Genomic DNA, 135,569 nt, shown 5'->3' with positions numbered 1-135,569 from the left:
TGTGTGTGTGTGTGAGAGAGAGAGAGAATCTAAAGCAAATATTTAAGCAGTAAAAGCACAATTAATGCTGCTCCATGCACAATGATGAAAGGATAATAGATCCTTCTTTACACACAGCCACATGTAATCCAACCACAGAGTGCAGTTTCTATAGCTTAAAGGAAAATAATTAAAAAGCAAACGTCTGCTGCTGCTGCTTCTTCTTAAAAAAAAAAATCATCCTCCACCAAGTCACCCAAAAGTCATCCTTTCTATAAAACACAAAACTACACTTTCATGAAACTGCTTCGTCTAATCAGCATCTCTGACAGGTTTACATTAACACACTCTTCTTAACTGTTTCCATAGCAACACTGCACTGAAAATATAGACTCCTTCCATCACATGGATGTATGTATGTATAAATAAATAAATAAAAATAAAGAGAAGCCAGTGAGGGGCGGCACGGTGGTGTAGCGGTTAGCGCTGTCGCCTCACAGCAAGAAGGTCCGGGTTTGAGCCCCGTGGCCGGCGAGGGCCTTTCTGTGCGGAGTTTGCATGTTCTCCCCGTGTCCGCGTGGGTTTCCTCCGGGTGTTCCGGTTTCCCCCACAGTCCAAAGACATGCAGGTTAGGTTAACTGGTGACTCTAAATTGAGCGTAGGTGTGAATGTGAGTGTGAATGGTTGTCTGTGTCTATGTGTCAGCCCTGTGATGACCTGGCGACTTGTCCAGGGTGTACCCCGCCTTTCGCCCGTAGTCAGCTGGGATAGGCTCCAGCTCGCCTGCGACCCTGTAGAACAGGATAAAGCGGCTACAGATAATAAGATGAGATGAGAAGTCAGTGAGGGGACAAGTGTTTAACCGCTAGAACATACTTTATTCTGTTCACTAGATATGAGCAATTGTGTGCTCTGATTGGCTACTATAATCATCTCATCTCATCTCATTATCTCTAGCCGCTTTATCCTTCTACAGGGTCGCAGGCAAGCTGGAGCCTATCCCAGCTGACTACGGGCGAAAGGCGGGGTACACCCTGGACAAGTCGCCAGGTCATCACAGGGCTGACACATAGACACAGACAACCATTCACACCTACGCTCAATTTAGAGTCACCAGTTAACCTAACCTGCATGTCTTTGGACTGTGGGGGAACCGGAGCACCCGGAGGAAACCCACGCGGACACGGGGAGAACATGCAAACTCCACACAGAAAGGCCCTCGCTGGCCACGGGGCTCGAACCCAGGACCTTCTTGCTGTGAGGCGACAGCGCTAACCACTACACCACCGTGCCGCCGCTACTATAATCAGATACTAGGATATCAGCTCATATACCGCGAGTAGAGAAAAACAAAATAGCGGCGCGTGTTGCTGAACCAACCGAGGACGAAATAAAAACTCTACTTGAAAACAAAAGCCCCAAAAATACAAAAAGGCAGCAAAATATGGAATGAAAGTATTTGATGGTAAGAACGTATCTTTTTTATTATTATTTTTTTAATTTTTCAAGAATTATTATTATAGCATTTTTCACAAATTGCTCGTCATTTCGCCGGTTTGTTTACATTCTAAGCAGAAATGATTTTGTTAGACATTTTGTATAAAAGTTTTTATTGATCAGACTTGCAAAAACAAAAAATAAAAAAAAAGCTCCGTTTCTCAAAACCCAGTGAATGTGGATAGAATAAAACAGTTATTCCACTCAATCTCATCGCACATGGATTATAGACAACCTCGGTGCTACGCACCTCATCAGCTATCAGCTCATGTACGACTCGATTTCATGGAATAACTTGTTAGAACAAGAGTTTGTTTCATGGACTATGTAACTATAAATGGATAAAATGTACGCTGTATGTGAGTGTCTTCACTAAATATACATAATAATTTGCATAATAATAATTAATAATAAGAGATGTTTTATACATCTCTACATACGGAGTTAATAAGGAACTATATTTTCATACATGTGCACGACATCCAGCTTCTCACTACCTTCAAACTTTACAAGTCAGGCTACAAGGGGGCGGAGTTATCCCAAACTGTTTTGAAGACCTGAGGCAACATGGCCACCCCAAAAACACAGCAGAATTCTGTGCACACATCCCTGAACATTTTAATCGAGACATGCTTTACTTTTTCAGCTAAATGTGCCTTGTACTACACAAACGTCGTGTTTTGATGTACGATTTTCCATTTACATTTTTTTAAAAACCAAATTACTCATTCAGACAACTCTCTCTGCCACGCATGGTGATTTGTGAAATTTGTTTGAAAACGAGAACAGTGCTAGTTCGGTGTAAAACTCCAGGTGTGTGCAGTCATGATTTCTGAACACTTTGCATGGAAATTTGTTATTAAAATAGTATCAATGGTATCAATGCAGTGAGACAAGAACATTAACTCTATTATTTTTTTTCCTCATAAAGACAGTCTTGTTACCAACTAGAAAAAACATTTCCTGGGAGAAGGACATTAAACAAACAGGGCTTGTTTGTCAAAGGCACTCTGAGAACCCAAACCCTTCAACCTCTCTCTGTCAACCGTCCTCTGCTTCACAACAAGGAACCAAATGCTGATTTACGTAGATGCCAGTTTATTAAAAGCAGCCATATTCTGTGGGTTTATGCTTCCTTTGTTTGGTTCCATCATCATGTGTTTGTAATAATCCCACTGGAACAAAAAAGAGCGCTTAAAGTGGCATCAGATGACGGCTCGTGGAAACTATTCTGGTGAAGAATTTGCAAATTTACACACTTCATGTGGCAGAGGACTGTGTGTGTGTTTACTGAAAAACAAGTGTTTAGAAGAAAGAAGTGAAGCAGAACTTTTAACAATGTAAAATAAAAATTTATTTTTATTTTGAGGAATACATGTTACATAAACGTCTCTTTACACTAAACTTGACACTGTCAACAAATCACGCATTTTATTACTCATCTTCTTACAAGCGGCCGAAATGAGTTTCCTTCGCAGGGTGGCTGGGCGCTCCCTTAGAGATAGGGTGAGAAGCACAGTCACTCGGGAGGAGCTCGGAGTAGAGCCGCTGCTCCTCCACATCGAGAGGAATCAGCTGAGGTGGCTCGGGCATCTTTTTCGGATGCCTCCTGGACGCCTCCCTGGGGAGGTGTTCCAGGCATGTCCCCCCGGGAGGAGGCCCCAGGGAAGACCCAGGACATGCTGGAGGGACTATGCCTCTCGGCTGGCCTGTGAACGCCTCGGTGTTCTTCCCGAGGAGCTGGCCGAGGTGTCTGGGGAAAAGGAAGTTTGGGCTTCCATGCTTAGACTGCTGCCTCCGCGACCTGGTCCCGGATAAAGCGGAAGAAGATGAGACGAGACGAGATCTTCCACACATGAACTGCTCGCTTCAGGTCCTTCCACAACATTTCCATTGGATTAAGGTCAGGACTTTGACTTGGCCATTCCAAAACATTAACTTTATTCTTCTTTAACCATTCTTTGGTATAACGACTTGTGTGCTTAGGGTCATTGTCTTGCTGCATGACCAACCTTCTCTTGAGATTCAGTTCATGGACAGATGTCCTGACATTTTCCTTTAGAATTCGCTGGTATAATTCAGAATTCATTGTTTCATCAATGATGGCAAGCCGTCCTGGCCCAGATGCAGCAAAACAGGCCCAAACCATGATACTACCACCACCATGTTTCACAGATGGGATAAGGTTATTATGCTGGAATGCAGTGTTTTCCTTTCTCCAAACATAACAATTCTCATTTAAACCAAAAAGTTCTATTTTGGTCTCATCCGTCCACAAAACATTTTTCCAATAGCCTTCTGGCTTGTCCACATGATCTTTAGCAAACTGCAGACAAGCAGCAATGTTCTTTTTGGAGAGCAGTGGCTTTCTCCTTGCAACCCTGCCATGCACACCATTGTTGTTCAGTGTTCTCCTGATGGTGGACTCATGAACATTAGCCAATGTGAGAGAGGCCTTCAGTTGCTTAGAAGTTACCCTGGGGTCCTTTGTGACCTCGCCGACTATTACACGCCTTGCTCTTGGAGTGATCTTTGTTGGTCGACCACTCCTGGGGAGGGTAACAATGGTCTTGAATTTCCTCCATTTGTACACAATCTGTCTGACTGTGAATTGGTGGAATCCAAACTTTTTAGAGATGGTTTTGTAACCTTTTCCAGCCTGATGAGCATCAACAACGCTTTTTCTGAGGTCCTCAGAAATCTCCTTTGTTCGTGCCATGATACACTTCCACAAACACGTGTTGTGAAGATCAGACTTTGATAGATCCCTGTTCTTTAAATAAAACAGGGTGCCCACTCACACCTGATTGTCATCCCATTGATTGAAAACACCTGACTCTAATTTCACCTTCAAATTAACTGCTAATCCTAGAGGTTCACATACTTTTGCCACTCACAGATATGTAATATTGGATCATTTTCCTCAATAAAAAAAATGACCAAGTATAATATTTTTGTCTCATTTGTTTAACTGGGTTCTCTTTATCTACTTTTAGGACTTGTGTGAAAATCTGATGTTGTTTTAGGTTATATTTATGCAGAAATATAGAAAATTCTAAAGGGTTCACAAACTTTCAAGCACCACTGTAAATATAATTTAAAATATATCATATTTTAAATGCTATTTCAACCAGAGTATATTCATCAAAACATCTAAGTTAAGTCTTATTTCTTAGCAGTGTCTCAGGACTTGATCATGAGTTTCAGTGAACTTGCATGGAGTTTGTACAAAGCTAAACAACAAAACACCAACTATTAGCATCAGCGCTCCAGGGCAAAACTAAAAGAGAAACTACAAAACGTGCTTTAAATAGACAGTAAAGAAGGAAGGTAAACTTTGGCTAAATTAGTCCTTTTACTGATGTCTAGAAAATTTCACAAAGAGAAGGTGGTGTTGTTTTAGCTTGGTGGCTAAATAAAGTGTGCCTGTGCTTGAAAGTCCCATATGAACCTGTCAGATTATTAGCCGTGTAAATTTAGCGTAACGTGTTGATTTGACATGAAGGACTCTCACTCGGTCCACCATGGCATGGTGGGTTTTCACACACAGCTCTCCATGTGCAGATGACAAGCACACAGGAAACATCTGCGTCACAGCCTGCATCAGAACACAACCATGACCTGATTATGGTTTTGAAGAGCTTCACCCATGCATGTTTGTATTTCACCAACTGGTAATTAACACACACACACACACACAGGCAACGAGTCTTGCTGACTGTGCAGCCCAGAACAAAGCAGGGATTAGCTTTCCTCTTGGTGCGCCAACTACCTGCTGAATAACCGAGGGGATGTGTTTAGGCCACGCTGAGACGTGTCATCACACGAGGCTCAGACTTGCGCTCTCCCAAAAACACTGAACAGATTGTGTGCAGTGTTACAGAGAAATTTAACAGAAGGTAAACTCGATTCCCAGGTTCGCATGAAGATCCTGCTTCAGACTTTGGAAGGTAAAACAAAAAGGGAAAAGGATCCACCATGATGAAATATAAAGAGAATACACAAAGGGATGTCAAATTTTATCAACTGCTACAGCGGGACAGGAAGTGCATGCTTCGTTGGCTGTGAAATGAACCAAAAACAGCAGCAGCAGGCCTGTGGAGTGAAGTCAGGACCATGAGGTCATTACTATACAAATGGGGTGCCAAAATTTAGTGAACAAAGGAGTGGCTTCTATCTCTATTACCGTTAGTCCCAGTGAAAGTGGTGTGGCCTCTGTCTATAACCCTGTCAGTCCCAGTCAAAGAGGCGTGGCCTGTTTCTATTCCCATTAGTCTTAGAGGAGGAGGTATGGCCTCTGAATGTAATACTACCAGTCTCAGTGAAGAAGGCGTGGCCTCTGAATCTAAAACTGTCAGTCTCAGCGAACGAGGCATGGCCTTAATCTAATTCTGTGACTCTTAGTGAAGGTGGCATGGTCTCAATCTAACATTGCCAGTCTCAGTGAAGGAGGTGTGGCCTCTGAATCGAATACTGTCAGTCTCAGTGAAAGAGGCGTGGTCTCTGTGCATTCCTGTTAGGGAGGTATGGCTTCCTGTGCCTTTCAGTCCCACTGAAGGAGGTGTGGCCTTGGTCACTCTTCATCCTGGTGAATGAGGTGTGTCCTGTAAAAGAGGCGTGGCATTTGTGTCTCTCACTTCTAGTAACAGAAGTGTCACTTCTGCCTCTGCTCCTGACAATTCAGGGAGGTGTGGCTTCTGTGCCTGTCAGTCAAAGCAAAGGAGGTGTGGCCTGGGTCAAACCGTTCCAGTGACAAAAGTTGGACTGTTGCCTTGGTTCCTGATAGTACCATTTAATAAGGCTGTGCCTGTCAGTACCAGTGAAGGAGGTGTGGCCTCTAGGCCTATCAATCCCAGTGTTAGGGCGTGGCCTTTGTCTCTGTTTCTGACAGTTCCAGTGAAGACTGAAAATTATATCATACACTGAATCACTGTTTACATAAATATCACAAAAAACATAATATTCAGGAGTTTTTTAAAAAAAATTGTAGCAGCAAACAAACATTTGTGTAACGTACATGACGGAGGGACAGAGCTCAATCTTCTGTCTAAAACACCTCACTATTTATAAACAGTTGTCATGACTCTCAGTGCAGCTCAAACCACACATCAGGAAGAGGCCCTGCGGCACCAACTCTATTTACATCAACACCAAAAGCATCACCTTCCATTTATATCAACCACGAAGCAAGAGAGGTGTAGATTCTGTTCAGGGCTGAAAGGCGAGAACGTTGCTGAACCCACCATCAGGTGCTCCAGCCAGGATTCACTGATAAGATTCAAGGCTTGTCGGATTTGAATTGCAAATCTGATCTCCTGCATTAAGCAAAGACAACATTCAAATCTATTTTCAACCTAAACAGCTGAACAATGAGCTACATGCAATGAAACTATGCAAGCAGGCTCTCGAAGCAGGGTTTTGCACCGCCAAACACTGGCGTGTCAACTCGAAAGCCACTTCCTCTCCAAAAGCACCATCAACACAACCACAAATCCATCTGCCACACGACTGTCTGCTACCCACCAACACCACCCAGGGGCTGCGTCCATCAACGAGCTTTATTATAAAACAAACCGCCTGGAGGTGTGACAGAACATTAAAACGCTGTTTCATCATTGATGGTGCTGGTTTGTAGTGTATTTAATGGCAGAATTGTTCCATTCTAAGGAAAAAAAGAAAAAATCAAAAGGTATGAAATTCGTTAACAACATTGCTGCACAAGTTTATCCTTGATTATCAGGCCAGACTTTTCCTCACATCCTCTTGTCACACTTGAATCTTGTTGCGCATGCAAATACCCAAGCCGCAACACAAAAGCAGAAGTCTGCAGCACGTTACGCTCACGAATACATGTGAAAATCAGCCAGAACTCATGATGAGGGGGGAAGAAAAAAAATAATAATAAAATAAAAATAAAAATAATAATAATCACCCTCCATAGTTACCTTTGTTAATTTATTAGCGTTTGTATGTGTGTGCTATTAAGGCGCATTAATTGATCTTGACCTTGACTATAAATCTGTTTCAATTATAAATGTTGGAAACTTATTTTAACGAGTTACACAAATGTTTTAAATTTTTGGGCGCCGATGATGAAAAAGTTCAAGAATTTAAAAAAAAAAAACCCACACGAGTATGAGCACACTTCTGATGAATAAAGCATACATAAAAAAGGAGTTTATAACTTCTGGAATAAGCCGGTGTTGTTAATAAGCTCATGCACGAGCTCCGTTATAGTAAAATGAATTAACTTATTTCAGACATGACCTGGAATAATGTTCTTATACAACCCCGATTCCAAAAAAGTTGGGACAAAGTACAAATTGTAAATAAAAACGGAATGCAATAATTTACAAATCTCAAAAACTGATATTGTATTCACAATAGAACATAGACAACATATCAAATGTCAAAAGTGAGACAATTGGAAATTTCATGCCAAATATTGGCTCATTTGAAATTTCATGACAGCAACACATCTCAAAAAAGTTGGGACAGGGGCAATAAGAGGCTGGAAAAGTTAAAGGTACAAAAAAGGAACAGCTGGAGGACCAAATTGCAACTCATTAGGTCAATTGGCAATAGGTCATTAACATGACTGGGTATAAAAAGAGCATCTTGGAGTGGCAGCGGCTCTCAGAAGTAAAGATGGGAAGAGGATCACCAATCCCCCTAATTCTGCGCCGACAAATAGTGGAGCAATATCAGAAAGGAGTTCGACAGTGTAAAATTGCAAAGAGTTTGAACATATCATCATCTACAGTGCATATCATCATCAAAAGATTCAGAGAATCTGGAAGAATCTCTGTGCGTAAGGGTCAAGGCCGGAAAACCATACTGGGCGCCCGTGATCTTCGGGCCCTTAGACGGCACTGCATCACATACAGGCATGCTTCTGTATTGGAAATCACAAAATGGGCTCAGGAATATTTCCAGAGAACATTATCTGTGAACACAATTCGCCGTGCCATCCGCCGTTGCCGGCTAAAACTCTATAGTTCAAAGAAGAAGCCGTATCTAAACACGATCCAGAAGCGCAGACGTCTTCTCTGGGCCAAGGCTCATTTAAAATGGACTGTGGCAAAGTGGAAAACTGTTCTGTGGTCAGACGAATCAAAATTTGAAGTTCTTTATGGAAATCAGGGACGCCGTGTCATTCGGACTAAAGAGGAGAAGGACGACCCGAGTTGTTATCGGCGCTCAGTTCAGAAGCCTGCATCTCTGATGGTATGGGGTTGCATTAGTGCGTGTGGCATGGGCAGCTTACACATCTGGAAAGATACCATCAATGCTGAAAGGTACATCCAGGTTCTAGAGCAACATATGCTCCCATCCAGACGACGTCTCTTTCAGGGAAGACCTTGCATTTTCCAGCATGACAATACCAAACCACATACTGCATCAATTACAGCATCATGGCTGCGTAGAAGAAGGGTCCGGGTACTGAACTGGTCAGCCTGCAGTCCAGATCTTTCACCCATAGAAAACATTTGGCGCATCATAAAACGGAAGATACGACAAAAAAGACCTAAGACAGTTGAGCAACTAGAATCCTACATTAGACAAGACTGGGTTAACATTCCTATCCCTAAACTTGAGCAACTTGTCTCCTCAGTCCCCAGACGTTTACAGACTGTTGTAAAGAGAAAAGGGGATGTCTCACAGTGGGAAACATGGCCTTGTCCCAACTTTTTTGAGATGTGTTGTTGTCATGAAATTTAAAATCACCTAATTTTTCTCTTTAAATGATACATTTGCTCAGTTTAAACATTTGATATGTCATCTATGTTCTATTCTGAATAAAATATGAAATTTTGAAACTTCCACATCATTGCATTCTGTTTTTATTTACAATTTGTACTTTGTCCCAACTTTTTTGGAATCGGGGTTGTAATATAATGAGTTACATGCTTTTATAAACATTGGAGTATTTACAGAACTGAGTTATACACTCACCGGCCACTTTAACAGGAACTTGTTCTTGGCTGCAGGAGCGGAACCCAATGTGTTCTTCTTTCTGCTGTTGCATGCTGAGATGCTTTTCTGCTCACCACAGTTGCAAAGAGTGATTATATGAGTTACTATATGCTTCCAATCGGTCCATTTCCCTCTGACCCTCTCTTATCAACGAGGCGTTTGTTTCCACCCACAGAACTGTCGCTCACTCACTCGATGATGGTTTTTGTTTTTCGCGCCACTCTATCTGTGTAAACTCTAGAGACTGTTGTGTGTGAAAACCCCAGGAGGAGATCAGCAGCTTCTGAAATACTCAAACCAGTCCATCTGGTTCCAACCAACACCCATGCTACAGTGAAAGAAAGTCACACTTCACCGTGAGATCACAATTTTTCCCATTCTGATGTTTGAACATCGTGAACATTAACTGAAGCTCTTGATTTGCATCTGCACGATGTTTAAAGGATCGGCTGATTAGAGAACCGCAGAAAATAAAACAGCTGCAGGTAGACGTAGGGGTGTTCCTAATAAAGTGGCCAGTGAGTGAGTTATAATAAATGTATGATATTTCAAAGCTTAGATACTATGCCTGATGTTGTTCTAGTGCGTTATAACCCTAGCGAACGGTTCCCACGAGCAGATATTATAACAAAATCTGGAGTTGAGTGCTGTATTTAAGAAAGCAGATATCTTATAAATGTTATAACACATTACAACTAGAGGTTTAGATACTAAAAGTTATTATAGCGTAATATTCTGTGTCTATATTATGATGCATTATGTAACCTGACATTATGACAATGTACTGTACAGAGAATTTAGATGCTACAGCAGCAGTAGAAAGTTCTAGCATTCAATATGTATATGTAAGAATTAACATCGGTGCAAAGATTTAGTGCTTATAACCTGACTTTATGAATGCTTATGAACATTTAAACAAACCAGATGTTATAGTGCATTATGACATCAGCGCAATGTTGTATTGAACAGAAATAAAACGGTACGTGGTTTAGATACAATACTAGAAAATATTAGTGTAATGCTCTTATGAACAGATTACAACACATTATACAACCTGACATTATGATAACGCTTGATAATGTATTCATGCTGACATTATGAAGGCTTTCTGAGCATTTATACAGTCCAGATGACTGTTATAAAGCTTTACAACATAGAAAGTGTTCTTATGAACAGATATTATTAATAAAGACTAGATCTAATTATTTTAGATACTATACTTGATAATGATGTTATAGTGCATTGCAACACTAGTGCACTGTTTCTACGAACAGATATAACACATTATGTAACAAGCAGTTAAACAGGCCAGACACGATGCCAGATGTTATAATGCATTACAAGAAAAGCAATGAACACTGGAGCCAAGTCACTGAGACAAACTGTTATAATATTGCTATAATGCATTATAACTCATGGGTTGGATCCTACACGTGATATCATCATATGAATGTGTCATAATGTATTACATTCTCTGACATTATGTTCCTGAATCTTTAGGATCCTTTATACAGGCCTGGGCATTATAGGGCATTACGTATGCTTTATAATACACTATAAATGAAGTTTAAATGCATGTATTCATAATACGGTCAATACTGGCGTTTTTATACACAGATTATGATGATATTTTAAGCAATTAAAATATCATCATAACTGGATCTCTGCTCTGGACTCTTACAGTAATGCTTTTATGGCTGAGGACTACAGTTGACTTGCTGACTTTAGGACTGCAGTTGTCATGAACAGTTTTGCACTCAAGTTTCCATCAATGAAGAGTTTATAACATCAATGAAACTGACTTCATGTTAAAACTGTTAATGTTATAGTCATGCTGTCTGCTGCTGCCCAAATGAGGATGGGTTCCCTTTTGAGTCTGGTTCCTCTCGAGGTTTCTTCCTCATGTCGTCTGAGGGAGTTTTTCCTTGCCACCGTCGCCACAGGCTTGCTCATTGGGGATAGATTAGGGATAAAATTAGCTCATGTTTTAAGTCGTTCAAATTCTGTAAAGCTGCTTTGCGACAATGTTTATTGTTAAAAGTGCTATACAGATAAACTTGACTTGACTTGACAATTAGTGTGATTTGGTCGTCTTTCAAAAGGGGGAGGAAACCCAAAACACACCAGATATTTCTACTGTCAGACATTACAGTGTATTTAAACAGGACCCAGAGCACATACACTGATTGATTCTCTCTCTCTCTCTCTCACACACACAACCAAACAATTACACAACCAGATTGGAGGAAGTCCAGCGCAAGACATATACCTGCAAGCAAGAACATTACTCCATCACTTAATCCCTCTGATCCTTCTCCAAACATTCACATCTGTATTCAGGTTTCAGCATTAAGTAGGTGTGGCCTAAACCTTAACTTTTTTGGGGGGGGGGGGAATTAAATAGAAGCCCTAATCACTCGACCCTCAAAACATTCAAACTAAAAAAACAACAAACAAACAAACAAACAAACAAACAAACAAACAAACAAACAAACAAAAACCCCACATATGTAGGAACGTCAGCAGTGTCAGCAGGGTGTGTGAATTCTAGCTCAGACAGTTCCTCATCCTCAGCTTTTTATATATATGCTCATGCAGTTATTTTGGTTTTACCTGCCTAAAATATTTTCTCACAAATTTAATTGGTATTATTTCCCAAAATATAAACAAACTAATGTAATTTAAAGCATTGCAATCCGAACCAGGCAGGGACTAAGGATCAGGGGTGATTTGGCTTGATGCATAGAGTTAAAAGGCAATGATTGAATTGAACAAATCATAAATCGAATTTTATCAAAAATAAATAAAATTTATTTATTTACACCCAGACCTGGGCCCTGTACTACGAACGGAGGTTAACCTACCCAGAAGTAACCCAGGGTTCCCCCGCTAAACCGGGGTTGACAAAACCTGGTTATCTTGTTTGGGGTTAAACGGTACTACGACGCCAGTTATGAAGTTGATTTGTTGAACCTGGTTTAACCTAATCAGGGTTAACGTGCGTTCACGTGAAAGGGGAGGTTATCAGCGCAAATCCCCACTGTTCACAATGGCACGGTCGCCGTACTTCACGGAGGAAGAATGCGCTGTCATAATGCAAAGCTACGAGGAGTTCAAAACAACATTAAGAGCAAAATCTAACACAGCGGCTGCCAATAAGGAGCGGCAAGCATGTTGGCAACGAATTGCCGATCGGGTAAATGCGCAAGTACATTCTCCCTTCTACATGTTCCAGAACAGAAGTATAGGATGAGAGAAAGCTTCATGATCAATCACAAGTCACAGAAAATGGTCCTTCGACGTGGCCCCAGTCATATATAGCTTGTTTAATGTCCAAAAAATCCTGAATAAAATTTGGTATGGTAAATTCATGGAGTCGCTACTTAAGCTGATATGTGCACAGAGTCACATGAATTAGGATGACTGACTGTTCAGTCCCTTTGACTAAGTTGGTGTCGGTCCTGTGAACATTTCAGAGGCAACAGCAGTGCCAAACGCACCTGGCAACAGGTGAAAATGAAATATAAAAACATCATTCATAATGGTGTGTGTGTGTGTGCGCGTGCAAGCAAGCATTCATTTGCCTTTTATTTATTCAAGTTTTATCTGTTTGCCTAATAGTTCAAATTGTTTTGTATATAGTTTATAATGTTGTGTGATATTAATGATAATATTGTGGGAAAACTACTTTGCACGGACGTTCATTTAATTTATTCTATCGTCATTTTGTTTGTTCTATTTTTGTGTATTTTATTTATTTATCTGTTTGTCTAGTTGTATCTATTTTTCTAATAATAATATATTTTTTGCATTAATAGTTTGTTTTTTCCTATTAAAATAATCTTGTGTTCTTGTTATAACTTTATCTATTTATCTGACTGTTTAGTTGTATCTATTTTTGTTACAATTTCAATATTTTTAATATAGAAAGTTTGTTTTTTTCTATTAAAATGTTCTTGTGTGATAACTAGTTCTTGTGTTATATTTATTGTAGTTGTATCTATTTTGTATCTCAGACTTAAATATTTTTGTAAAACCAGTGTTTTTCTATAAAATATTCTTGCGTTCGGGCGGCACGGTGGTGTAGTGGTTAGCGCTGTCGCCTCACAGCAAGAAGGTCCTGGGTTCGAGCCCCGGGGCCGGTGAGGGCCTTTCTGTGTGGAGTTTGCATGTTCTCCCCGTGTCCGCGTGGGTTTCCTCCGGGTGCTCCGGTTTCCCCCACAGTCCAAAGACATGCAGGTTAGGTTAACTGGTGACTCTAAATTGACCGTAGGTGTGAATGTGAGTGTGAATGGTTGTCTGTGTCTATGTGTCAGCCCTGTGATGACCTGGCGACTTGTCCAGGGTGTACCCCGCCTTTCGCCCGTAGTCAGCTGGGATAGGCTCCAGCTTGCCTGCGACCCTGTAGAAGGATAAAGCGGCTAGAGATAATGAGATGAGATGAGATTCTTGCGTTCTTGGTAACTATGTTCTTGAGTGGGTTCTTTTTTTTACAGAAAAGTCGTTCTGCATGGACATTCATTGAAGCCCTCATTGTTTTTTAATGGTTATTTATGAGCGTTTAGGGGTTACAATAATGTAAGTCTAGGTTGCTTTATATAAAAGGTATGTCCAGAAATATTGATGTCACTGTCTAAGCAGAGGGATCTGGCTTCTTTAGACGCTGTCTTCTTAAAACTGAATAAATATTTAAAAAGAGCCAAATGAGCCAGTCTTTCGAACGGCTCTTTTCAAAGAACGGATCACAAAGATGCGGATCCCATCAAAGAGCCATAAATCCCATCTCTAATCTGCGCTCCGATATCACACGGGTCATCCAGGTACGCTGGCATTGTCTCTAGAGGAAATGTCGGTGGAGAGGTGGTGTTTAAAAAGGGTGTGGTTAATCGGAAACCTCGGGTTAACCAAGAACATAACCCGAGACGAGCAGGTTTGAGATGCAGCGTAAGTTGCCATGGCAGCATACCTCGGTTTGAACATAGCCAACTTTCGTAGTATGGGTTAATCGGGAAGTTACGCTGCACGTGATCAAGTTACTCTCGAAGTTACCCTGGTAAGCCAGAAAACCCGCTTCGTAGTACAGGGCCCTGGTGTGTAAAATAATTTAACATCCTAGCAAGGTGACAGGACATAGTCCTTCTCCATCACTGCTACTACTGAGGACGGTGTAAATGCACCACACACTCCTGAACATTCACATGAATAAACAAACAAAAAAATTCAATATAAAGGTTTCATATTTTGTGCACCCACATCATCATCCTCATCATATCTGCAATGAACACATGATTTAAAGAGGATTTGTGATTTTTTTTTTTTGTGTAACGAGCCCAGTGCTGTAGGTTCATGCAGCCAATCAGCAACAGTCATGTGACATGATGACATCTACAGCATGACACGTGCCCTAGTTTTGATCTCCAATAGGCTAACATTTTATTCTATCCACATTCATTGGATATGAGCAACCGTGTGCTCTGATTGGCTACTCTAATCAGATACTAGGATATCAGCTCATATACTGTGAGTAGGGAAAAACAAAATGGCAGCACGTGTTGCTGAACCAATCGAGGAAGAAATAAAAAAAAATTCTCAAAAACAAAGAAGCCACAAAAATAAATAAATAAATAAAATAAATAAATAAAGGATTTGATGGCAAGAACATTTCTTTTTTTTTATTTTTTCAAGAATTATCATTATTGGATTTTTCACAACTTGCTCCTATCATTTTGCCGGTTTGTTTACATTCTAAGCAGAAATTATTTTGTTGGACGTTTTCTATAAAGTTTTTATTTATCAAATTTGCAAAAAAAAAACCAATAAAAATGCTCCGTTTCTCAAAATCCAGTGATGTTTTATTCCATCCACAGTTATTCCACTCAAACTCGTCGTACATGGATTATAGACAGCTTGGTGCTACGCGCCTCGTCAGCTATCAGCTCATGTACGACTCGATTTCGTGGAATAACTGCTAATTATTCTATTCCATTTTGGTGATGTTTCCGTAATACGTCTCTAGTAGGCGTGTTACAGACTCAGTCGCAGGTGAACAAAGTGGATTATTGACGCGATCATTATTTTTCTGCGAAAATGTTTCAGGAGAAACTGAAAGAAGAAATAATAATAATAAGAAACCTTTATTCATCACATTGCACACTTCAAGCACAGTGAAATTCATCCTCTGTATTTAATCCATCTGAAGCAGTGAACACACGCACACACACCCAGAGCAGTGGGCAGCAACACCAGAGTGCCCGGGGAGCAGTCAGGGGTTCGGTACCTCGCTCAAGGGCACCTCAGCCCAAGGCCGCCCCACGGCAACCTAACTGCATGTCTTTGGACTGTGGGGGAAACCGGAGCACCCGGAGGAAACCCACGCAGACACGGGGAGAACATGCAAACTCTGCACAGAAAGGCCCTCGCCGGCCGCTGGGTTTGAACCCGGAACCTTCTTGCTGTGAGGCGACCATGCTAACCACTACACCACCGTGCCGCCGCACGGTGATGTAAAGCTGATGGATTTGCACAGTGTGTGCTCAGTCTAAATACAAAACAAACAAACACACCACATGACAAAACCCCAAAGTTTAATATTTGTTTTTTTGTTTTGAACAAAAGGGTTACGACTTTTCTGCACACCGTGTTTGTTATTCTGACAAAAAACACAGCTCAGATTCAAAAACCAGAATTTATAAATAACCTTTTACAATGGTACATTAGTGATGTACGGTATTCCCCCCGACCTAAACCATTTTTCCATCAGCCCCACTGAGGATAACGATGCTGGTTTTTTTATTCCTATTCATGGAAAAACGATAAGCATCAGCAGAGATCGAGGATGATGTGATCTCTACATGCACTGATTAACATCATGAAGGTTATCTGATCTGCAGAGCAAGAACAGATCCATAAACTCCACTCACACAAACATACGATGATGTTTCGATGCTTTAAACAGAATGGCTAACCTCAGTCTTTCGGTGTGAATACTACATGCTGGTTTGTCACAAAGGAGCAGCTGTTTGATTTACAGGTACTTTGCTTGTCTGCCAGCTTTCACCACTGATCCTGGTGCGCCACAGAAACAGACCCAAACGAGCCAACAGCACCTGATGTTTAGAAGCAACATCACATGATTAAAAGCACTGAAATTAAATTAGTCTCGCTGAGGGAATGGATGTGGGCGGAGAAAGACGTCATGCGCTTACCATATATGGGGGCTATAATGGACAAGGAGTTATAGTTAGGGTCAGAGTGTCATTACAAGCTTGACAGGCTAGCATCTATTGGATTATCTGACACACCCCTGGACTGGTTCATTTCCTATTTCTCTAGCCGCACTCAGTTCATCCAGCTAAAGACATTCACATCCCAACCCTCTCCTCTGGTGTTCCCCAAGGCTCTGTCCTCGGTCTCATCCTATTCATCATCTATCTCATTCCTCTTGGTCATAGTTTCTGTAAATACAACATCCCTTTCCATTGTTACGCGGACGACACCCAGCTCTACCTCTCCTCTAAACCCGCCTCCACCTTCCTGCCCCCCTCCCTCTGTGTCTGTTTACAGGAAATCAAATCCTGGCTCTCCTCCAACTTTCTCAAACTCAGTGATAAAACTGAGGTCCTCCTCATTGGTTCTAAATCCATTCTCACTAATACTCCCAGATTCACCATCCCCATTGACAACTCCTCTGTTTCCCCCTCCCCTCAGATTAAGAGCCTGGGTGTCGTCCTTGACAGCTCTTTGTCATTCCAAACCCACATTAATAAATGTTACCCGGTCGGCCTACTTCCATCTTCGCAATATTAACCGCCTCCGTCCGTCCCTTACTTCCAATAGCGCTGCCATCTTGGTCCACACTTTAGTCACATCCCGCCTAGACTACTGTAACTCCCTCCTCTTCGGTCTCCCCCACAAGTCCATCCATAAGCTCCAACTGGTCCAGAACTCAGCTGCTCGTATTGTCTCCAGAACTCCATCCATCAATCATATCACTCCTGTTCTCCAACAACTCTACTGGCTTCCTGTCAAATTTCGCATAGACTTTAAAATCCTGCTCCACACTTTCAAGGCCATCCACAACCTCACCCCCCATACCTCTTCGACCTTCTCCACATCAACACTCCCTCCTGGACACTTAGGTCAGCCTCCTCCATCAGCCTCACTGTGCCCTTTGCCCGTCTGTCCACCACGGGGTCCAGAGCCTTCAGCCGCCCTCCCCCCCCCGGACATCAGGAACATTAACTCATTATCCATCTTCAAAACCCGTTTAAAACCCCACCTTTTCAAACTTACCTACTCACTACAACTTGTCATCCACTACTGCTGATTTCTGATTTTATTTCATTTATATTGTCTTTTTTGCTTTTTTAATTGTCATTTATGTGTATTGGGAGGTGACCGTGAGTGCCCTGAAAAACGCCTTAAATAAAATGTATTATTTATTACTACTACTACTACATGGTTCTAATCCCGCCGGCCGGAGCCTGAGGCATCTTGACACATTAGCAGTGCAGGAGTGAGCAACTAGATAAAGCTCGAGCTAAAGATGCAGCTCGAGTTAATGTTCGCTATCTAGCATAGCTTCTGAGAGGTTCGTTCAACAGAGAAATGTTTCTTGGATGTAATTATTGCAACAAGGATTATACTTTTATTCAGAGCGACTTAATGAAGTACTTCTCCTCATGCTAATGTGTGAAGAACTCGGGGAACCTTGTACCACCAGTGTATCGCCATTACAGAATGTTCATGTTTCATCTGATAAATAATGCTGGGGGGGGGGACTTCACCCACTTCGGGGCATGCAGTTTTAGGAAAATAATCAACAACAGAATCACGTGACACAGCCTGACACTTACTCTTACCACCCTGAAGTGTATTTTTGTTCAAGAATGGCACATCCTGTGGTATAAATTTTAATAAAACGAAAAATTAAAAATCATAAAATATTCATTTTATTGACAAATATAAAAAAAAAAAAAAAACAACTGCTTACAAAAGAGACACATTATTTAAAAAAATAAAAATTCAACCTTCAAGTGAGCAGGATTGTTTTGACTGCATGAACAAGTCATCCGAGAGGAAACCAGAGCATCAGATGGACAGGAAATATAACCAGACTTCCACAGAAACGTATCCTAAAGATCAGCTCCTAAACGTCGCTTCCTGTTATGATACGTCCCTTTTACAGCCGTCTTCACTGAGGTCCTTTTAAAAGGAAAACAAAAAGTACGTCAACTCTTAAACATCTTCGTAAACCACTAAGATCTGTGTAATCCCGAGCTATTGAGAAGCATCTGCATTAGCTGGAAGAGATCCTTTCCTTCCTGTTCGAGTGTGTACTTGCCTGGATATGTGTGTTAGAGTGTTGTTCCTGCAGGGCCAGAGTCTGATTAACAAACCTCAGCATTCCTGACAGGGAGTCCATTCCTGGTTCCTCAGGTTCCTCGGGTTCTTCTCCATCCAGCATGTAGGCGAGTGGGTTGAAGGTCATGTCTGAGCTGGAGGAGAGGTGTGTGTGGCTCAGGCCCTGCCAGCCACTGCATGGGGAACATGGAGGCTTCAGTGCTGCCTTCAGGCTCTCTGAGAGCTCCAGGGAGACATCTGAGGAGGCTTCTTTCCAGGAGCTGAAGCCAGCGAGAGGGTCACTGAGGGAAGGGGGAGAACTCAGTGGTGGGTCTTTGAGAGGAGGAGACAGGGCAGGAAGAGTGCTGGACTCATGATGGTGCGTGGAGCTGCAGAGCTCGGAGGCTCTCTCAAGGCTGGAGATCTTTGCTTGGAGACGTGCGATCTCAGATTCCTGGAATGGAGATGGACAACTGTAAATGACAACGCAAAAGAAGTCTAAATGAGGAACATTTATTATTTAACGCGAATTTGCTCCTTTAAAAGTTTAGTGGGCCAGAAGGTACTGTAGTAGCTGTAGGTTCTAAACGTTGGCGTTTACTTGAAAGCAAATAACAAAGTCACTAGAAAAGTGACAAGAAATATGAAACTTGCTAAATATGATGACGGCCCAAATAGCGAAAAAGCATCAGTAGATAATTTTCTTAGCATGGGCTACACTACATTTTTTAATCCGTCTTCAATAAAAACTACAATGGAGAAGACAGTTGGAGAGTTGATCTTCACTACTCGGTCAAGAACAGTCTTGACAAGTCTTGCAGTAGAAAATAAAATCACTTTCCCCTGCTTAAAGATTTGCAAGCCTTCCCAGACATACACAAGTCAGGAATTAGGATCCTGGTCTTCAGGTTCACCACTTCGACACCAAAATATGAGAAGTCAAGTCAAGTCAAGTTTATTGTCAAATATGCTATACATGCTCGACATACAGCACAGATGAAATTTCAGTCCTCTCTGACCCACGGTGCAAACAGGCAATGCAATAAATAAAAACAGAATTGAAATAAGGGGGCGGCACGGTGGTGTAGTGGTTAGCGCTGTTGCCTCACAGCAAGAAGGTCCTGGGTTCGAGCCTCGTGGCCGGCGAGGGCCTTTCTGTGCGGAGTTTGCATGTTGTCCCCGTGTCCGCGTGGGTTTCCTCCGGGTGCTCCGGTTTCCCCCACAGTCCAAAGACATGCAGGTTAGGTTAACTGGTGACTCTAAATTGAGCGTAGGTGTGAATGTGAGTGTGAATGGTTGTCTGTGTCTATGTGTCAGCCCTGTGATGACCTGGCGACTTGTCCAGGGTGTACCCCGCCTTTCGCCCGTAGTCAGCTGGGATAGGCTCCAGCTTGCCTGCGACCCTGTAGAACAGGATAAAGCGGCTACAGATAATGAGATGAGATGAGAATTGAAATAAACCAGCTTCTCCTCAGCTTTTTTTAAAGATATTTTTGGGGGGCTTTTTTCACCTTTATTGGATAGGACAGTGTAGAGACAGGAAATGAGCAGGAGAGAGAGAGACGGGGAGGGATCGGGAAATGACCTCGGGTCAGAATCGAACCCGGGTCCCCGGATTTATGGTATGGTGCCTTATCCACCTGAGCCACGACGCCCCTCTCCTCAGCTTTAAAACTAATTTGATGATTGGTGGGCTTGTCCTCTGTAACAGGGTGAGACTCTCCGCAACCTGGCAGAGCCTTGGGGTAAGAGACTCTCCGAGTGATAATCAAAAGGCGCCAGTTGAGGCGGTTCAAGCAGCTCACGAGAGGCACTTTTGGACCAAACAGTTCTAGGGAATTATTGAGAGGAACTACCCACTGGGGAGCTCCCCTGAGAATGAAATACCTTCAAGGGCTCCCCCCCACCCACTGTTTGAATTCACTCCATCAGTAGAAACGCTCAAGTGATATTAGCTGGCTTGCTAGCATGACGTTAGCAGGAAATGCTAGCAAAGATTTTTCAGATTTTGCTCAGACATGTCAAAATTGCACTGTATTTCCTCCATCACAGATTTTTAAAAATGATGGTTGCTGGGGCTGCATCACTGTACACTTTCAGCACTCATGGTTCCTCTTGTGCTGGGAGAGAACCTTCCCTGAAGTAGGAGCTAAAGTCCATCAAAATAGCGTTCCAAGAACTATGATCGTTTCAGTTCCTGCAGTGCAGGCACACAAAAAAACAAACAAACAAACAAACAAAAAAAAACCAGGAACTTCCTCCAACAGTTCTAAAAGGTCCTCTGGTCTGAAAGCCCCTAAAGATGCTTCCTGGTCAGTGCCTGGTAGAGCTGTATCAGGAACGCTCATGAGCTGGAAACCCTGATGGAGGCACCAGTATGGGAATGTCCACCCAGGAGAGGGGACTGCGAAGCCTGGGCAGACCTTCTCTGCCTGTCACCATAACAACCCTCAGGAAAAGCAAAACAAACAAACAAATGATCCTTCTGAGAAGCGATAGCCAGGATCTTCACATTCTACACATATTCCACATTCAACCTAACTTGGTAGAAGCCAATTTAAATAAAACCATCTTTGAAATGCTTTACAGCGCTCTCATAATGCATCTTTCAGATTCTCGGGTCAGAGCCAGAACCAAGCGATTCTGAAAACAGCCAGTAGAACAGGCTCAGAGGGTGTGACCCTGAGAAAAGTCTTGAGCGACAAGCTATATTTGTCTAAATATCTCAAGTTGTGCAAAGAACCGATGAGAAAATTCATCAACACCCCATGGGCACACCCGGTGATTACAGGCAAACAGAACAGGAATTCCCTCGATGGGAGCGTCACTAATAGAAGGGAAACAAAACAAAAGTCTGAAGGAGAAGTGAGCAGTCAGGGGGAGGGGCCAGCTAATCTCACAACTCTTTCAGTGTTACAAGTATGGCTGGGTATCATCTGAATTTAATCAGTTCCAGTACCGCTTATCAATTCTGCATTTTAATACCAAAAATGGTTAAAAAAAAGTCATTTTTAAAGAATAAAAGTATCTGTATTCTTTTAAGCATTAACTGAACATTTCACACTGCTAGCTCGTATCTAAACAAACGGATACGCTGTTGCGTGACTCAGCCACATAAACAGGTCCTGCCAGACGGCTACGCAGATTCTTACGGATATGTAGCCTTTGCTTGCAATAATAAAGGGTTCTCACGTTTAGGAACTGATCAGCAGAACTGAAATTTCATCAGTTCCTGAAGAGAAGTGAAGAGAGAGCAAGCAGGTTGGAATGGATGGAGAAGAAGAGGGGGTCAGGAGTGATTAGTGACAGAAGAGTACCAGCCAGAGTGGAAGGGAAAAAGTGTAGAAGACAGTAGTACAGTTTGGAGACAAAAGGACAGGAGGCTGAACTGGAGGTAGCGGAGCTGAAGATGTTGAGATGTTCACTGGGAGTGACAAAGTTGGACAGGATGAAAAATGAGAATATTAGAGGGGACAGGACATGCAAGATGGCTTGGAGACAAAGTGAGAGAGGCGAGATCCAGGGTATATCTTGCTGGGAAACGAATGCAGGAGATGGAGTTGGCAGGTAGAAGGAAAAGAGGAAGAGCAAAGATGAGATTTATGGATGTGGGGAAGGAGGACATGAGGACGGTTGGTGGGACAGAAGATACAGTATGGAGGACAGGAGGAGATGTAGGGACATTATCTGCTGTGGCGACCGCTAACAGGAACAGCCGAAAGGAGGAGGAGGAGAAGACGATGACAAAGGAGGATACAATGAAGATGACAAAAAACAAAGAAAGCAACAAAAGAAAAAGGAGACAGAAGAAGACGACGACAAAAGAAGAGGAAGAAAAAGATAAAGAACTGAGAACCCGGCACTTGGCATTTTGGATTTGTCTCCAATTTGGATCCGATTTTCGGATCCCAACCCTACTTGCAAGATTGTTATCCACTTCATCAGGAGTGTACGTGTTTGTCACTCATGCACTCTGAACTGAAATGTGCAATATGTAAGGAATAAAGCACTCCATTCCATACTGTTATAGGAAAATAAAAACATCAATATTGCCGTTTTCCTGTATTGATACGCAGTGGGGCGACACGGTGATGCAGTGATCAACACTGTTGCCTCACAGCAAGAAGGTTCCAGGTTGAACCGCACAGTTCTCCTGGGTGGGTTTCCTCCGGATGCTCCGGTTTCCTCCCAGTTGATCTGATCAACTGTCTCCTCCAAATCCCCCACGTTAGTGTGATGGTTGTTCATCTCTGCGTTAGTCCTGTAATAGACTGGCGACCTGCCCAGGGTGAACCCTGCCTCTCGCCTGAACACAGACAGGATTAACTCCAGCTTCCCCCACGATGCTAACAGATAAGCGGTACAGATAACGCATGGTGTTTAAATACCAGGATATTTCCCTAGAAATTCTACAGAACTAATGGAAGCCTGCCAGATATTCTGCATGAGTGATTAAAGTAAGATGTAAAGCCCACACTCTGGACTGTGAATGACTGAAAATCTCAGGTTAGTACAAGTATGGAGAGAGAGAAAAAAAAAAAAAACCCAAACAAAACCCTGAATTTGAGTCCACCCTCATTTGTTACAACATGGTGGCCATTTCAAAATATGGCCCAGACTTACAGGTACATTTGTGCAATTTTGTACAACAATCTATACAGATTCAGGCGGCACGGTGGTGTAGTGGTTAGCGCTGTCGCCTCACAGCAAGAAGGTCCTGGGTTCGAGCCCCGGGGCCGGCAAGGGCCTTTCTGTGTGGAGTTTGCATGTTCTCCCCGTGTCCGCGTGGGTTTCCTCCGGGTGCTCCGGTTTCCCCCACAGTCCAAAGACATGCAGGTTAGGTTAACTGGTGACTCTAAATTGAGCGTAGGTGTGAATGTGAGTGTGAATGGTTGTCTGTGTCTATATGTCGGCCCTGTGATGACCTGGCGACTTGTCCAGGGTGTACCCCGCCTTTCGCCCGTAGTCAGCTGGGATAGGCTCCAGCTTGCCTGCGACCCTGTAGAAGGATAAAGCGGCTAGAGATAATGAGATGAGATCTATACAGATTCGACACTGAAGGTGACATAAATATACCAAATTTCATCTTCATCGTGTGTACAGTGTGCGTGTTATTTACAGAAACGTGTTTTTAAAAAAAGGGGCGTGGCATGTCACCACAAAGCACATCCAGGACATATATTTTAATTAAAATGGCTGCCATTTTACAAGTGAGAACTGACTCAAAAATTCATTTTTGTGTTTTTATACTTGTACTAACAAGGTGAAAATAAAAAAGGGGGAAAAAAAAAATCCAGCAGCATGGGCGATGCTGTGGTCCCACCCCCTGGTTGATTTGACGCGCGAGAGAGCACAATAAGCTTCCCCTCCTTCATCCTGACCTTAATGAGCAGCGTTTCGTTGGCGTGCTGCAAGAGCTCCTGTGTGGAGCGGAGCTCTGTGTGGAGGTCGGCAGCGTTGGCTCTCGCTTCCTCCAGCTGCTCCTGAGAGCTACGGAGGCTGACAGAGATCTGATCAGACACCTTCAGGAGCTGCCCGTGTGTGTGATGGAGAGCTGACACCTTTAGGGTTTAAAAATAAATAAACGAAAAGAACAAGAGCGCACACACACACACCCTGAATTTAGGACGACATGCTATTAAAAGAAAATCAGCTTCAGGGAGGTAACAGCACCTCTCTGTTGTGATCATCTCTTTGCTGCTCGAGTTCGTGCTGTAGCTCCGTGATCGTGGCCTGCAGCTGAGCCTCGCCCTGCAGCCGCTGCTTCTCAAGAACACGGAGCTGCTCCTGCAGACGCTCTACGTCAGTCTCCTACACACACACACACACACACACACACACACACAGTTAATGTACAACCTGATTTTGGAGAAGTGGCATAAAACAAGAGAACATGTACAAAGAGATAACATGAAATAGAAAGATACAAAAAGAAAGCATAAAGGGAGACAAAAAGAGAAAACTAGAGAGAGAAAGTGTACTTTGAGACAAAGAGAAAGTGAAAAGAGAAAAACAAAGCATAAGCAGAGTAAAAGAGTAAGTGCAAAATTAAGAAATAGAGTAAAAAGAGGCAAAGAGAAAACAGACAGAGATCAAAAGCTTGTGACTTTACTTCATGTGTCAGATTTAATGATTGTGCTCTGCACACTAACACATGGTTACTCATTAAATACAACCCCGGCCAACGGTCAAGAGCAAGGTGTGTGGGTGTGTGTGTGTGTGGGTGTGTGTGTGTGTGTGTGTATAGACGCCCTGTCTGGGCAAAAAAAAAAAAAAAGTTTTACACTAATACTTTGTTGGGCCACCATTAGCTTCAATTACAGCGTGAATTCACCATGGCATTGTTTCAACAATGCTATCCAACACCACAGTGTTTATTTCCATCCAGGGTTGCATGAATTTCTCACCAAGATCTCCGTCTTAATGATGGCCTAATGGTTAGAGAAGCAACTTTGGAACCAAAAGGTCACCGGTTCGATCCCCTGGACGAGCAGGAATGGCTGAAGTGCCCGTGAGCAAGGCACCAAACCCCCAGCTGCTCCCCAGGCTGCTCTGGGTGTGTCGTATATCACTCTGGATAAGAGCGTCTGCTAAATGCCATTAATGTAAATGTACCACTCTGTAAATTTTCTCCAGTACGTCCCAAAGAGAATATGGTCAGGACTCTGGTTTTTAATTCATGCATGAAGATGATTCCTCATACTCCCTGAACCGTTTTCACCATTTGATCCCTAACATTATTCCCATGCCATCACGGAAGGAAGGGGTGGGATGGGAAATCCACTCGTGATGATAACCTGGTCATTCAGTACATTCAGGTGAACATCAGCTGAACAGAACGTTGCTGAACCTCAACCTGACCAACTTGACAAAACCAACCCCAGATCATCACACTGCCTCCAGAGGCTTCGACACGATGCATGATGGGTGCATCGTTTCATGAGCTTTCCTTCTCACCCTGACACGCCCATCACTCAGGAATAGGGTCAACCTGGATTCATCAGACCACATGACCTTTCTCCAATCACTCCAGACTCCAATCTTTATGCTCCCTAACAAACAAACCTTTTCTCCTGATTAGTCTCACTAACAAGTGGTTTTCTTCTGGACGTACAGCTGTTTAGTCGCAATCCTGTGAGATCTCATCACACTGCGAGTGTGCAATGCTCTTACTTTCACTATTAAAACAAACATAAGTTCTACTTTCCATTTTTTATGATTTGCCTTCGCCAAGCATTTCAGTGATCTCTGATCATGCTCAGTCAATTTTTTTTTTCCCCTGACCACATTTGTTCCATGAAGCTGATGGTTCATCACAATCCTTCCAGGTTTTAATAATGCATTACACAGCATTGGACTTAATCCAGTTCCAGTCATTTCAGCTCAAATCTCCTTCGTTCTTTTCTTTGCTTGATGCAGGACAATAATTTGAACTTCTGAAACACAGCAACATATTTTCAGGGATCCCAGCAGTAATTGAAAAAAATAGAGGAATGTAAGAAACTATCAGCAGGGGTCAAGGGGGCTGCAAGCCCCCTGAAGCTGTTGAGATTTTAACATTTAAAGATGCTATAGAACACATTTTTTACATAGAATTAACATAGAAAAGCAACAGAATTTAACAATAATGTGTATCTATTTGATGGCATATTTTGTAATCAATGACATAAGTGGCAAAAAAAAAATTATTTAGCTATAAAAATTAGATGAAAATGCAGCTTTGAAGAATATACTTCTTCTAACCCGGACACTGTTCTGCCATCTCTTTTATGGACGATATCTTTTTTCCACGACATATTCAGGGCTGGGTGGCACGGTGGTGTAGTGGTTAGCACTGTCGCCTCACAGCAAGAAGGTCCGGGTTCGAGCCCCGGGGCCGGCGAGGGCCTTTCTGTGTGGAGTTTGCATGTTCTCCTCGTGTCCGCGTGGGTTTCCTCCGGGTGCTCCGGTTTCCCCCACAGTCCAAAGACATGCAGGTTAGGTTAACTGGTGACTCTAAATTGAGCGTAGGTGTGAATGTGAGTGTGAATGGTTGTCTGTGTCTATGTGTCAGCCCTGTGATGAGCTGGCGACTTGTCCAGGGTGTACCCCGCCTTTCGCCCGTAGTCAGCTGGGATAGGCTCCAGCTTGCCTGCGACCCTGTAGAAGGATAAAGCGGCTAGAGATAATGAGATGAGATGAGATGAGATATTCAGGGCTGTGAAATTGTAAATAAGAAATCCGAGGAAAAGGGGAGGGGGGGTCTAGCCCTGTGGGCCCCAGACACCAAGCCATTTTAGGTGTTATATGGTGTATTCTGAGCATTTCCTGCAAGTAAAAAAATTTATCTCAACAAGTAAATATTTGACTAGTCTTGGTCTTCATTTTGCCATATAAAATACCTATCAACAGTTTTCTCTTTTAAAATGAAAGATCCATGTAAAATACCTTGAAATATCTAATAAGTGCCTACGTATTCATCTTAATCAAAATAAAAGTTAAAAAAAATGTGTAAATAACAATTTAAAGAAATGTTAATAAAAGAAAACTTTGATAGGCCTTTCAAAATGACTTTGTGAAAAATCATGCTCAATATTTAAGTGAGAGATACCTGTTGTCTTCCAAATTACACTTAATTCTTGTATTATGTCCTGGCTTTTTCCAAGAATCTGTCACAATGTCTCTTGTCTACAGAGCAAAAGTAAAAAAAAAAAAAAAACAACAACAACTAATGTTTCTTATCTAATATATTATTTACATCTTTTCTTTTACTTCTGGCTCCTTCTATTCCTCTTTGCATCACTCCCAGCTATTTCTTTCAATTCATCTTTCAGTAAGGCTATTAGTTATTAGTTCTATAGTATTTGCATTCCTCTATTAAAGCTACTTACAAAATGTTCATAGTCTGTCAAACAGCATCTAATGAAAGTCTTTTAATTTTCTTTTCTTTAACACCATCTCTTTCAGTTTTGCAAACTTGTTCTTTTTCATCTTTTCCTTCAGTCTGTCTGTGTGTTCTTTTCTAGCCCTCTTTGCATCTCTCTCAAACATCTCCTTAGCTTTCCTTTTTGATGGCATCTTAACCATGTCTGATCTTGCACCCTGTAAGCACAGAATTCACGTACACGGTGCCAGGTCACGCAATAGCTATTTTTAGCTCTGTCATGCACGAGTCGCAGTCAAGACGTGTTCCACGCTCAGCTGGCATAAAACTCCGCGAGTCCGGCTGTATTGAGCTGCCGGTCTCGTGCAAGGCGATTAAAACCGACTAGACCCCCCCCAATGATTTAATGCAAAAATAGACGTTTTGTGAAGATATTTTTCGCGACAGAATCCACGGAAATTTCACAGCCCTGCATACTGAATTAAGTTCAACGCATTAGAAACAAAAGCACGAACGGAGTTAAAACACATTTTCTAGCAAAAGGGCGCAGCCATATTGTTTTCTCGTTCTATCGCGTACAGTCTCGCGGTATTTACATCAATTTAACTTCCGAGTGTTCCCGAATGTCAACGAGAACAAACGAAGCTGACAAAAACATCGCTAAACAAGCAAACCAAATCAGAACGCATTCTGCGGTGATTTTACTTAAACAAACATATTTTTAACGGATATACAAGAGATTTAAAAAACAAAAAAACAAAAAAACACCACTTTGGCTAGAAAAATAGCGGAATTCCGCTAAATAGTGGACGTCTGGGATCCCTGATATTTTCCACGAACATGGGATACGTCTTCCGACAGAAGCTACCTCACTGCATCAGCTCAGGTTAAAAGAATTGTTGGCAACTGAAACAATCACTGCAATAATTATTCAGTCAAAGGCTCCTAAATATTATATTTGCTTATTTAAATCCAAACGTGACTTTTTTTTTTCCAGGCAGCATATAATTATTAGTCACTGCCCGATTGCTGACGTTTTCAAAATACTAAAAAAATAATAATAAAAACCCCAGCACTTGTGGTATATTTACACAAGTATGAATAAACATTTTTGTACTAAATTATGATTTTGTAATAAATTTCTCTTCATCACTGGTTTTATTTTATATTTATTGTGATTTTTTTTTTTACTAGGACATCATATGGTAAAAGATTCAGGCAAACCTGCATCATCACTGAATTGGTCACGTTATCTACAACAGTTACACGATCAGTCCTAGGGAAGGAGGTGTGGCCTCTATGCCTGACAGTCCTACTGAAGGGGGTGTGGCCCCTCGCTCCTCAACATCACCCACCCCTACCCTGCGTAGAACAGTTTATGAGCATGTTTAAACCTGTACCTTCTGTCTTTCCAGCTGTGTGACGTTGTCCAGCTGGTTGCTCAGAGCGTCACAGCGAGTGTGTGCATCCTGCAGATCCTGAGCACTCTTCTGGAGCTGCTCGCGACACACACGCAGCTGCTGACCAAGCTCCAACGCACGCTAACACACAAGTTAGAAGTTTGAAAACAGTTACAGCAAAATATGTACATCAAGCTTGCAAATAACAAAAACCTCTTCTGTTAATATTCTTAAGTGAGGAACACTACACCACTTCATGTTGTGCTGTTATAAGAAAATCATCAGGGTGCTTATTACACAGCCTGAAGCGTTATATTTATTTATTATAAACCTGAGAGTTGCAGCTGCACTACTGTCAGAGCTGCTGTTATAGAGAATTAAAATCAATACTGAAAAAATCCTCCGATGTGAAGAACACGTTGGATTGCGGTCATATTTTTTTTTATGATGCCGTTTCTCACCTTTTCCAGAGCCTCCTTCCCCTCGAGCTGGGATTTAACCAAGTCCAGCCTCTCAGTCAGAAACCCCACCTATACACGAAGCCACAGAGTCAGCCACGCCCGTTCTGTCCTCAGATAACCACATTATGTGGGTTTTTAATAGGGTTATTTCAAATGTCTAAGGAGCTCTGTACCTGTTTATCTCTTTCTCTAAGCTTTCTCTCAGTCTTCTCCAGCATGTCCTGCAGATGTTCCACCTTCCTCTCCATCTCCAGCTTATGCTCCTTAACGACCACATCCAGCTGTCCGAGCTACAAGTGAAACAAATACAGAAATAAGGTTCCATTGACACTATATATATTATATTTTACACTACACAAAAAGCACGGGGACCCCCTCCAAACTGCTTCTCTAACACCATCTGCTGGACACTGAGCAAAAAACTCAAATGAGGCACTTATTAACCCTTTAAAGGAGCTGAATGAGACTCAAACGTTAGATTAGCTTAATAATTTACCATGTTGTTACAGTAAAACAAACTTGAGGGTTCAGAAAGGCCACAGAACAAATTTTTTTTAAACTCTAGCCTTAATCCAAGAAAACAAACAACTGTTGAATTCTGATATGTCCTCAGTTGATTGAGTGTTTAAGCCTATTTAAAACACTTTTTAAACTCATTGTTTAAACTTATTTCTGTGTTTTAGACTACGTTCAGACTGCACCCTGAAACGACCCATATCTGATTTTTTTGCCCATATGCGACCTGTATCCGATTTGTTACTGACAATCTGAACGACACAGATCCGATTTTTTCACATGCGACCCAGGCCGCTTGGATATGTGGTCCTAAATCCGATGCATATCCGTTATTTTCACATGCGACTGCAGTCTGACCGGACAGGTCACATTCATGCCACCTACACGTCATCAACAAGAGACAAACGTCACTATTCTGTGTTGGCTAATCCCGCCTCTTTGGTGGAAAACAACAACATTTGTACAGTTTTCAGAATTTAAATAGACTTTTATAGAATTGATCAAGCTAATGGTGGATTTGGTCGGGACCTGGATGTTGATCTGTTAGCCTGATTAAATAAAACAGTTTCTATAACTGATTTATAACTTAAACCATCCTGGATTACAAGATTATAAGATTGTTCTGGAAATTTCCAGTAATTTGACACCTTCGGTCTCATTAGTCTGCTGCCCACATTAATCAGATTATTGTGTGAGTTCCGCCGCCGCCACAAAAACCACATCGCCAGGTCTCGCCTCATCTCCATTGCAAACTGCACTGGTGTTTCTGCACCTTGAGCCAGCGCTGAGAGAAGTTGCAGAATTCATCTGGCTATAAACAAACAATCTAAATAAATATTTATAAAAATGTAGAACAAGTTTATTAATATGATGAAATAAATATGTGCAAATTATTAAGCCTGAATTAAGAGTTTGGTAATACAGTGGCCGTATCCCAAATGACTGCCTACTGAAGCTCGAGTGCACTATATAGAGTTTAAAAATCCATTACTTCCTAGTAACATGTAGTGCACTTATATAGAAATTAGAGAGACATTTAGGAGTCAACCCTCGTTACCAGGCTACACGTTTTCATTTCAGTTCAGAAACAAAAACACACATGAGACCTCACACTTTAACACTAACCAGATAATTAAACAAACAAACAAACAAAAAAAGAAATCATTAAACATGAGTGCGCTTTTTTTTTGTTTACGTATTACGTAGATGTGCTTATTATGTGTCAATTTGCGCATGCGGGACACTTTTGGGTCGTTTTCCGTTCATATTGGAGATCGCATACAAGTCTCATATAATTGGTAATGTGAACGGCCTAACAAAAAAATCGGATTTCACAACAAATCGGATATGGGTCGTTTCAGGTTGCAGTCTGAACGTAGTGTTAAAGCATCATATACTTTTAGCAATTTTTGGAGACCCCTCTGGTAGAACTGTGTTACTGCAACCTAATAACTGCAGGGGAGGATACGAGTTTGGTAACAATACATCCAACACATTGACATGAACGTATGTAATGAGAAATCTTCAGATTTACACATCAGTGTCTGCTTCCCAAACTCGTATCATCGTACCTCACCAGTTGTTTAGCAACCAGGCAATAAACCCTGAAGAACGAGAGGAAAAAACTGGACTTTTCTACAATTTAACGCCAGCATGGAATCTTATTTGATTCTAAATATTTCTGCAGTACTTTTTAAGCATTTATGCAAACTGCACTTGACACCATGTTAATCTGTGAATGGCTTTAGTCTAAGGTTTCATGCCCAAGTGAATGACCTAACTAGCGCAACTGCATAAATAAGATAATCTGATTATCAGGGAGCACGTAAACACATTTGACACACAATCCAGATGTTTGGCATCAGATCCATGCATCACTTTTGACCCTTAGTTTATATTTTTTGCCTTTGAGTATTTTTCCATACTGCTGATATTTTGCCAAATGTTACATACTGCAGCTTTAATGCAAAGGAAGAGTAACTTAAAGTAAATTAGCATTTTTGTGAATTTTAGTTGTGATATCTAAAGCTCAATGCCTTATGGGTTCTGGGTCAGTGTAATGGAAACCAACCGAACAATTTCACCTGCTCTGCTCTCGCGTGTATGTATGTACCGTATGCATGCATGTATGTATGTATGTATGTATGCTCTACCAGCTCTGCCCTCTGCTGCAGTTCGCCCTGTCTCTCTTTCAGTGCCGTGTCCATGTCCAACATCTCATGATTCCTCTCCTCCAGCTCTCGCTGGCTTTCTCTGTCAACACACACACACACACACACACACACACTTAACAGCTCCATTCTGAGCTTCCCCTTGCTGCCCTGAGGCAGAGGCTGACCTCTCCATCACTTCCTTCTGGCACACGCTTTCTTTATCCTCATTTACACCAAGAACTATAACTTTTATACCTCTAAAAACACACAAACTCGTATTTCTACATACTTACTTTCCTTTCATTCATTCTTCTGTACACTTTTTGAAAAGGTATGAAATTAAATAAACAAGCAAAACAAAACATTTTTCATTACAATGGCTGTTTTTGGCCAGAACTAGATAGAAGTGTGGGTGGAGCTCCATGAACACACAACGTGCAAAAGCTGTGGTGTTGAACTCTGTGTGGGGGGAAAAATAAATATATACTTTATAACAAACATCTAAAAATAGCTTTATAGTGATCATGAGTTGTGCGCGTGTGTGTGTGTGTGTGTGTGTGTGTGTATTTGGGTCATATAATTATAGAGCATCTTTTAAACATGTTCACGTGGAATTATTATTTTTAAAACAAACATGGTACAGATGATTGCTGACTCGTTTCTCCAACATACTTGAGCCATCTTAAGTTGCTGAATTTAACTGTAAGAACAAAAATTCTGCAACAGTGCCAAACAAAAGACTAGAATTAGTGGACTGACTTGGAAATGAATTTTCCCCCCTTTTCCTGATGTGCTTTGTTCATTTCTATGAGCCATGACTTAAATATAACAACCAGGACACTATTCATTAGCGCTGGCAAAAAACTTTTGACTTCAGTGGAATAATGTGACTGTGTTTTTCATGGGACATTGTAAGGATCTACATTTTCCTTGATGTACACTGCATTCATGACTTAAAATGTGTACATGTACTGTAAAGAGCATTACAGGTTTTTAAGCAGATCCTGAACAGCCATTTTGAAGGAGCAAGGATACAAAATGGCCTCCTTTGAGTCTACTCAGGAAACTGACTGTGCTTGGTGTGAGGGCACTGCTCCAGCGCGAGCAGAAAAGTGAATCATGGACGACTCGGAGCTTCCTTTGCTGATACAAATCCAGCATTTATTTCTGTCACATGTGAAGTGTGTGCGCTGGAGTCTACAGTGAAGGCTGGATGTGGAGAATCTTCAGCTTGCTAAAAACAAGTGAGCGAATTAACAGCAGGTCCGTGTCAAATTGGAGGGAGGAGGGAAGGAAAAAGGGGAAGGCAAGAAAAAAAAAAGGAAAAAGGGAACAGCAAGAAAAAGAAGGAAAAAAAAGAAGACAAAAAAGGGAAAGGCAAGAAAGAAAAAAAAGGAAGGAAAGGCAAGAAATAAAATAATACAAATTTTTAGGGTAACAATTTTATCTGTGAATTTACTGAGTAAATGGACCTGCCTTAGTCTTAAACATGCTGAAAGAAAAAAAAAAGTGTTATTGCATCATAAAACATCAGAGCCAATCATGTTACAATATGCAAATGCAGGTCTTGTAACAGATTAATTTTTTTAAAAAGGGCGGGGCATGCACCATGTATCAATTTTATTTTTTTTAAATCCTAAAGCACCATATCAAGCAATTTATTATTCAGAAAAAGATCTAGGCAAATATATTTGCATAAAACTCTTGTTTAAAAAAACAAACCTAAAAACTTGATAAAAGTTCCCAGACTTCACAATTATCTGATTAAAAGCAGCGTGAGAGACCTTGATGCTTGACCCGGTTGACGGTGAAGCGCCAGAAGACAACCCCACGCCTACACGCTTTTGGGTCAGTGAGGTCACTCCAGACGAGCCTCACCAGTGTTCTCCTCAACCAATAGCGTAGCAGTTGAGGGGAGGAGCCTCACCTGAGCTCTGTGGTGAGCTGATGAATGGTGGCCTGCTGCTGGTCGGCGGAGAGCTGAGTCCTCTGCAGGACGTCCCTCAGCTCCTCCAGGTGGCCGAGTGTGTCAGTCAGTTCACCGCGTACCGTGTTTAACTGCTCCTCCAGCAAATGAGCCCGCTGCAGAGAGTTCCTCCTGTCCATCTCGCTCCGGTGGAGCTTCTCCTCCAGGTCAATCACTGAGCAAAAATCACAGCACATCAGATTCTACAGCTCTGTAGTAGAACAGTAGAAAAGATGGTCACAAAACGACGGAGATGAACACCGTATACCCATTTCACTCTTCTTATCCAGCATGCCCTTGGTCTCCTGCAGCGTCTCCTCCATCTGACTGAGCTGTGTGGCTTTAGCGCTGCTGTCCCTCCTCAGCTGCAGCAGCTCCTTCTCCATGTCTGTAAGCTCCTCTCTGCATGCCTTCATCTCAGAGCTCAGCTTCCTGTAAAACGCACATGCACAAATCCAAAACATTGTACATTAAACAGAAAAGTCATAATTACTGTTGAAAAGAAAAGAATCTACAGCAAACTGTTTTTACCGACTAAACAAAACTCAGCAGGAAGGCATTCAGAAATCTCTTCCCTGCCTTGATCTTCAAGAGAAGAGCAATCAGAGTTCTACTGCTGAGGAAAACAAGGAAGGGCTCGATATTTATATGGACATACGCAGCTGTTGAGACAATGTGAGCAAGTCCTGACTCAGTCATAAGACGCTGTGGGACACCAAGAACGACACACACATAGCCAGAGGCTGGAATTTCAATACCAGCTACACAGATGTGTTTTGTGGGTAAAGGAAAAGGAACGTGTTGACAACATCACAAGGCAGATTACTGGTGAAAGACATTTCTGCAGAATAATAAAAGCCTTAATCAAACTCCGTTACACCAGGATGCAGCATTTCCGCACGTCTAAACCATACATGCACACAAAAGTGCCACGCCCATGTCTATAAACACGTTCCCATAAAATAGAGCTATAAAGAAAATGCTGACTTGTCTTTTTTGCAGCTTTCAAATGTTATTAAAAAAAAAGTTATAAACTTAAAAAGTAATTTAGATTTATAAATTAAATTATTAAAAAACACAGTAAACAGACTTTATAAACAAGAAATTGATTTAATAGGTCACATTACGAATATATTATGGTATTACGAGTCTTTTTTTATTACATTAAAAAAAAAAAAATTACTAAATATACAGGAAAAGAAATATGTTCTCTGCACAAAAAGTGCCAAGTCAGTGCAAGTCTGTCACCTAGGGCTTTAAAATGCAAATAAATGCACATTATATGGCCAAAAGTATAAGAACATCTGCCCGTTCTAAAACCATGGGCATCAACACATGGTAGGAACTCCTCTGTTAGAACGAGCTCCACTCTTCTGGGAAAGCTTTCCACTAAATTTTGAGGCGTGGCTGCGGATGTGTGTTCCTTCAGCTACAAGAGCATTAGTGAGGTCAGATACTGATTTCAGGTGAGTGTCGGGGATCTGGGTTGGACACTCGAGCTCTTCCACTCCAACTTTAACACACCATGTCTTCATGGAGCTCGCTTTGTGCGCAGGGGCACCGTCACTGCTGGAACAGGTTTGGGCCTCTTAGTTCCACTGAAGGGAAATTGTAAGGTTACCACATACGTTTGTGATGTCAGGTGCCCACATACTTTTGGCGACAGCACGTACATCTATGGATTTACATCCAACACAACATAGAAGAGTTACAGGATCTTGATTCCAGTAGTTCCAGGTGTGATTACAAGTCAGGTCCATTAAACAGAACTGATGGAGCTCCTGCAAGACCTTCAAAATAACTTGAATGACTGAAAAGGTGAAATCTACCACATGTGTGGGCCTCACATTATGGAAGCAGAGAGTTCAGCAGTCTGCTTCTCCTTCTTCTGCACCTCCTCCTTAGCCTCCTGCACTTCCATCTGCTTCCTTCTAAGCTGGTGTATTGAGGAGGTGCGCTCCCTCTCCAGCTTCTGCTCCAGCTGAGAAACCTGTAGTATAGAAACTCCAGATTAAGCAAAGTGAAACAAGCTGTTGGAAAATTTAAAAGTTACAGCTTTAGCTCTAACAGATACAAAGGACTCCTTCCAGAAATGTTAAATAAACCTCTTCCAGAAAACTTCACCTTATCAATGATTACACACTTTATATAAACATTTGATTTGTATCAGCACTGTCTTGTATCAGCGTGTCACACTCTGACCTACTTTAAACGCTGCCAACCTACATAGTTTAATTCTATCAAAACAATCATTTGTAAACCATCACACGGCTCTTGTGCACTCAGTCTAGAAGGAAATCCCTGAGGAACAATTTTCATTAAAACATCTAACAATAAATACATTGTGTGATACTTGCAAGTATCAGTGTTCCTTGAAATACTTGATTTAAAAAAAAAAAAGCTGCCCAAAATCCGTGCTCGTGTTAAAGTTAAAAACATGATGCATCCTCAGGGAAAACAATACAAAATGAGCGTTGGCTAAAGTAGTAAATGACAGACAAATTCTTGCCAGATTTAAATCTTTGCTAACAGCTCTTTAACAAATTAGTAGCATCAACCAAATATGGTGTCCCATTAGGATCGGTTCTAGGGCCATTACTGTTTCTTTTGTAATACAATCCACAGCATCACTTCTGTTCTGATAATATTCGATTGCACTATTTATTTGTCCAGATTCTGATACCCGTCTGTGCAACAACAATCACTTAATGAATTGCATCAACAAAGAAATATGATTAACTTCAGAATCAATCATTTGCTCTACCAAGGTGGTCCTGTTTTCGGTGCAGTTTGTTTGTCTGTCTGTCATTAACATAGAACTGTTAATGGACAAAAAATTATGACATGCTCTTACCGGAAAATCAACTTCAGGGTAACAACAGCACGTCTGCTTAATTACATCACCCTGTTAATGATTATTTTACTAGAACAGCATTAAATGGAGACGTTTTATACCTTACATACTGACATTGTTTTGTTTTTTAAATTAAATAGTTGGAGCCAAATGATTGGGACTTGAGAGAAGAGTGCAATTATTTAGGCATTCACTTTGCACTGTTCTACCCTGGTAGCTATACATGTTCCTTTATTTGCTAGTCACATCAGCCAAGTAGCTCCAGTGCAAAACCAAAAAGATCACCATGCACTCAGTGGTGTAGTGGTTAGCGCTGTCGCCTCACAGCAAGAAGGTCCGGGTTCGAGCCCCGTGCCCGGCGAGGGCCTTTCTGTGTGGAGTTTGCATGTTCTCCCCGTGTCCGCGTGGGTTTCCTCCGGGTGCTCCGGTTTCCCCCACAGTCCAAAAGACATGCAGGTTAGGTTAACTGGTGACTCTAAATTGAGCGTAGGTGTGAATGTGAGTGTGAATGGTTGTCTGTGTCTATGTGTCAGCCCTGTGATGACCTGGCGACTTGTCCAGGGTGTACCCCGCCTTTCGCCCGTAGTCAGCTGGGATAGGCTCCAGCTCGCCTGCGACCCTGTAGAACAGGATAAAGTGGCTAGAGATGATGAGATGAATACTGTGCACTCACTTTTGGCCAAACCATTCCTTTAATTGTGGTTTCCTCCAGAGAACTAGGTTGTGTGCACTGCTATAGCAATGCATTAAATTTTGAAGCAGATCCATACATTTATTTTTCACCAACATTGCAAGTTACAGAATTTGCTATACATCTTACAATCCTGTAGATGGCAGTAAAGTTCAATAGTGATAAAATATAGCCCATGTAGAAATACGATGACATGTTGGAACATAATTCTAATAATTCTGGAAACATATCTAGACATATAAAGTGGTCACGGCTGCAGATTTGCACGTCTATTGTCCTTGGAAGAGGTCTGCACTCTCCAAGTGGCCTCTAATTTATTTTTATTTTTTTAAATCATCACGGTCTGGTGTAGTGGTTAGCGCTGTCGCCTCACAGCAAGAAGGTCCAGGTTCGAGCCCCGTGCCCGGCGAGGGCCTTTCTGTGTGGAGTTTGCATGTTCTCCCCGTGTCCGCGTGGGTTTCCTCCGGGTGCTCCGGTTTCCCCCACAGTCCAAAGACATGCAGGTTAGGTTAACTGGTGACTCTAAATTGAGCGTAGGTGTGAATGTGAGTGTGAATGGTTGTCTGTGTCTATGTGTCAGCCCTGTGATGACCTGGCGACTTGTCCAGGGTGTACCCCGCCTTTCGCCCGTAGTCAGCTGGGATAGGCTCCAGCTTGCCTGCGACCCTGTAGAACAGGATAAAGCGGCTAGAGATAATGAGATGAGATCATCACAGTCATGGTGGATCTGAAGTGTATCCCAGGGACGCTGGGTGAGAGGCAGGAATACCTGCAGAACATTTAACAATTTAAAAAAATTGACTGAAATGGCATCAGAATCTACGGTTTATCATCACCGTCCTGGTCTCTGTACCAGACAGGGGTGTGTACCTGGCTCTGCAGGTGACTCTGGCTATCCTCGAGCTGTGTAATGCAGCTGGTGCTCTCCTGCAACATGGCATGCTGTCTCTGCATGGCGCGCTGCAGCTGTAGGTTCTCCTCGGTGGAGCTCTCACAGGCCAGCGCTCCGCTCCTTACTGCCTCCTGCAGAACTGACAACTAAACACACACAATAAGCGTGCACACAGCGTGAGAATATCCCTTTTCTGGATTTTACTCATTATTAAAGCTGCAGTATGTAACTTTTTTCTCTCTCATTTCAGTCTAGTTTAAGACAAGTGCATTGTTTTATTGGATGATCTCACTGATTCTGACTTTGTGTAAACTATTAACAATACTAGATAAGAATTTACTGTACATGCAAGACATTAATATATATAAACTGGAAAATTATGTATTGTGTGTAAATATGTCCATTATCGAGTATTTTTTTTACAACGTTATGCAATATTAACATATGTAACATAATATAGGTAGCATATTATTTTTCTATGTAATGCATTATTAGTTAGTATTATTTACATCAAGTAGCTTATTATTCTGTATTATTATACATGCACACTTGGGCAGACCTCAGAGTTCTTTAGCTCCAGCTGCTTCTCGTAGTGTTGCTTGACCTTCTCAACCTGCTGCAGGCCATCGCTCAGCTCCTCCTTACAGCACGACAGCTCCGATGCCATTAACTTCATCTGCACGCAACAGACAAATATTTCACTTTGATTTCTTTATATCTTTCGGTGTCTCTATCTGAACCCTTGAGCCCTGTATCTGGAGGTCTGTGGCTGTGCGAAAGCAAAGAAATCACAGCTATAAAAAAATATTTACTTCATAGCACGGCACTATCTAATTCTGGATTCCAATCATTGATTATTTTCCTAGAACAGCACAACACTGAATTCTACTCTTTACTTACTGCAGACTGAAATCAAGATGCCCCTATAACATTTCTGGTTATACTAACACACACACACACCTTAGAAACCGACTCGAAGGCTTGCTCTTCAAAAGCACGTGCTGCTTCTTCACTACGTTTGTCCTTCATCTCCATTTCCTGTAAATTAAAACCACACGTTTATTATTTATAAAAGCACCGTGATTTGCTGGGACTTGAACACTGACAGTTTCAGGACCTGTGTAAGCTGATCCACAGACGCCTGCAGCAAACCAGCCTGATGTTCTACTTCCTGTTTCTCTGACTGGAGATCGGACACGGCCTGCTTTAACTCTGCTACTTCGGCCTGGCTCCGAGCCAGAGATAACTGCAACTACACACAGGATGCACTCATCATCGTGTCCATTTTAAACAAAACAAACAAACCCATACACACATCCCACACACTCACCACCCCCACACTGTCCTCCAGTTCCCTGCATCTGTGTGTTTCGGCCATCTTGGACGTCTCCATGGCCTGCTGATATTCCCTCTGTCTCTTCTTTAGGAGCGACTGATAGTGGTGGATGCTGCTCTCCTTTTCCTACAAAGAGCAAAAGAAATGCGAAAAATAAATAAATAAATATGCATCCAGTTCGTGTTATTTTCTGTGCACTTCGCATATGTCAATTTATATCTACTACTTCCTATTTTTAATCATCAAAGCTCCTGTTATACAAAAAAAAAAAAAAATTGTATTAGTATTTATTCAAATAATTAAAATAAAAATGGTGTAAACGGTACAGCCATATTATTTAATAAACTTGTTTTTTTCTGTTCTACGAAAGTATACTGAGGCACATCAGAAAGAAAAACAGATCAGCATCACGTTATAACCTAAAAAGTTTATGATGAGGCTTTTTTTTGGAAGGTTATGACATACACGCTTATAACATTAAAGGGATAGTTCGGGATTTTTGACATGAATCTGTATGGCATCCCCATCAATAGTGTCGTGCAAACACACTGACTTACCCCTGACAGCATCCTGTGAGTCCAGTTCTTGTCCAGTTTTGGTCCAGACGAAAGTAGTCCGGCAAGTTTGTTGGGGTCACGAAAGTAAAACGTTTTTCGTCTCAAAACAGTACGTGTTCAAAAGAGTGAGATATTTGCATCACAAAACCGTTGTCAAATTAAAAAGTCAGACCTCGAAATCGCTTGGCACTATTTTCTCTCCCTTCTTATCACTGCGCGCTGCCGCCAGGTGACAGCCACGGCTGTTTCATTCATTGCTTACTAGTGATGGGAATTTCGGCTCTTTTGGCTCTTCTTAGGCCGAATCCCATTTCACCCCTTGGACCAACCCCTTGGCCCTTCCCCTCCATTTTGCGCATTCACGTGAAGGGGTAGGGGTATCCCAATCCCAGTTAACGCGGAGGGGTAGGGGAAGGGCTTCTGTACCCCTCCAAACGGAGATTTTCCTGGAGCTGACTCCGAACGAAGGGGTTTGAGTGATTTCCCACAATGCCATGCGGATTTCAACGAGATTTCATGCGGATTTCAGAAAGATGGCGGTTCCCGCGGCGAAAGATTGTCATAAATGTATTTTCTCCATTATTTACGTGTTTTAAGTTGTTATCCAGAGGAAACACGCCGCTTGATTCGCTTTCGAGCTGAGAATGAGCAGTGATTTCTGAAATCCAAGCTGCTGCTAAAAAGCTTTGGGAGTGAGTATTGTTTTCGGTTGCTTGACTGCGTACGTTTTGTTCTGTTATTCTCGCTTTTATTGTTTACATGAGTGTTCTGACACCTCATTCTGTCAGATGTGGTGCACGAAGCACCAAAGATATCCCATTCAGTGGTGTTAGTTAACAAATCACACCCTGCCAGCAGAGATTTCTGGTTCTGCCTCTGGCTCTGACTGTAGCGGCTGGTCGCAGCCAATGACGCATTTGGTCACGTTTTGCTAACGTAAACGCTGACGGAGGTACGCGATGACGTATGCGATCGTTGAAGGGCTATCCCAATACGTAAGGGTTGAATTTCAAGCCCTATCCCTTGTAGCTCAGTTTCAAGGGGAAGGGCCAAGGGGAAGGGGGAGGGGAAGGGGTAGAAATTAGAATTGGGATTGGGCCTTACTATAAGGAGCCGGCTCTTTCGGAAGATTTTTTATAATTATTTCTCATGACTTGTACATTCACATCGAGTACACATATCAATGCAAATTAACACGAAGGGATTTACTAGACCAATTCATATCTGGAACTATTTTCAGCCACAGCACAGGCAAAGCACCGCTGCAGGCGCAAAGACACCGCACCGTGTTTGCACGACACTATTGATGGGGATGCCATACAGATTCATGTCAAAAATCCCGAACTATCCCTTTAAGGTGGGTGAATTAGTTTTTTTTTTTTTTTAATCCATGTCAGCACCTAAGGCTATTTCATAGCAAGAGCATTTCTAAAAAGGTACTATAATTTCTGCATTCATTAATTTCATAAATAAAACAAATAAAAGTTACATAAATGAACAAATAACTAAATTAAATTCTTGGAGACACACGTGATAAATTCTAAAACTTTGTGGTGGCACCTTGTTAAAAACATCAAAGTACTTTGAGAATAAAATCAATCAATCATTCCCGTGTGCTGCTTAGACCAGGACAACAAAGTAAAACATGCTGGATTGTCAGAGAGATCCTACAGAAATGGCATGATGGCAGTTCTTCACCGTTTAATATATTTAAAAAAGAAAAAAGGCCTTGAATGACCAATAGGACATCTAGTAAGAATAATAAAGTGTCTTCTTGATGGCAGGGTTGATTTCATACAATTTGTTTTCCAAGAAAGACATTCGTCCCATTCAGTCTGCCACTTCCTTGAACTGAGATACCAGCGCAGGTCTGAGGTCGGGATTTTACATTCCGTGACATCTTCGGGTCACATTATCTGCCTGCTCATCATCAGAGAGGCCGACATGGCCTGGTGTCAACTCATGTTATAACAATATACTATTTACCTTGTTATAACAAGAAACTTTTCACATTATAATGTGATTCTGATCCGTTTTTCTTTTTCTGGCGTGGCAGCAATACACTGACTGACCATTCCTGTTAGCGCCATTTAAAATGTCTTTTTTTTTTTTTTTTTTAATTACATAGGCAACATTGTGATGCATATATATTATATATTCATACATCATGAAATTCATTGATATTTCTTATTTTTTGATTGATACAGTAATAATGTTAGAAAATACACCATGGTAATATCATAAACTGACCAACGTGCACGTGTGCGTTACCATTATCTTCTGCTCCAGCTGGCTGTTTTTAATAGCAGCCTGTGAATAAGCAGCACTTTTCTCCTGCAGCTGTTTCTCCACCACGACCAGACGCAAGCTCTTCTTCTTCAGCTGCGCAGAAACACATCAGGACGCACATCAGACTTCATTACACAAATTCATTTCGGTATCCGTACTTAACATCCTGACAGCAATTAATAAATCAGATGCTCGGACAATAACAAGAAAATAAATAAAAAGGTGTGTCATCTGTGGTAGTCACAGGGCTGTAAAAAGCTCATCCAATCATTTTATTTGGTTCAGATGAAATGACTGGATGGGTTACCTGTTTGTCTACCTGTGCACTCGTTGCGCATGACCAGAGTTTTTCACAAAGCTAGGCAGACATATTGCTAAAGCTAGCGAGCTAGTCAGCAGCTGTGAGGACTAACAATAGCAGTGTTCATTATGATCACGTTAGGCGTTTTCTTACATGTGAATGAGACATGAGGTAGTTGGGAATGACGACACGCGACACTCCCCCACACACACACACACAAAATGTTCTCTCTTATGCATCAGTAGTCAGGCAGTGTGCATTCATGCATTTTGGAGGGAGGGCTGAAGAGAGGGGTGGAATTTATCAGTAAGATGCTTTCAAAATCTAGCTTTCTTCTGCTGGTTTCTCCAAAATGACACACCCGAGCTTTAACACACACACAATGTGAGTTTGTAGGATATTAACATGACAGACAGCACGAGCAATACTGGGAAATTTGTGGAGTGATTTTTGGAGTAACAGAGTTAAAGTTACTGATTATTTTCCTATAACAGAAGTGTTCTATTCCTCTTATACAACAATGATTTACCATCTCATCTCATTATCTCTAGCTGCTTTATCCTGTTCTGCAGGGTCGCAGGCGAGCTGGAGCCTATCCCAGCTGACTACGGGCGAAAGGCGGGGTTCACCCTGGACAAGTCGCCAGGTCATCACAGGGCTGACACATAGACACAGACAACCATTCACACTCACATTCACACCTACGGTCAATTTAGAGTCACCAGTTAACCTAACCTGCATGTCTTTGGACTGTGGGGGAAACCGGAGCACCCGGAGGAAACCCACGCGGACACGGGGAGAACATGCAAACTCCACACAGAAAGGCCCTCGCCGGCCACGGGGCTCGAACCCAGGACCTTCTTGCTGTGAGGCGACAGCGCTAACCACTACACCACCGTGCCGCCCCCGCTGTTTTAAATAAATAGTGTGTGTGTGTGTGTCGGGGGGGGGTACGGACACTGGAGACTCCTTTCCGACATATCACAAACATCTCGTTAGAGAAAACTATTTAACTTGTATGTATTTATTTAATGAAACAACTTCTTTCTGTGCTTTTCTGGTCAAGACCCTAGGTTACTAACGAGAAGGTTGTGCGTTCAAGACCCAGCACTGTCAAGCTGCTCCTGGCCCTAACCCAGGGTACAGTATCATGCCCTACCCTATGCTCTTACCCTGTTCAGGCTTTCTTCCTTATGTAATGTTAGATACCATTTTGAGTATCACAAATTATTAAAAACTAGTTAATTATCACCTTTATTATGTACTTATTTAAACCACAACACTGAATGAATCACCTCCTTCTCCAGCGTGGTGGCCTGAGCAGCTTTATCCAGCAGCTGGTTGTGAAGCTGTTGGTAGTGAGAAGCTCTCTGTGTGATGGAGGTCTGGAGGGATGAGATCTCCTCCTGCGCCCGGGTCAGTCTCTCCTGCAGGCTCTGTGCAGCGCTCGCCTGCCTCGCCTTCTCCTTCTCCACGCTCTGTAGTGCCGCCAGCAGCTTCTGATATCGCTCACCCACTGCATTCATTCAGCACAGAAACGAGACCATGGGTTCATTTTACAGACGGCTGATTGTTAAGATTTAAACCACAACACTGAATGAATGCGTGTTTCATGGACAGACATCAAGAACTCATTATTCTTGATATTAGGGTTTGGGTCAGAAATAGTCAAGATTATTCAACTCTACACGTATTGCCAGCATGGTAGGGTATATCTATTTGATTAGCTTTTATTTGCTCGGTTGTTTGTGCATACTGATCATTTTGTTTAAACAAGAAAAAAAACATTAATTTACTTAGAAATTAATCACAAAATTAGGTCTCCTTTAACCGTCCCCCTCATGGAGCTGTTTAGCACCATAAATGAAAATGTATGTAACTGTGTAGACACACACACACACACACCTGATTTGTGCTGGAGATTCTCTGTGACTGCAGTCAAAGTCAGCGAGGGTAAAAGACACGGATTCGCACACAACGCTCCATCTCGATTCTGAAAAAGAGGCCGATATAGGGAAATAACCTCAGCACCAACTCCGTCCAGGCCCATTATTGTTTTTTTTTCTGTAATATAACCTTGACACCATCTGTGGATTTCTCTACATATGCAGATAACATGATTGATAAAATGACAGAATACAACACTGCGCAGAAGACAACATGGATTCAGTCCCAGGGCCGGAGGCGTGGCCTATAGGTCAGTCCGTCCCAGGGCCGGAGGCGTGGCCTGTGTTAGTCACATAGGAGGGAGGCAGAGCCTCCTCATCTGTCTGAGTGAAGGAGGCATAAGGTGAAGGAAGTGTGGCCTATAGGTCAGTCCCACTGAAGGAGGTGTGGTCTCTGTAAGAGTCTCATACCCCTTTTCCACCAAATCAGTTCCAGGGCTGGTTCGGGGCCAGTGCTGGCGCTGGTTCACAACTCGTTCAATTTGCAAGCCAGCTGAGAACCAGTTTGCTTTTCCATAGCTTGCGGTGCTAAGGGAAGCCACGTCATTACGTCGCTGTATACGTCAGTTACGTCGCTACGTTTGCATAAACCTTGGCGCGAATATCGAAGCAAAAACACGGAATAAGCAGCAGCAGCAACAACAACAACAATAATAATAAATGACTTTGCGTTTGTACAGCTGCTGCTTCTCGTCGCTTAAAAATGGCGATCTTTCGCGGTCTTGTTATTGTTGTTGGTCTTAACAACTCTGCCCCCCCGCTGACGTAAGCGGTTCTTTCCTCTGACCCAGCAGAGAGTTGGTGCTAGCCTGGAACTGGTTTTTCTGGCCCCAGAGCCAGTTCTTTGTCAGTGGAAACAGAAAACCCGGTTCCAAACTAAACACTGGCCCCGAACCAGCCCTGGAACTGCTTTGGTGGAAAATGGGCATCAGTGAAGGAGGTGTGGCCTGTGTGTTAGGCTCAGTGAAGGGGTTGTCTTGGTCATTCCAAGTGAAGGTGTGGCCTCTGTTGGTCTCCTAGGAGGGAGGCAGAGCCTCCTCATCTGTCTGAGTGAAGGAGGCATGAGTTTAAGGAGGCGTGGCCTTTGTTTAAGTCTTAGGGAAGGATAGCCTGGTCCCGCCCATCCTAAGTGTGACGCAACACGAGGGCCTGTTGCGAGCTTAGTCTGGCAAGGCAAGCTATCTACAGCTCTTCCAAGCTCCCGAAAAATCAGGAGCCAATCAACTTTGAGCATCTCCAACGGCCCTGGGTAGAGGCGTGTTCAAGGCAGTGATGTAGTAGAACTGCGACCGGAAGCCATAGATTGTTTACAGAATCTATGCCGGAAGCGCTTCATTCACTAGAAACATTACGAACATGGAGCAAGTTCTCATTGAAAACGGAGCAAAGAGCAGCCCTGGAGGTATTTATTGAAAGGAAGGATGTTTTCGCCTTGCTCCCGACCGGCTTCGGTAAGAGTTTAATCTAACAGTTAGCCCCGTCGCGTCGCATACGTCAGAGGAAAGCGTGATGTGATTGGTTTAAGCTTCGTCACAGCCTTTTCTGGCTTCGACCAGTAGCAAACAGGCATTTCAGGGAGGCGGGTCAACCACGCACTTTGGGAAACGGTTGGGCTTAATATCTTTGCCAGACCAAATGCTCGCAGAGCTTTGAAGTCGCGTTAGCCAGACTAAGGGAAGGAGGCGTGGCCTGTGCAAATTACAGTGTTGTGTAGGAAATCCTAGTGCACTTTTGAAAAAGAAGAGACCACATCAGGACAGGTTTCACATATAAATCATGTATACTTAGCAGGACCTGTAGGAGACCACCCACGCACACACCTCTCTGAGATGCAACAAGTCGAGAACATTCTCCAGACTGGCCAGCTCTGCTCTGGCCTGCTCCATGTCCCTGTGAGTCTGAGTCAGCCTCTGTTCCTGACAGGCTGTGAGGAGTCGCAGGTCCTCCCTCTCCCTCCTGAGTCCTTCCGCCTCCTTCAGCAGCGTCTCCTTCTGCTCCATCTCCCTCTGCAGTCGACCCAGCTGCTCCGACGCCTCCTGGACTCGGCCCTGCAGCTCCTGACGCTCGGCAGAGAGCGCCTCGGAATGGACTCGCACCTCCTTCAGCTCCATGCTAAGAGAGCACGGAGTGTTAGAGCAAGAATTTATCAACATGTTACTTCTTTCGAAAGTCCAGAACTTTATAAAATGAAGAGATATTCAATAGTTTATGCTTCACAGCTGGACGTTGGACTTCTATGGTTACCTCAGACTGTGACTCGTTCTCTCCTTCTCTCTCTCCAGCGCTGTACATCTTTTCTCCAGCTCTTCTCTTTCACAGTCACACTCGATTAAACTCGCCTTCAGCTTGCCTTTGTTTTCCATCACCTGCATCAGAGAGACACGGTGGAGGTTATTTTGGTGGTATTATCTTAGTTTAGTCTAATTTCATCCAGAACAGAGATCACTATTCACTCTCAGACGAAGAGGAACAAAATCAATAAATCTGATTAATTATAAAAGGAAAAACGTGTGAAAAAATATCATCAGCCCTTTCAGAAGTCTGGCGAAATCTGAGGATTGTGCGCTACCTTCTTTAATTTTTCAGCAACGTTGTGTTTGTAGTTTTTGAAAGCCACAGAGAGTTTCTCTGCATTTCTCAGAGCCTGGTTCCTCTGCTGCTCCGTCCTTATTTAAAAAAAGGAATTAGTTTTCTTCAGTTTAATGTAAATTAATTCTACACGCTCACATTCAAACACACACGTCCCTTACCGCTTCCACTGCTGAGATTTATCACACAGGTCCGATTTCACCGTGTTGAGCTCTTGTCTGAGTTTCTCCATCACTCTGTTACACTGCAGCGCAGTCTGTTCGCTCGCTGCCCGCTTCAGGTCCGCTTCTCTACAACACACAGGCTGTATTTTACTCCTATTTTAATTCCTCATCACTAGCCATCATCTCATTAGCACACTTTTGGAGAAATAAAACAAACAAACAAAAAAAAAAAATTTCCACGTGTGTTTTTTAGCTGCTAAAACCAGATTTACTTGGAACTACACTACCGTTCAAAAGTTTGGGGTCACTTTGAAATGTCCTTATTTTTGAAAGAAAAGCACTGTTCTTTTCAATGAAGGTCACTTTAAACTAATCAGAAATCCACTCTATACATTGCTAATGTGGTAAATGACTATTCTAGCTGCAAATGTCTGGTTTTTGGTGCAATATCTCCATAGGTGTATAGAGGCCCATTTCCAGCAACTCTCACTCCAGTGTTCTAATGGTACAATGTGTTTGCTCATTGCCTCAGAAGGCTAATGGATGATTAGAAAACCCTTGTACAATCATGTTAGCACAGCTGAAAACAGTTGAGCTCTTTAGAGAAGCTATAAAACTGACCTTCCTTTGAGCAGATTGAGTTTCTGGAGCATCACGTTTGTGGGGTCGATTAAATGCTCAAAATGGCCAGAAAAATATGTCTTGACTATATTTTCTATTCATTTTACAACTTATGGTGGGAAATAAAAGTGTGACTTTTCATGGAAAACACAAAATTGTCTGGGTGACCCCAAACTTTTGAACGGTAGTGTATATAGTAAATTGGAACCTGTTCCTGCCAAAATGTGGCCCGATCAACAATCGGAACGAAACTCTGAAATCCTGAATGATCTATTGGCAGCCATTTTGACTGAAGAACAGTAAAAAGTTACCGTAAAGCTGTGGCTTGAGCTTCCAGCTGTGCCTCCAAGTCCAGGATTTGCTCCGTCATGATGGACACACTGGAGGTCTTTGCGCCGACGGTGCAACCTAGAACACGCAACTGCAGAACAAAACGAGGCAGAATGATTGAATGTATAACGACAACAACTCCAGTACATTACAGAAAACGTTTCAAGAGCATTGGATGCATAAAACCTGATACTATGCCACCAAGTCGATGCCAAAATTCTGAAAACACGACACTTTTTTCCCTACAGCACCACTGCAGTTTTACTGTAATATTCAAATGTTTTTAATACAAGGCCTGTACACTCACCAGCCACTTTATTAGGAACACCCGTACATCCACCTGCTGTTTCATGCAGTTCTCTAATGAGCCAATCACTTGACATAAAATCACGCAGATATAAATCAAGAGCTTTGGTTAAAGTGGCCAGTGAGTGTATACTGAAGTACATGGAATTTATTTATTTAGCACTATTATATCAAGAATTGTGAAATTTCATTGCAGACTACTATTTCTGGTATCATGCCATCCCTAGACTGTATATTATCATTACTGTATTTAGGATATAATATGCCCGATTTCAAAATTAGCGTTTCAAAGCTTTGAGTCGCTTGTGGACACAAATACAATAGTTAAAAAAAAAAAACTATTGAGATATTACAAGTTAAATTTTATATTTTGTGACACATACAGTCGTGTTCAAAATAATAGCAGTGTGTTTAAAAACGTGAGTAAAGCTCAAAATCCTTATAATAGTTTTTATTTCCATGCATTAGGAACACTGCACATTATATTCTACATCAAAACATGAAGAAAAATGTATGAATATTTTAATTACTTTACAGAAAATGAAGAAAAATGACCATTGGGCTGTTCAAAAAAATAGCAGTGTCTGCATTTTTCATTACAAACTCCAAATATTTACTGTATAAACTGAAAAAATCTTAAGGATTTAGTATTCCTGTGAATCACTAAACTAATATTTAGTTGTATAACCACGGTTTCTGAGAACTTCTGGCACCTGTGAACAGGTATTCCAGCCCAGGATGATTTGACAACATTCCACAATTCCTCTGCATTTCTTGGTTTTGCCTCAGAAACAGCATTTTTGATGTCACCCCACAAGTTTTCTATCAGATTAAGGTCCGGGGATTGGGCTGGCCACTCCATAACTTTTAATTTTGTTGGTCTTGAACCCTGATGCTGCTCGCTTACTGGTGTGTTTGGGGTCGTTGCCTTGTCGAAACACCCATTTCAAGGGCATTTCCTCTTCAGCATAAGGCAACATGACCTCCTCAAGTATTTTGATATATGCAAACTGATCCATGATCCCTGGTATGCGATAAATGGGCCCAACACCACAGTAAGAGAAACGTCCCCATATCATGATGCTTGCTCCACCATGCTTCACTGTCTTCAGAGTGGACTGTGGCTTGAATTCAGTGTTTGGGGGTCGTCTGAAAAACTGTCTGCGGCTCTTGGACCCAAAAAGAACAATTTTACTTTCATCAGTCCACAAAATGTTTTTCCATTTCTCTTTAGGCCAGTCGATGTGTTCTTTGGCAAATTGTATCATCTTCAGCACGTCTTTTTTTTTTAACAGTGGAACTTTGCGGGGGCTTCTTGCCGATAGATTAGCTTCACACAGGCATCTTCTAATTGTCACAGTACTCACAGGTAACTTCAGACCGTCTTTGATCACCCTGGAGCTGATCATTGGCTGAGTCTTTGCCATTCTGGCTATTCTTCGATCCATTCGAATGGTAGTCTTCTGTTTTCTTCCACGTCTCTCTCTGGTTTTGCTGTCCGTTTTAAAGCACCGGAGATCATTTTAGCCGAGCAGCCTATCATTTTCTGCACTTCTTTATACGTTTTCCCCTCTCCAATCAACGTTTTAATCAAAGCACGCTGTTCTTCTGAACAATGTCTGGAGCAGCCCATTTTTCTCAGGTTTTCAGAGAGAAATGCATGTACAACATGTACTTTAGCTTTATCCTTAAATTAGGGCCACCTGATTGACACCTGTTTTTTCACAGAATGAATTACCTAATTGAACTCCACACTGCTATTATTTTGAACACGCCCCTTTCACTTAATTATTCGATTACACAGACTCAGGAGCATGCATATCATGAATGTTGGGTCTGTTGGACTCTACTACACCTACTGGTAAATTATTTGCCATGTAGTAATATAATTTCTACAAAAAATAGTGACTGATCTGGTTAGTCACGTTGGACTGTTATTATTTTGAACACAACTGTACTTGAGCTCATCATCCTGTCCATCTAATTAAATGCTCTCTAAAAATCATAAATATGCATATCCCTCCCCCAGAGCAGGTGTTGCTCTAAACTAGCCATTCATGAGCCCGTTTATATATTTAAAAAAAGCTCTCACTTCGCTAGTCTCTATTGAGGTATTTCACTCACGTGACCAAGTCACGTGATGCCGCCATTTTGGACGGCACGCTTAAGTCCTTCAGTGCAAGGTGGTATGAGATGGTGGAGACCTTTGCGCGTTTTAACAAGAAAGTAAGCTGTGATTCGTGTTAAATTGGATCTGTCTTTTATCATAAACACTACCCAGCCTTGGTATGGAGCCAAGGTTGTCGACAGAAGTCAACAGTTTGATGAAGGATGACCCCAGCAGTTTGAAACGGTACAAGGTAGGCTATGTTCACAACACTTTCTTGTTACTCGGGGGATCCGAGATCCCCTGAAACAGACATGAGATCCCTTGAAAACATGATTTGGGAAATGTTGGGGGGGGGGGGGGGGGGTGTCTAAAATATTGGCAAAATGATGTTTATTGACATAGCAATCGTGCGTAACGGGAAGCATTTGCATATCCGAAGCGTTGTGTTTACTTGACAACGACTGCTGCTGCCAGGTTGGTTGTTGAGTAGCCTGACTGTTTTTTTTCTTGCGTGTGGTATCATTGTTGACGCGAGGTTGTTTTTTGAACATGCCAATGCGGACACGATTTCCCCTGATGAGTTATGACTTCAGACGCGATGCGTGTGTGGAGTGATCTCGGAGTGATTATTGACCCCAGTCTTTCATTCGAAACTCACATTGATAACATCACCCGGATAGCTTTCTTTCATCTCAGAAATATTGCAAAGATAAGAAATTTAATGTCATTGCATGATGCAGAAAAACTAGTCCATGCTTTCGTTACCTCCAGGTTGGATTATTGTAATGCCTTACTGTCTGGATGTTCCAATAAGTGCATAAACAAGCTCCAGTTAGTTCAAAATGCCGCAGCAAGAGTCCTTACTAGAACTAGAAAATATGACCACATCACGCCTGTCTTATCCACACTGCATTGGCTCCCAATCAAATTTCGTATTGATTATAAAATACTACTATTGACCTTTAAAGCACTAAATGGTCTCGCACCACAGTACCTGAGTGAACTTCTGCTCCTCTATGACCCGCCACGCCTACTTAGATCAAAAGGTGCAGGCTATCTGCTGGTACCTCGTATAGTGAAGGCTACATCAGGGGGCGGAGCCTTTTCTTACAAAGCCCCACAGTTATGGAACAGCCTTCCAAGTAATGTTCGGGAATCAGACACAGTCTCAGCATTTAAGTCTAGGCTGAAAACATATCTGTTTAGTCAAGCCTTTTGTTAATGGTGTTTATGAGGTAAAGGTGTAGATCTGGAGGGTCCTCAGACATAGAGTGTTTTGGTAAACTGGGATGTATGGATGCTGTCAGTCCCCACTCGCTTGCTCACTCGAGTTTGTTGACAGTGTAGTGGCTGCTGCTTTATGTCCCGGGGCCCCTCATGCCTGTGTTACCTTCTGGCTCTCTCCTTTTAGTTATGCTGTCATAGTTAGTTGCCGGAGTCCCTGCTTGTACTCGGTGCAATATGTATACTGTTCCTACTTATTCAGGTGACATTGGGCATACCTAACAACCTGTGTTTTCTTTCTCTCCCCCCCACCCCAAATCTGTCCCTCTGAGTTACATGGAGTCAAGAGGAAATCTTTTGGTGGAGACGGTGGGGACCTCGACTGGCTATCGTAGCCTGCAGGGAATCGGCCGTCAGACATTCTGTCGCATGTCCCAGACCCGGTGAAATGTAACTGAATTGTCTTGGCCAGGCCTAAGGGTCCCATCTGCATCTCATCATTGCTGAGGAGTGTGCTCCCATCACCCAATCAAGCATCCAGCCAGAGCAGGTCATGATATATTTTTTACCATATTAACATGCCATTGTGTGTTATGCCTGATGTAAAGACTCTCGTCTCTGCGAGCCTACCACACAGATTTAATACTTGTCATTTTTAGGGCATACCTAACAACGTGTTTTCTTTCTCTCTCTCCCCCCCCCCATCTGTCCCTCTGAGTTACATGTTGATCCTGGGATTGAGATGCTGGCCTCTTCTGCCCCTCGGACCTGCTTGATCCATCCTGGTGCCCTGTGTCTGGTCGGAGTTTTATCGCCCCACTCCTGTGAAGGACGGCCCCATGAGGACAGTTGAGGGTTATATCTGTTAAAACTGTTAATATTATAGTCAGGCTGTCTGTTGTTGCCCAAATGAGGATGGGTTCCCTTTTGAGTCTGGTTCCTCTCGAGGTTTCTTCCTCATGTCGTCTGAGGGAGTTTTTCCTTGCCACCGTCGCCACAGGCTTGCTCATTGGGGATAGATTAGGGATAAAATTAGCTCATGTTTTAAGTCGTTCAAATTCTGTAAAGCTGCTTTGCGACAATGTTTATTGTTAAAAGCGCTGTACAAATAAACTTGATTTGATTTGATTTGGAGGTGTGGAGTCCGCGTGATATGTGCGTAAGATAGGCTTCTCATGTGTTTGGAGATCCGCGCTCTTTTTATTTTCTTTCTTTCTTTTTACGTAATTTCCCCGTTTATTTCTGTCCCGTTTCTTTCTAGCCTCTGTTATTGCGTTTTATGTCTGATGTCACTTTATCTACTTGTTTTGTAATGACTTGATGCTTTCAATATTAAAAAAAAAAAAAAAAAAAAAAAAAGATCCGCGCTCTGAGAAGCGCAAGTTGGCTCCCAATCCTGTCTCTTCATAGCTGCAATCCATTTGGCCCTCTTGTCTGGGTCAGTAGGAAACCGGTAAAAGGAGCGTCCTGCACGCTGTCCCTGTCTGTTGTGGCAGCTCACAGCACAACAAGCAAACACCATGGTTATTTATAGACCGCTTACTGACAAATTAATCGATTCTAGGTGTCTGTAACACGTTTTTTTTCAAGCTGGTTCTCCCTCTCGGTCTGCAGCGTTAGTATGTAGCTTGCCGTCCAAAATGGCGGACACCGGGGCGTCACGTGACCCTGTGACGTCAGGTGAAATACCTCAATATTTCACTAAGCTACTTGTGGTGTGTCTTGAACACTGTGGGCTTTCAAATATTTCACTCTAACTTCCTGTTTCAAAAGGAAATCCATCAACGTATGGAATCAAATCACACCTCCAGAGCCATTTCAGGAGGGCAGGGAGTCGATAGGTTAGACTGTGGTACCTTAGACTTGGAGCTGGTGATCTCAAGCTGTGCGGCCTCCAGATCGCCGATCAGCTGCCTGTTCTCCAGCACCAGAGACGAGTTCTCCTCCGTCACAGAGCTGAGCTTCCTCCTGAGCTGAGCCACTTCGTTCTCCATGTCTCCGTCTGATCGGAGCTGTGAGAAAACAAAATCCTTTGAAAGTGTAACTAACACACACACACACACACACACTAGGGGTTCCCAAACTTTTCCATGCCAAGGCCCCCCAAATAGCATTAGCTTCTGGTCGGGGACCCCCTTTGCAAACCCACAGACAGTGCTACAAAATATGTAAAGAAACATCAACTTTTAGAATGTTTTCTCTTACTTTTATTCAATATTCAATAATTGTTACATTTGTTTAGCATAAGAATATTATTAACTAACATGTTTTCAACACAAATATTTTCACACTGAACAATAAACTTTTCAAAAAACTGTTGATAAGAACAGCACAAAAGAAATCAAACCACTCTCAATTGTGTGCGTGTGTGTGTCTGGGAGTGACAGACGGTTTACACTAGTGGGAGGAATGGGCTTGGTGGCTCCTACATAGTTTGTCAACCCTGGGCTTAATCTCCGTCAGTGCCATACGCATGTCGTTGTCCACATGTAGACGTGCTCTATGTTTGGTTTTGAGTGCCTTAAAAGTTGAAAAGCCAGACTCACACAAGTAGGTTGTTGCGAAAGGGAGAAGGCATTTCAATGCCCTGTCAGCCAAGCTGGGATCGTCCTTTCCTACATGTAGCCAGTAGTTAGACAGGGGAAGAGCCTCAAAGTCCATTTTTAAATCCCGAGTTTGTCATCTCAGTCAGCTCCTCCTGTGACTTTAAGTCCAGACTTGAACTGACCCCGGGGGCAAAGGGGTTCCTAACCCAGTTTAAATGTGTGTTTTCGAGGTCAGGGAAATAGTCTTTGAAATATCCTTGGAGGTTCTCCAGGTGGGACTGGATCAATGGAGAGACGGAGCCCAAATCACCACATGACAGGAGCTCCTGGTGAAGTAGTGGGAACATTTCTGTAACTCCCTCCTGGAGCTTGGAAAAAGCACGCACTTTGTCTTGCACCTGGAGTATGTACGTGTCACGTCCTTGCATGCTTTGATTCAGTACATTTAGATGCTGGAAAATGTCTGACATGTCTGCAAGTTTGCGGATCCAGGTTGCATCGGTGAACCGATGCTTTTCAGATGAGAGGAGCTCTGCAACCTCCTTCCGCAGCTCATAGACACGGTTCAAAACTGCGCCCCGTGACAGCCAGCGCACGTTCGAGTGAAGCAGCAGCCCCTCAAAACGAGCGCCCATCTCATTACAAAGCAGGGTAAAGTCTGTGTTTCATGGGACTTTAATCAAATTCACTACTTGTATAACCTCCTGTAGTACCTGATTCAACTCGTTATCCATCCTTTTTGCGACCAGTGCCTCGTGATGGAGCATGCAGTGTGTGGCCACGACATGCGGGGCCTTCTGCTTAATGAGCGCGGTCACTCCACTGATCTTCCCGGTCATTGCTGCGGCTCCGTCCGAACACACCCACACACAACGGGTCCGGTCCAATCCGTTAGACTCGATGTAATCGTCCAAAACTTGAAAAATGTCTTTCCCTGTAGTTCTTCTTTCAAATGCTTTACAAAGTAGTATTTCCTCCACAAATCTTTCCTGTGAAATAAATCTGATGTACACAAGCAGTTGGGCCTGACTGGATAAATCTGTGCTCTCATCCAGCTGAAGTGCGAAGTATTCGCTGGCTCTCACCTGCTCCAACAGCTGAGCAGATGCGTCTTGAGCCACGTCACCAATCCGTCGGCTCACGGTGTTATCAGAGAGTGGGACAGCATCGATTTTTTTGGCAGCATCCTCACCAAGCAATTCTCGGACAATGTCTTTGGTGGCTGGTAAAATCAAATCTTCTCCAATTGAGTGAGGTTTTTTAGCACGAGCAATGTGGTACAAGGCTAAAAATGATGCCTTCAGGGCCCGCTCGGGGACAGTAGCTTGCTGGGTGAATGCAGCAGATTGCCTGACCAAATGCTCTTCTTTGCGTCTGAAGAAATCGACTGTTTTTTCGGCATCTGTCGGATGTTTTTGTACCAAGTGACGCTGAAGTTTCGAAGGTTTTAAGCACTCGTTGGACAGGGTCTCCAGACAGAGGACGCATTTCGGGCAATCATGGCCATTTTTCTGTAAGGCTGTAAAGCCATACTTAATGTATGCTGCCTCATATTTTCGGATTTTAGTTGGCCAGGACTTCTTAGTTTTTTTTCGCAGCAGTGTCCTCCACAGCAGGGCTGTTGGTTTGTTCCTTCAGTCTCTTCTTCAAAAACCTGTCCATTTTGCGCTAGCAATACGCTAGCTTGAGGAGCAAAGCAGCTTGATAAATGGCACAAACCGCAACATCACAGGCAATCGGAGAGATGAGCATGGCAAACAACGTTTCAATATGATGTATTATTATTAATAATAATTATATTTTATAATAATGATTAAAAAACTAATTATAATATATTGAATAATTATTTTAAAAATCTTTTCGCAATTTTTTTTATCGTCCCTCCAACTTTCTGAGGCCCCCCTAGCACCCCCTGGCGGCCCCCCAGGGGGCCGCGGCCCCCACTTTGAAAACCACTGGGTTAGACTGTGGTACCTTAGACTTGGAGCTGGTGATCTCAAGCTGTGCGGCCTCCAGATCGCGGATCAGCTGCCTGTTCTCCAGCACCAGAGACGAGTTCTCCTCCCTCACAGAGCCGAGCTTCCTCCTGAGCTGAGCCACTTCGTTCTCCATGTCTCCGTCTGATCGGAGCTGCGAGAAAACAAAATCCTTTGAAAGTGTAACTAACACACACACGCACGCACGCACACACACGCACTCAGACTCACTCTACAGTCAGAGCTATGCGCTCTTGCACAGGTTTTCTGCTCTGCTGCCTTTGGAGTGCTGTATCTCGCCACTCTTCCTGGACATGATGCCTTCACAGCACTGGGCTTGTGAAGATCATCGACGGTGATGTGACCTGGGAACCGGTCTGATCCGCTCCCATTTTTGTGCTCAGCGATGCTATCAATGCTGTCATTTTCTGACTGGCTGAAAAGAAAGAAAAATCAGAAAATAAAACTGCTGCTGTAATCATAATGACCATCCTCAACTTGAACCATCATATAGCTGCATTGCATTCTGGGATTTGGGGTCCTGAATTTGCATCAGTATCCGAGATCACGGACATTTTTCCCCCTTCATTGGGACATCTCACAGGAACAAAGAACACCATCCAACCAAGAAATTAACACCAGAATCTCGAAACACTTCAAGTCAAACTTATTTATAGGGGCAGCACCTGACTGTTTTATTCCTTTCCTGAACAAATAACCTGGAAGATATGTAGAACATGATTTTTAAAAAAATTTAAAAATACAACAGATTAAGCTGTAGCCTTAAAGGAACAGTCCACCGTACTTCCATAATGAAATATGCTCTTATCTGAATTGAGACGAGCTGCTCCGTACCTATCCGAGCTTTGCGCGACCTCCCAGTCAGTCAGACGCAGTCAGACGCGCTGTCACTCCTGTTAGCAATGTAGCTAGGCTCAGCATGGCCAACGGTATTTTTTGGGGCTGTAGTTCGATGCGACCAAACTCTTCCGCGTTTTTCCTGTTTACATAGGTTTATATGACCAGTGACATGAAACAAGTTCAGTTACACAAATTGAAACGTAGCGATTTTCTATGCTATGGAAAGTCCGCACTATAATGACAGGCGTACTAACACCTGCGCACTTTGACAGCGCACTGATATCTGAGCTCCGTATCAATGCGCTGCCGAAGCGCGCAGAAGGTGTTAGTACGCCTGTCATTATAGTGCGCACTTTCCATAGCATAGAAAATCGCTACGTTTCAATTTGTGTAACTGAACTTGTTTCATGTCACTGGTCATATAAACCTATGTAAACAGGAAAAACGCAGAAGAGTTTGGTCGCATCTAACTACAGCCCCAAAAAATACCATTGGCCATACTGAGCCTAGCTACATTGCTAACAGGAGTGACAGCGCGTCTGACTGCGTCTGACTGACTGGGAGGTCGCGCAAAGCTCGGAGAGGTACGGAGCAGCTCGTCTCAATTCAGATAAGAGCATATTTCATTATGGAAATACGGTGGACTGTTCCTTTAACAAAAGTTTATTCAATTGCTCAGAAAAACCCGTTTGGAAAACTGGTTTCTGATCCAGAATACTTGTTTGTGTTTGGATGCAATTCCTGGCATCCATTTTTCACTCTACAGGTCACTTAAGATCAACAGAGGCAGAGGTTCATGAACATGAACAGGCGTGAGCTCAAATTGAGTCTAACAGTGTTTTGGGATTCCTGTGGGATTCTCGTGAGATGGGAGACAATTTCACTATCCATCACGTGACGGGGGGGGGGAGTCAATGGAAGTGGGCATGTGGGATGGGAAATCATAAGAGGTCAGTTTTTTTTTTTAATTATAAAATTTATATATCCCAAAGCAATCATGGCTTTAAACTCAAATGTGCAATAGAACTATTCTTGGCCAATGTGCAATTTTCTTATCAGTGCAATCTGTGTGCATACAGAACCAAAACAATTCTGTTTGTACTATTTTAAGTGCAATCCGTGTACATATAGAACCATACAATAGATTTCTGTTTATACCATTTTACCAGTGCAACTCTGTACACTTTACTATCTATTTTTATACTTTATTTGTTCTCCACTTTTTTTTCTTTCTATAACTCATAATGAGTCAACAGCACCTTCAATTTCATTGTACCTCTGGAAAAGTGACAATGACAATAAAGATTTATCTATATCCATACACACACAAGATATAAATATGCATGAACTCTATGTTGAACACGGGAACTAGATGAGATGGGATTCTGCGCATTGTCCTGGTATTTGGACAGAACAGGAGTATTTCTGTGGGAGTCAGATGGGACAGAAATAGAAATCCTAAATATCAAGCCTAACTACGTGCTGGAGACTGAATGCACCTTAACGTGTTTCAGGGTGGAGGTTTTTTTTTTTTTTTAGGATTTCTAGTTTAGTTTTGGCCGAGCACCACCCGAACCAATAATCACATCATCAGTTTTTCTTTGGCTAATCAGACAAGTTATGCCACCACTCTTGCTGGAGCAGTTGGGGGTTAGGTGCCATGCTCAATGGCACTTCAGCCAGTCCTGGGAATGGAACCAGCGACCCTTTGGTCCTAAAGCTGCTTCTCTAACCGTGAAGCCACAGCTTCCCTCAAGATTTCCAAACAAGCTAAAAGTAACCGTGGATCTGATTAATACTGTTCTTTATATTTTGTCTTGCATTTGTTTACAATTCATTACAGGAATCGACTCTTTGTGAATCATTTGTTCTTACCTTAACTGTTCTCCCAGAGCCTGGAGGCTCCTCTCGGTTCTTCTCAACTGATTTCTCAAGGACAGTACATCTTCAACCAGCTCTCGGTCTGAGTCACACATCAGGAACTCTCATAGCCAAGTGAGGTGCAGAAGAAGCCAGAGTTCACATGACAAGTGAATCATCGGATTATTGGATTCGGTTAGTGATTCTAAACATTCCAGATTGAATTCTGGAAAAATAAAAAAACACAGTAAACACGAACGTTAGAGTATTTTACGCTAGGCTGCATTCATTTAAGTTTTGAAGAGAAGGATAAACAACTTTAGCTTTATGTTTTTAAATTAACCTCTAGATCGCATCACCTGTGTAAACAGATACACAACAGGTTGTCAGTTGCTAGCTAGTTAGCTTAGCTTAGCTCCATTTCCACCTTTTCTGCTTTCCTGCAGCCAAAACTACTTTTATAAACACTTCGTACAGCATCTATTAACTAAATTAAACAACACTTCTGAATTACCAACATAAAAATATACAAGGTTTTAGCGTTAATGTCGCTTTAAGCTGCCATGTTTCTTATCCAACTGGTTTCCCGTCTCTTCACAGCAACATCCAAACAAAACGCCACTCACTGTCCCCATCGCTGATTGGCTGATGGAAAACGGCTGAACGCTGATTGGTCCATATAGAAGCGCGAACGTTGGCGCGTCGATTATAAACGTCGCCGAGGTGACGTGAATGACTGATAAGCTGTCCAATCAGAGATGTCAGAAAAAAGTAGGCGGGACTTGAAAAATGAAACTCCGGAAATTTGCCACCATGGATTTTAAAGAACTATTTTAAAAGTGAATCAAATTAAATTGAATTAAATAAATATAATTAAGAAAAAAATGTAAATTAATAAAAATATAATAACCAGGTAAATAGACAGATAGATATATAGATAAATAAAATAAACCTCTCTTTGGGTCCTGTTTTATTTTTAAATCATATTAGAATTTAAAAATAGAAAAAAAAAACTTCAGGATCAAACTCATCAAATATTATTTTTAAAAATAACCTAACAATTATTAATACAAGTATATTATATAAATGTTCAACCTAGTCCTATTGTTATACTGATTTAAAAAAAAAAATTGTAGATTTTTTTATTTACTAGTGAAATGTGTTATTGTATTTTCTCTAAAGCGCTAAACTTTTTATTTAAAAGAATTGAAATAATTTTAGAAATAATTACAAATTACAATTGAATTACAATTTATTCATTAATAAAATTCACCAAAAAGCATACTAACTAATTTTAACTAAAATAAGTGTGGTACAGACATTTGGTGGCTCATTGTATATTTGTTTCTTACGCAGAAACTGACTAAAAAAAAAACCCCCCCACACACACACACACACACTTTTGATTTGATGAATTTATTCTTTGGCTACAAAAGCCTGCTCAAAGCCAGTAAAAAAGACCAACAATAAAACCAAAAACAACGCAAAGCTGCATGGATGCAATATTGGTACACCAAGTAAGAAACATTTCATACACATTTTATACTGAAATAAAAGAGGTATCAGTGTTGAGATAGGAAGAAAGAAAAAAAAACAAAACAAACAAAAAAAAAAAACACTTGAGCAAAAACCTGCGCTGATATGAAGTCAGCAGTCAGAGATGAGTGGATCAATAACACTAATTTTAAAATGCAGGGCATTCACTGTAGAAACAAAAAGACAGTTTGAACTGAACAAAACATCTCAAATTCAGTAATTAATGCTCAAGAGAAATTTTTTTTTAAATAATAAAAACCAGGCATGTGTCGATAATACAATAGCATTTCTACCCCTGCGCTATCGGATTCCTATGGATTGTATCACATTTATAAAAGAAAAACTCTGCCCCGGGACACTGTAAATATATTTATTTGTAATAGTTGTAATAAATTAGTGATGAGTTCAGTGATTCTGCTGAATTTGTTGGTTGTTTTATTTTCATTATTTCTGCGAGAAGCCAGTGGCTGTGTGTCACTCTGATGTCACATTACTTTATTGCTAGCGCACTGAGTTTCGACAAACTCAAAAAAATAACAGTCAGATTGTGCCGTTTGCTCCTGAAAAGAAAAGAGCAAGCGCTTCTGTTTCTTTTCTCGCTCATCTTTCATAACAGCGTAAAAATCGTGGCGACTGCGGTGTAACACTCCGGACTCAAACATCCCAGGATTCATCGCAGAAATCTTACTTGAACTGGTGAGTGAGTAATGGTGATGGCGTTAGTGAGAAAGCTGGACAGACTAAAGCGCCGCTGCATCGCTCTCTCTTAACCAGAAATGAAGTGAGGGCAAAATCCGTCTGCGACATTGTTCAAGCTCATGGGTTAATTATAAAAATATTAATACGCAGATAATTAAGGGTGGAGTTTCTCTCTCTTAACACATCCCATGTACACTCTTATTTTGGACAAATTTTGAGACAAAACACCATAACAGGAAAGTTTACAAAATCAGGACATGCGCAGAGGTGACGAATGCAGATATGAACACTTTCTCATCGGCTCTTACAGTGAAGACAGGAACTGAACTCCAACATCTCGTTAGTGTACAGTCTTTTCCCCGCCAAAGCAATAAATAGCACCGAGAACTTTAAAAAGAAAAGAAAAAAAAAAGCCTGAGTTGTAAGAAAAAAAAAAATTTTTAAATTGCTTTTTTATTTTCCTGAAGCAGATGAATGAAAAACAAAGTAAGTCAGAGAGAGAGATCTTTTGAATGTTGAGTTGCATAGGAAGAAAACGAAATGGCACAAGAAACCAAAGTCACTACAAAAATAAAGATCCTCAAGCTTCTAATAGTGTGCATACTTTACACCGAACAAAATGATGTCCAACGGCACGGCGAGTCCAGGAACGTTCTCGTGTGAAACAAACACGACTCTGTAAGCAACATGAATCGAGCTGTTGCTTTGTCTGAGGCTTCAGAGTGTGTGTGAAAATTATCAAATGTGGAAAAAAAAAAAAAAAATCTTGGAAATAAATGGGAGGGGGGACAAAACAAAAAACCTCAATAACTAAGTCATCGATCTAAGACCCCGCCCCAAAATTAATGCTGTTAAAACCTTAAAATAATTTGCCTCCTAGAATTTGTTTTAAACATAACCTGGATAAACAGGACGATGAACTAAATGTGCAAAGTTGAGTGAAATTTATATAAAAAGGTACATTTAAAAAAAATTTTTTTTTTTAAAAAGTGCCCTACTGAACTGAAAGCTGTGACAGCTGAAAGCGGGGGGGATCTGCAGCAGCATCCAATCTTTTCATTTATTTATTTATGGTGGCGCCGACACAAAATCAACAGACGTGTTTTCATGGTGAAATATTTACGTTAAATGTCAAACACGCCCTCGTCGATTTCCTCTAATGTCAGCCATCTTTAAAAAAATTAATAAAATTTTTTTTTTTTTTTTTACAAAAGTCCAAACAGTTGACTCGAATTGAACGATTCCACAGACTGATCAGACAGACGGCTCATGTGGTCCGACATTCCTTTATTTCCCCACCTTGCGATTTCTCAGGTCCTACGTAAAATCAGTTCCCGTTTACCGTTTGGAAGAACTGTGTTCGTCGTATACGAGCTGTAGTTAATTTAAACGCGTATACGAGGTCATGAAGAAAAAGAAGCACTTGGAAGGAAGTATTCAAGATCAACTGTATGTAAATTAAAAACAATTGATTTTCAAAATGAGGAATTCAACTCGAATAAAACAAGTTAGGCTTTAGAAGCCATGTATGGATGTGTACAAAGCTATTACAGCTTTTCGTCAGGATGGGGGGGAAAAGGAAAAAATAAAAAAAATAAGGCCACGCCCCCATAACAGAAACGACAAGCAGCATCAATGACTTTTTCACCTGCTAGAGTGAATTCACGGTTCGGGTTAGAGGCGTGACCAGAAGTGGCTGAGCTGAGGGCGTGTCGAAATACTGCACTGATTCCAGTCACGTGTTTGACATGACGCTGTGTGACGTCTACAAGCTCTAAGGCGGGTGTTTTTTTGTTTGTTTGTTAATATAAACGGTAAAGAGGCACGGTCTAATCGTTCTCGCTCTCCTTCTTCCACTCCACCAATCAGAACGACTCTAATGTTAGGACAGGAGCTGAAGAGTGTGAAAATTAATGGCACATTATGTACGCGTGTGTGTGTGGGGGGGGGTTAGTGAGCTCTGGAGACATTGACACACTCCCGCTCCACTGTTCACTGACATTTGGTTTAAAAAAAAAAAACCCCACAACAACTTCTTACATCAAACCAAACTCCACAGTTCTGGTGTGTGTGTATGTGTGTGTGTGTGTGTGTGTGTGTGTGTGTGTGTGTGTATATGCATGTGTATATATAATGTGTGTGGAGGCTCATGAGGCAGTGACGCCCTCCCACTCCACCAGGTACTGCACTTTGCCATCATCAGTGACGCGGCGCGCCAGGACGCGGTATTTCTCCCCGCACGCCATGCGCCCTGCCGCGCCGAAGTAGCTGCTGATGGAGCTCCTGAGGAGGCTGAGCTGAGCGTTCGAGTCCAGGCCCTGCGTGATGGAGGCGGGGGGAACGCGGGAAAGCGGTGTTGGTGTGGGCGTGGCCATGAGAGCAGGAGAAGGCGTGGGCTCAGGCTGGGGAGGTGGAGGAATCTCAGGGTTGGGGGGCTGCAGCGCTCGCCTCGGACGTCCCCGACCCCTTTTCACTGGTGGCTGAGGCACTGGAGTCCTGCTGGAGCTGCTGAGACGAACAGAGCAGTGAAAGGAACAGCACGGAGAGAAAGAAATTAAACAACAACAACAAATAATAATGCTCCTGCTGTTTCAGGAAAACAATCAACGATGAAGAGTTACAGGCTACACCTAAAGCTAGTTTTCCAATAAGTGTTTTATTGCCCTTATACCACAGCAATCTGCCAACACAATGCTGTAGGAGTCCCTGTGACTGAGCTGTTGCTACAGAAACGGTAACGTATTAAAATGAGTGCATTAATATAAACCTATGACTTGCAGCTGCACTACTGTTGGAGCTGCTGTTCTAGAAAATTAAATCAACACAATCCAATCTCAGGCTTTATGTGTCTGCATCTGAATCGCCGCCGCTCTTCCCAAAAACCTGAGAGAGCCGAACCAATCGGGAGCCGCCATATTGGTTCGTTTTAATATTTATGAGCTTCCTTGTGAAATGATCAGATATTGACATCAATAAAGCCATAAAATTATACATTCATCACTTACAAGAACTTTCAACTCCTCACAATCAGGACAGAGTTCATTTTCAGGTTAATCCCCCCCCCAATGAGACTCAAACTCAGACCCTTCCAGAACATTAACCACCACTTAACAAGGGTAAACTCTTTTCGGATAAAGCTGATCACTTTTTTGTTGTTCAGACACTTTGGACAGATCTGAAACAGAAGATGAAAGGAACGGTACCTGGAGACGTTAGTTGAGGTAGTTTTGCTCATAGTGGTGGCACTAACGGAGTCAGCGTCTGAGGTACTCGATGATGGCGCACACTCTTCGACTTTGATGCTGCTCAGGAAAACGAAAACAGCACAACGAGACTTGTGTTAGAGCGACGCTGTGAGCACAGAATTATTTCAGCTCCAAGCCAGAAATACAAACTACCTTTTAGAGATCATGTCCAGAGAGCTGTTCTCTGCAGTCAGGAACTTCATGTGATTCTACAGGTGGGGGGGATGAAAAGAAATGCCAAAGTAAAATATTTATCCTTTTCAAAAGGTTCTGAACTGCATTTTTTTTTGGGGGGGGGAATAAAAATCTCAAAATAATTATATGCTGATTATTACAAAACATGAGTGCTTACAAATAAAATAAATATAATAATTTTTTTAAAAATGCTTTCAGATTCAGTAACAGTCAGTGGTGTGATAAGTTATAACTTAAAAACTGAAATTGAAGTTAATTAATTCAATTAATCATTTAATTAAAGCTACAGGAAGGCAGAGTTTGGAATTTCGTCCTCTCTGGTAGCTTTTGGGAGCCGAGAAGGACGTGGAAGAAAGAGCATTTCCTAATGTGCGCCGTGTTCCGTTTATTCAATCAGAATTCTAGCAAACTGTTTATTTATTAAGGTAGAATGGTTTGTCGAGATTGAAGATTATAATAAAATCAGCGGTGAATTATCTTCATCCAGGACAAACACCTGGAAAAAAATAACTTACAAGATGGACGGACACAAATTTGTTTAAATTACACACCAACAGCGAATAGAAGAAATTAAAGGGGAACAGAGGGCAATATAACGAACCTTATTCAAGACTTACAAAAGTTTTTTGTTCCAAGGTTGGAAAGTTACAGTGGGGCAAAAAAGTATTTAGTCAGTCACCAATTGTGCAAGTTCTCCCACTTAAAAAGATGAGAGAGGGCTGTAATTTTCATCATAGGTACACTTCAACTATGAGAGACAAAATGGGGGGAAAGAATCCAGGAAATCACATTGTAGGATTTTTAAAGAATTTATTTGCAAATTATGGTGGAAAATAAGTACCGTATTTTCCGGACTATACGTCGCTCCGGAGTTTAAGTCGCATCAGCCAAAAAATGCATTATGAAGACGAAAAAAACATATATACGTCGCACCGGACTATAAGTCGCACTTTTTTGAAGGGTTATTCTATCCATAGAATCTGTGATTGTATCTGATAAGCGGCGCGTGCTGCGCGACTGCATTGTTTATTTAATAAACGAACAGCTGAGCAGTGATAACGCGCCCTTTGCCCTGTAAGTAGCCTAGTCTGATTATTTTAAATATCTACTACTATCTTTAATACTATCACTATCGTTATTACTAATAGCCTATAATATTATTATTATAACTAATATTAGTAGCCTATTACTGATGCATTAATCAGTTTGCTTTTAGATTATTTTTACCGGTAGGGCTTATTATCGCCCCATGGCTCTTTCATCTTTGTTATTAAAGCTGTAGTCATCATCGAGGAGAGTCATTCTTCATTTTTGTCGAATTTTATTTCATTAAATCAGAGGTCAAGTAGGCTATAGGTATATCATCTCCAAAGACAACCGTCTAGTGAAAAAAAAACAACCGCTTTTAAATACCCTACTTAAATCCTTAAAAAGAGTAATTTAACTCATGTCTTGTGTGATCTGATCTCCAATGGTGAAATAAACCGGTTGTGATATGAGTAGTCTGTTATTTTAGAAGATAAATTTAATATATAATTTAATATATAGCCTAATAAAAATATTTTATAACATATCACGACATATTACTGTCTGTAACTGTTCGTCACTAAAGCGTTTTCTAAGATCATAATGTCTGATTTTTTTTTTTTTTACACACACAATAAGCGTGTGTGCGTAAAGTTATAGTAAACCACCCCCCACCTTTTTTTTTTTTTTTTGAGTTGCCGGACCCACCCACCTCCTGCGTTCCGAGACCTCCCACTTCACAAATTAAGCACTGCCTAAAATCATTACATAACTTATTTAAATAACTATAGCCCTATCATTAATAATAAAACACAGGTCAATCAAGTTTATCAAGCTGGCGATTTCACTTCAAATCAGCAAATCCATTGAATTCCTCATCCTCGGTGTCGCTTCTGAACAACTCTGCCAACTCCAGCGGCAGATGAAGCGCCGTTTCCTCTTCTTCTGCGTGGCTGTCGTCAGACTCAGCATCAGCTCCAGTTATTCCGCGGTGAAAAAAAAAAAACATATATACGTCGCACCGGAGTATAAGTCGCATGGCTAGCCGAACCATGAAAAAAAGTGCGACTTATAGTCCGAAAAATACGGTATTTGGTCAATAACAAAAGTTCATCTCAATACTTTGTTATATACCCTGTAAGTCTTCACAAGGTTTTCACACACTGTTGCTGGTATTTTGGCCCATTCCTCCATGCAGATCTCCTCTAGAGCAGTGATGTTTTGGGGCTGTCGCTGGGCAACACGGACTTTCAACTCCCTCCAAAGATTTTCTATGGGGTTGAGATCTGGAGACTGGCTAGGCCACTCCAGGACCTTGAAATGCTTCTTACGAAGCCACTCCTTCGTTGCCCGGGCGGTGTGTTTGGGATCATTGTCATGCTGAAAGACCCAGCCACGTTTCGTCTTCAATGCCCTTGCTGATGGAAGGAGGTTTTCACTCAAAATCTCACGATACATGGCCCCATTCATTCTTTCCTTTACACGGATCAGTCGTCCTGGTCCCTTTGCAGAAAAACAGCCCCAAAGCATGATGTTTCCACCCCCATGCTTCACAGTAGGTATGGTGTTCTTTGGATGCAACTCGGCATTCTTTCTCCTCCAAACACGACAAGTTGAGTTTTTACCAAAAAGTTCTATTTTGGTTTCATCTGACCATATGACATTCTCCCAATCCTCTTCTGGATCATCCAAATGCTCTCTAGCAAACTTCAGACAGGCCTGGACATGTACTGGCTTAAGCAGGGGGACACGTCTGGCACTGCAGGATTTGAGTCCCTGGCGGCGTAGTGTGCTACTGATGGTAGCCTTTGTTACTTTGGTCCCAGCTCTCTGCAGGTCATTCACTAGGTCCCCCCGTGTGGTTCTGGGATTTTTGCTCACCGTTCTTGTGATCATTTTGACCCCACGGGGTGAGATCTTGCGTGGAGCCCCAGATCAAGGGAGATTATCAGTGGTCTTGTATGTCTTCCATTTTCTAATAATTGCTCCCACAGTTGATTTCTTCACTCCAAGCTGCTTACCTATTGCAGATTCAGTCTTCCCAGTCTGGTGCAGGTCTACAATTTTGTTTCTGGTGTCCTTTGACAGCCCTTTGGTCTTGGCCATAGTGGAGTTTGGAGTGTGACTGTTTGAGGTTGTGGACAGGTGTCTTTTATACTGATAACGAGTTCAAACAGGTCCCATTAATACAGGTAACAAGTGGAGGACAGAGGAGCCTCTTAAAGAAGTTGTTACAGGTCTGTGAGAGCCGGAAATCTTGCTTGTTTGTAGGTGACCAAATACTTATTTTACCGAGGAATTTACCACTTAATTCATTAAAAATCCTACAATGTGATTTCCTGGATTCTTTCCCCCCATTCTGTCTCTCATAGTTGAAGTGTACCTATGATGAAAATTACAGGCCTCTCTCATCTTTTTAAGTGGGAGAACTTGCACAATTGGTGGTTGACTAAATACTTTTTTGCCCCACTGTATGGTGTTTTGAAAGTAGCTCGAGCAAACTATTTCCGCAGTTTGAACAGCCCGCCATGATATTAATTTTATCCAATCAGAATGCACGTTCATTTTCTCTGCGTAACACTCATGACGTATGTATGTGCCCAGTTGTGTTGGCTCATTGAGGTTGGGAATAGCACGTGTGAAATACCTGTTTCTGCCTCTTGCGACGATTTCGCAAGTCCACGGGTGGCGCCTATCTCATTGCAGCAAATAAATTCTGCTGGACTCGTGAGCAACTCCACGTTACATTTTCCGCACGAGCACCACGCCGTGTCACCTGCACGCAGACGCTCTGCCCCACGCTCGCCATGCCCATGGTCAGCATCAGTCTCATCCTCGCCGTCATCCGAGCTTTCTTCTCTTATTTCATCACCGGAGTCGAGAGTACCTCTCCTAGGTTCAAACTGGTACCCTTCTAAGCCACAGCCTGCTTGCAGCGTGTCTTGAGGGATCTCTTCATATGATATGATTCGACAGAGCTGTCGCTTTCACTTGATGCGTCCGACGCCATGATTACACGCTTATCTCCTCTATTTCGGAGAGCTCCGCTAGTGCAGTGGGTAGCGCTGACGTCACGGTCTTTTAAAAATGGCAACTCTTGTCCGGTTTAGCGTATAAAGTATTATATTTACAATTACCAAGATATTTCGTTGTTTTCTAGTATATAAATTTGATAGAATACGTTACTTTGTCACATCAGCAACTGTATATATTATATTTGGTACCCCTTTAACTATTTACTCTCATTAAATTTGAAGGTGGGGGGAACGGGACACTCGGACACAGCAGCTCCGGAATATTATTATAATTCCCTACACTATTATTTCCTTTCTGATTAAACAATCACGTAGGCATGTCAAGCCACACTCCCTCTTTTCATTATCCGTTTAATTAATTACAATCATTTCGACCTGGATGCAAAATCCACTGAAGTAAAACTTCCGTTAGCTAAAATTACGAGCTCAAAAAGACCATCCTGATTAGCTACTAGCAGAGAAAAAGCAAAAAGAAAAAAGTCTCTCTATTCAACACGAAGCTAAATAAAATAAGTAGATTGATCCAAGGCATTTTAATCAATATGTATGTATCTGTAGAATTTTTTTAAATTATAGGTTATACGGTTGTTGATCCTCACCTGTGCCAGAAGCTCTTCTGATCGTCTCAGCTTGGCCAGCGTCTCTAACGAGTGCGAGCGATGTTTCCTCTTCCCTTTCTTCACCACTCCGTTGGTGACCGTGCTGAACAAAACGACAATCTCTCAGTACTGACCCTTCTGGTGTTACAGGAAAGCAAGAGCTTGAGATGTCAAAAATAATCAATACTTTTTTTTTTTGTAAATCTGGGACCAAAACTGAATCAAACCATCGACTGGTCGTTGTGAGCGCTGTAACAGCAAAACCTGAGTGAAAATCATAGATGGTGATCAATATAATTTATGGTGATATTTGCGATACGGGTTGTTTTACAATCAGGGGACAAAGTTTGTGTCACAGGGGTCCAAAATTCAAGTGGATTCAAACTGGTTCTTGTACCAGTTTTTAAGTGAAGGACAAGTTAAAGAACAGATAGGCATGTGTAATAGTTTGTATTATAACAAGATTAAGTGTCGCTTTAAGCCGGGCTGGGAGAAACAAATGAAGTGATTCTCGGAGAGGACTTTTTTTTTGACAATTCAGAATCCACTACTTCCACAGTGCTTTTAAATATAAGGCTGTAAGCTTTGTGTTAGTTGTCTCTAATATTTATGTCCCAATATCTTGACCACATTTTAGGATGAAAATAATCATTTTAGATGTGTTATTTTATATTGAAAAATTAGCTGTCTCGGAGACGACATTTTTTTGACACAATTCCATACTAATTTGATCAAAATAGTCTGAAAACTTACTGGCATTCAACATTAAAACTTAACTACGTTTCCAATGATATGGAGCCAAATATGTGTTTTATGGTATAAAGAATGATGTAAGTGCATCCCTTTTGGAGCTACCTGTGGTCAAAAAAGCACTTTTTCTAAATGACACGAGTAATTTTGCTAAATATGACATATATTGCCATACATTCACCAAAAATAACGTTATCACCAAATTTTTTTTGCATGGTAAATAGAGCTATCACAGGGCTACGATAAACAACCGAGTTTATTTAGTCAAGCCTTTTGATATTGAAGATAATAAGTGTTAAATGTGATTTTTAGCTTGCCTACCCTGATTGTAAAACAACCCATACGTCTCTAACAGAACTTACTGGAAATGTTCAGCAGGAACACATTACTGCTCTAAAATACACAACGTAAAGCAACAGGTACCTGCTTCCCAAACATCCTTCTGGCTCACTTTCTGACTCTGAATTTGACGCGTGTCCCTCCGAGTGCAGCCGATTTTGTGATGTGTTCCGATTCACTGAGCTCTTTAAAGAAGAACTGAAGGCAAATTTTTTATCATCAAAATTCTACTTCTCATTTTATTAAATATCGGAATGCATGTTTGATCGCTATTTTGTCGCTGCTATAGCAAGTTATGAGTGTTTGAAATATGCTCTGTAATATATCAGTCCATATGTCAAAGCAATGGCCGTAAACGAGATTCGTTGAGACCTGTGCGAGACATCGTAGGACGGAAGTAAAACGTACAGAGGAAATCAAAGTGACCAACCCTGTGTCCAAAATCGCTCATTCATTCACTGCTCCCTACATAGGGAATTACTATATAGAGGACTATACAGTGAGCTCATTGGTAAAATTAAAAAATGCTTTCGGACACTAGTCCGTCGCGCTGGTATTTACGTCATTACTGTCGCACGATTAAAACGTGCCAGATCAGTCGGCTGGTGGGTTTCAAAAATAATAAATACATGCGTGTGTTTTTGTGATAAATCCATATTATACTGAGCGCATTTCACACATTAATCAATACAAAGTACCTGCAGCTTTCAGTTCTTTTAAATCAAGGCTGAATCCTTTCTTCTTTGCCGCTGCCTTTTATTAAATCACATTTGAGACTTAATTTGATTTCTTTCAGCGTGACCGCAATGCATGATGGGATACATCACTTTGGTTAGTGACCATCGTTGTACACTACTTTTCGTGATGCACTGTGGGATACTTTGAGTGCACTATATAGGGTGTAAATAATCCTCACTGAGGTTTCGGACAGCACTACAAAATGGCGAACTTGCTATATAGTGCCCTATATAGTGAGTAGGGAGCAATTTCGGACACAGGGAAACATCTGCCAACGTTGTCAAAAGACGCGCGCGCCCTCTTTCGAATGCTGATGTAATCAAGCCGGAAGTTTTGTTTGTTTTGATAGCAATCAGGAAAATTTGAAAAAAGCAGGCAGTAATCGTCATTTAAACTCGTTTTTGTGCAATATTTTATTTGGAAAACAGTTTTCAAAATGGCCGCACTGACACCTGGCTGACTCTTCACGTTTCGAAGTCTCGCACAAGGCTCGTGAAGATCGCGCGGATAAGCGACGCCTGCCGTGGACCAAACGAACTAAATTCAACACGGCTAAAAACCGAATAGGCCGATAAGTATAATATTTCATTGCAATTAGCTGCCAATATGAGTCACGATATAAGGTTACTAAAACCAAAAACATAACTGAACTAGAAAAGCACTCGGAGAGCGCAGACCTCCGCCAAGAATCCTTTAAAAAATTCCGGGATCCAGAAGGTGATCCGGATCACCGCCAAAATTTAATGGGTTGTTACTTGTGCCCAGTCACACCTCTGGAAAATATTTCAGAGCAATCTGTTCATTACTTTTTCCGTAATGTTGCTAACAGACAAACCAACAAACAAACAAACCAATGCTACCGAAAACACAACCTCCTTAGCGGAGGTAATAACACATTAATTAAGAAATAAGTTTAAAAATGGCTTCAGTTCCCCTTTAAGGGTTGCAACTTGATGCAGTACTGGTGGTCAAACAGATTTTTTTTTTTAATTTCCCCGAGAGTTTCTTATCCAAACAATACAGCTGTGGGACTGAATGTTGCAGGTTCGTGACATCTTTATCATAGTTGGAGAAACGGAGGATATTACACAGTCGTGTGACGATACCGAGTTTATCTTCAAGTGGTGAATGTATACATCACGAGTGAGTGACACAAACAAGGGAAAATATTTTTCAACATCAGAAGATAAACTTCAAATTTTCGCACCACTGTGTAATTTTCTTTATATTATACGAACACCTAAAAAAAAAAAACCCCGCAAGTTAATGAAAAGAATTTTAATTTTGCGCAATTTAAAATAATGCGCAATCTTAGTCAGCGGGAAAACAGCGGGTGCGACGTCATTGAAGTGAAATATCGGGAAGTACAGTGAGGCAAAAAAGTATTTAGTCAGCCACCAATTGTGCAAGTTCTCCCACTTAAAAAGATGAGAGAGGCCTGTAATTTTCATCATAGGTACACTTCAACTCTAGGGGTGTTCACACGGCAACTTTTACTCCGGTGTAGCACCGGGGCTGCCCCGGTAGAGCGTTCACACGGTACAAAGTTATACCGGTGTAGCCCCTGAAAGCTGCTTAAACCGGTGCAAATCTAACCCTGCTCGGGAGGTGGTTTAAGAAATTTACTCCGGAGTAAATGCTAGTTTGCGGGGCAGCACCGATATAAAATGGGCCGTCTGAACGCTACAGGGGTATACTCGCTACTCGTGAGGAGAGTTGATTACATACGGGCATTGCATAACTTGCATCCTGGTATTTTGCGCTTCCAAAATGGTGAATATCAACAACAGAACTGCGTGTCTTCCAGTGTTGCCAGATTTGGCAGTTTTAAGTGCATTTTGACGGATTTGAACATATTTTGGGATGGAAAACGTCAGCAATATCTGGCAACACTGGTGTCTTCATCCACGTTGTTTTCCCGGCGCTTGGTGATGCCATGACAACCGGGAAAAAGTACAGTTTCACGCATGCGCATATTTCATTTCCGCATTATTACTATCGGAAATGATAGTAATAATGATAGGAAATGATAGTAATAAAAGGAAATATCAAAACTTTATTACTATCAAAGGAAATGATAGTAATAGTTTTTGCTACTATAACACGGTCGCAGAAACTGCCGTGTGACCGCAAGTGGGGCTGCACCGGTGCTGACACGCTTCTCTCTAGTAAGCAGGGTTGTGACGTGTGAACGCTGCGCAAAATTTACACCGGTGTAAGATATATCGCAACAAAATACATCGGTGCAGCATCGATGCAAATATGTGCCGTGTGAACACCCTATATGAGAGACAGAATGGGGGGAAAGAATCCAGGAAATCACATTGTAGGATTTTTAATGAATTAATTGGTAAATTCCTCGGTAAAATAAAGTATTTGGTCACCTACAAACAAGCAAGATTTCTGGCTCTCACAGACCTGTAACAACTTCTTTAAGAGGCTCCTCTGTCCTCCACTCGCTACCTGTATTAATGGCACCTGTTTGAACTCGTTATCAGTATAAAAGACACCTGTCCACAACCTCACAGTCACACTCCAAACTCCACTATGGCCAAGACCAAAGAGCTGTCAAAGGACACCAGAAACAAAAGTGTAGACCTGCACCAGGCTGGGAAGACTGAATCTGCAATAGGTAAGCAGCTTGGTGTGAAGAAATCAACTGTGGGAGCAATTATTAGAAAATGGAAGACATACAAGACCACTGATAATCTCCCTCGATCTGGGGCTCCACGCAAGATCTCACCCCGTGGGGTCAAAATGATCACAAGAACGGTGAGCAAAAATCCCAGAACCACACGGGGGGACCTAGTGAATGACCTGCAGAGAGCTGGGACCAAAGTAACAAAGGCTACCATCAGTAGCACACTACGCCACCAGGGACTCAAATCCTGCAGTGCCAGACGTGTCCCCCTGCTTAAGCCAGTACATGTCCAGGCCCGTCTGAAGTTTGCTAGAGAGCATTTGGATGATCCAGAAGAGGATTGGGAGAATGTCATATGGTCAGATGAAACCAAAATAGAACTTTTTGGTAAAAACTCAACTTGTCGTGTTTGGAGGAGAAAGAATGCCGAGTTGCATCCAAAGAACACCATACCTACTGTGAAGCATGGGGGTGGAAACATCATGCTTTGGGGCTGTTTTTCTGCAAAGGGACCAGGACGACTGATCCGTGTAAAGGAAAGAATGAATGGGGCCATGTATCGTGAGATTTTGAGTGAAAGCCTCCTTCCATCAGCAAGGGCATTGAAGATGAAACGTGGCTGGGTCTTTCAGCATGACAATGATCCCAAACACACCGCCCGGGCAACGAAGGAGTGGCTTCGTAAGAAGCATTTCAAGGTCCTGGAGTGGCCTAGCCAGTCTCCAGATCTCAACCCCATAGAAAATCTTTGGAGGGAGTTTAAAGTCCGTGTTGCCCGGCGACAGCCCCAAAACATCACTGCTCTAGAGGAGATCTGCATGGAGGAATGGGCCAAAATACCAGCAACAGTGTGTGAAAACCTTGTGAAGACTTACAGAAAACGTTTGACCTCTGTCATTGCCAACAAAGGGTATATAACAAAGTATTGAGATGAACTTTTGTTATTGACCAAATACTTATTTTCCACCATAATTTGCAAATAAATTCTTTAAAAATCAGACAATGTGATTTTCTGGATTTTTTTTTCTCATTCTGTCTCTCATAGTTGAAGTGTACCTATGATGAAAATTACAGGCCTCTCTCATCTTTTTAAGTGGGAGAACTTGCACAATTGGTGACTGACTAAATACTTTTTTGCCCCACTGTACGTCCTGGTTTTGGTTCTCCATGTCCCGGATGGAGCTCGTATGAAAAATACGAGTGGTGTATTTCCCAGTAAAACACTTGTGTCCAGATAACAAATGTTTAATTACGCAGCCATAAAGTGAGTTACTACCGGTATGTTATGAAGCCGGTCATACAGTGTTGCGTTTCTTAAGAAAATAAGTCATGTGAGCCTAATATGAACAGAGCCTCTCATGTACTCTGAACGCCTGATTACTGCCTGGTTCATGCTAGCGAGCAACAAAGTTTAACTGTCTCAACTGTATCCAAATTAGGTACGATACAGGAAAAGCAGCAGCAACAAATCTGAAAAATGCCTCGGACAGATAACGCGGCATGTGTGGTCCGACGGTGCTTTCATTCCGTGCTTACAACTTCAGCTCTAACTGTAATTAGTTCCCAAAACGTGGTATGCTCTTATCCGGTCATATACAACCTCCTGTTAAACGTGTAGAAAAGTTATGAATTAAAAAAAAAAAAACAATAATAAACGAAGCCCAGAAGGAAGTAGCAGAGATTGTTGGTTCCTCTGGTGAGATTTCGTCGCTAGTACAGTTGTGCAAATCAAAACAACTGATTTTCACACGGATTGTTTAATTTGTGCTTTCTGTAGCTATGACGACTACGATTCTCATCAGAACGAGGGAAAAAAAAAGCTAGACAGGCCACACCCATAAAAGAAACTACTGCAGGATGAGGATTATTTTTTTTTTACCAGTTTGGATGAGGCGGCTTCATGGATTTCCTGCCTTTAATCTTAATCTCATGCGAGGCTTTTTCCTGTTCCCTGTCCGACGGCGGTTCAGAGTTCTGAGGGCCCGGAGGGAAGCGGATCCGTAACCCAAACAGGTGTTTCTTCTTCTTGATCTCTTTCCCGGACATGAACCTGAAACCCGACACCTTGTCACGCCGATCTCACACACTTTAAATACACATGCTGTATATAAACGATCAGTTCTGTGTGTAGACTTACATAGTCGGGTTGCTATTAAGTGCTTCCAGAATCCGTTCATATCGCTCCGATTTGGGCGTGTCCATGAGCTGGAGAGGGAGACAGAAGACAATAAGCGACGCTGAACAGATTTCACGTTAACAGAGGGGACGAGACCAGACGGGCAGAGACGTACCTCGCCGAGCTGAAGTCTGTCCCAGTTTTCGTTAATAAAAGCCATGAGCTCGAGTTCAGAGTCAAAATATTTCTTTTTGTGAATAACACTCAGATTGTAGAGGCTTAGGTGTGCAACATCTACCCTGGAGATACACAGAGGAGGAAATTCAGTCATTTAACACACATTTAGTGCATGTACAACTCCTGTGGTGAAACTCACCATCTCAGAGGCAGTCGTTTGAGGTACTCTGGTCCACTACTGCAAACTGAACAAATAAACTGATAAAACCTGCATGAAAAAAAACAATAACAAGGTTTAGGTTTTGCTTGCATCCCAAAAAATTACTAAAAACATTGTTTTCCCATCTTTTTGGTGTCTTTAATTATTTCTGCTGTTACACCTTTACATTACTTTAATTATTGTAAACCCCCCCATGCACTATATACAGTTGTTTTTTCTTTCCATCACTATGATTGTTTATTATTCTTTTATTATTTTCTACATTTAGTTTTTTTTAAACATTACACATTGAGTGCAAATGCTTTATAAATAAAATCTAAGATTATTCATGTATTTTTTACTGTTTTAGTTTGACCACCTTTTGTACTTGTTTTTTCACACTTGAGCATATTATAAATTCAATAATTTGCAAATTTTTTTTCTTTTCATCCCTGTCTTCCTGTCCTGTCTACTCCTCCTCTGTCAATTGTGTGTGTGTGTGTGTGTGTGTGTGTGTGTGTGTGTGTGTGTGTGTGTGTGTGTGTGTGTGTGTGTGTGTGAGAGGACAGGTTGATGGTCAATTTCACTGGTACTTGTGACTAGTGATAATAAAGGGTTCATTCGTTCATCATTGTAATTTTATGTTTATTACCTTATTTTCTTTTTTACTTTTTACTTCACATTGCATATAAAGTGCTAAATAAAATTAAAATACATTTAAAAATATTCATATTTTTAATTAAATTAAATTAAAATAAAATTATTCCTAAATTACGCTAATTACAATCATTATTAATTTAATTATTTGCATGTTTGCCTAATTTTTTTAAATTCACTACATCTGTTTTAACTTGCATAATTATTCATAATTTACTTCATTGTGAAATGTTAAATACACAAAATTATCTTTTTAAATATACTAGTGCATCTCAAAAAATTAGAATATTGTGAAAAAGTTCAATATTTTCCATCAGTTATTTAAGAAAGTGAAAATGTTATATATTATAGACTCATTACACAAACTAAAATGTTTCAAGCATTTTTCTATTTTAATTTTAATCAGTATGGCATACAGTACAAAAACATAAAAAAAACATCTCAAAATATTAGAATATTTCATTTTGAGTTTGAGTAAAACAGTACGAACACAGTGTATCTTTCGGTCTGGTTCAGTACACACAACCACAATCATGGGGAAGACTGCTGACTTGACTGTTGTCCAGAAGATGATCACTGATGCCCTCCACAAGGAGGGTAAGCCACAAAAGGTCATTGCTGAAAAGGGTGGCTGGAAAAGGTGCACAAGCAACAGGGATGGCCGCAGTCTTGAGAGGATTGTCAAGAAAAGTTGATTCAAGAACTTGGGAGAGCTTCACAAGGAGTGGACTGAGGCTGGTGTCAGTGTATCAAGACCCATCACGAACAGACATCTTCAAGAAAGGGGATACAACTTTCGCATTCCTAATATCAAGCTACTCCTGAACCTGAGACAATGTCAGAAGTGTCTTATCTGGGCTAAGGAGAGAAAGAAATGGACTGTTGCTCAGTGGTTCAAAGTCCTCTTTTCAGATGAAAGTACATTTTGCATTTAATTTGGAAATAACGGTTCTAGAGTCGGGAGGAAGAGTGGAGAGGCACAGAATCCAAGGTGTTTGAAGCCCAGTGTGAAGTTTCCACAGTCTGTGATGATTTGGGGTGCCATGTCATCTGCTAGTGTTGGTCCACTGTATTTTATCAAGTCCAAAGTCAACACAGCCATCTACCAGGAGATTTTAGAGCACTTCATGCTTCCATCTGCTGACGAGCTTTTTGGAGATGCTGATTTCCTTTTCCAGCAGGACTTAGCACCTACCCACAGTGCCAAAACTACTACCAAATGGTTTGCTGACCATGATATTACTGTGTTTGATTGGCCAGCCAACTTGCCTGACCTGAACCCCATAGAGAATCTATGGGGTATTGTCAAGAGGAAGATGAGAAACACCCGACCCAAAAATACAGATACGCTGAAGGCCACTATCAAAGCAACCTGGGCTTCAATAACACCTCAGCAGTGCCACAGACTGATCACCTCCATGCCACACCGCATTGATGCAGTAATTCATGGTAAAGGAGCCCCAACCAAGTATTGAGTGTATAAATGAATATACTTTTCAGAAGTTGGACATTTCTGTATTGTAAATCCTTTTTTTGATTGATCTTAGGGAATATTCTAATAATTTGAGATACTGGATTTCTGATTTTCATGAGCTATAAGCCATAATCATCAAAATTAAAACAACAAAGGCTTTAAATATTTCACTTTACATGTAATGAATATAGAATATATGAAAGTTTACCTTTTTGAATTAAATTATGAAAAAAAGGAACTTTTTCATGGTATTCTAATTTTTTGAGATGCACTAGCATACTGATAAATATATTTTCATACATTTTTTTTTTTTACCTGTCTCCGTTGAGCATGGGCCTCTGTAAGCACTGGATGCAGGCTTCGTGAAACCACTGCTTACATCTGTTACACTGCATCATTTTCAGATACCACCTGAGGAAGAGAACACACCCCGTCAGAGATTAACCAGAACAAAAGTACATCATTTCTTTCCTGACACACGGTTACGTAAACTTTAGGGTAACAGTTTGGTGAAGAACCACATATAGGTGTGAGAGCAGGTCAGGTGTCCACATATTTTTGACCTACATGCTTACAGTACATATTATTTTCTCCCTCCGTGTGCACACTGTACTCACTCTCCAGGCCCTCCACAGTAGCAGTAGCACTGCTGGATGTTGGTTTTATGGCCCTGATCCCACACCAGCTCCTCCAGGGAATACGGCAGCGACTGCTTCATCTCCTGCAGCGCTTTGGCATTCGGACCCTTCTTCAGCGCACCACCTCTCTGAAATCACAAAGCGACTGAATACACAAACCTGCACGTTGTTCGGTTTACTTTATCATCAAAAGACCCATGTTTATGGCCTTTATAGACACTACAGAATGATCACGGACACAGAACATGCGACATCTGGAAGAAAAGCAGTGTACGGTAGCAAACCTTTGTCGTTGTCGCAAACACACACTCTCGGCAGAGCCATTTATCATCCGACGCAATCACACTGGCATCGATGACGGGCGCATGGCAGAGCTGGTGGTATCCTGTATGTTAATAAATTTAAAAACGAAGAAAAATATATCGAGTGAGATAAATGCTTGATTCGGATAGGTTGATTAATTTTCTATAACAGAAGCTGTGTGACAAAAGTGCAACTTCAAATCACAGGCTTATATAAAATAACACGCTCGTTATACATTCATAGGGGTTGTTTTACAATCAAGGTAGGCAAGCTAAAAATCACATTTAACACTTATTATCTTCAATATCAAAAGGCTTGACTAAATAAACTCGGTTGTTTATTGTAGTCCTGTGATAGCTCTATTTACCATGCAAAAAAAATTTGGTGATAACGTTATTTTTGGTGAATGTATGGCAATATGTGTCATATTTAGCAAAATTACTCGTGTCATTTAGAAAAAGTGCTTTTTTGACCACAGGTAGCTCCAAAAGGGATGCACTTACATCATTCTTTATACCATAAAACACATATTTGGTTCCATATCATTGGAAACATAGTTAAGTTTTAATGTTGAATGCCAGTAAGTTTTCAGACTATTTTGATCAAATTAGTATGGAATTGTGTAAAAAAAAAAAAGTCCTCTCCGAGACAGCTAATTTTTCAATATAAAATAACATATCTAAAATGATTATTTTCATCCTAAAATGTGGTCAAGATATTGGGACATAAATATTAGAGACAACTAACACAAAGCTTACAGCCTTATATTTAAAAGCACTGTGGAAGTAGTGGATTCTGAATTATCAAAAAAAAAAAAAGTCCTCTCCGAGAATCACTTCATTTGTTTCTCCCAGCCCGGCTTAAAGCTACACTTCATCTTGTTATAATACAAACTATTACACATGCCTATCAGTTCTTTAACTTGTCCTTCACTTAAAAACTGGTACAAGAACCAGTTTGAATCAATTTGAATTTTGGACCCCTGTGACACAAACTGATTGTAAAACAACCCATAATAGTACACAGACACACGTTAGCGTTTCTATGGTAACAGCTCATTTGCAGTGGACGCTCCGCGTAACGATGTGTAATTGTTGATATGGTGAAGTTTTCTAATGAACAGAGACGCTTATTTAATCTCCGGTGTCAGAGGTAATGCTGGAACTAAGTTCTCCGACATCTTCAGGACAGAGGAGTTTTTATGAGCCGATTAGTTTATTAACAGGAAGGGGACAGGAGAAGGAAAGTTTATAGCTGTAACTACAAAGTGTGACACATCAGAGGAGGAATTAAAACACTCAAGGACACGATGCTATAGGAATATAATCAACCTCTGCTTCGTCACACTGTGCCATTTTGAACACATGAACACACATCTCCTGGCCTGTGGGATGCTTTTTAGTACCAAAAGTACCGAACCACACACTGCTGCGGGATGAAGACGGGTTCTGTTCGTAGCCGTACCTTGTCCACATTTGTCACAGATGACTATTTCATTGGGCGGTTCTGAGCTTTCATTCTGGCATATGGTGCAGAGCATCTCCCCTCCACTGTCCCCTGGAACACAAACACACACCATCATCATCATCATACTGCGCGACTCACAACCCAACTGTGAATCGGGATCATCTTCATATTCAATAAATAAATAAAATTAAATTTCTGCATTAATATAAAAGCTGTTTTTGTCGTTGTGGTCAAAAATCTTACATTGTGAGATATTAACTTCATGTGATGCACGATTGGTCTAAACATTACGTATAAAATATCAACATTCCTGTAAGCATGTAACGATATATCATGCAGCAATAAATCAGCATGCAAATGTATGACGATTTTAATTGATTAAATGGGAAAAAAAAAATCCTGATTATCATCAGGCTGTGTAATCTTAGTTATTCCTTGCTGTAATTGTATTGTTTAGACAGCAGAGAGCGCAATAACATACAATAGTGGAAATACACGTGATTTCACTGTAGGCTGAAGTAACGCAGCTCTAATGTCGCCAAAACACACAAAAACAGATAAAACGTGGAAGAGCTGCCGTGTGATTGTGTACAAATAGATTGAACAAGAAATCTGAGCGCACTCTCTCTTTTTACAGATTGCTGAGTAATAAAGAGAAGCACATGGAGACAGAACAAATGTTCATAAAAGTTTAATAAGAAAAGGAATTTATTAACGTTTTCATTTGTAATAAAAGGAATATTTTAGTTAACAGGCGATTATATTTTACTCCATCTTTTACAAATAATTGGGTAAATAATTATTGTTGGTTGTTAAGAAAATGAAACGTGTTTTTTTGTTGTTTTTTTGTATTTTTGTTTGAACAAAAGGAATATTTAAGTTGACAAAGAAAGAATAGGAAAATAAAATGTTGCACTTTTTGGGGGAATAATTTTTTCCCCCCATTTAAATTAAAAAAAAAAAAATTGTGGGAAAATCTAATCATGAATTGGGTGAACCATGAAATGCCCACCTTCCTGCGATGAAAACTGTTACAACAATCCAATCTCTCAGTTTTACGACCAAATGCAAATTTAATCCCACCTGGGATAAAGGCCAATTTATGCTGACAACGCAGTCCTCGCAGACGGTGTCGCAGATAGCGTCTGCGTAGCCCCCCCACCTTCGCAGACGCTCTGCGCGCACCTCCCAAAAATTGTGACCACCGCAGAAGCCTCGCAGACAGCATCGCAGACAAGAGGGCTCTGATTGGTCCACTCTACATCCGTTGTACACGCACTTCCGCTTCCCTACTTTCCCGGTTTGTTTTGTTTTCACGACCGGCATTTTTAAAAACACGAGCGAAGATGGAGCAGCACGAAGAGCGGTTGATTGAGGAAGTACGTACATCTATACGACTCCAGTTCTAGTTATTATAAAAAAAAAAAAGTTCTAGTCATTATAAGTAACCGGAGGATAAACACTCCACTAACCACACCCACCAACTACTCCTAGCGACTTCGCGCCCCCTTGCGTTGTGCCGGTGAATAACATCGCGCACGGCTATTACTCCCCGCTCAACGATAAATTACAACTGTCTGCGAAAAGCTATCTGCGAAAGCCTTGTCGCACGAGCATGCAGAGGCCTTAACAGTGCAAATGAGAAAAGTGGGCGGAGCTGTAAAGTACAACTCTGCAACCAATCAAATGTCTCCGCTTGTATAACAACATGCATTTGAGTCAAGATTTAACCAGTGTATCTCTACGGTTTATTCACACACACACACACCCCTCCCAAAACCCCGCTTACCTGTCTGAATGTCCTTCCAAAGAACCCAAGACTTCGACTGATCTTCAAATACCACAAAACAGCAATGCTTCTGTTTGTTTATCTGCAGGAAGAACACACACACAGTGCAGAAACATCAGAAAGAGTTACTGAACTTCAATTATGTGTAGACATTTGAGAAATGGCTAAAATTATTAAGAAAGAAAGATTTTAGTCCAAGTATTGGCACATTATTACCTGCTAGTGAACATCTGTAATCTATAATCTGCACTATAGTCATCATTAAAGAACTGTGATGCTTTTATAGGAAAATGATCCACAACCAAAAGCTGTGATGAAGCAAAGTTAGTATTAATGTCAACCCTGATTATTTTCAGAAATAACAGCATGTCCTTTAAGCACTTTATTCTTCTTATACCACAGGAAATTATTACAATTTGTTTTTTATTTATTTAACAATGGTCATTGCTGTTTATTTTTCATCTTCGCCAGTTACCTTCGCGATTGTCCCCAGATAAAACAGGCCATCGGACCAGCGAGCTAGAACGTCCTGGCCCTCCTCGAACTTATTTGCGAGCTTCTCCGTGTCGCTCTGCCCATTTCTGAGCGAGAGGTTGGACAAGGACACGGGAGACTCGTCTTGACGATGGGATGGAGACTTGCGATGGGAGCTCGGACTGTTTACGACCGTTGAGTCTCTGTAAGAAATGGAAAAAAATATGAAGAGAACTTTAAATCACAAAGTATTTATTAAACAAGTGGTAAAACATTGTGCTTTTAGAGGGAAATTAACTGTGGAATTACGCCATGATTATTCTCTCATGGAGCGGTACATGACTGCTGAGATCATAGCAGCAAGAATTATTTTTACAAAAATACAAACCCACAACAACAAGCATTTAGAAGAAAATATGACATGAAAATGTAGATGAGTGAGTTTTAAAACACCCAGCAAATTGGGTTAAAAACAGAAAAACAAATGTCAGACCGTATGACCTTTTTAAAGAACTGATTAAACTGTTAAGGAACAGACAGATAAATATTTTACTTTTTTTTTTAAAAAGACATCCAACAAATTTGGTTGAAAGAAAAGAAAAAAGCCATACATTATAAACATATAGCCAAAGACTGATTAATTTGGCTGAAAAAAGAAAAGAATTACACACAGTACTGTGCAAAAGTCTTGGTACCTTATGGGATTTTTTTCTCTTCCCTTTCATACAAACTTTGTTACAGATTTCTATTTTTACATTATTGATTCAAAACATTACAAAAACATTTTAGAGTTCTAAATGTTCAGAGGGTTTTCCAGCACAAAATTAAATGTTACAGAAATTTTTTTTTTTTTAACTGAGATCTGAGCAGCGTATTCCATAACAGATTAAAAAAGAAACCATAATGAAGGCTACTGGTGCAAAATTTTGGTGCAAAATGAACTGAGTGTGACAGTCAAAGTGTCCAGAAGAACTGTGGCTGGTTCTGTAAGATGCTCAGGAAAACCTACACACCAAATACTGACTTTGTTTCATTTATTCAGGCTTACTGATTACTGTTTATAGTATTTTTTTTAATGTTGAAACTTTCCAGTTAATTATTTTTAAGCCATTTTTGATCTACAGCATGTCTTTACATGTGCCTCAGACTTTTGCACAGAACTGGATGGATACACACACAAACATATATATATATATATATGAGTGATTCCACGCTTATGGGTACTGAAATGGGGACATGAACTTATTTTTAAAAATTCACCTAAAACCATTTCTTTTTTTTTTTTTACCATCAGGTCACAAAACATGTAATCTTTAATGAATGATATGTTAAAAGATAACTTTAATTTTCTGAGATGTAATAAAAACATATTTATATGCCAAAGTCAGAACGTAACAGAAGTGTTGTGGACATATATATTCTCAATTTTAACAATGTAGAATTACTTTTTGAAACATAGGAAGGTGATGTTTTAGCAAATATAATTAATAAACATGTGTAGTAGAATAAACATACACATTCTTTCAATAAGATTAACATGGTATATAGCTAGATTGTAATTAATTTGTAACAGACGCGAGATGGACAATCGTAACAGAAGTAATGTAACAGACATCATTTTGGAACTCATAGGCTTGACTTTGGCATATAAATATGTTTTTATTACATCTCAGAAAATTCAAGTTATCTTTTAACATATCATTCATTAAAGATTACATGTTTTGTGACCTGACGGTAAAAAAAGAAATGGTTTTAGGTGAATAAGTTCATGTCCCCATTTCAGTACCCATAAGCGTGGAATCACTCATATAGAAAAATATATATACACACAGCTATTCTTTGCCAAATTTTATCTAAAGAAAAAGCGAAAGATGACTCGATGCAAGATATCAACAGACGACTGTATGAATGAACTTTATGAAAGGTTTGAAATTAATAATTTATGTTGCGTAACAATAACCATATTGTGTATTTTATAATATCTTATACACATCAGTTATTTATGATTTAAATACAGAGGAATGTCTAATACGTGTTGTTTTACAATCAGGGGACAAAGTTTGTGTCACAGGGGTCCAAAATTCAAATTGATTCAAACTGGCTCTTGTACCAGTTTTTAAGTGAAGGACAAGTTAAAGAACAGATAGGCATGTGTAATAGTTTGTATTATAACAAGATGAAGTGTCGCTTTAAGCAGGGCTGGGAGAAACAAATGAAGTGATTCTCGGAGAGGACTTTTTTTTTTTGACAATTCAGAATCCACGACTTCCACAGTGCTTTTAAATATAAGGCTGTAAGCTTTGTGTTAGTTGTCTCTAATATTTATGCCCCAATATCTTGACCACATTTTAGGATGAAAATAATCATTTTAGATATGTTATTTTATATTGAAAAATTAGCTGTCTCGGAGAGGACTTTTTTTTTTTGACACAATTCCATACTAATTTGATCAAAATAGTCTGAAAACTTACTGGCATTCAACATTAAAACTTAACTGTGTTTCCAATGATATGGAACCAAATATGTGTTTTATGGTATAAAGAATGATGTAAGTGCATCCCTTTTGGAGCTACCTGTGGTCAAAAAAGCACTTTTTCTAAATGACACGAGTAATTTTGCTAAATATGACATATATTGCCATACATTCACCAAAAATAACGTTATCACCAAATTTTTTTTGCATGGTAAATAGAGCTATCACAGGGCTACAATAAACAACCGAGTTTATTTAGTCAAGCCTTTTGATATTGAAGATAAGTGTTAAATGTGAGTTTTAGTTTGCCTACCCTGATTGTAAAACAACCCTTATCTTCCTTTACGGTCAAAATGGATGGTTGTGTCTCATTAAACAAAGACTAATTACTAAGTGTTAATATTGTGCATGTTTATTAAAATGAGTACATATTAAACAGTAATACAGAATAATAAACAGAATAATGTTTGAGAGAGGAAAAAGAAAAGAGCTTGTTTTTAAGTTAAAGTATATATTTATTTAATAATCTAATACACTTAATGTGGAACTGGAAGGTATTGTTTATGAGGTGAGGAATAAAAATTCTGCATTTATTTAAATTACCTGGTTGATTAATATGCAAATATTATAATTTTCGTCTGATAATGTGACATTTTCGGTGTAAAGTGTACATTTTTTTTTATTTTTGAAAAGGAAATACCACCTCTCTCTCACACACACACACACACACACACTCACTCACTCACTCCCCCATTCAAATCCACTGTTACCTCATTCGGCCACTTCCAGCGCTTAAAATGATGTATATACAGGAAAAACCATTAAACCGACAGGGGTTACCAGCTTCTTCGCTCCCGCCGGGTTTCTCTTCACAACTCACAGCTAACTATTGATTTTCAAAACACACCAAACGAGTGTTTTTCTCTCTTCAGCCTCGCCATTTTGGTTTCCCGCTGAGACGCAATGCATTATGGGAAAGCACGAACCGTCGTCCGCGGCTCTCTTCTGTTATTTTTTTCAGCACCCGTTTTCGAATCACGAAAAAAGGAAGAAAAGAAACACTCCCACTTCTTGTACCGCCCGCACGTTGGGATTGGTCAGTGTGCGGCGCTCGCGACACAATTCTTCTCCGTGATTGGTCAGTATTCGACGCTAGCGAAGAAGTTCTTCTCCGTGATTGGTCAATGTTCGACGCTCATGCGAGTGAGTCGACTCTTCCTAAATCGGCTCTTTTAGGTGAACGTTGGGAGCCGACTCGCATATCTGAAGAGCCGTGAAATGAATTCATGCTGTCTTTCTTTCTTTCTGAAAACGTGTTCTGTGTTCAGCAGTGATTGGAGTATTGTAGTGGCACAATAATATAGGAATAATGCAGGAACTTATCGTCTGTCAATGCGACATGTTATAGCATGATGGTTTTATGATTTACTTCATCACATTTTATAATAAAGGCAGTGCAAAGTATATGCTAATGTGATACAGTTAATCAGAATGTAGAGTAAGGTAAGTAAGATGGACAGATAAGACGATCAACGACTTTGAACAGCTTTGAGAAGGAAAAAAGCAGGACCGAGCCGAAAGTGTCGGTTCTTATAGGTCAGCTGAACCAACTCTTGATCTGACTCACTGAAAAGAGTCGGAATTCCTATCACTGTTCGTGAGTCAGTTCTTCTCCGCGATTGGTCAGTCTGGGCACGCGCGTGAATTTTATATATATATAATATTTAAAAAAATAGTAATAAACAGGTCGGCTAGTTTAGCTTTTAACAACAGCTTTAATCTGAAAAATGCCGAAAAACACGAATGTTGGGCGTAGCAAAGAAATAAGGCTTAAAGGTGCAACAGTCAATTATTTTTATTTCTCACTCATACAAATAATGTGGGAAGATTGTGTAGAAATGGGGGGAAAATACCGTTTAAGCTAATTTCTCAGTGTATTAGATGGCTGGAAAATAAACGTTTTCTGTTTTGAAATGTGTACAATCAAAAGAAAAAAACAGAAAACTTCACCTAATAAAGCCAGGAGATTTTGCTGTGTTAGTGTCAAAACAAACTAAATAATAGGAACGAATCGAAAGGTTCCAGATTTAAAACTGCAGTCTTAAAACAGGCGGGTAATCTGCCCCACTGTGGTGTAAAACACTCCAGGACACTGCTGTTGGAAATGAATCTACTTTGGGGTTGTAACAGTAACTCTGCTTCGTCACATCACCCTGTCTTTGATTACTTTCCTGTAACAGCATGACACTGGATGGTTTTATTGCATTCCTTAAATATTTACTCACCATTGATTAGGCTTCGTGATTAAGGTTTTGATTGCAACAGAATTCTAAAAAAAAAAAACACTTTTTTAACTCGGAGGAATTTATAAATTTGGTTCCTATTGCTATTTTTAAGACAGGAACATGAAAAAAGAAACATGCACATGTGAGGGGATTTGCTGTGTATTTGTGGAGAAAACTGGGGAATTTTCCTTTTTTGGGGACAAAAATTCTTTAAAATGTTACACTTGAGCCTACATAACTTTGTAAATCCTTTGTTTTTCAAAAACAAAATGTGTTGTTTTTTTTTTTAGATTTTGTGACATAAGACAACACTTTTTGTCTTTATTTACACTCTTGCTATGAAAAGCTCACGTTTCACGAGAGCTTGTTTGCTGCCGACTTCAAGCGCGAAGCGTCGTAAAATATCGCTGGTAAACACAACAATAAAATATATTTACTTTTTTCTAAAAGCTTATTTTTCAGATATATTAATATAACACAACCAGTTTTTTTGTTTCTATATTCTTGTTATTACTCTTGCTATATACATTTTTTTTTTGCCTTTTCACCAGTTTGTTTGCTGACGGCTTCAAGTGCCAAGTGTCGTAAAATCCCACTGCAACATCCTAACCCGGAAGTAAGAGCTGGATTTGGGGTGCTTGAATGCAGCATATGGTGATCATGAAGCGTGAGGGATTTTCATAAAACCTGAACGCGATCCAGGTGACTACTGAAGTTTTAGGATCCGAAGTGCAGCAGAAGCAGGTGATTGTCATGTGGAGATGAGGAGCAGTGTGGTGACGCGGTGCAGTGAGAGGAAGAGTGGCATTCCTGCAGCTGCGATGCGGTTTTTGTTTTGTAGGTTGATTGCATGTTTGAAATGAAATGAAATGAAATGAACTGTTTCTGCAATGGCGAGAGGGCTGTTTGCACGGGCCTGGACCACCAAGTTTTACCTCTTTCACGTGGGTATTTTCTTCTCTCTTTCTCATCACTTCTTGATTCATTTCATTGATGCATGCATGTGGATTAGAGTGTTGTGTTTATTGTTATTCTTTCTTGCAGTCAGTTTGACTCATGCACAGATCTGGAAAAGCAGAAAATTCACATGCACTCAGTTCCATAGTTGGAAAAGTATTAATTTGACAGTTTAACAGTAAAATATATAGACTTCAGACACCAAAATACACAACTTCCCTCTTGCAACACAGCACATTTAATGATTTATGATGAAGTTAATGATTTTGCAGGAAAACTCTTGAAAAAGGCTGGCATTGTTTCTTTTGACGACTAAATACCAGGGTGAAAACAGTGTCTTAATTCTGTCAAAGCAAACTTTTAATGTCTTAGACTCATAATACCATAATTTTGACTTTGAGATCATTTTTAGTATCATAATTGCAAGGACAAAAATAACACATTGTTTTAGCATGGATGCATATAAAGATGGGGGTACTACTACTAATAATAATGATGATCACAATAATATTGACTTATTACATGGACACAAGTGTTTTACTGAGAAATACACCCCTTGTATTTTTCATCCAAGCTTCATCTGGGACATGGAGAGCCAAAACCATGACATGAATCTCTATATGTCACTCGTGAAGAAATTGATGAATTGTTTTGATAAATTTGGGTCCTTTTTGTTTGTGAATGCGTCAATATAATAAAAAGAAAATCACACGTTGGCTTGAAGACATGAAGTTTATCTTCTCGTGTTGAAAATATTTTCACTCGTTCACTTCACTCACTCGTGATGTATCCGTTCGCTGCTCGAAGATAAACTTCACATCTTCGTACCACCGTGTAATATCCTCTATATGTGTCACTTTTTGTTTTGAGTCCAGAATCTGAAGGTGCTTTACTTAAACTATGGAACATTACAGATCTGGAAAACTAAAACATTTTAACGCACTCGACTCCAGATCTGTTTCCTTTTCGTTTTTGTTTTTTAACTTCAAAATGAGGGGCGGCACGGTGGTGTAGTGGTTAGCGCTGTCGCCTCACAGCAAGAAGGTTCTGGGTTCGAGCCCAGCGGCCGGCGAGGGCCTTTCTGTGTGGAGTTTGCATGTTCTCCCCGTGTCTGCGTGGGTTTCCTCCGGGTGCTCCGGTTTCCCCCACAGTCCAAAGACATGCAGGTTAGGTTAACTGGTGGCTCTAAATTGAGTGTAGGTGTGAGTGTGAATGGTTGTCTGTGTCTATGTGTCAGCCCTGTGATGACCTGGCGACTTGTCCAGGGTGTACCCCGCCTTTCGCCCGTAGTCAGCTGGGATAGGCTCCAGCTCGCCTGCGACCCTGTAGGACAGGATAAGCGGCTACAGATGATGGATGGATGGATGGATGGATGGACTTCAAGATGAATCACAAGGTGAAAAAGTGAATTTAACTGCATTTTATCTAAACCTTAAAGGAACCTTTAAATATTTAGTCATGTATTTAAGTTACCTTTACTGAACTTCTAAAATTTATTAAATACACTCGTAACTTTAAGATCCTTTATTGGTATTTTTAAGAGTAGTAGTGACTTTTTTTTTTATTTTAAGTACATTTAAATGTTTAAGTGGCATCTTAAATGTTCTTTTTAACAGCATTTTGTTCTCTTTAAGAAGTCACGGATGGAAAGTCACTCAAAGTTGTTATACTATAAGAATTCTTAATGTTTATAAGTAAATACACTGAAATTTAGCATTTTGTAAACTTTCCGGATACTTTAAGAATATCTTAAAGCTGTTAATCTGTCTAATGAAATTAATGATGTTGAAAAACTTCCAGGGAAAGTCTTGAAAAGGTTTTGGATTTTTTTTTCTTTTCCATTTCAAGTAAGTGACCTGACCAGCTCTGTTAAGATGATGAAAATGGAGCCTGGGTGAAAACAGAGCTTTATTTCCATTCGAGGTTCATCCCAAAACTTCCATTATGTAGATTTAAAAAAAAAATTACTACAATGACAAAAAAAATTACTGCTGTCAGACATTTATTAAATACACTATACCGTATTTAAATCACATTACTTTGTGTAAATTGGTTTCTTTAGGAGGATACTCTCACGTTACTGAGTTAAAAAAAAAAGTCACTATGATTTTAGATTCAATTTATTTCAATGTTGACCACAAATTTATAATTGCACGATTTTTAAAAATAATTAATTACATAAGGAATGAAACCCAGCGGCGTGTGCAGTTATTGGAAAATGATCAGCTACCGTGTGGTGTGATGTAGCTTTAGTAAGCACAGCGCTCCCTGATGTGTTTTATTCCTCGACAATCTGAGAACGATAGCACTCACTTTGTTCTTAGCAACAAATACAGAGCAGGTTCCAGTTCCAGAGCATGAAATGTTTCAAAGTGTTCCTTCTTCCCAAATTAGACATTAAATTATCTGTGTTTAGAAATGTTAATAAAACAGATTACATATTGTTCTCTTCATGATGACTAACATGAGCTTTTAAAAAATAATGTTAATGTTATTAAAGTGAAAATTTACTCGTGCTACATTTCCTGGAACTGGAGAACTGTGAAGGAACTGCTTTGAATGAAGGGACAGTCGAGTCTCCTGTGGTGCCACCTGAGAGAAAATCGGAGCGTTTGCAACTCGGACGAGCGGAATAACGGCACTGAAAGTCACATGACCTGCAAATGATGTCTTGCTGTGTACACGTCGAGGGGAAAAAGAAATAAAGTCTTGTATTTGCAGAGCATATTGTGGGTATACACTCACCAGCCACTTTATTAGGAACACCCGTACAGTACATCCACCTGCTGTTTTATTTTCTGCAGTTCTCTAATCAGCCGATCCCTCGATATAAAATCATGCAGGTACAAATCACAAGCTTCAGTTAATGTTCACAATGTTCAGACATCAGAATGGGAAAAATTGTGATCTCACAGTGAAGGCGTGCACAGTGGTGTAGTGGTTAGCACTGTCGCTTCACAGCAAGAAGGTTCTGGGTTTGCGGCCGGCGGGGGCCTCTCCGTGTCTGCGTGGGTTTCCTCCGGGTGCTCCAGTTTCCCCCACAGTTCAAAGACATGCAGTTAGGTTAACACGGGGCGGCCTTGGGCTGAAGTGCCCTTGAGCAAGGTACCGAACCCCTGACTGCTCCCCGGGGGCTGTAGTGTGGCTGCCCACTGCTCTGGGTGTGTGTGTGTGTGTGTGCTTCAGATGGGTTAAATGCAGAGGATGAATCTCACTGTGCTCGAGTGTGCATGTGCCTTTCTTTCACTGTGGCAGGGGTGTTGGTTTGAGCATTTCAGAAACTGATATCATAACTGTGTTGTGAACACAGCAACAGTCTCTAGAGTTTATACAAAATGGTGTGAAAAACACTGAGTGAGCGAGTGAGTGAGTGACTTCTGTGGGTGGAAACAATGCCTTGTTGATAAGAGAGGGTCAGAGATCAGAAAATGGACAGATTCGAGGTGGGTCAAGCTGCTTTTTTGCCAGGAAGGATATAGTAACTCATATAATCACTCTTTACAACCATGGTGAGCAGAAAAGCATCTCAGCATGCAACAGCAGAAAGAGGAACACATTGGTTTCCGCTCCTGCAGCCAAGAACAGGAATTTCAGAATAAGAACAAGTTCCTATTAAAGTGGTGTGTGTGTGTGTGAGAATCATGGAGTGTTTCTAAGACTTTTTGGCAGCTTTTTGGTTCCGTAAGCATCAAATTGTTTGTAAGAAAAGATCAGAATTGTTGTACAGTTCGTGGGATTTTATTTTGTATTTGTCAGTAATAGATGACTGTCATTTTATTTCCTGAAAGTTTCTCTGTTAATTAAAAAAATACAAACCATGTAAAATATCTGGGGGGGTGGGGTTTTTTTTCCCCCCAGTCACTGTTTCTGCTTATATAAGTGTGTTTTGGCAGCCGGTCTGTCCATGTGTCCGGGGTGTAGTCTGTGTAATTCCTGTGGCTGAAACAGGAACACTGCATCCCCGGGAGTGACTGGGAATGACGCCGGAGTGAAAAAAGGGACACGGAGCCAAAATAATAGCTTCGTCTCTTAAAACAAAAAAGAACTCTCCTGCTGGAAATTCTAGTCTCGTGTTTTTCTTCAGCACGGAGATGAAGGATGTCGGATTTCTGTCAGGAGTTTTATGAGAGAAAGTCACACCATGACGCCGTTATTCACCACCCAATCAGATAAAGTCCACGTTTCCCAGACGACGACTTCCCCAAGGAGGACGTATCAAAGCCTTGTTTGTTATGAGGTCATGACTACAAGGCGGAGTTGAGACCTACACCAAGGACATGAGCATAATAAAGTCTGGATTATTATTTTTTTTTTTTAAAAACCTTCTCAGCAGGGTTTAGAGGTCGGACTGGGCGGTGTGACAATACGATAAAATGAACATATTGTGATCAGTTGCATAAAAATAATATGCTTTTATCAGATATTATGAGGGGTTTTTTCATTATTTTTTAAAGTTACAATTTAAAGTCAAGTTTATTGTCAGATATGCTATACATGCTCGACATACAGCACAGATGAAATTTCAGTCCTCTCTGACCCACGGTGCAAACAGGCAATGCAATAAATAAAAATAGAATAATTGAAATAAACAGTATAAACACTGTAGATAAGAAAACACACACACACACATATATATTGGAGCAAATAAACAGTTAAGGGCACTTGAGGTATAGCAGGTAAACATGAAATAAACAGTATAAACAATAAACTAATAGCTGTTAAGGTGAGGTAGTGCGGAATAGTGCAAATGAGCGAGGTAAAGTGAAATGTGCAGTCCCTGAGTTCAGTGTGTGTGTGTTGGGGGGGAAACTGTGAGGGTGACGTCAGATGCTGAAGGGGGGGCAGGGGTGTGTGGGCAGAATCTGTGGCAGGGGGCAGAAGAGGGGCAGAACAGGGAGGGAGTTGAGCCTCCTGACCGCCTGGTGAAAGAAACTGTTCTTGAGCCTGCTGGTTTTGGCCCGGAGACTCCGCAGTCTCCTCCCCGACGGCAGCAGACTGAAGAGGCTGTGAGATGGGTGGGTGGGGTCACCTGCAATCCTGATGGCTTTGCGGGTGAGGCGGGAGTTATAGATATCCATTAGAGAAGGGAGAGAGACACCAATGATCCTCTCAGCTGCTCTCACGATGCGCTGCAGAGTCTTGCAGCAGGACACGGTGCAGGCGCCGTACCACACGGTGATGCAGCTGGTCAGGATGTTCTCGATGGTGCCTCTGTAGAATGTGTGCATGATGGGGGCCGGGACTCTTGCTCTCCTCAGTTTGCGGAGGAAGTACAGACGCTGTTGGGCTTTTTTGGCCAGTGATGCGGTGTTGTTGCTCCAGGACAGGTCTTCAGAGATGTGCACACCCAGAAACTTGGTGCTGCTCACCCTCTCCACTGTAGCACCGTCGATAGATAGTGGAGCATGCTGGGTGTGCGCTCTCCTGAAGTCCACAACAATCTCTTTCATCTTCTCCACGTTCAGGTGGAGATTGTTGTCCTTGCACCACATGGCCAAGCGGCTCACCTCACTCCTGTAGATTGTCTCATCGCCATTGTTGATGAGACCCACCACAGTCGTGTCATCCGCAAACTTAATGAAGAGATTGGAGCTGGATGTTGGTGTGCAGTCGTGGGTCAGCAGAGTGAAGAGGAGGGGGCTCAGCACACGTCCTTGGGGGCCCCCGTGTTCAATGTGATGGTGCTGGAGGAGTTGCTGCCGACCCATACAGCCTGTGGTCTCCCCTTCAGGAAGTCCAGCAGCCGGTTGCACAGGGAGGTGTTGAGTCCCAGCTGGTCCAGTTTATGAATGAGCTGCTGAGGAATGATTGTGTTGAATGCTGAGCTAAAGTCTATGAACAGCATTCTGACATACGAGTCTTTTGTCTCCAGGTGGGTGAGGGCTGAGTGGAGGGCAGTGGAGATGGCGTCATTGGTCGAATGGTTGGACTGATATGCAAACTGGAAAGGGTCCAGGGCGGGGGGGAGGGCAGACTTGATATGCCGCATGACTAGCCGCTCGAAGCACTTCATGAGGATGGGAATGAGTGCGACAGGGCGGTAGTCATTGAAGCAGGAGGGAGACGGCTTTTTTGGGACCGGGATGATGGTGGTGGCTTTGAGGCATGTGGGGACAACAGCCTGGCTCAACGAGATGTTGAAGATGTCTGTAAAGACATCTGTGAGCTCCTCGGCACAGTCTCTCAGGACACGACCAGGAATGTTATCAGGACCTGGGGCTTTCCGTGCATTTGTCGTCCTGAGAGCTCTCCTCACGCTGTCTGGGGACAGCGTCAACACCTGGTCACCGGGAGGTGGTGGGGTCTTCTGTGCCGTGGTGCTGTTGTCTGCCTCAAAGCGAGCAAAGAAGTCGTTCAACTGATTCAGCAGAGAGGTGGAGTTATCACAGGTCTGCGGCGAGGGCTTGTAGTCTGTGATGGTCTGAATCCCCCGCCACAGGTTCCTGGTGTCTCCTGCTGTTGTTGAAGTAGACAGCAATGTTCCTGGAATACTGTCTCTTGGTCACTCTGATGCCTCGTGACAGGTTGGCTCTAGCTGTCCTCAGGCCCACCTCGTCCCCAGCTCTGAAGGCGGCGTTCCGAGCCCTCAGGAGCCTGTGGACTTCCCCTGTCAGCCATGGCTTCTGATTGGCCCGAATGGAGATGGTTCTGGTGACCGTAACGTCGTCCATGCACTTCCTCATGTAGGCAGTGACGGTCTCCGTGTACTCCTGGAGATCTGTGGTACAGTAAAGATCGTATTTTTCATTCGGGACGTGGAGAACCAAAACCAGGACATAAATCTCTATATGTCACTCATGAGGAAGTTAATGAGCGAGTTGTAAAGTAATTTATTTTACTTTTAAAATTTATTTTAAAGGCGTCACGCAGTGGCGATAAAAGTCGCATTATTCTGCACCAGAATGCTTTCGAGATTCGAAATAAATCGACCGTCGATTTTTCAAAAGCTTCCCGCGGTTGTAATCGGTCCTTATTTGGTCATGCCCATCGCTTGAAATTTCCCGCGTTCGCAGCGCCTCCTCTCGGTCAATGGAACAGCTGCGTGACGTCATACCAGTAACCACTCGGTGCAGTTGCAATGGCAGACGCACCAGAAAATAGGAGCGATGCTGAGGAAATTAGCTTTGATTTTACCGATACAGAAGAAGAAAATGGCCCACAAGTAGAGATTTTGACAGCTGAATGTCCTGGTGGTATCCAGCCTTACAGATTTGAACCTGAGCGCTCATCTTCAGAAGAAAATGAGGACAGTTCTGACGACGACAGAAACGAAGACGAGAATGAAGAAGACCGGCGACTTGAAGACTTGTTTTGGTTGGTTTCTCTGACTAAATCACTACTTGTGTGTATTTTTAAAGACCATTTTCACTTGAATTAGAATGCTGTGTGATTAATCTATGATTATGTGTAATACTGATAGCTGTAGGGGGTGAAAGTATAGCTAAAAAGATTGAATTCTAGCAACTTGACAGCTTGCGATCTCGCGAAATGCAGTGGGCCTTCTGATACAGTAGACCCCTTGATATTCCAGTTTTCATCATTTTCCTTTTATTGCGGTTGATTTTAACTTGATATTCAGTATGTTATAGGCTGGGAGTATTGAGCTTTGTATTGTATTGTTTAGCAAACGTACAATCGTCAGTAATAAGTGATAATTATTAGTTAAAGGCAGCTGTGTGGCATAAATCTTTCAATTAATCTTCTGTCATCCATTTGCTAAAATGATGTGCCACATATGTTATCAAGACAACACTTCATGTGACAAAGATATGACAAATACATAAATGTATGAAAATAATTTTGTACAATTAATGATTGATTGATACATAGAAACACTTAAAACGTGTGTTTTTAAAAAAATATTTTTTTTCTATCAATACCTAGCCATGACCTTGAAATCAGATCCATTGATAACAACAGTCACAAACAGTGTTCAGTGTTCGTTGTTACAGCCAAACACAATACACCGATTAGGCATTTTGTATCACAGAATATTAATACATCATTTTATAGTGTTTTGAGTGTTCAAAACTATCCACAAACTGAATAAATCCACAAAATCCGCAATGTAAACAACTCTGGTAAACGCACGCTATAGAGAAAACATGGCGACAGGCCAGCATCACCCAAGGGAGGTTACTGGTATGACGTCACACATAAGTTGACCTAGTTAACGGCTGGCTGCCTAAATTTGGCTGTGCGCGTCAACTTTAAATGCTTGTAGCGGGCGCATCGTGACACTGAGATCGCGGGAAACCGAGGGGCTTGAATAACCCACCAAACCCGACATTTTGACACATGATATAGCCTGATTGCTGAAATTACCGCACGACGCCTTTAAAGTAAAATAAATTACAATCTGACTCAAAACAAATTATGTGATTTCTATAATTTGGTACTAAATCTATAAATTGAGGGTTTTTTTAACCATATCTTTCTGCCTCTGCTACCAGGTCGACCCATCGGTGTTTGAGTTCTCCAGCTTTATAAATGTATGAAAAAAATAAATACCCATTTATTGAACATTTAAAAAAAATTAATAATAAACAAGAATCTTCGACTTGTCTTGATTTTTTTTTTTGTCTTGGGACCTGAAGTAAATAGTGTTGGTGTTGAAGAAATAAATTGTAATTGTTGGCAAATTGCTGTGGTGTAAAAGGAATAAAACACACTGCGTCAAGGTGTTTATAGAAAAATAATCAACTTCAGGGTGGGAACGTTAACTCGGCTTCATCACACCACTTCACTGTTGATTTATTTTCCTGTAAAAGCACAACACAGAGTGTTTTATCCTTAGATGTAGTACAGGTTTAACAAACACAACAATGGTCCATATTTTTATTTATTTATGGATTATTATTTAGTACAGTAGTATTATACTTGATTCACATACTGTTTGTGCTCCAAAAAGAACTTTATGCGATATGACGATTAAAATATCAGTATCATGATGTATCACATGACCATGAGTGGGAAATACACCACTCGTATTTTTCATTCGGGACATGGAGAACCAAAACCAGGACCTCAATCTCTATATGTCACTCATGAGGAAGTTGATGAGCGAGTTGTTTTGATAAATTTGTGGATTTTTAGTTTGTGACTGTGTCAGTATAATAAAAATAATCACACATTGGCTTGAAGATATGAAGTTTATCTTCTCGTGTTGAAAATGGATCACTCCTTCACTTCACTCACTCATGTACAGAAGCGTATTGCTGCCACATCAGAAAATTAAAAAAAAAAAATCAGTACCACATAATAATGTGAAAAGTTTATTGTTTTAACAATATATTCATGTTATTATATGAAACGTTTCATGTTATAACATGATAATTTGGTCAAATAATGGAGTATGGGAGGGAAAAAAATCAAAAAGAATAAAATGTAAACGTATGTGATTTAAAAAAATGAAATTTACATTAAAAAAATAATAATGATAGGAACATTTTAATGTCTTTCTGAATAAAAAAGTGAACAAAATTTATTTATTGAAATATGTTAATGATCAGTTGTGTGAGTGAATGAGTTGGTAAATAAGTAAAATAGATGAACAGTACAGATATTAAATGAGAAAGAAGGAGAAAATATAAATAAATGAGTTCGAAGGTTAATAGGTACATAAGGCAGTGAATAAGTGAGTATGTGAATGATACCACGCTTATGGGTACTGAAATGGGGACATGAACTTATTTTTAAAAATTCACCTAAAACCATTTCTTTTTTTTTTACCATCAGGTCACAAAACATGTAATCTTTAATGAATGATATGTTAAAAGATAACTTTAATTTTCTGAGATGTAATAAAAACATATTTATATGCCAAAGTCAGAACGTAACAGAAGTGTTGTGGACATATATATTCTCAATTTTAACAATGTAGAATTACTTTTTGAAACATAGGAAGGTGATGTTTTAGCAAATATAATTAATAAACGTGTGTAGTAGAATAAACATACACATTCTTTCAATAAGATTAACATGGTATATAGCTAGATTGTAATTAATTTGTAACAGATGCGAGATGGACAATCGTAACAGAAGTAATGGAACAGACATCATTTTGGAACTCATAGGCTTGACTTTGGCATATAAATATGTTTTTATTACATCTCAGAAAATTAAAGTTATCTTTTAACATATCATTCATTAAAGATTACATGTTTTGTGACCTGATGGTAAAAAAAAAGAAATGGTTTTAGGTGAATTTTTAAAAATAAGTTCATGTCCCCATTTCAGTACCCATAAGCGTGGAATCACTCATATATATATATATATATATATATATATATATATATATATAAGTATATTTATTTATACCAGTGGACACTTGTAGAAAATTAAAAAAAAAATTAATTAATATTAAAAATAAAGCTCAATGTAAGGTAGGTGTGTGTGTGTGTGTGTGTGTGTGTGTGCTCCTGTGCAGGTTCGGCTGTCGTACATGCGGGTGAAGTACCTGTTCCTCACCTGGCTGGCGGTGTTTGTGGGGAGCTGGGTGGTGTACGTGCGTTACTCGTCTTACACAGAGCTGTGCCGAGCGCACGAGTGTTACACCACCATCGTGAGTCTGCACTTATTTAACACAACACTGTCAATACTGTATAATCATACCTGATACACTCATAAAACACACACACACACCAGCTACAGCGCTCAGCGTAAATAAGTCCACCCCCTTTGAAAAGTAACATTTTAAACAATATCTCAGTGAACACAAACAATTTCCAAAATGTTGAAAAGACAAAGCTTAATATAACATCTGTTTAACTTATAACGTGAAAGTAAGGTTAATAATATAACTTAGATTACACATTTTTCAGTTTTACTCAAATTAGGGTGGTGCAAAAATGAGTACACCCCACAACAAAAACTACTCCATCTAGTACTTTGTATGGCCTCTATGATTTTTAATGACAGCACCAAGTCTTCTAGGCATGGAATGAACAAGTTGGCGACATTTTGCAACATCAATCTTTTTCCATTCTTCAACAACGACCTCTTTTAGTGACTGGATGCTGGATGGAGAGTGATGCTCAACTTGTCTCTTCAGAATTCCCCATAGGTGTTCGATTGGGTTCAGATCAGGAGACATACTTGGCCACTGAATCACTTTCACCCTGTTCTTCTTCAGAAATCCAACAGTGGCCTTAGATGTGTGTTTAGTCATGTTGGAAAAGCGCACAACGACCAAGGGCACGGAGTGATGGTAGCATCTTCTCTTTCAGTATAGAGCAATACGTCTGTGAATTCATGATGCCATCAATGAAATGCAGCTCCCCGACACCAGCAGCACTCATGCAGCCCCACATAAGGACACTGCCACCACCACGTTTCACTGCAGGCACCAGGCATTTTTCTTTGTATTCCTCACCTTTGCGACGCCATACAGTTTTGAAGCCATCAGTTCCAAAAACATTTATCTTGGTCTCATCACTCCAGAGTATAGAGTCCCAGTAGTCTTCATCTTTGTCAGCATGGGCCCTGGCAAACTCTAGGCGGGCTTTTTTGTGCCTGGGCTTTAGGAGAGGCTTCTTTCGTGGACGGCATCCATGCATGCCATTCCTCTGCAGCGTATTGTGTCACGGGAAATAGTCACCCCAGTTTGGCTTTCTACTTCTTTAGATAACTGCAGTGAACTTGCATGACGATTTTCTTCAACCCTTCTCATCAGAAGACGCTCCTGTCGAGGTGTTAACTTCCGTGGACGACCTGGACGTCTCTGTGAGATGGTTGCAGTTCCATCTTTCTTAAATTTTTGTACCACTTTAGCTACAGTATTCTGACTGATAAGTAAAGCTTTGCTGATCTTCTTGTAGCCTTCACCTTTGTGGTGGAAAGAAATTATTTTCTTTGAGGAATTCTGAAGAGACAAGTTGAGCATCACTCTCCATCCAGCATCCAGTCACTAAAAGAGGTCGTTGTTGAAGAATGGAAAAAGATTGATGTTGCAAAATGTCGCCAACTTGTTCATTCCATGCCTAGAAGACTTGGTGCTGTCATTAAAAATCATGGAGGCCATACAAAGTACTAGATGTAGTAGTTTTTGTTGTGGGGTGTACTCATTTTTGCACCACCCTAATTTGAGCAAAACTGTTATTATTAACCTTACAAGTTAAACAGATGTTATATTAAACTTTGTCTTTTCAACATTTTGGAAATTGTTTGTGTTCATTGAGATATTGTTTAAAATGTTACTTTTCAAAGGGGGTGCACTCATTTACGCTCAGCACTGTATGTATTAAATCCTGCTTCAGGTCACCACCTGATTTACACTCAACACCACGGCGCTGTAGAACTCTGGGTTCTGATTGGTCAGAAGAGGTTGAATCATTTTCTATAACAGTAGCGCAGCGACAGGTTGTTATCGTTTCCATAGTAACAGCTTGTTCACAGGGTGTTGTAGGCTCGGACGGTGTAATTATTCATGTGGTGAGGTTTTTTGTAAGGAAGAGAGAGAAGATGATGAAGGAATGACTTTATTGCTGCAATACAACATTTAAAGTAGCTATAAAGGGACAAAAAATATGATGTGTGACGTTTAATTAATCCATTGTCGTATAAGAGGAGCGAAATGCTTTAGGACACGCTGTTATTTAAAAATTGGAAGAATAAAATAAAAAAAAATTTAGGTAGAATGGTTTGTCGGGATTGAAGATTTATAATAATCGACTGTGAATTTTCTTCATCCAGGACAAATAAACACCTGGAAAAATTATTTATAGGATGGACACAAATTTGTTTAAATTACACACTAAGAGCAAATAACAATTTACTCTTGCTCAATCTGAAAATTCAGAAGGGAGGGGAAAAAAAACAACCAACCACCTCAAAAACCCACAGTAGCTCAGGAATTTATAGATAGTTTTCACATGATGTCACAGAGTCGGGGATTCCCTAGTGGCGGCCATCTTGCGGGTCAAGCTTACCGTACGGCTGACTGAGCACACATTGTAACGCGCGAGTACAAAGTCTTCAAAAGAACCCAAGCAGGCTATTTAAAGCTAGCAATGGTGCACACCTGTTGTATTCACGGCTGTCGTAATAGGTCAGATGATGACGTCAAGCGGAGCTTTTATGGAATTCCCACTGTACGGGAGCACGAAGGCGAGCAAACAAAGAAACTCAGCATACAAAGGAGAAATCTATGGCTTGCGAGAATCAACCGCAAGGATTATCAGCCTTCCAAACACAGCAAAGTCTGCTCCGATCATTTTATAAGTGGTAAGTTGTTTATTTAAACAATCAATTGTGTTTAAGTTTGTTTTTGGAAACCAAAACATCATGTGAACAATCTCTGGAGGATGCCTAACTGGAACCGCTGAGTGTACGTTTATATTGTAATGTACACTTAATATCGCTCGTTTGTCACGTTTCTATTTGAAACTTGTCACTTCACTCATGCAAGGGTCATTTTTGAAAAACATTTTAGGTCTATTCTGTATGATTTGATTTGTGTTTGGGATGCAAACAGCGCGCCTTTTGGCGGATGCCGCCTGAATCGCGCAGATCCGATTTTTTTTTTGGGGGGGGGGGCGTTGGAGTGTCTGATTATAATTTCAAAGTAAATTCTGTATTAAAATTACTAAATAAGCAAATCCGTTACAGTCCATGAAACAGGAAGTATAAGGATGAGAAAAAAAACAGTTTAAATCGGAAAGCTGCGCACATTTACGCAGCCCAAGCGGTGTGCAGGACTGCGCATATGTGCGCAGCTTTCCGATTTAAACTGTTTTTTTTCTCATCCTTATACTTCCTGTTTCATGGACTGTAACGGATTTGCTTATTTTGTAATTTTAATACAGAATTTACTTTGAAATTATAATCAGACACTCCAACGCCCCTCCTAAAAAAAAATCGGATCTGCGCGATTCAGCCGTGAAAAAGGCGGCATCCGACAAAAGGTGCGCTGTGAATATATAAAGTTGTATATATCAGACAGCCTTTAAAGTTTGATGAAGTCAGTTTCAGGCTCTGGAGCAGGCTTTGGCAGTTTCAGGCTTTGGCAGCCCTGCATAGTCACTTGAAAATGCATCTTTGTCCACTTCGTAGGGGTCAATTCCCCCAATCAAGGCCAGTTTGGCTGCATACCGTTGTCATGAGATGTCGTCTAATGTATCTATATACTTCTGTTTGCTTGATTTTGCCGACATTGATCTTTATTTTAGAAAACTGACTATATAACTTCATAAATTCGTCCGAGATAACGTAGCCAGTAATGGCGATGGTCCGTTTTGTTTGCCCCACAAGATGGCGGCTGGAGGGTCTTCCCCGGAATGCCATGACGTCAGTGAAAACTATCTACAAGACGAACATAATCAACTAACTTCAGGGTGTTAAAGGAGACATTTTTTATGAAAAACTCATTTTTCAATGCTTGTGCTCACACCATTTTAAATATCTGCAGCCTACAAACTCCAAAATAACGCTACAGACACACCAAACCCAGTCCGTTTCGCTTGTTCTGCCTGTTTCAGAAAACACACCGTTCAACAAGTCATTCAGGTTCGGCTCGTCTTCTATGTCGCAAGTGGAGCTCGTTAGAATGATCCCGCCCCCTCAGCTGAGTCCCTCTACTCACGGTTTAAGAACTGCCTTTGCGAATGAATATTCATGAGCAGTGGCTCATTATCATTTAAAGGAACAGGCGCTCGATTCGGTTGTTGGCGCAGGGTGAGAGGGAGCTATGGTGCTTTATCTGATATTTCATTCAGCCCTCAGGGAACTATGTTGAGTTGCGGAAAAGGGGCTGATGTTTCACAGAATGACTGAAGGTCCTAACCTCCTCCTCTCCTCCTCTCTCAGTGTGATAAATACAGAGCGGGCGTGATCGATGGCTCCGCCTGCAGCAGTCTGTGTGAGAAAGGCTCGCTGTATTTGAGGAGGTGTCTCTCCAGTAAACCCAACAACCAGGTGAGCTTTCAAGAAATGTGAAACCTGTCACTACTGATGCGTCTGTCCGTTTCTGGTACTGTGAGGAAGATGTGTAGAATTGGGTGTAAAAGTTTTGTCCCTTCTTCCTTTGGATTCTGTGTCTCTATTTTATAGAGTTTGATGCTTATTTATTGTTTTTCAATCAATTCAACACTGAATGTTACACAAATCGAGTCAGTGGTGTTGGTATTATTATTATTATTATTATTATTATCTTGCTCAAAAGTTTGTATCCCCATCAATTTGGGCAATTCAGTGCCAAGTTTCCCAAAAGCATCATACCATAAAGATCATCATTAAATGGTCGAGAGAGCAGCACAACTCTAACTCTCTCTCTCTCTCTCTCTCTCTCTCTCTCTCTCTCTCTCTCTCTCTCTCTCCTAGTTAAGATGCTCTTAGCATTAAGAGGCTTTTGGGAAACCCACCACAGTACAGTCCTCAAAGCTCTTAAGGGCAAGCGTGCATTTATATTACAGTCAGAAATATCATGTAATTTTGATTCTTTTTTTTTTAATTTAATTTTATTAATACACTTCAGTGTTTTCCCTGAAGTTTATTGAGGTTTTTTGGGTGGCGGGGGGCAGGGGTGCTGGATGAGGATGTATGGACCCTTTTCACGTGACGTCACGACAAACGCGGCCGCCATTTTGGACATGTACTACCAGTAGTTTACCACAGCCAACATTGAGGAACGGCAGAAAAGAAAGTGTTTTATTTTCAGCAAGACTTCCATCATGCCACCATGTTGTTGTGCACCTGGATGTAGTAACCATCAACAAACAAGGCAAGGGTTATCATTTTATCGGATCCCTGTAGATGCTGACCGACGGAGAAGATGGATAGCGGCATACCAGCGCTTGTGTAGTGATCACTTTGTTGGAGGTAAGACGAATAAAATTAGCCAGAAAAGGCATTACATTGCTGTTAACATTCCATTCTAGTTTACTGTAATTATGATCTGGCAGCTATTTACACCGGATCCAGTGTAAATAGCCGCCGGAGCCAACGTCCGAGGTTCCGGAGCGCGCTCGCTCGCGGCCCGGCCGGACGTTGGCTACGGCAGCTATTTACACTGGATCCGGTGTAAATAGCTGCCAGATCATAATTACAGTAAACTAGTAAATACAGTTTTCTGCATCTCGCTCCTTTTTCTTTTATGTTTGTCGCCTTCCTCGCATTCAAACCGATTTGAGCCGAAGTCCACTACATGTCCAAAATGGCGGTCGCGTTTACGAAGGTCACGTGACTGAAAAGGGTCCATACCTGCAGGACCCCTCTCCACGGCTCCGATTACAGAGCATTTGATCTTGAACGAACAGTTAAAAGGGTCCTATTTAAGTCCTCACATTTATTTTAGAACAATAATTCAAACAATTTTTACAATAGAACTACACTCCTGGGTTTTTTTTTTTGTCCTTCTCTTTTTTACGGCCCTTAAAATGTGTGTGGGGGGCAGGGCAGGGCAGGGTCTGGTCCACCCCCCAAAAAAAATATAATGGTAGGGGGAAACACTGCACTTTTTGGCTTTATATCATCTCGGTTTCTTCAAAAGGAGGGCGTACAAACTTTTGCACTCAACTCTTAAAAACAAGCCACTTTCATCATAACTCCGCACTTCAGACCTCTGATTGATGTTCTACCAAACCTCACCTGACTCACAGTATTTGAACATCCTACACTGCCGTACGGAAAGTGTAGAGAAGACCGATAAGGTGGCGAAGTTAAATGATCTCGGGTTCCTCTCCACGGGTCAGGTGTACACAGCGAGCTGGGGCGATGTGAACGCGGTGATCAAGTGCCACCTGGGCGATGTGCTGCACTATGAGCTGGGAGAAGAGCTGGAGCCGAAGAAGGAGCTGGTGCTTTTCGACAAACCCACCAGAGGAACGTCGGTGGAGAAGTTCAAAGAGATGGTGTACGATCACGTGAAGGTATGAGTGCTAACGGGAGAACATTGTGATGAGCGTTGGCATTAATTACATAAATGAAAAGTAGATCAAGCAATGAGACGTACTCACTTACGAATGCAGCTAGACTCATTTGTGAGTTGTGTAATGATGAGGGAATTCTAGATTTGGTCAAAGTGGTGAAGCATGGTGATGGGTGCATAACGATTTGATTAGTTATGTCCATCTTTCCTTCCTTTTTTCTCCTGCATTTCGACAATTTTTTTCTTTTCATATCTCTAGGCCAAGGTTGGTGAGCAGGCTGACCTCACCACGTTGGTGTCACTGGTCCTGTCGTTTGCGGATGCTGATCACGACGGGCGTGTGTCTCTACCGGAGGCACGGTCAGCGTGGGCTCTCCTGCAGCTGGACGAGGTTTTACTCAGCGTGGTTCTGCAGGGACGCAGTCACACGCCCAAGCTGCTGGGTTTCTGTGGCAACCTGTATGTGGTGGAGCGAGTCGTGTACACGCCGCTGTACGGCCTCAATCTGTCTCCGGGGCTTGAGCCCTGGATCACGGCTGTGCTCGGTCGCAGCTTGGATGACTTCTTCGCTCCGTCGTGGCCTCGCAAGGCGAAGATCTCGATCGGGCTGCTGGAGCTGGTGGAGGACGTTTTTCACGGGATGTTCGGCTCCTTCCTGCTGTGTGACATGACGCCGGGAAGCTTCGGATACACCAAGCACTATGAGCTGCGTCTTTTAGACGGGCAACACGTCGTGCCGGAGGAGGCCTTCAGACGGGTCGTGCAAGGTCGCCCGTGCCAGGAAGACTCGGACTGCGTGTACAGTGGCGACTGCAGAGCGTCGTGTCTCCAAGCCGAGCAGCGCTGCAGCCCCGAGCCGAGCCGGACGAACCTGGCGCGAGCCTGCAGCGCGCTGGAGGACTTCCTGCTGCATGGGGCGCCATTGAGCCTGCGCGATGAGCTGGAGCGGCAGCTGAACACCTGCATGCAGCTCACGGGCTCCGGCGAGAAGATGCAGATAGAGCACTCGCTCATCCTCAACAACCTGAAGATGTTGCTCTGGAAGCAGATCTCGCACACCACTGACTCGTAACACCGCACACACTGTGAACTCGCTGTGGTACTGCTGCGTGTGTGTGTGTTTTTGCTTTGCTTTATTTTTCATGCTGACTTAATGATTTAGTGTCACTCTTTGAACTCTCCTGCTCCCTCTTATTCTCCGACACAACAGTTAAAGGTGCCGTTTGTAAATTTGTAATATTTAAGTGTTTTTAAAAATTCTTTTTTTATTCATAATAATCATACGACTTTAACTTGCCATGCGTCTTGCTTGAAATGTCTTGCAGCATTTCAGTGTTCGCCATTATTCCGGCCTGGAAACTCCGCCTCTAGTTAGAAAAATCTCCTCAGCTCCGCCTACTTATCTTAAAAAGCAACTCATTGTGAGGCTGTGAGGAACAGGAGCCGAGAACAGCAACTGAACGGTGAAAGACTAGAATAGAATGACTTTGACTACGTTCAGACTGCACCCTGAAACGACCCATATCCGATTTTTTTGCCCATATGCGACCTGTATCCGATTTGTTATTGACAATCTGAACGACACGGATCCGATTTTTTCACATGCGACCCAGGCCGCTTGGATATGTGGTCCTAAATCCGATGCATATCCGTTATTTTCACATGCGACTGCAGTCTGACCGGACAGGTCGCATTCATGCGACCTACACGTCATCAACAAGAGACAAACGTCACTATTCTGCGTTGGCTAATCCCGCCTCTTTGGTGGAAAACAACAACATTTGTACAGTTTTCAGAATTTAAATAGACTTTTATAGAATTGATCAAGCTAATGGTGGATTTGGTAGGGACCTGGATGTTGATCTGTTAGCCTGATTAAATAAAACAGTTTCTATAACTGATTTATAACTTAAACCATCCTGGATTACAAGATTATAAGATTGTTCTGGAAATTTCCAGTAATTTGACACCTTCGGTCTCATTACTCTGCTGCCCACATTAATCAGATTATTGTGTGAGTTCCGCCGCCGCCACAAAAACCACATCGCCAGGTCTCGCCTCATCTCCATAGCAAACTGCACTGGTGTTTCTGCACCTTGAGCCAGCGCTGAGAGAAGTTGCAGAATTCAGCTGGCTATAAACAATCTAAATAAATATTTATAAAAATGTAGAAAAAGTTTATTAATATGATGAAATAAATATGTGCAAATTATTAAGCCTGAATTAAGAGTTTGGTAATACAGCGGCCGTATCCCAAATGACTGCCTACTGAAGCTCGAGTGCACTATATAGAGTTTAAAAATCCATTACTTCCTAGTAACATGTAGTGCACTTATATAGAAATTAGAGAGACATTTAGGAGTCAACCCTCGTTACCAGGCTACACGTTTTCATTTCAGTTCAGAAACAAAAACACACACGAGACCTCACACTTTAACACTAACCAGATAATTAAACAAACAAACAAACAAACAAAAAATCATTAAACATGAAGAGTGCGCTTTTTTTTGTTTACGTATTACGTAGATGTGCGTATTACGTGTCAATTTGCGCATGCGGGACACTTTTGGGTCGTTTTCCGTTCATATTGGAGATCGCATACAAGTCTCATATAATTGGTAATGTGAACTGCCTAACAAAAAAATCGGATTTCATAAATCGGATATGGGTCGTTTCAGGTTGCAGTCTGAATGTAGTGTTTGTCACTGCACAAATGTACAACGAAATTTAGTTCGTCACAGGCCGCTGCATACATGCGTGCCGCCACTCTTGGGCACTTCAGCCCAAGGCCATCCCATATTAACCTAACCGCGTGTCTTTGGACTGTGTGGGAAACCCATGCAGACGCGGGGAGAACATGCAGACTCCACACAGAAAGGCACCTGTCAGCCGCTGGGCTCGAACCCAGAACCTTCTTGCTGTGAGGTGACAGTGCTAACCACTACACCGCCGCGCAACGCCCTAATGCTTCTTCCTTTTATTGGGTGCCATTACTTTTGGAACGGTTAGCTTTAATCGTCGGTGTAATCTGCATATAAAATTGCAGGAACTCCTCCTCAACGATTTCATAGGATAGGATTTTTTTTTTTCAACCTAACCTCATGCTAATGGTTTTATGAATACATTTTCGTCGGCAGTTTGAGAAACGAGGCCCCGTCGACGACTTATTCAAAACGGTTAACATTTTAAACGAACCATTCCGATGACGTTCAGCTTCGGCGCATTTTATATCATAAACCTGGAGTAAAAATTGAAGCAACGATCATGATCTGATAATTGGTATAAATATTGGCACACAGCTAAGAGCAGAAGAGTTTAAATAGTGACAGTATCTCATCTCACATCAGCTCCGTGTGTGTGTTGACACATTTGTGCCATATGTGAGCGATTACTGAATTATTTTTAACACTTCTTTCTCGTCATATGAAACTAAAAGTGAAACATTTTCCATCCATGAATTAAAGACTTGAAGTTTAAAAAAAAATGCTGAAGGATATACGAATGATGAAGTAGAGGTGTGTACGGGACTCTGGGTCTCTGCTGTTATCATTTTTTAGAACTTTTTTTGTTAAAAGGTTAAATTTGCCTTTTACACTGCTGTGACCTTGAGCAGGATGAACAGGTTACTGAAAATGGATGAATGAATACGAAAAATGCATCGTTTGAATATTCAGATTTGTTCATTTTTATTATTAACGTGATTTTTTTTTTTTTTACATCGTAAGGAATTTTTTCTTATCGTGTCAACACGTCACTGTACTAATGTTTCCTACATTTCCCACAATGCTGTGCTGATTGGTAGTGGTGAAGTGGGATTTTGCTTTTGCTTTTATCTCTAGCTAAATGGAGCGATGCAGCGGCGCTTTATTTTGTCCAGATCTCACCTTCAGTTCCGCTCAAACAAATCAGCTTTCAGACTGAGAGTGCAGTGTTTTGCACCAATGTGTTTGATGGATTTCTCATTAAAATTATACTTTTTTTTCTTTTTTAGGAGCTGACGACAAAACCTGATCGCTTTTTTGTTTGTTTGTTCTTTTCCTCCCATTGACCGCCAGCGTAACAGCGCTAACATCAACATGGTCCTGTGACATCAGTGAGCCGCCGACATGTTCGCACCAGAATCGCTGAAACACATTGAATATTTATACATTTTTCTTTTACTGAATGTTCTTTTGAGCTTTGGATTTTTTTTTGTTATTGAGTCCTGTGGAATCTCGGTGGAATCTCGGTGCACACCTCTACCACAAAACTGTGATCGTCTCTTTTAAGTCACAACTTCTCACACTCATCATCCTGCATGCTACCATTACAGCTGCGGAGAGAAATAACACTCCGTGCTGGAGCCGGTCAGATCTTTCAGGAAAGATTTTCCTCCTCGTGTGCTGCAGTGAAGAGAAACAGACAGTTGGATCTCGTCGAGGTTTTAGGATTGGACTCGACTCGACTCGACACGTTTTTGCATCCATTTCCTGTCCCGCATCATCATGTGAACGAGCCGTTTGCTGAACATTGCCGCTGCTGGTTAAGGGTTAAAAAAAAGTTCTATTTTAAAATAAAAGTATAAATGCATGACTTTGCACATTAAAGTATTTTGTCTCATCTGCTTGGGTCTTTTTTTTAATCATTAACTCATTGCTTCTTCACCTCACACTTTACTTTCACAGGAAAAAAGTTTTTTTTAATTTTAAAACATGAAAAGATAAAATCCAATCAGTTTAAATATATTTTTCCTCCATTTAAAAAAAAAAAATTCACCTCATGTGACCTTAAAATTAATTTAATTTTAAAGCAGCAATTGGGAAACGAGTGCTCCGCGAGCACAATATCCCCCGCTGGCAACTCGGCCATAACTCTGGTAAAATGTGACCGAACTGAACAAAATTGCAATCTGCATATTACCGACATAAATAATCCTGTCAAGTTTTGTGAAATTGGTCCAAAAATTGTGAGAGATGTTGATTTCAGAAGGGGAGTACCCTTCCTGGGACGGGTATCGCCACGACATCATCTCCCTTCAGGCCTTTCAGCCAGCAGGTGATAAAAATTGTGAGGGAAGTTGATGAAATTACCAAAGTACAAGTTTGTTAGTAATCAAGGGCATAACTCTGGGAAAATTTGCCCAAATTAAACAAAATTTCAATCTGCGTATAACGGTCATATAACAAAGCCTTTTCCCAAGTTTGGTGAAATTCCTCCACAAATTGTGAGAGGAGTTGATTTCAGAAGAACCTACGCCCTCATGAAATTGTAATCAAGGGTCAAAACTCTGGGAAAATGTTCACAAATGAAATTAAATCGCACTCTGCGTATTACCATCATATAACGAGGCCTTTTACCAAGCTTCAAGAAATTCATCCAAAAACTGAGAGGAGTTGATGTCAGAAGGCAAACACACCTTCATGACATTATGAAAGTACAAAGTTGTTGATCGAGGGCTGTAACTCTGGTAAAATGCGACCGAATTGAACAAAATAAAATGCGTATTACTGACATATAACAAGGCCTTTTACCAAGTTTGGTGAAATCCCTCCACAAATTGAGAGGAGTCGATTTCAGAAGGAAAAAATACCTTCATGAAATTGTCAAAGTATAATTTTGTTAATCAAGGGCTGTGACTCTGGTAAAATACGACTGAATTTAACGAAATTACAATATGCGTATTACCGACATATAACAAAGAATCCTGCCAAGTTTGGTAAAATTCCTCCAAAAATTGTGAAAGGAGTTGATTTCAGAAGGTGAGCACCCTTCCCGGGACGAACATCGCCCGCCACGACATCATCCTCCTTCGGGCCTTTCAGCCAGCGGGGGATAAAAATTCAGACAACTTTTTCCCAGCACAAACAAAATTTCATTTGCTGTTTTGTTTTTGACAGAAAAGCTATATTTTGACGCATTACCCACAGCATCAAACTTTCTCAAGGCAGTGCTAACTTTCTTTTTTTTTTTTTACATTATGTATAATTATTTGATCTAATTATTCAAGCTGTAGTGTTTTATTCCAGAACCTTCCACCAAAAGAACGTTATTTATCGCCTTGTAGACGATTTATAAATTTACTAACCAGCCAAACTGATGACTTTAAGAACTCAGAAGAACTTCAGTCAGAATGAAATGCAGTTTTAATCGCTGTAAGGAGATAAAAAAAATAAAACCCAGGAACACTGACTGCTTTCTGGACCTCTGAGGAAAATCTAAACGAGGACACGACGTTACTTTTCCCAAATCTTTTATTTGGAGAAAGGTGCACACATTTTCTCTGGAGCAGTGTTTAAAGGTCCGTGTGTTTATTCGTCGTCATTGGCAGCCTCCTGAGCTCGGAGGAAGCTGGCCTTCTTCTGAGCGACGCGGTCCTTCCTCTGGGCAAGGGTCAGTTTTGGACGGTTCCACCTGCCACACAGAACATCCCAGAAAACTCTATTATTAAATAAAGTGGGTTGGGTTTTTTTCCCCTTTCCCTCCTCTGTGTTTATAACAAAGTGTTAAAACCCATGAAACACCACATCTCTTCACTGCCCCCTAGTGGGCATCTTATACTACATGCTCATGACAATCAGGCTGGAAAGCTCAAGAACCCACCTCTTCTTCTTCTTCACCTCCTTCTTGGGCTTCTTCTCGTGTACCGGGTTCTCACGAATAGCAGCGTGAGCCTTCTTGTACATTTCCTCCACCTGCAAAACACACACGCACCATTACTGCAACCTTAATGAATAACAATTAACAGGACGAAATATTTAAAATATAATCCATTCTGATGTGCTGTGCCTCAGAACAGGCTTTAATATTTTCATACATGCATGTGAATTTGAAGACAGTGATTAATGATTGCTAATTAACAATATCAATTAAACAAGATTCAGTATTCGTTTTGATCTAAAATAGTTCCTGGGTATTTCTGAATCATTTTTGTTGTTTAGATTTAGTTGAAAAAGAAAGAAGTAGTGGTGAAGACTAGGGATGTTAACTGATGACCGTTTGACCGGTGGTTGACCGAATCAACATCAACCGGTTAATTTTTTTTTGGTTGTCGGTTAAAAAAATCAATTATTTTGAAGCTGCCGATTTTGGAGCGGAGAACCTGGAATTCTGTGTTGTAAACGCTTGGGGCATGCCATGCGGTGTAAGGACGACAGCTGACAAATCAGAAACACCCATTCAGTCATGTCCCGCCCTCCCGCCCCAGTTGAAGACAGTGACGAGAGTGGAGGGCAGCGACTGGGACTGAATGTGCGGATGCTCGCGGTTAGATTTAGAATAGATTCTAATAATTCCAATTCTAGAATTTTAAACAGGGATGCAAACGGCGCGCCTTTTGGCGGATGCCGCCTTTTTCACGGCTGAATCGTGCAGATCCGATTTTTTTTTGGGGGGGGGCGTTGGAGTGTCTGAATAATTTCATCAGAGTAAATTCTGTATTAAAATTACTAAATAAGCAAATGCCGTTACAGTCCATGAAACATAGGAAGTATGAGAAGAAAACAGTAAATCAGAAAGCTGCGCACATTTGAGCAGCTTCCGCGAAAACGTGCGCAGCTTTCTGATTTACTGTTTTCTTCTCATACTTCCTATGTTTCATGGACTGTAACAGCATTTGCTTATTTAGTAATTTTAATACAGAATTTACTCTGATGAAATTATTCAGACACTCCAACGCCCCCCCCCAAAAAATCGGATCTGCACGATTCAGCCGTGAAAAAGGCGGCGTCCGCCAAAAGGTGCGCCGTTTGCATCCCTGTTTAAACTCACAGGTTAACCGACTTTAACCGGCTCCGTGGTCAGTCAAGATTTTTTTTTTTAGTTTTCACCATCCCTAGTGAAGACTAAGTTATGAAGCTTGTTCCCCCCCCCCCCCCCCCCTATTTCCTCAAAATGTTCATATTTTAGTTCCTTCAGGAACATCAGAGGATTTTACAAACGACGAAACAATCACTCGGCCTTGACATGGCGCAGATCCTTCACAAGGAAAGTGGATGCATTTAATAACATTACTCCAATGCAGAGACTTAAAAATAAAATATTATACTTCTACTTAAATGCTCCAAAATGTAAAATTTTCAAATCAGCTCATCTGCATCCAAATTATAAAGAGATCTCAGAAAAGTGCATCGCATCATCGTTTATCACGATACTGATGTTCCAGTTGTATCGTCCAGCCCTAATTCATCCCGCGATGGAGTTTCTGCTTTGTGATGTTATTTCTCAGGAACGCTGAAGTATTTTAAACCCTGCTTGTTTTTGCGTGTGAAGCTTCTCTGAGCCCCGTCTCGAAATCGCTGTACTGCATCAGCTGACAGAATGAAGGACAAACTTCACCCACTCAGAGCAGAGAGGCTCATCATCAGGAAGCTGCGCGTGCGTGCGTGCGTCCCATTTACCGAATCAGGTGTGACGCCGTTCTTGATGAAGCGGGAGAACTGTTTCTTGTAGGCCTCCTCGTCCTCCTCAATCAGGCTGCTCATGTACTCGGACACGTTCAGGCCCAGGATGTGCTTCCTGTGAACCTCGGCGTTGAACTCTTTGCTCTCTGAGTCGTAGCCCGGGAACCGCTTCGTGCTGAAACAGAGAGAGAGGGAGGGAGGGAAGGTGTGAAAGCCTGAGTGATGTAGATAACGTGTCTAATCTGACATTTTGTACACTGTAGAATGTATCTATGTAATTTTCTACATTAAATACCACCAGAACGTGATATTTAGGTCAGATTTTTATTCCTTTGTGAGGTTATGCTTTCACTGATGAGCTCAGGTTTTGCTCTCTAGCTCAGACTTTTATTCACTCAGTTCTTCAGCTTGTGCGAGCAAGAGATAGATTGATAATGAGAAGAGCTCTTTTCCAAAACGCAATAAACGCCAAATAATAAAAAAAAAAACTAGTTCGTCGCGCTATTCTGCTGTGTACTGAGCCTGTTCATTGCTCCATTAATGTTTCATGCCAAATTGCTATATTTCCTTATTTATACGTGCTGCAAATTGTAATTTTTCTCCAAAACGCGATCGGCGCTACACCTGTTTTTTGGCTGAGTGCGACATTTCCTCTCGACCAATCAGATTTCTGTCAGTGTTCTACACCATCCCACATGGCGGTGCCCTGAAGCGAGGAGTTTTGTTTGCTTGTGTAGTTTCTTGAGCACAAATAACTTTTGCAAATGGTGGTTGTGAATACTTTTGATGGTCCTGAAGAACCCGTGAGACCTACACCAGGTGGTAGAAGACGTCGTTTAAACAAAGATAACCATGAACGAGAGCAAACTAAGAAAATTCGCTATTCTGGTGGCGGGCTGATTGTTATTTAATTAGTGGTTTTGTCATGCTACGGTATTTAAGGTGGCACTTTGAATGGACTGCATTTAAAAAATTGAACTAACTGTCCATTTGTTATTTAGTTCGTTGTTTTCTGTGGTGGACAGTCTTAAAACGTAAGATTAAACATAAATGAATTAAAGTATTGATATAATTTATTTGATTTTATTATAAATTGTATGATGAAAGTTCCTGATATTATATATCTACAGCATGTTCTCTTGTTTTTAAAAACAGAAAGACAAAAAAAAATGAATGGATTTATAGCATTTTGAAAAAAGAATGAGTGGATTTATAGCGTTTTGAAAAAATATATATATAATAAACTTTGGATTTATAATCAATAACATTGTTGTTAGATTTGTCAATTATTGTTGAAAATGTTCAGACTGAACCAACTACCTATTATAACAGGATAAATTAAATATTTGCAAAATTTATGGGTCTGGGTAAATAAATGTTATTTTTCTGAAAACAATCAAAATGGATTTATAGCATTTTGGAAAAGAGCTCTATGTATATATGAGAGAGAGAGAGAGAGAGAGAGAGAGAGAGAGAGAGAGAGAGAGAGAGAGAGATGATCCGGATATCTCGCTCGATAAGTTGTGATTTCACTCACAAGGTCACCTTTCGTTCGCTTTACCAGACTCGCTCGGTTAATTTTCACGCTCTGGGTCAGGTTTCACTTGCTAATTCAGATTTGCTCTTTAGGTCGACGTTGCTCTCAGTCAGCTCGCGCTCACGGAGTTACGGCTCTTTCTTGTCATAAGGGGTTATTACTTTATGACATGCCACTCAAAATGTAAAACTACAGGAGAGCTTTAAATATGGGTTATAACTAAGTTATAGTTCCCTGGTACATACTTCATAAGGGGTAGAGAACTCTCCCACTGTTCTGTGCAGGAGAGCACACTGAAAACCGTGAAAACCTGCCGTCACGCGCGTCACCTGGACACTAATTTTTGAGCCAAAAGATTTGCAAAACTAGTCACAGTCATGATGTGTCATACGGAAGAAATAATACAGGAACTCTTCTTAATAGAGAAAGAAAATAACTTCAAAATATCATGCAGAAAAAAAAAAAATGTAAAATGCATAAATCAGCTCCAACTGTTTTAACAAAATTTCATGTAGATTTTACCCAAGAAAAAACTATTGGAGTCAGAGTCGTGATAACGCACTAAAATGTATGTCGTAAGGTTATTTAACCTGAGAGAGAGGGGAAAAAAAAAAAAACTTTATTCATAAAATATTTATGAATTTAAACTACAGGAGTCACTGGTGCGTAATGCGTGTAACACGGACAGAAGAAATTCAAGTAAATCTAGTCTAATCAATTGATTAAACCAAAATATTCCAATAAAATGGCAATTTAAAACCAATAATGGCCAAGTCTTTATCTTCATTTGACTAGAAAATTTAATCAAAACAATAAAATTTTTAATAACTACATAATATACCAGAATTAGGAGAACCGGTATCTAATTTTGAAATATTAAAAAATGTGAAAAAACAAACATGAAATTCGTTGTCCTCTTAAATGAGAAGTTTGAAAGGCAGTAGATTATGGATTACTCTCTCCCAAGGACTTTTTGAAGAAGGGTATCAGAGATGCTTTGACGTTTTAGGTTATAACGGTCAACTCTCCCTCTCCAACCAGACTTCACTCTCTCGCTCAGCTTTCCCCTGCTGTCGTCTTACACTTTCTTGCTCTCTGACATTCAGGATTTTCATCTCTTGGTCTGTGAGATCTGCTCCGATTTCACAACACATACAAAACACGTGTCCTGTCCAGTAAACAGAATCCCCCTCGTGTCCTGACCTGTGTGGGATGGACAGTCCTCCATCCACTGCTCCTTTCAGGGCTCCGAACACTTTATTCCCGGTGGTGGTTCTGGTCAGACCAGCGTCCAGGTAGCAGGTAAACACTCCCGGCTGGCCGTCGATGCTCTCCATGTTGAACTCATCACCCGTCACCTCCACCTGGCCCTCGTACACCTTATCCAGACCAAACTTTTTCAGGAGCTGCAGAGAAACAGCTGGTTAGGGGCTGATTTTAAAAAAGTAGTCGTCAGTAGATGCTGCAGTCTCAAATTAATTATCGTTAATAACCATGAACAAACGGAGAAATATAAAAGGAAGAATGCTCTAGATTAAAGGAACAGGACACTTCAGCGCAACACAGAGTGGATTATTCCCTCTGTACTGAACAGGATCAGTTCTTACCCGACGTGCCAGCAGCAGCCCTGTGCAGTAGGCAGCGGCGTAGTTGGTCAGCCCCACAGAAACGCCGTATCTCGGCAACTCGTGAGAGTAAGCAGCGCAGACGATCGCGTCGCCTTCGATTTTGGCATATGCGATCTACACACACACACACCATTAATGAACGGACACTCAAAAGCACACATCAGGTCCAGATATCAGGTCTCATGAAAGTGAACAGGAAGTCGTGAATTTATTAACACCACCATGTTCAAAATGTTTTAACTCACGTCACCTGGCAAACAATATCCCTGTTGGAGAATCTAACGATCATCCTGTACTTTGGCGTGTTGTACTTGTTCTTATCCTGGATGACGAGGCGTTTCCGGGCAAAGTAGTCCGTCTTCCCCTCTGAAGGGAAAAAAAAAAAACAACTTAAAATTAAAAACAATCAGATATCAAATATATATATTAGGGCTGTCGAAATTAGCATGGTAATAATGCATTAATGGCACTACTTATTTTGTTGTTGTTGCATGATTAATGTGTACACATTCTGTACCCACCCCAACTTACAAGTGACGTCAAAGCAAAACAGAAACCCGGATGTCGGCCATGTTGGAGGAGATACAAACGCGGGGTCAAGAGACATTCCATACAAAACAGTCATGCGTGTGCAACTCTTTTTGTTTTCCCACTGCTTTAAGCGTTCTTTTAGTGATGCCGTATCTGTGCTGTATATGGCTGTGGTCACAACAGTACTCCTGACCGTGGCACGTTCCGATTTTTTAGAATTCCGTCCGTAATTCAGAAAGAGGGCGAGGAAACTCTGAGGCTGAGTACAGAGAGGAGATGAGGGGATTAGGACACTTCGTCCAATGGTTAAGACATTTCGTCCAAAGCCTTTTTCATACGCACTATCAATTATTTTACATTTCAGGTATTCCGGTGTTTGTGAATGAAGATTTAACATGATCCAGCCGGCTTTAAAAATCAAAGCTTAATTTTACAGGCACCTCGCTCTAAGCCTCCCCCTTTGAAAGAGCACGGTCTCGGGTCAGTAGGACGGCGCCTCGACCCGGGATTCACGAATGAAGCCCCTGCAATGACAAGGGAGTTAAACTCATCCCAGGGTCAGCAAGTGGCACGGGTCCACGTGCTTACACCCCTTAGTGTCGAAGCGCACGTACTATGGCACTCATTTGCTTTACAAAAACGTGTTTTGCTTCGGTCAAATTCCATTGAGAATTCCTCCTTTTTACAAACAAATACCTGAAATATAAAATAATTGATAGCGTGTACAAAAAAGGCTTTGGACGAAATGTCTTAACTATTGGACAAAAAGGCACTGGATAAAAAGACCTGTATGCGTACTCGATGGTTGGTAGACGCGTCTTATCTTCAGAAAAGGCTGACTTTTTTAATTAACATGGGTCAAAACCACACATATCTATCTTCTCTTTGTATTGAATCTTCGCTTGATCGTTCAAATCGTGGTGATACTGAGAAAATTCAGCATTGTTTACAGACACGCTTTCAGCGGCTGTTGTCTAGTTGCTTTGTAAATCCACCATCAAGGCGGACGCTCATGACGTAGCACATTTTGATCACGTGGTTGCAAGTCATCTATAGTTTAGGAAATCAGGAAGCGACGTAGCATCAACGAGTGAGTGATGTAGCGAGTAGCTGGTCGGCATAAATTGTGAGAAAATGCACTTATGTACAGAATCAACTCCTATTGTTCAGTTCTGACTGTTTACATAAAATGTATTTTTATATGCTTTTGATGGTCCAGAAAGAAGAAAAGACGATGTGTTAAGGTCCAGGTGTTTGTTTTATTTTGAGAAATGTGTGAGTGATGTAAAAGTGTTTATAAATGCAGTTTTTGCTCATGACTGTACTGTATATTTACCAGTGAGTTACTGCATTTTACTAGAAAATATCTTTAAGAGCTGTATGGCTTAACAAATCTACTTATTTGGGCTTTGTATTTTTATTTTCTTTATTTAAAGATAGCCGCTACTGTCATCCAGAGTCCACATTACCGAGTGTGTTGAGTTTATTTTTACCTCCGCCTAGGAGGTTATGTTTTCGGTAGCGTTGATTTGTCTGTTAGCAACATTATGGAAAAAGTAATGAACGGATCGCTCTGAAATTTTTTCCAGAGGTGTGACTGGGCACAAGTAACAATCCATTAAATTTTGGCAGTGATCCGGATCACCTTCTGGATCCTGGATTTTTTTTAAAGGATTCTTGGCGAAGGTCTGCGCTCTCCGAGTGCTTTTCTAGTATTGTGTAGTTTGAGGCTGGAGTTTAAGGACAGAACTAGAGGAAAATACTAGAAAAGCACTCGGAGAGCGCAGACCTCCGCCAAGAATCCTTGAAAAAAAAAATCCAGGATCCAGAAGGTGATCCGGATCACCGCCAAAATTTAATGGATTGTTACTTGTGCCCAGTCACACCTCTGGAAAAAATTTCAGAGCAATCCGTTCATTACTTTTTCCGTAATGTTGCTAACAGACAAACCAACCAACCAACCAACCAACCAACAAACAAACAAACAAACAAACAAAACAACGCTACCGAAAACATAACCTCCTTGACAGAGGTAACTAGATTGTTTTGTTCACACTGAATTGTGCGAAATCCTCAATTATAAAATTAACACTTTTTTTTTTTTTTAAATGCAATGGGGGAATAAAATGGGTGAACCAGGCCCGAGGTTGGGGTTTGTATGCGAGCGCTTGGTGGCCGGGCCTTTGCCCACAGGGCCCGGCCGGGCTCAGCCCAAAGCGGTGACACGGGCCCGACCTCCTGTGGGTTCACCACCCACAGAGGTAGCCGTAGGGGATTGGTGCAGTGTGGATTGGGCGGCAGTCGACAACCTGATCCCCAAACACAGCGGCTAGCTGTTGGGACATGGAATGTCACTTCACGGGGGGAGCCTGAGCTTGTGTGGGAGGTTGAGAGGTACCGGCTAGAGATAGTCGGGCTCACCTCCACACACAACTTAGGCTCCGAAACCCAGCTCCTCGAGAGGGGCTGGACTCTCCACTTCTCTGGAGTCGCCCATGGTGAACGGCGGCGGGCTGGTGTGGGCTTGCTTATAGCTCTCCAGCTCAGCTGCCATGTGTTTGAGTTTACCCCAGTGAACGAGAAGGTCACCTCTCTGCGCCTTCGGATCGGGGAGAGGGCTCTTGCTGTTGTTTGTGCCTATGGGCCGAATAGCAGTATAGAGTATCCGGCCTTCTTGGAGTCCCTGGGAGGGGTACCGAGAGGTGCTCAGACTGGGGACTCCATTGTTCTACTGAAGGACTTCAACGCTCACGTGGGCGACGACAGTGATACCTGGAGGGGTGTGATTGGGAGGAACGGCCTCCCCGATCTGAACCCGAGTGGTGTTTTGTTATTGGACTTCTGTGCTAGTCACGGTTTGTCCATAATGAACACCATGTTCAAGCATAGGGGTGTCCATAAGTGCACGTGGCACCAGGACACCTTAGGTCAGAGGTCGATGATTGACTTTGTTGTCGTTTCATCTGATCTCCGGCCCTATGTCTTGGACACTCGGGTGAAGAGAGGGGCTGAGCTGTCAACTGATCACCACCTGGTGGTGAGTTGGATCCGCTGGCAGAGGAGGAAGCTGGACAGACCTGGCAGGCCCAAACGTATGGTGAGGGTCTGCTGTGAGGGTCTGCTGGGAATGTCTGGCCGAGCACTCTGTCGGGGAGGTCTTTAACTCCCACCTCCGGGAGAGCTTCTCCCAGCTCCCCCCGAGGGAGACGGGGGACATCGAGTCTGAGTGGACCATGTTCTCTGCCTCCATTGTCGACGCGGCTGTTTGGAGCTGTGGCCGCAAGGTCTCTGGTGCCTGTCGTGGCGGCAATCCCCGAACCCGGTGGTGGACACCGGAAGTAAGGGATGTCGTCAAGCTGAAGGAGGAGTCCTATCGGGCCGTGTTGGCCTCCGGGACTCCCGAGGCAGCTGACGGGTATCGGCAGGCCAGGCGTGCCGCAGCTTGTGCAGTTGCGGAGGCAGAAACTCGGAACTGGGAGGAGTTCGGTGAGGCCATGGAGGAGGACTATCGGTCGGCCTCGAAGAAATTCTGGCAAACCATCCGGCGCCTCAGGAGGCAGAAGCAGTACTCTGCCAACAGTGCGGGTGGGGAGCTGTTGACCTCGACTGGGGACATTGTCGGGCGGTGGAAGGAATACTTCGAGGATCTCCTCAATCCCACCATCACATCTTCCATTGAGGAAGCGGAGGCTGACGACTCAGAGGTGGACTCGTCCATTACCCAAGCCGAAGTCACTGAGGTGCTTAGCAAGCTCCTCAGTGGCAAGGCACCGGGGGTGGATGAGATCTGCCCTGAGTATCTCAAGTCTCTGGATGTTGTGGGGCTGTCTTGGCTGACACGCCTCTGCAACATCGCGTGGCGGTCGGGGACAGTGCCTCTGGAGTGGCAGACTGGGGTGGTGGTCCCTCTTTTTAAGAAAGGGGACCGGAGAGTGTGCTCCAATTATAGGGGAATCACACTTCTCAGCCTCCCAGGGAATATTTACTCCAGGGTACTGGAGAGGAGAATTCGGCCAATAGTCGAACCTCGGATCCAGGAGGAACAATGCGGTTTTCGTCCTGGTCGCGGAACACTGGACCAGCTCTATACCCTTCATAGGGTGCTCGAGGGTTCATGGGAGTTTGCCCAACCAGTCCACATGTGCTTTGTGGATCTGGAGAAGGCATTCGACCGTGTCCCTCGTGGTATTCTGTGGGGGTGCTTCGGGAGTATGAGGTTCGGGGCTCTTTGCTAAGGGCTGTCCGGTCTCTGTACGAATGGAGCAGGAGTCTGGTTCGCATTGCCGGCAGCAAGTCAGACCTGTTCCCAGTGCATGTTGGACTCCGGCAGGGCTGCCCTTTGTCACCGGTTCTGTTCATAATCTTTATGGACAGAATTTCTAGGTGCACCCAAGGGCCGGAAGGAATCCTGTTTGGGAACCACAGGATTTCACCTCTGCTTTTTGCAGATGATGTCCTGTTGGCTTCTTCAAACCAGGACCTTCAGCATGCACTGGGGCGGTTTGCAGTCAAGTGTGAAGTGGCTGGGATGAGAATCAGCACCTCCAAGTCCGAGGCCATGGTTCTCGACTGGAAAAGGGTGGCTTGCCCACTCCAGGCTGGTGGATAAGTCCTGCCTGAAGTGGAGGAGTTTAAGTATCTCGGGATCTTGTTCACGAGTTAGGGAAGGATAGAGTGTGAGATCGACAGGCAGATCGGTGCGGCCTCCGCAGTGATGCGGTCCACTTTACCGGTCCGTCGTGGTGAAGGAGGAGCTGAGCCAAAAGGCGAAGCTCTCGATTTACCGGTCGATCTACGTTCCGACTCTCACCTATGGTCATGAGCTTTGGGTAATGACCGAAAGAACAAGATCAAGCAGCCGAAATGAGTTTCCTTCGCAGGGTGGCTGGGCGCTCCCTTAGAGATAGGGTGAGAAGCACAGTCACTCAGGAGGAGCTCGGAGTAGAGCCGCTGCTCCTCCACATCGAGAGGAATCAGCTGAGGTGACTCAGCTGGCTCAGTATTTTGATACTGTTTTTTTTTTTTTTTACACTTTACAAATTGGCATTTGCTGTTCCACATCCTCCTCGCGATATCCCAAAAAAATGCCAGATGACTGACCCCTTACTAGTTCTTTTTAGGAACCAATTCAACCGCTTCCATTTTTAATTTGTCGCTGAAATTGACAGAGCTTACACGGTAGCCTATGCAGCACCAGCAATTGCACAAACTGAGTCAGCGCTGTAAACCAAAACCAGTGTTGCCAGATACTGCTGACGTTTTCCAGCCCAAAATATGTTCAAAACCCGCCAAAATGCACTTAAAACCGCCCAAAATGTAAAATGTACTTGATGCCTATCTTGTAAAGTAAAAATATGCAGCTAAAGACCAGTATACTATTTGTAAATCGAACAACAATGCAAACAACTTCTAAATGGCAACATGAGCCCGTCAGTGCAGGAGGTGAAAAATCTGCTGTCTGGTACTCGGCTCCGTGTGGTTCAATCAGATTATAACTTTGCAATCATCTGCTGTGTTCTGAATCCTACATGCACCAGTAGGTGACGCACACACAATATTATGTAGGCTATGTTAGGCTACGATGCATATCTAACATCTGTATTGCTGAGGTTATTTATTTTTTATTTGTCTTATTTATTTATCTTTTTATTTATCCTGTTTGTTTTATTAATTTTATAGGCCCAGTTATTCTGCTTAATTTATTTTTGTCTACATCTATCTATTTTCTTCATCTGTTATCCTGATTTTTGTGGATTTGTTAGATTGTACCTGTTTTATATACTTCGATTAAAAAAAACAAAGTGAGGCTGCGATGCATGGCTGAATGTAACATGAGAAGAGAAAATGGAGAATGGATTGCGTCATTCTTATTTACTAGTTTAGGAGGTCAGTTTCTGCACTACATTACACACATTCATATTAGTCTTACAGTTACATCGACTTTTTTTGTTTAAACAATACTTAATGAGATTAATGTTTATTGTTAATGATTAATTTAGGCCAATGCTTGATTTTGGTTGTTTAAAATACCTAAGGGGTGCTGGGTAAACTAGGTCTCTGACTTGCCTCAGTTGACCAAAGAGAGACGTTTTTCCTGATTTCCTTCGCATATTCAAGAACATCATTCGGCTTAGGTGTTTACATTCTCTCCCATCTCTGCTTTCTAGTGGGAGTGAAACTATATAAACATCTGATAAAAACCCGCCAAACTAACGTCAAACCCGCCCAATTTCTGTCAACCAGCCCAAGCCATTTTTTGCCCGCAAAGTAGAATTCAAAACCGCCCAATCTGGCAACACTGACCGAAACTAAAAAATCTTCCCGCAAGTTCCTTTCAGCACCGAGATGTCGCCCGGGATTGGTTGGCGAGTGTGACACGTTATTGTTTTTTTTACCCTTAGGCAGCTTCTCACGTTACTGCCCGAGGGACAGGGAGAAAACCACCGGAAAAGGTTTTAAACAAACACGAAACAAACGCAAGTCGGCAGATGACCATAAAATATTCGATAGTTACAATATAATAATATTATGTGTATCACACAGAATTTTCGTAGATATATCGAGTATATTCGATATATCGCACAGCCCTAGTCTGAATCTTCACTTCATATATATTTTTTATTTTCAACTAGCCAGCCTGGCTGCCTAGTGACAGGAATTACCTGCCAAATGACAAATTAATTCGCCTCGGGCGACCTGACCACTGCAAATTTCGAGCCCTGAATATATAGACACACACACACACACACACAGTATATATAAAAATAGCAAGCTGAGTCACATTCTGTACCTTCCTTTAATTAATTGTATGCAAAAATATACAGATAATATATTCAAGTATTTAACATTAAAGCAGATATGCAGAACCACGGCCTCACTTTTGTTTATAAATGCCTTGAGACCTCAAGAATGGCACAGGAATAGTTTTAAGCATTAAGAATAAATCTAAAACAGTAATTTTTACGATTAAAGTGATTTATATAGGTAGCGGTCTGAGTGAATGACGTTGACGTCCGTAACGTCACAGCAGGAAGGCTATCGGTCTCATCACCATTTCCGCTATACTAAAACACAGAGCTGACTGCAACTCCGATCCTCCATTTTGAGCTAATTTATCGTCATGCCACGTAGATGTGTTGCTGGCCGGTGCAGCAACATGACAGAAGGTGGATTTATGTTGCATTCATGGCCCAAAAATGTTCAAACTGCAAAGATTTGGACGCGTTTTGCGAGAAGTTCACGGGCACACTGGGCGCCTACGAAGTGGTCTGTCCTCTGCTCTGCACATTTTACTGAAGACTTGTATGAAACCTCTGATTCTGTTAAGGAGTGTTGGCTATAAGCCCATACTGACAGAGGGTGCAGTACCAACAATTAAGTAAAAGTACAAGTATTTATTTTATTTATTTTTTAAAAGGAACGCAAGTTCAGTTGCACCAGTTCTCCCGGAGTGTGAGCCGAGGGTTATCGCTAAAACCCAGGACAGAACAGGATGGGATGGGACATACCGCTCGGGCAGTGACCTCCCTGCGGTTGTTGCTAAAACCGGTGATGTTCCGTCCCGGGTTTTAGTAATTGCCTGAGCCGAGCAGTTATGACAGAATACTCAGTATAGTGAATGAGTAGACCAGCCATCTGATTTCTCCACTGGATATCGCTGCCATCTCGGCCTTACGTGGAAGAAGCGAATGAACGGAGAACTGAACGAACAACTGAAAGTCAGATTGTTTTGAAACAATCGGCCACAAGATCAGCCTTCAAGAAGCGAGAACACAGACGGGTAAGCGCCGACTCTCATTTGGATATAAAACAACAAAAACACTCGTTGTTTACCTGCATTTAGATTAATACATGTAACTTGTATTGTGTGTTTAAGTTACTGGTATAAGATTATTTAATTTGCTTCAGAATGTGATTGTCTCAGTTCATCTGATTATTTAATAGCGGAGCTCCCAGTGGAGCACCATACCTAAGAAAAAATGGTAAACCCATCGAGTCGATTTTTTGTGGTTTGTCCGTGTACCACCACAGGAAGCCCAGTTTTGCTTTCGAAAAGTTTGCAAACAAAAAGGATCGAGAATAGTCGTTCTGTGTTGATCCGAGTTAAGACCAGGGAATTCAAAGCTAGCAAATCATTGCAAAGTGTTTGCAAAAAACAACCACCTTTGTCAGCGTTTGTAAATTTCGAACGGCCGGGAGCAAGTGGCCGGTTAGTTGACGCGATGGGTTTACCATTTTTTCTTAGGTATGGTGCTCCGCTCCCGTGGGCTGAAATAAATAATAACAACTTCCAGTTTAAAAGTATATGGAATTATACATCTGGAAATGATGGCAGAGGAGAACAAAGTTAAAAGAAAACGATTTTTAACAGAAGAAGAAAAACTTAGAAGACGGGAAAGTGAAAAAGGAAGACTATCGACCAATCACAAAGCGAGAAAATTATTCTGACAACTACCTGGTAGATGATTCTATGAGAGCTATTAAGTGTGATGTCACTTGTAAGGAAAATTGACTTCCGGGTCCAAAATCAAAAGCTAAAACAAAAGAGACTGGCTATGATATAAGAAAATTCTACAACCCAGAAACAGATGAGAGCTCCGCTTTTAGGCAGTGCCTCAATCTATATATTTAGCCTTTTACATTTTATCAGTGAAAACGCGTACATGTATGTTGCATAAGTTATGACACCCATCCTGTTTTAATGAGAGTCAACCCACAATCAATGAAGTCAAATCAGTCTTAGTTGAGCAAGTCAGTAACGGTATTTCTTACTTTCACCATAATTTTTTTATTTATTGATGTGGCTTTGGTCTATAGCTGTAAAAGGCCTCAGCCTTAAAACCGGTTCCCGCTGTGACATGACGCGCTCAGTAGTGTGCATCAGTTGCCCCCTAAAACTGAAAAGTTCCTCCGATCATGATGCATTTTTGTTTTTATGTTCCTTTTGGTGAGAAAACACACTGGGTGAAATATTTTGACAAAATTCAAAACTTTAATGGTGGCACCAGGAGCTCAAAGTTATGGAAAAAGCTGCTATTTTATGACTTTTATGACAAAATTTCGATCACTTTTCATGAAACATTATGGCACCTTATAGAGTATACCAAATATCTTAGATACACATTTTTAGTACATATTCTAAATATATTATCAAGCACAGTTTGAGTTTTAGCTGTTCATTGAATCATTGTTCAACTACTTTTAAACAATACGAATGTATTATGAATCACATTAATGCTTCTCAATCCCTTGCAAAGGTTCTTAACATGATCTCTGGCTCACAAGAAATCAATAAATGGAGTCCATCATTGTAACTATGGGTGGTAAAAGAGAGCAACTGGACTTGCTTGAAGATTCTTGAAGACGTTTCACCTCTCATCCGAAAGGCTTCTTCAGTTCTGTCTGACTGGTAGGGAGTATCAGGTATTTATCCTCTCTTTTACCACCCATAGTTACTATGACCTGGATGACTGAGAATATTCACAGACAAGTCCAACATTGTGATTCAAACCTTACGCGAAAACATAAAATAAGCGTTTTTTGGCAAAAAATGAACCTCATGGTGCCACCATTAGACTTTTGAATATGGTCAAAAAATTTTACAGGATGTCTTTATTGGTGAAAAGGAACACCCAAACAAAAATGCATCAGATTTTATGAAAGTGAGGGCAACTGATGCACCCTAGCGCTCAGGGCTGGCTGGCTCAGCGGGGCAGCTCCAATGCCAAGTTTGCGGTCGATTTTAACTCTCAAAAATATATTTTTAAATTCCCATTTATGCAGCGTACAAGAGTCAAGGATGTAGATACTATCTACGGAAGCCGAGAGAGGCCCTTCATACAATCCTTTTTTTTTATTCACCTTGTTATCCCGAGATAACGACATAATTAATTCCGAATCTCGAGAAAACACCACAACTAATTCGAGATCTCGAGAAAACAAAACCGTTATTCTGAGATAACGACATAATTAATTCAGGATCTCGAGAAAACAACACAACTAATTCGAGATCTCGAGAAAACAAAACCGTTATTCCGTGATCTCGAGAAAACAAAATTATTTCATTCATTCAGGTGCGCCAAGAGACTTGTGATATGCTGACTTTGGGGCTATTTCTCATTCTGTATAGACGCAGCTTTGGTCATTAGAATGTCTGGAATAATCGATCACCTAATAAGGCAATATTTTGATCAGGGGTTGACACGGAGAGATTGCATTAAGTCTTTTAATTAGGGATAATTTCAAAATTAGTCCGCGGCACCTCCGCAGAAGACTGGCCCGGCTTCGTCTCTAACGACGGAGATACAGTGATTCAGCTGAGATCATGAAATAATTGTTTTGTTTTCTCAAGATCTCGAGATCTCGAATTAGTTGTGTTGTTTTCTCAAGATCCTGAATTAATTATGTCGTTATCTCGGGATAACAAGGTGAATAAAAAAAGATTATATGAAGGGCCTCTCGCGGCTTCTCTAACTATCCACTCAGAAATTAATTTAAAAATAAAAGGTTCTGTGCATCTGCTTTAAGTACGAAGTGATGATGCGTTACCTCTCCTCCTCCTGAACTTGACCTGGTATCTCTTGAAATATGCTTTGTTCTTCACCACCTTGACAAACCCCTAAAAACATGTGGGTGGGGAAAAATAAGCACAATACAATAAATAAATATGTAAATAAACTTATAACACTGAGGCTTATATGCAGTCACGTGCACACGTGTTTGCTGACGTCACGGCCACCCCGGAAGAAAAGGAAAGCTTTAAACGAATGGGCACGTGCACCAATTATTACTTTATTTACTTCACTCTTGTCCAGTGAAAGCAGGAAATAACTTTATTATACAAATAAATCAGCAGTGATTAAAAACGCAGCTCCCATTAAACTCTGAGCTCGGACAAATACCACAGCGAGTGGAATTAAAAAACAAATCCGACATCATCCGGCTGAAATCAAACTCATCGGCGCACAAACTGCACCGAAACATGCGCGAGGTGTCGGAGTGAACATTAAAGATCATATTTTGTGTGTTCGCTTTGTTTACTGACCATTTTGTAATCGTTAGTTTCTCCTTTAATCAGGAGATGAAGTCGTCAGACTCCGATACTGCTCCCGCTGCACTGAGGAAAAGGAAGGAGGAGGGGGCGCGTGCAGCCGGAAGTAGAAATCCAGACCGGAAACTGCGAGCCCGCCATCTTGTGATGTGGAAGGAAACTACAGCGATGTTCATATGAATAATGTATAAACGCACACTAAATAAAAAGGATTAATATTAATATTAATAAATAAACGAATTAATAAATAAATGTACAACTAAATTGTGAAGCAGAATTTTCAGTACATAAATGCGATACGTGTGTTTTCTAAAATTAATTATATAATTTGTGTCTAAACCAGCAATAAATAACAAATAGTGAAATACTATTTAACGACAAAAATAATAATCTACGTATTCTATATTTTTCTATTTATTTTATAAGCCGAGGCGGCACGGTGGTGTTGTGGTTAGCGCTGTCGCCTCACAGCAAGAAGGTCCGGGTTCGAGCCCCGTGGCCGGCGAGGGCCTTTCTGTGCGGAGTTTGCATGTTCTCCCCGTGTCCGCGTGGGTTCCCTCCGGGTGCTCCGGTTTCCCCCACAGTCCAAAGACATGCAGGTTAGGTTAACTGGTGACTCTAAATTGAGCGTAGGTGTGAATGTGAGTGTGAATGGTTGTCTGTGTCTATGTGTCAGCCCTGTGATGACCTGGCGACTTGTCCAGGGTGTACCCCGCCTTTCGCCCGTAGTCAGCTGGGATAGGCTCCAGCTCGCCTGCGACCCTGTAGAACAGGATAAAGCGGCTAGAGATAATGAGATGAGATTTTATAAGCCCAGCAATACCTAACAAGTGAATAGTGAAATATTTAAGAAAGAAATAAAGCACAACTTTATTCATCACACACTTGTGAAATTCCTCTCTGCATTAACCCATCTGAAGCAGTGAACACACACACACACACACACGTGAGCAATGAGTGCACACACACACATACCCAGAGCAGTGGGCAGCCATGCTAACAGTGCCCGGGCACAGTGGGACACCTCAGCCTAAGGCCGTCCCATATCAACCTAACCCGCGTGTCTTTGGACTGTGGGGGAAACCGGAGCACCCGGAGAAAACCCATGCAGACACAGGGAGAACATGCACACTCCACACAGAAAGGCCCTCACCGGCTGCTGGGTTCGAACCCAGAACCTTCTTGCTGTGAGGCAACCGTGCTAACCACTTACACCACCATGCTGCCCAATAATATTATAATATAAATAATATTGTCTGGGTTTTTTTCATGGTATATCGGATATATTCCATTCAGTTAGCATGATACTGAACAAGTCAAAGACGAGTAGCTGAATGGAATATATCTGATAGACCATGAAAAAAGCCATTATTATTATTATTATTATTATTATTATTAACTGTGCAGGAAAATGGGGTCTGCGATAGTGAGGTGAGAAAGAGAGTGCAGGCAGGGTGGAGCAGTTGGAGAAGGATTTCAGGAGTCATTTGTGATCGGAAAGTCCCAGCAAAAGTGAAAGGTAAGATGTATAAGACAGTAGTGAGACCAGCTGTGATGTATGGATTGGAGACCGGACCCTTAACGAAGAGACAGGAGGCAAAGTTGGAGGTGGCGGAGTTGAGGATGTTAAGGTTGGACAGGATAAGGAACGAGCACATCAGAGGGACAGCACATGTGGAGAGCTTGGGAATTAAGCTAAGAGAGATGAGACTGAGATGTTACGGGCACATCCTGAGAAGAGATGCAGAGCATGTTGGAAGGAGAATGTTGAGGATGGAGCTGCCAGGCACACGAAAACAAGGAAGGCCAAAGAGGAGATACATGGATGTGGTGAGAGACGACATGAAAGTGGCAGGTGTGGTAGAGAAGGATGCGGAAGACAGGGAGCAATGGAGACAAAAGATCCGCTGTGGCAACCCCTAATCGGGAGCAGCCAAAAGAAGAAGAAGATTATTATTATTATTATTATTATTATACACACACCCTCTCTTCATATCAGCATACTTGAAGGCCAATGCTAGCTTACCTACGGTTCGGTGCTGTTAGCGCGGCAGTGAAGTCACCTTCCAACCGGTGTAGCGTTCAGCGGTAGTGTTAGCGAAGGCCAACACTAGTGCAGTCAAGCCAGTGCTATCGAGAACAAGTAGCACAGGCTAACGACTGAGAAACTAAGATTTCTGTCTCCAGACTCTTCTTCCACACACGTTCGCCACAGTATTTTTCACTCAGACTTAAGTATTCATTTCTCTGTATAATTTATTTAGTTACTTTTAAAATCAACATTGACAGCTACACACAGTGGAGCGACCTGGCAGCTAAAATTCTCTCTAAATCTTCTGTATTTAACGAAGCAAACATGTTTGTTTACAAATTGTCACAGTTGCTCGCTAACACGGTAGTTTTATGTCTCTCACGTGTCTCTTATCTTTGATGTCCGTTGGTATGTTTTTCTTTTGTAAATATGCATGAAGAATATATAATGAAGTTTTTGTACCTTTGGCGTGTTCAACGCGTCTTTAGTTTCATTTTTCAGTCTATTTATTTCTTGCTTAATTATAGCATAGCTAATCCTAGCAGTAGCACTGGATTAGCCTCGTCTTTTCTCTTTCCTGGTGGACAAAGAAATGGTTCTGTTTATGCGCAGCAGAAAAGTTTTGTCATTGGATATTCACATGAGCTCCGACGTGTGATGTCATGTTGTCTTGACAACCATGCAATATTGTAAACCACATTCATTCTCCACTGGGTAGAGTGACGTAATACATGTAGGATAAGTGATACGCTAACAATATTGCATGCTATCTAACCAAATGAATGAAACCCGCTAAAAGGGAATAGAACACATGTTTTTATTCCATCGATAATGAAAATATTTATGGACAACTTTGACATCTTCCTTACTTCTGTTTAGTCATAAAAAATGATATTATATGTGTAAATTATCAAACATTATTTTATCTTGTTGTATCATTAAGAAATCGTCAAAATACAAAAAAAAAAAACGTTTCGAGGGACACGGCCAGCTATAACAAGTCAGTCTGACTTTCATGCAGTTTTATTTTACATCATGACTCTCTGGTGAGTTGGCGGCACGGTGGTGTAGTGGTTAGCGCTGTCGCCTCACAGCAAGAAGGTCCTGGGTTCGAGCCCCGGGGCCGGCGAGGGCCTTTCTGTGTGGAGTTTGCATGTTCTCCCCGTGTCCGCGTGGGTTTCCTCCGGGTGCTCCGGTTTCCCCCACAGTCCAAAGACATGCAGGTTAGGTTAACTGGTGACTCTAAATTGAGCGTAGGTGTGAATGTGAGTGTGAATGGTTGTCTGTGTCTATGTGTCAGCCCTGTGATGACCTGGCGACTTGTCCAGGGTGAACCCCGCCTTTCGCCCGTAGTCAGCTGGGATAGGCTCCAGCTTGCCTGCGACCCTGTAGAACAGGATAAAGCGGCTACAGATAATGAGATGAGATGAGACTCTCTGGTGTTCAGATCAAGGCCTCCTGATGACCTCGCTGATGGAGTAATTTGAGGTTCTCCTAAATTATGTCCTAAATGTCCAGCAGGTGGCACACCTACACTCGTTTTGTCCCCTTTTAGTTCACTCAGACTGGACAATTGTTATAAATCCTGTTCCATGGAGCTGAGCTTGTACTTGAGTGTATTCACATTTGTAAAGTAAAATAATTTAATGCCCAGTCTTTTTAATAATTACTGTACTAACATTTTTCAGTGGGCTTCTTGTGTTACATTTAATATTGCTATTAAACAGGACTTTTCCTTAGATTAGACGACATTTATTAGAGTTACACTTAATATCTTAAAGATAATATACACATGGCTCTAAAAAAAAAATAAACAATTTGTATAGAAAAAATTTAAAATCATACAATAATAAAAATAATGAATTAAAGGACCTAAACTAATTTAATTGATGATAACGAGCACGGAAAGGAACTCAATGACTTGCTTGTCTTTGTATTTGTTGTGTACTTTTACTGTCTTTTATAGATTTAAATAATTAAATTTGGGGAAAGACGTGTAGCCTTATTTTATAAGACAACCTTATATAAATGTCATTAGGGTGGTAATTATGAGCATTTACAATCCTCATTGCTGAGTTATGCACAGGTGGCATTCATCATATTTACACAGTTATTAGAAGTTTGTTGAATCTGACGTGGAATGCTGGTACGAGCCCATTATACAAAACAGTAAAAGGAAATCGTGGGTTTCCTCCGGGTGCTCCGGTTTCCCCCACAGTCCAAAGACATGCAGGTTAGGTTAACTGGTGACTCTAAATTGAGCGTAGGTGTGAATGTGAGTGTGAATGGTTGTCTGTGTCTATGTGTCAGCCCTGTGATGACCTGGTGACTTGTCCAGGGTGAACCCCGCCTATCGCCCATATGGCCCTTTTCCACTACCCTTTTTCAGCTCACTTCAGCTCACTTCAGCCCGACACGGCTCGCGTTTCGACTACCAAAGAACAGTACGACTCGGCTCGCTTCAGCCCTGCTTAGCCCCTAAAACTCGCACCGTTTTGGAGTGGGGCTGAAGCGAGCCGAAGCGAGCCGAGTGAGGCTGGGGGTGTGAGCAGACACTCCCCTGTGCACTGATTGGTGAGGAGGAGTGTCCTCACATGCCCACACACGCCCCGTGAGCACGCTGGGATCTGTAAACACCGTAAACCCGGAAGAAGAATAATTACGAATTACGAGAATTTCTGAAGCCTTATGCGCCTCGCCTCATCTATACGCTCTTGCCAGTATCTGTTGGCGTTGTCGGTGACAACAAGCCACAGAACCAAGACCAGCAACACTAACGACTCCATGTTTATTGTTTACTATTCGGGTCGTGAGACTACCGCTTAAAAGCTCACTGATGTCACTGTTTGCGCTGCTTAACGACATCACGTGACGTCCACCCACTTTCGCTAACTCCACCCAATGTGTCCACCCACTTCCAGCCAGCACGGTTCAGCGCGGTTGTAGTCGAAATGCAACTCCAACAGCCCCGCTCAGCTCGACTCAGCTCGACTCAGCACGGCACGGCTCAGCCCGACTCAGCCGCGTTTGTAGTGGAAAAGCGGCATAAGTCAGCTGGGATAGGCTCCAGCTTGCCTGCGACCCTGTAGAACAGGATAAAGTGGCTACAGATAATGAGATAATAATGAGAAGATAAGAAAGCAAAAATGTTCTTCCATGAAGCCCATTGACTTTTCAGTGCAAAAGTTTGAACACCAAAAAGTTGCTTACTGCCACTTTAAGCACTGTCAAACACCTCATCTTGAATCTTGTCTTAGTCGTGATTGTTTTGTTGTTGTTGTTGTTGTTTTTATTCTGCATATTATACATTCATTAGGAAATATTTTGCTCCCTTGTTTAGATTGATGTACTTCGCGGTGTATATTTTCATGCAGAGAAACAGTGAAGTCAGTGTTCATGCTTATAGTTTATATATTATATTACATCCACATGAACTGGAAAGTACGTATGTTTTTTGTTCTGTGGGGTTTTGTTTGTTTGTTTTTTGTTTTTAAATCAAGGCTCTAACAATTTCCCAGCTTGGGATCAATAAAGTAAATCAATCAATCAATCAATCAATCAATCAATCAATCAATCAATCAATCAATCAATCAATCAATCAATCAATCTTTCTTTCTTTCTTTCTTTCTTTCTTTCTTTCTTTCTGTCTGTCTGTCTGTCTGTCTGTCTTCCTTCCTTCCTTCCTTCCTTCCTTCTCGAAAGTCCAAAGCTGGAATTGTTCTGGAAGTGATGTATGATGATGATTATATATACTTCACTTTGAACTTAAAAATTTGTAAGTACTGAACCACAACATGCTTTTTTTTAACATTTAGAAATGGTGGTGATGTAATTGTGCAATAATAATAATAATAATAATAATAATAATAATAATAATAATAATAAATTATATCCAGACACTTATTTTTGCTCGTTAGCAACAGAGTCTTGAGGTTTAAAAAAATCTCCTGCTGTATTGAAACAAACTTTTCTTTTATCGACTCCGAGAACACACTGAGCCCCATTACACATGTCCAGAGATAACGTCTGCAGGAAGTGTGAAGAACCCAAGTCTGTGCAGCTCTCTCTCTCTCTCTCTCTCTCTCTCCTGTATCTCAGAGGAAGAGCAGCTCAAGGTAATGCCACACTCC

General features: G+C 41.5%; 4 protein-coding genes and 1 long non-coding RNA gene across 13 annotated transcripts; 2 read left to right on the top strand and 3 right to left on the bottom strand.

Annotated features, from left to right (window-relative positions):
* Positions 1-16,020: 16,020 nt before the first annotated feature.
* On the bottom strand, positions 16,021-60,209 carry ccdc18 (coiled-coil domain containing 18). Of its 6 annotated transcripts, none has more exons than XM_060906505.1 (29): positions 59,967-60,209; positions 59,623-59,833; positions 57,118-57,322; positions 56,885-57,040; positions 54,221-54,376; positions 48,706-48,815; positions 47,771-47,899; positions 47,590-47,686; positions 47,265-47,386; positions 46,841-47,132; positions 44,980-45,067; positions 44,370-44,590; positions 42,735-42,866; positions 39,922-40,053; positions 39,709-39,843; positions 39,552-39,629; positions 39,151-39,267; positions 38,570-38,737; positions 36,002-36,144; positions 34,423-34,586; positions 34,116-34,329; positions 32,189-32,288; positions 29,693-29,809; positions 29,520-29,588; positions 29,059-29,199; positions 24,469-24,606; positions 24,177-24,356; positions 18,797-19,249; positions 16,021-18,657 (listed from the first exon to the last, which is right to left on the bottom strand). In XM_060906505.1, exons 2-29 carry the CDS (start codon positions 59,721-59,723, stop codon positions 18,619-18,621), a joined length of 4,197 nt encoding a protein of 1,398 aa, XP_060762488.1. In that variant the 5' UTR covers positions 59,724-59,833; positions 59,967-60,209; the 3' UTR covers positions 16,021-18,618. The 6 variants fall into 6 exon arrangements, with proteins under 6 accessions (XP_060762488.1, XP_060762491.1, XP_060762490.1 ...); XM_060906508.1 differs by having other exon boundaries at positions 18,852-19,249; XM_060906507.1 differs by having other exon boundaries at positions 42,756-42,866.
* On the top strand, positions 31,231-110,882 carry LOC132871904 (uncharacterized). The gene is made up of 2 exons (XR_009651350.1): positions 31,231-31,396; positions 108,962-110,882. It is a non-coding gene; the product is annotated as an uncharacterized LOC132871904 (long non-coding RNA).
* mtf2 (metal response element binding transcription factor 2) lies at positions 61,040-87,130 on the bottom strand. 2 transcript variants are annotated; one of them, XM_060906502.1, is made up of 15 exons: positions 86,948-87,130; positions 83,706-83,907; positions 83,231-83,312; positions 81,439-81,531; positions 79,956-80,056; positions 79,651-79,799; positions 79,349-79,444; positions 76,903-76,971; positions 76,702-76,825; positions 76,548-76,615; positions 76,290-76,460; positions 69,943-70,045; positions 65,241-65,296; positions 65,046-65,144; positions 61,040-64,350 (listed from the first exon to the last, which is right to left on the bottom strand). In XM_060906502.1, the coding sequence occupies exons 1-15, from the start codon at positions 86,950-86,952 to the stop codon at positions 63,990-63,992; spliced, it is 1,779 nt and encodes a 592-aa protein (XP_060762485.1). In that variant the 5' UTR covers positions 86,953-87,130; the 3' UTR covers positions 61,040-63,989. The 2 variants fall into 2 exon arrangements, with proteins under 2 accessions (XP_060762485.1, XP_060762486.1); XM_060906503.1 differs by having other exon boundaries at positions 61,040-64,347.
* dipk1aa (divergent protein kinase domain 1Aa) lies at positions 87,436-110,882 on the top strand. Of its 3 annotated transcripts, none has more exons than XM_060906511.1 (7): positions 87,436-87,773; positions 88,753-88,872; positions 89,014-89,406; positions 99,849-99,983; positions 104,225-104,332; positions 106,108-106,284; positions 106,543-110,882. In XM_060906511.1, exons 3-7 carry the CDS (start codon positions 89,353-89,355, stop codon positions 107,353-107,355), a joined length of 1,287 nt encoding a protein of 428 aa, XP_060762494.1. In that variant the 5' UTR covers positions 87,436-87,773; positions 88,753-88,872; positions 89,014-89,352; the 3' UTR covers positions 107,356-110,882. The 3 variants fall into 3 exon arrangements, with proteins under 3 accessions (XP_060762494.1, XP_060762493.1, XP_060762495.1); XM_060906510.1 differs by having other exon boundaries at positions 87,436-87,859; XM_060906512.1 differs by lacking the exons at positions 87,436-87,773; positions 88,753-88,872; positions 89,014-89,406 and adding an exon at positions 90,521-90,815.
* Positions 110,883-112,495: 1,613 nt separating this feature from the next.
* rpl5a (ribosomal protein L5a) lies at positions 112,496-129,497 on the bottom strand. The gene is made up of 8 exons (XM_060906501.1): positions 129,402-129,497; positions 128,906-128,975; positions 118,077-118,192; positions 117,806-117,940; positions 117,402-117,604; positions 114,659-114,836; positions 112,863-112,954; positions 112,496-112,673 (listed from the first exon to the last, which is right to left on the bottom strand). Exons 1-8 carry the CDS (start codon positions 129,402-129,404, stop codon positions 112,571-112,573), a joined length of 900 nt encoding a protein of 299 aa, XP_060762484.1. The 5' UTR covers positions 129,405-129,497; the 3' UTR covers positions 112,496-112,570.
* Positions 129,498-135,569: the final 6,072 nt, after the last annotated feature.

Source organism: Neoarius graeffei, chromosome 23 (assembly GCF_027579695.1).
Source record: "Neoarius graeffei isolate fNeoGra1 chromosome 23, fNeoGra1.pri, whole genome shotgun sequence".
NCBI lineage: Eukaryota > Metazoa > Chordata > Actinopteri > Siluriformes > Ariidae > Neoarius > Neoarius graeffei.
This window is presented reverse-complemented; position numbering and strand designations above follow the sequence as displayed.

What these genes read in the sequence shown, in the direction of transcription:
- ccdc18 (XM_060906504.1), bottom strand. Translation starts at nt 59,723, where the DNA reads ATGTGTGACTCAGACCGAGAGCTGGTTGAAGATGTACTGTCCTTGAGA. An exon ending in GCTCTGGGAGAACAGTTAAG is followed by an intron (nt 57,323 to 59,622) that starts GTAAGAACAAAT and finishes CTTTCTTTTCAG; the next exon opens with CCAGTCAGAAAATGACAGCA. An exon ending in TCACCAGCTCCAAGTCTAAG is followed by an intron (nt 54,377 to 56,884) that starts GTACCACAGTCT and finishes GTTTTCTCACAG; the next exon opens with CTCCGATCAGACGGAGACAT.
- mtf2 (XM_060906502.1), bottom strand. An exon ending in TGTTTGCGACAACGACAAAG is followed by an intron (nt 79,800 to 79,955) that starts GTTTGCTACCGT and finishes TTGTGATTTCAG; the next exon opens with AGAGGTGGTGCGCTGAAGAA. An exon ending in CTTAATAGCAACCCGACTAT is followed by an intron (nt 76,461 to 76,547) that starts GTAAGTCTACAC and finishes GTCGGGTTTCAG; the next exon opens with GTTCATGTCCGGGAAAGAGA.
- dipk1aa (XM_060906511.1), top strand. Translation starts at nt 89,353, where the DNA reads ATGGCGAGAGGGCTGTTTGCACGGGCCTGGACCACCAAGTTTTACCTC. An exon ending in CCAAGTTTTACCTCTTTCAC is followed by an intron (nt 89,407 to 99,848) that starts GTGGGTATTTTC and finishes GCTCCTGTGCAG; the next exon opens with GTTCGGCTGTCGTACATGCG. An exon ending in TGGTGTACGATCACGTGAAG is followed by an intron (nt 106,285 to 106,542) that starts GTATGAGTGCTA and finishes TCATATCTCTAG; the next exon opens with GCCAAGGTTGGTGAGCAGGC.
- rpl5a (XM_060906501.1), bottom strand. An exon ending in ACGGCGTCACACCTGATTCG is followed by an intron (nt 112,955 to 114,658) that starts GTAAATGGGACG and finishes TGTGTTTTGCAG; the next exon opens with GTGGAGGAAATGTACAAGAA. An exon ending in GAGGTGAAGAAGAAGAAGAG is followed by an intron (nt 112,674 to 112,862) that starts GTGGGTTCTTGA and finishes TCTGTGTGGCAG; the next exon opens with GTGGAACCGTCCAAAACTGA.